We start from the raw sequence: 141,703 nt of genomic DNA, 5'->3' as shown, positions 1-141,703 counted from the left end.
TAACCACTGAGCCATCTCTCCAGCCCTAAGTGCATTTAGTTTTCAAATATCAGATTTTAAATCAGGGAGAGAACATGTATCAGTATGAGCATGAGAAAATACAAGTTCTGTTTGATAAAAAGTTGTAAGCCAGGAACAGTGAGTGGTGTGTGCTGCACCCTTTGGTCCCAGCACTCAGGAGGCAGAGGCAAGCAGATCTCTGAGTTCAAGGTCAGCCTGGTCTACAGAGTGAATTCCAGGGCAACCAGGACTACACAGACAGTCTCAAAAGCAACAAAATCCCCTCAAAACCTTGTAAATAATCCTGAGACACACCACTTTTGCTGTCTCAGAGAAGAACTTCATAAGTTATTTCCCTTTCTTGGACCTAGTGACTGAGCTCTTTAACCTTCAGAGTAAGAGTTAAAAGTTTAAAATTCCAACAAGCAGAGTCATACCATTTTGTTGTTGTTGTTGTTGTTTTGTTTGTTTGTTTTTTTTTTCTCTAGACAGGGTTTCTCTGTGTGGCTTTGGAGCCTGTCCTGGAACTGGATTTATAGACCAGGCTGGCCTTTAACTCACAGAGATCTGCCTGCCTCTGCCTCTCAAGTGCTGGGATTAAAGGCGTGTGCCACCACCTCCCGGTGAGTCACACCGATTTTCTTTCTTTTTTGGGGTGTGAATGATTGAATTTAGAACCTTCTGCATGTGTGCTAGGTGAGGATTCTGCCACCAAGCTACATTCCTAGTGTTTTTAAACAGTCTCACCTATCCCAGGCTGGTCCCAACATATATGTAGCTGAGGGTGCACTTGAGCTCCTGACCTCCTGGCTCTCCCTCCAAAGTGCTGGATTATTAAATGTGTACCGCCACAACAAACTACTTATTATTGTTTTAAAAATCTTTCTTCATTTTCATTCTTGATTTTGTTCACAAGCTTTTCCACATTGTATCAACCTGAAAATTTAATTTTTTGAATTCAGTATATTGGAAAGGATGTACTCTTTCAGTAGTTCTTGTTTTTGTTTTTTGGAGTGTGTAGTCCATTATAATTATATATAACCCCATTTTGAACATAGCACCTGTTAGGAGACTGGACAAATGTCTCAAATATGAGCCACTAGCATTCTGTCATGGGATAGATCTTGAGTTAAAGACTTTTCTCAGTTTGCTTTTGAATGTTCTAAATCTTTCTAGCCCTGGCTGAGTTCACGGAAGCAGATGAAGCGATTGCCGAACTCGCCATTGCTGATGGCGTCTTCCTGTTTCTCACCGAGTCTGTCGTGCTGTCCGAAAACTTCTGTCAGGAAGAATTTTACATCCGCAGAACCCATAATCTCATTACAGACTTCCTTGCGTTTATGCCAATGAAAGTAAGTATGCCATTGTAGAATGAGCTTTCAAGATGGCTTAAAACTGTTTTAACTAGCTTCATGTTCGGGCGCTAATAAAGTCAGTACAGACTAAGGTCTGACAGTGATGTATTACAAGTACAGTTTGGATGGTAAAGTGGAATAATATAAATAATAATGGAAATATAACTGGAAAGATGTCTTCCTGAGGAAATGCTTTTTCAGAAAGTAGTGGGTGTAATGAAAATCCCTCTGTAGGTAGGTGATTGCTGTTAATTTCCTGGTACCCTGGGCCACAGGTACCCTTAGTGTTGAGGGTACCTTGTTAATACCCTTGGCTCTCTATGCCATGTATTCCATGTCTTCAGAATCAGCCAGCTTTGACATGAAATATTCAGGCTTAAAAGAAATTGTGTCTGAGCCAGGCGTAGTGGTGCATTTAATCCCAGCACTCAGGAGGCAGAGATGTGGATTTCTTTTGAGTTTGAGGCCAGCCTGGTCTACAGAGTGAGTTCCAGGACAGCCAGGGCTGTTACACAGAGAAACCCTGTCCCTTGCCTTGGAAAGCAAAAAAAAAAAAAAAAGTGTCTGTACTGAAACCATATAGAATAGTTTCCCCATTATTTCCTAAACAATATAGAATAACAACTATTTGTATTATTTACATTAGGTATTGTAAGTCATCTAGAGATGGCTTAAAGAATAGATGGGAAGATGTTTGTAGGATTTAGTCAACTACCTTGTTATTTTGTATAAGGGACATGAGTATCTATAGATTTCTTGGTATCCTCAGGTGGTAGTGAAAGCAATCCTTCATCGATTTCAAGGGACTAATATATTTTTATACCTGATTTGGAAGAGGCGTGGTGGAAAATCTCCTTTTATAGATAATTGTTTAGACATTTTATTCATGGTACGCAGATGAACCTCAGCATGTCTGTATGGTGACATATGGATTAGGAGATGAACACAGCCAGGTTGGGTGGCTGGGCCTGTAATCTCAGCACCTATTCATTGTGTTCCTCCTGTGGTCCAGGTACTGTGTTAGGTGTGAAGCAAACAGATAGAGCTGGTCCAGCACAGTTCTAGATCATGTATACAAGGCTCTGATGGCCCCTAAACTCAAGAGAAAACAATGAAGAAAGAAATGCTAAGAAGCCAAATGAGTAAGATGCTGTCTTCCTGATAGCAAAGTCTTTATGATCCGGCTGGACAGATTCATCGCATATAAAGGAAAATGTGGATTGCAGTAGCACCTCCTGGCAGATACAGGCAGTAGACAGTAGGTTTGTTTAGGCGAAGGTGACACAGTGAAGGACTAGGGTAGTCAGAGTGAGCAAGACAGAGTTTTGGAGTAGCTTCCTGACAGTGCTTTCCTTTTGTATCTGGGGAAAGAACCCTCAGAAAGGTCAAGGTTTGAAGTACTTCTTCTAATTAATAACCTACATGAGTGTCTGATTATGGAGAGATAATGACTGTCTGAAAAGATGAAAGTTAGAGAATTGTGGTAGAAGAGTCAGAAATGTCTTGGCAAGGGAAACAGTGAGTTTAATCACACAATTCTTGGATACTAGAATATACTTAATAGATATCGGATGATTTTTAGGTTTTTAAAGTGAGCTTTAATAATTTGTGTCTGCCATTGAATATGTCCATTTTGTTCAAATTACTATATTAGCTGGTGTACATTATGTTATTCTCAGGGTTCCTGTTTTAGACTCTGTAGTCATGATGCCTGTGTAATAATTTATATAGTGATTTGTATCTTCTCCCTTTCACAAATTAATTTATTGTTATGTGTATGAGTGTTTGCTCACATGTATGTTTATGTACCATGTGCATGCAGTACCTAAGGAGGCCAGAAGAGGGTGTTTGATCCTCTGGGATTTCAGTTACAGACAGTTGTGAGCCCCTGTGTGGGTACTGGGACCTAACTGGATCCTCTGGAAGAGGGTCCTAGCCATCTCTTCAGCCCCTCTCCTCTCATTCGCAATGTGGTTGGCGGTTTATCAGTCCCATCTTTCCTATAGATCAGTTTTGACTTCACTGATTTTTTCCCCCTTAGATTTTGTTTAACTATTAACTGAGTCTTTATTTATTTATTTATTTTTTTTTTTCCGAGATAGGGTTTCTTTGTGCAGCCTTGGCTGTCCTGGAACTTATTTTGTAGACCAGGCTGGCCTTGAACTCACAGAGATCCACCTACTTCTGCCTCCCAAGTGTGGGGATTAAAAGCATAACATGTTCTTAGTTTCAGGGATGTGAAGTTTCATGCAGTATTTAGGAAAATCCCTAAGTAGAGATGGCCTGTCCCAAATGTTAGTAGTGTCTCTATTGAGAAACACTAATCTTCACTTCTGTGAAGTGGAAAATTCTATCATTACTTTTTTTTTTTTTTAACATTTTATTCTTTATTTATTGTGTGTGTGTATGCATGTGGGCATGAGCATGTCATGGTTGGCAGGGTGGAAATCGGGACAGCCTGTAGAAGTTGGTTCTTCCCACCTCTTGTGGTTGGCAGGATGGAAATCGGGACAGCCTGTAGAAATTGGTTCTTCCCACCTCTTGTGGTTGGCAGGCTTGGTGCAGGAGTCTTTACCTATCGAACCATCTCCCTGGTTCCCTGTGACCCTTAAGATACTATAATCATAGTATTTTAATGAAATTCCTAGTGTGTTTTTCATGTTGCTGAAATATACCTGTGTTTAAGTGGTGTTTTCTTATGTCTTGTTACTCTTAGTTACCTAATTTCTTGATTTTGTTATTAACCAATGCATGAGATGCTTGCATTAAGCCTTGTCTAATACCTACAAAGGTGAAGCAGCTGAAGAATCGGGCAGATGAAGATGCTCGGATGATTCATATGAGTATCCAGATGGGTAACGAGCCCCCCATTTCACTTAGAAGGGACCTGGAACACTTAATGCTCCTGGTAAGCCATTCTGTAGGAGAGATTTTTCTTTTAAATCTCTTTTCTGTTCCATTGTTTTTTTTCTTGAACCTTGGAAAATTTTAGCAAAATAATTTAACACTAATATACTTTTTTATTTCTGTAATTTATTTGTTATAGACATTTTTCCATAGTTTTTGCTTATTGTCTGCAGATTGGTGAACTCTATAAAAAAAACCCTTTTCATTTGGAGCTTGCTCTAGAATACTGGTGTCCCTCAGAACCCCTGCAGACTCCCACGATCATGGGCTCTTACCTGGGAGTGGCTCACCAGCGACCCCCTCAGCGCCAGGTGAGTTTTATAGCTTTTTATTTTTATTCTCTGATTGGGTCATTGGAAAAATTTGAACATAAGCACTAAGTTATTTAGAAACCAGCACTTTCCTTCTTTTATTTGAGAAAATTTGAATCCATTTAAGTTGGGCTCATCTTGAATTTTATATAATCAGCTCTTCATTTTGTACTAGACATGTGACAAATGGTTAGCGACAGGAAAGCTCCTAGTCTCATTATATATCACTGTCCTCTATAGGTGTGACACTAACCAGTATACATAATTCTGATGAGGTGTAAGCAGTATAGAAGAAGACTTACAGGTCATAATTGATGACACCGCACCGGGAGTCTTCGTATATTTAGACAAGCACCAGTTCCTGTCCTGCATTCTCTATAATATACAAATAAAAGTATTGTCATGTCAGAATTCATTAGTTTGGGATTTTGCTTTTAGAAGCTTGCATGCTGTATATTCCTTATCCCCTCCCTGGAGTCTAGAATGAATGCTTCCTTTTTTTATATTTCTTACATTTATTGTTTTGGCTTTTTCTCCATGTTGAAAAAGATATTCTACAGAATGATATATTAAAGCTTTTCAAAGGTTAATATGGAAAATAGAATAATTAATGGTGGGTTTCCAGTGCCCTAATTTCACATTTCAGTTGGACATATTGCCATATTTGCTTCATCTACAACTATGCTTTTATCTTGATGGATGTTTTAAAGCAAACAGTTTTCAGTAAGACATGGTTAAGTATTTTTCTCAGAAATAAGGATATTTTTCCTACACTATTGTAAAACCATTTTATACCTAATAGTTCACAATAATTTCCCGATATCTGAAAACGTACTTAGTTTTTAGTTTTACACATATCATTGGTTGGGGCTGGAGAGATGGCTCAGCAGGTAAGAACACCTGCTGCGCTCCCAGAGCACCAGAGTTCAGTTCCTAGCGCCTGTGTCAGATGGATCACAACTGCAGGTTCAGAGATCTGATGCCTCTTCTGGCCACTGGGCACCTGTACATACATACAGACACAGACACAGACACACGTGTGTGCAAAAATAAAAGTAAATTTTTAAAATTATTAGTAGTCTTATATGTTGTGACATTTGAGGTGGAAATTGGACATTGGAAGTAAATGTGCTGAATGTTTAGAATGAGGTTCTATAATTGTCTTACATCACTAATAACAAGCTTAACAGTTTTTCATAAATAAAATAGCAGTTACTTTTTATGGCAATGAATTAAATCTTAGTACTGAATTTGTTTTAGTTTTTATTAGCTAGTTCATATTGCCTTAAAGTTAAGATACATTCCCTATAAACTTTTTTTTCTTAATTTCCAGGTTGTCTTGTCAAAGTTTGTTAGACAAATGGGTGACCTGTTGCCGCCGACTATTTATATTCCTTATTTAAAAATGCTCCAGGGCTTGGCCAATGGGCCTCAGTGTGCTCATTACTGTTTTAGCCTGCTCAAAGTCAATGGTAGTAGTCACGGTAAGGGCAGTCTACGTGTCAAATTTGTTTTTACACTATTGTTCATGTACCACTGTGTAGATTCTACCGTAGGTATAAATTGCATTTATAATAACTGAGGGAAAGAGTTACACTGGTGATTTTTATGAGTAATGCTTTGATTATGGTCTCAGAGATTGGGGGATTTTGCCACTTATATTGTTAAACATATAAATATAGTTAAATGTAACAAGTCTGCAGCAATATATGTAGTTTTTCAAGAACACATCTAGTACATTGTGGGAGCCCGTTTTCAGGTTCCTTGTGGCTTTACCTAGCGGGTCTGCTTAGAGAGGATGATTAGGACTGCCAGCCCTGAGTGCAGGTGTCTGAGATGCTCTGCACTTGGCTGTGTTGGGAGGAGGGCTTTAGCTTCACTCCTTGGCGTCTCTATAAATACCCTAGGGCAGAGACAGTTAGGGCTCATTGGGATAAGTTCCAGGCTCTCTCGAGGCTATCCTGTATTTTCTATCTGTTTATCTCTGCACTATAAATCCTTCTATCTAATATTTCCTGCTGCTCACACTCAAGAAAACTCTGGGGAGCTGTGGGGCTGGTGGTAGATGCCCCGTAGTACCTAAGACCAAGTATATTTCCTTGCAGTGGAGGATTCGTTTTTGTTTTGCTTTACTTTGTTTTGAGATGAGGTCTCCATAACCTAAGCTGTCTTAGAATTCCCTCTAGTCCAGGATGGCCCTAAACCTGTCACTGTCCTGCCTCAGCCTCCAGAGTACTAGAATGTTAGGTGTAAGCCATCATGCATAGCTAAATCTCATTTCTGTAATTTGTCCTCATAAACACTTGTTTTCTTATTACTAATTTTCCAGTTCAGATCTGGTTAAGCCAGATCTACTGCTAAAAGGGAAAAGAAACTAAATGTCTGCTCTTTTGTATGTGAAGAATATGAGGTTTGGAGAAGTTAAGTTTTAATATACCCATGGTACAGGTTGGGGCCACGATGAAAATAGATCTGCCTGGCTCCTAAACTAGCATATTGGCTACTCTGTCAGGGCCTGCTTGTCTTATTTGTGGTGCTCTGCCCCACAGTGCTTGGTATATAAAGGCATATTATAATTTATAGGTCTATGCTATACCTATCATTTTATGAGAATTCAAGTCAGCCCTTGGGAATTGTTTGGTGGGGAAAAGTAGCCATTTTGTTACATGACAGCACAGAGAACTTCTGGGTAGGAAGCAGGTAAATGGCATGCAAAGTCACTTTCTGGGCACCACACCATCCTTAGGTCTAAGCAAGAAGAATCCAGAGGGAATCTGACTTCTTACCTGGGCAAAGCAGCACTGCTCCTGTAAGGCAGACTTACTATCTGCTATGACAAAAGCAAACTAGCGTCATTAGACCCTAAGTTATGCTTAGACTCCAGCAAGCAGCCAGACCTTTTGTTGTTGTGAGACTGGTACGTGGCCCTAGTGCCTCTCATGTGCCAGCGGTGTTCTGCCTTTGAGTCCCAAACAGGAAGTTTTTGAAAGGAAACTCTTACGTTGCTTTTCCTTTCAGTTGAAAACATCCAGGGAGCCGGTGGCAGTCCTGTGTCCTGGGAGCATTTCTTTCACTCCTTATTGCTTTACCACGAACATCTCCGAAAGGACCTGCCAAGTGCAGACAGTGTCCAGTACCGCCACCTTCCTTCACGGGGCATCACTCAGAAGGAGCAAGATGGACTGATTGCTTTTCTCCAGCTGACGTCTACTATTATTACTTGGGTGGGTGACCCATCCACAGAATGATTTGATCTGTGTTGTAGTATGGTGATGTCTCAAGTGGCCCAGCATTTTCTTTTAGTGTGAATGTTTGTGCGTGATATATTTAGCACATATGTACATCCTTATGCTCTTGTTGTCTAGTTATGTTCACTGCATAATCTTAATTTGTATGATTTTAAAAATTGTAGCCTGAGCTCATAAGAAAGTAGTCAAGAGAGGAAAGAGCCAGTTGTGTGTGTCTTATGGAACAGTGGGTTGTGACCTTTGGGGGTTGAACAACCCTTTCACAGGGATCACCTAAGACTATCAGAAAAGACGTATTTACATTTAACAGGAGCAAAATTACAGTTGTGAAGTAGCAATAAAAATAATGTTATGGGTGGGGTCCCCACAACCTGAGGAGCTCTGTTAAAGGGTTGCATCGTTAGGAAGGTTGCGAACCGCTGCTCTAGAAGGTAACTAGTAGAGGCTCTGAGGTAGACACGTGTGTTGGTATATATGCGTGCAGCATTCTCATCAAATCATTTTAGCTGCTTCTACCAAGGCAGCCTGATTTTCATTATAGACTTTGCACAACTAAGGAAGCCTAGTTGATTGCTAGAGCAAAATGAACTGCTCAGGTTGACATTTTGTCTGGAATATAGAAATGTTTTTTTCTAATCATATTATGGTATTGTTATATATTAAAATATCAAATTTATTATGTCTTATTGAAATAAAATGAAGTAATCGCTGATAAAATATTTTTCTTTTTTTTCCTCAAAAAGAAAAGGTATTTGCTGACCTTTTCATGAATTAAATATATTTTAGTATAATAATACTATGTTGTTCTAGAAAGGACTTAAAAGTGCCTGACATTTATGTCACCCTAGTAGATAGACTATTTATTTTTTGTAGTAGTATTTTTTGTTCTTGGGTCTGCCAGAGAAATTCTTTGAAATTTATCTTCTATTCCTTCCATGAACAAACTAGTATCTGATTTAATCTACCAATAGACTTCAAGCTAAATGATGGACTCTCTTTGTTTTAGTATGTACTAAATGTATATAGCTGGTACAGTATATTGCTGATGAAAGCCAGACTTGGTAGTGGGTACCTATGTTCACATCTGTTCAGCAGGCCACGTCAGAAGGATGGCTTGAGTTAATGGAGTTGGAGACCAGCATTGGCAGCCTAGCGAGAGCCGTTCTTATAAAACAAAACAAAGAAGCCTAGAAAAATAAATAAAATAACGTTCTTATTCTGTGTTCAACTCTCAGAGTGAAAATGCTCGCTTGGCGCTTTGTGAGCATCCTCAGTGGACACCTGTTGTGGTGATTCTGGGTCTCCTGCAGTGCAGTATTCCCCCAGTTCTCAAAGCTGAGCTACTGAAGACACTGGCCGCTTTTGGAAAGTCTCCTGAAATTGCTGCTTCACTCTGGCAGTCATTGGAATACACTCAGGTAGTGCCCTGAACTTTCTTGTTTGTATAATTTAGAGAATGATTATACTGTAGAAGCAAGAGCATTTGTTGAAACAGAGTATTCCAGGGGATTCTCATGTAGGAAGTTAGGATTTGGGAGCCAAGAATAGCATTAGAAACTGATAGTTTGGATTGTTTTCTTGGTGGTTCACAACCTTACTAGGTTACGAAAGATAGATTCTTCAAGTAACTAAAGATCTTACATCCCAAGATCAATGAGATACTACTAGTGTGGCAGATTAATCTGCCATGGTTGTTTTTGAGACCAGGTTAATGAATGTAAGCCCTCAGACATATCTCTACTCATTAAATGCAGGAAATAGATATTCATGTTTTCTATACTGTTCCTTTCCCCCTATGCCCTTCCTGCCCAAAACGAGGAGAGTGAAGTCTTTGAGTAGCTCTCTGTTATCATGGTTTTAGCCATTAAAGTGCCGTCCAACTGTTGGATAAGTTTTACAGAAATTTTCATAGCAGCTCGATGACTTTTCAGTGGTGACATACAGGCTCATAACCTTTGGGCATCAGTGGAAGTGTGATAGCAGGAACTTTGACTTCCATCCCTTTACACCATCATAGAAAGGGAAGGTTAAGGGTCGCATGGTATTTGACATCTCAGGGAATGAGTTTTCTTTTTCTAAAAATCAGCTCTGTTGGAATTATTCTTGTTTTCTCTATGTGATTCACTGAGTAGAAAGAATATGTTTTAGAGCAGTGGTTCTCACCCTTCCCAAGGCTGCCATCCTTTTATACAGTTCCCCATGTTGTAGGGACCCCACCATAACATTATTTTCATTGTAACTTCATAACTGCAGTTTTGCTACTGTTATGAGTCATAATGTAAATGTCTGATAATACAAAATATCTAATATGTGACCCCTGTGAAAAGGTTGTTTGACCCACAAAGGGGGTCACGATCCACAGGTTGAGAACCATGTTTATAGAAATAACTTTCAAGGAGATGCTTAAGTGGAATATGCATTTGTCTCAGAGGTAATACATGTAAGGGGGCCTATGATTCTTGTTAATTGTTCATACAAACAAAGGCTTCTAGATTTTTTCTAAATGTGCATCCTGAAGATGAGAATAACCATTCAAACAGTTAATGGAGTTTATTGTTTATCTGTGTGCTGGCAGACTGGTGTTCCCTCTCCTGGTTCACCCAGTACTTGCAGTGTCCTGCCTATTCACTGCCGTATGTGATTGGGTGTGTTGTCTCTAGAGCAGCACTACTCTTCGTTGTTGTTTTTAATCTACACAGTAGTGGCCCCTTAACTTTCTTCAGGAGAGAGAAGTATCATGAAGTCATGTGGTTTATCCTGCCATAGAGCACTGAAGGGCTGTGGCACACTCAGGAAGAACTAACTTAGCTCAGACTTACCTGTTCTCAAGCTGCTTCTTGATTATGTATGACTGGTTGTGAGCAGAGAGTGTCTTGAACATGGTTCAGGTTCTACCCTGTGAACCCTTTTCAAGAGCAAATTCCAGAATACCCGAGAGGAATTTGCTAAGAAAAGTACAAGTATGCTCTCAGATCTTAGCAGTTTTCTGTATGTTACAATTCTGTCAGAACTGCTAATGAGAGTTGATCAGGGACCCCTTGGGGATCACTTGTGATAGATAGAGTGAGCCTGTAAGAGTGGTGGGTGAGATGTGTAACTGTGCCATGCCATTACTGCTCACTGATGCACAGGGATGCTCCTGATAGGCATTTCTTCCTTCCAGATACTGCAGACCGTCAGGGTTCCAAGCCAGAGGCAAGCTATTGGTATTGAGGTAAGGTTTTCTTTTTTAGTTTCAACACTACATTCATTCATATAGTAATGCCAAAATAAGATTGTGAGAAGTTATTTGTAGACTAGTCAGTTTCTGTAATTTTTAAATTTAATATATTTGCTTTTGGAAGGTTCATTAATACTGAAATGGAGACAAAGTCTTTTATTATTGTTTAATTTCTGTATGGTCATGTGTATGCCTAGGCACACATGTGCCTTGGTATGTGCGTGGAGGTCAGAGGACAGACAGCCTTGGGGAGTCAGTTCTCTTCCACATTTTGCGAGTTTGGGGATCCCTCTCAGGTTGTCAGGCGTGGAGGCAAGCATCTTTATCATCTGTGCCATCTTGTTAATTATAAAATGAAGCAGTCAATGAAAGAAACTAATGTTCAGAGTGGGAAAAAGGATGTCACATGGCAGCCATCTGAATGGAAAGTCTTGATTGGAATTGTTTTAATTAGGTTAGTTAAGTCATCTTGGAGTGAGAGTTAATGGTTTGTTTGTTTGAGATGATATCTTGCTTTGTATCTCTAGCTGACCTTGAGCTGCTAATAGTCCTGCCTCACATTCCCAAGTGCTGGATAACAGTCATGTGCCTACCTCCAGTGGGAGAAATTATCTCTATTCCTTTTCTGTCTTTTTATTTGTTACATCTATTTATTTATTTATTTTGCAGGAAGGTGGCATGTCAGTGGAGGTCGGAGGAAAAAAATTTTTTTTATATTTATTTATTATGTATACAGTGTTCTGCCTGCACATATCCCTGCAGACCAGAAGAGGGCACCAGATCTCATTACAGATGGTTGTGAGCCACCATGTGGTTGCTGGGAATTGAACTCAGGACCTCTGGAAGAGCAGCTGGTGCTCTTAACCTCTGGACCATCTCTCCAGCCCCTAGGGGAACATTTTGAGTTGCCAGTTCTCTCTCGTACAGTGTAGATCCTGGGGGTCAAATTTACATCCTCAGACTTGGCAGAAAGCAGTCTCCCCCCCCCCCCCCCCCAGGCATCTCACTGTCCCCTCTCTTTTTTTACTTTTGAGATTAAAATGATACTGTTTCTTTTTTCCTTTTCTCCCTCCAAGCCTCCCATGTCCTCCTCTTTGCTCTTTTTCAAATTCATGGCCTCTTTGGTTTAGTAAGTGCTGTTATATGCAATATATATATGCTTACATATTCCTAAATACAACATGCTCAGTCTGTGTGTCATTTGTGTGTATAACCAGTTGGTGTGCTGTCCTCTTACTTTTAGAAGTCTGTAAAAATCTTTTTTATTTCAAAGTTGAGATACTATGTGAAAATTTGAAATTCTTCTGACTCATTAGATTGATATACTTTGGTGTCTTTTCTGCTAAGTAGGAAGTAGTATTCGTTAAATATTTGTGTTGTAATATATCATTGTTAATGAGTTAGTATCAGCAAAATGCTCTTATTTGATAGTCATTAACTTTGTGTTGCTAATTTTCTCTGTTCTTTTCCTGGAAGGTTGAACTCAATGAAATAGAGTCCCGTTGTGAAGAATACCCCTTGACTCGGGCCTTTTGCCAGTTGATCAGTGCCCTGGTGGAGAGCTCGTTCCCTTCCAATCTGGGAGCTGGCCTGCGCCCCCCTGGCTTTGACCCTTATTTGCAGTTCCTCAGGGATTCTGTGTTTCTCCGATTCCGAACGAGAGCTTACCGGAGAGCAGCTGAAAAGGTGATGTTCAGAGGAAATGTTTCTCTCCTTTTAACTTGTCAGTTTTTTCAACCAAGGCATAAGGCTATAAATTCAGTTCGGCTTTTGGAAGTTCGTAAGATTTATAGTCCTAATTCTGTAATCCCTACTTGGATTATTCATGTGTCTTACAAATAAATTTGGGCATTAAAATAGACACAGTTTAATGGTCAGTGACAGTTTTCTGATAGTTCACAGACAATCCTTAACTGAACACTTTTTTGAGATAAAATCTCACCATGTCTCACTGAGCAGATTTTAACTAACATTGTTGGAAACACATGGGATGCTTTAAATTAGGGGTTGCATCAATTCAAGATGGCTTGTTAGTTCTGTTAGCAATTTTGGTTGTGGTTTATTCACCCAGAGGGAAGCTATGTTATGAACCAGTGGACTTAGCTACCATGGGTGAATGCTGAGAGCAATGATTGTTTATGTACATCTTGGCTCTGCCCCTTAACACCGCCGAGCTCATCGTATGTATTGTTTTATGTAATTCTAGTATTACCTTGAGGCAGGTACTATTAATGTTCCAATTTTACAGATGGAGGCTTAGCAAAGTTAAGGAACTTGCCTAAGGTCCAGGACCAGGATTTGAACATAGGACTCTGTCTTCAGATCCAAGCTCATAACCACTAAACTATGTAAGAGACCCTTCCAGGTTCTTATGTAGTTCACCTTTAGTGTATAATACTGTTTATTATCTCACAGAATATCCTTGGGATATAATTTATAGGAATGTTTCTGCTCTACTAGTTTGTTGTTTTCTTAGCCTGTTGGATGTTTTGTTATATTAATGATTATAGAATGAATTTAGTTCATGTTAACACTGAACAATTCAGAACATAAGAAATTTTATCACCCAGCCGTTACCAAAAAAAAAAAAAAAATAATAATTTCTAGTCTTTTTTCTTGTTTGTACACACATTTAAATAACACTAGAAAGAATACCTTACATTAGGATTCACTTAAAAAAATGGCCTTTAGATGGCTGCATAGTATCCATTCCTGGTATCTATACCTGGCATAGTCTGGTTCTTTGCATTTTCATCATTAGGGGTCTTATGGTAATCTAATATTTAGTCACAGAAACAGAGTTCTCTATGCTTTTAATTTATTTTTCAGTGATGATAAATACAAGGGGATACATTTTATTTCATCTCTAGATCTGCCTTGTTAACATAAGTCTCCTGATGCGATGAGCTATTAATACCAGCCATGAATCACTAAACACATTTCAATGAGCAATGCATGTGTGATCATTACCGTCTTTTCAACAAGATCTTCTGACACATTTTTGCACCCATTTTAAATGTCTTATTTGTCTTGATGAGGTCCTTATGACCTCAGTGTTTGCAGTACTAGTCAGCCACGTTCTTTGCAGATACATTTTGCCCATGTGAAGCTACATCTCAACCACTGCTGCTTTCTTTGCTGCCACCTAGTTTATTTTCCCTGAACAAGTGTTCTCAGGTTTTAGAACGTTTTCTCCTGGAAGTTTTCTTTAGTTTAACTTAGGTAACTATATCTTAAGACAGTGGGATCTCGCCAGGCATTGGAGGGCGCATGCCTTTAATCTCAGCACTAGGGAGGCAGAGGCAGGCGGATCTTTGTGAGTTCAATGCCTCCTGGTCTACAGAGTGAGAGCCAGGAAAGGCGCAAAGCTACACAGAGAAACCCTGTCTCGGGGGGGAAAAAAAGACAGTGGGATCTCGTGACAACAGTGCTTTGGGTTGAGATTACTACTACAGTTAGAGGTAGTAGATTTAACAGTCTTCAAATCTGTGATGTCATAATGCCTGTTTTTGAAAATTCAAAAAGGCCACAGTGTAGTCCCATTCTAAAACTCAGCCTTGATAAAATTTTGTAGTTTAATGACTTTAAAATAATCATTAATTAAAACACATAATAATAAAGAAAAAAATTTTAAAAAATCATTAATTTAAAAAAAGCAGTATTGCTAGACCTCTGTGTTGGGGTGAGGGCTTTGGAGGTAGGGGCCCACAGTTGTACTGTGGTAGAGCAGTGGCTTTGTATGTGCAGTCTGGGTTCAGTCTCCAGCACTGCAAAAGTAAATTATGTAAAAAAAAAAAAAAATACTCTGTGCAATGGATTTTAAAGCACAGATAAATTCCACTGGATATAGCTGTACATATGTGTCTTTCCATGTAAAGTATTTTAAGTCCATCTTTAACAGTGAGATAGTCATGGGGTCATTTGGGGCATTTTGACTGGTTGTTAGACAGAGCGTCCTGGTCTGAGCATGTTTGCTGCTGAGCCATGTGATCTGAGGGGTTTAGTCCTCAGCTTCACATGAGCGTCCTAGAGAAAATGTTAACTATTTGAGCTGTAGAGAAATCAGGTATTGTATAAGTGTAAAGTGAACATGGCCAGGTGCTAAATACCTTAAGCTTATAAAAGAGCTCAACCTTTGACTGAAGAGACACACTTCTTAAGTAATCTTTAAAAATATTCTGTCTAGAAAAAAGCCAACCTGTTATCCTTTGACGAATGACAACATGGATTAAGAATGTTTGTATAAATTAATAAAGTACACTTGGTCTCTTTTCTGGAGAGACAGTGGAGGGAGTGAAAAGCTTGACAGTTCCCACCTTGGACTATTCATTATTACTGAAATACTTGTTTTTTTCCTGTAGTGGGAAGTTGCTGAGGTTGTCTTGGAAGTGTTTTATAAGCTACTGAGAGATTATGAGCCTCAGCTTGAAGATTTTGTAGATCAGTTTGTGGAGCTACAAGGTAATTAATTGTCTAGAGTATTTATGATTTAGTGATTATGTATATAAATGAAAGTTAAAAATTAAGATTTAAATTAGAATTTAATCTGTGCTTTACTGTTTTAATTATGTCCTGTTTAAGAGAGAAAATAGGATTTTACTGAGTAGAAGATTAAGTACTCAGGTTGTAGTTCCTGTGGTGATCGATAGTGGGCACTGGTTCCCACATGCACGTCAGTCATTCCTCTGGGACTGCTCCTCTCAGTTTGTGTCGTTGTCGTGACTTGAGGCTTGCCTTCACCTGTGTTGATCCTGTTTAAGTTACAATGTCATACATTTCACAAAACCAGCGTCTAACAGAAATGGTGATTGAGGGGCCAGTGAGATGGCCACCAACTCACTCTTGATAGGTAATGGCACCTTCATGGTCTCCGTTCAATCCCTGGACTTTACAGTGGAAGAGAGCTGACTCCTGCAAGCTGTGCTCTGCACACACACACACACACACACACACACACACACACACACACACACATTTTTAAATGCCGATTCACCATCTTTTGGACTGTGTCTATTTAGGAGAAGAAATCATAGCCTATAAGCCGCCTGGCTTCAGTCTGATGTACCATCTTCTGAATGAATCACCGATGTTGGAACTTGCTCTCAGTTTACTGGAAGAAGGAGTTAAGCAGCTGGACACCTACGCACCTTTCCCTGGTATGTGCATGTAAGTCTCTGTGACTTCAGAACTGGTGACATCTTCGTCTTTTATTCTGTAAGAGTCTTACTAACAGGGGTATTTTCAGTGAGTTATGAGTGAAAATGGACTTAATTACAGAGACTCATTCACTGTGACTATCTCATTGCAGAGTCTTCTGCAGATATTTAAAATATTTCTTTCTCTTTCATATCTTTGACGTGCTTAACTCTGAATCTGCATCCTGTGATGCTTACAGAAACACGTACTATAGTCTGGTCCATGTGTTTGGTAAATACCATTTATTACCATTGGCATTACTTACTGTTTGTTAAGCGTTTTCTATGCAGTGGCTCTCAGAAGCAGAGCCTGTGTTTCAATACATTTCATCTGCACAGAAACCTCACATGGCAGATCTTATTTCCATTTAACAAAATGATGCACAGAGAAATTACATTGGGAGCTGGGATTTGATCCTAGGCAGTGCGGCCCCAGAGCCCAGGCTTCACACTGCTGTGCTGTATTGTCTAATGTGGCAGTGGTCTGAAATAGAAAAGTCAGATTCTGAACATCGGTTTGTAACTGTGTAACTCACAGGTAAGAACTGTAAAAAAAACTTAGGCCTAACATTTTATATTTGAAAGGTTGAGATTACAAGTGATCCTTACTATATTTTCTGCTTTATTTTCTTTAAAAATCTTTTTGAAGGGTTATTTTTATTTTATGTATGTGAATATTTTGTCTGTGTGTATGTGCATGTATTATGTGTATGTCTTGTGCCTGTGGAGGCCAGAAGAAGGTATCATATTCCCTGGAATTGGAGTTACAGTTGGATGTGAGTTACCATCTAGGTGCTGGAACAGAACCCAGGTTCTCTGCAAGAGCCAAGTGCTCTTAACCACTGAGCCATCTCTTTAGCTTTATTTTTACAATGGTTATGTATGGAAGTCGGTTTCTCACTCTGAGCACTATTGACAGTTTAGCTGATAGTTCTCTGCTGTGGGTGCTGTACTGCATGCTGTGTGCTTCTGTCTACTGGATTCCAGTTACACCTTCCCAGTTACGACAAACGGGAGTGTTTATAGGTGTTGTCATATGTTCACTGGGTACACATCACCCCGTTCAGAGGGCCAGTGCTCTCTGAACCCCCCTTGGATCCCCTATTGGATATCCTGCATATCAGATGCTTGCACGACAGTTCATAACAGCAGCAAAATTAGTTATGAAGTAGCAATGAAAGTAATTTTATGGTTGGGGATCATCACACCGTGAGGAGCTGTATTAAAGTGTCACAGTGTTAGGAAGGTTGAGAACCACTGCTCTTGCAGATCAAGGAAAAGATAAAGAGAAGCTAATACCTGGGTAACCTGGGTCACAGAAATCACTGGTTTTATGTGGGTAAAAGCTGTTGTGAAGGTGCTATTAAACATTTGTAACAACAAGAGCTTTTGAGACTAAAACCTGCCTTTTAGTTTGTTTTGTCTTGAGTGCTATGTGTTTCTAAGATTCATTTAACTTCCTTTGGGTTACAGGAAAGAAACACCTGGAGAAAGCAGTTCAGCATTGTCTAGCACTCCTCAATCTCACTCTGCAGAAGGAGAACCTTTTCATGGACCTTCTGAGAGAGAGTCAGCTGGCTCTCATCGTCTCTCCTTTGGAACAGCTTTTGCAGGGAATTAATCCCAGAACTAAGAAGGCAGACAATGTGGTTAACATTGCCAGGTAAGTTACATCTGTCAATAGAGCATGAGCATGGCAGCTCTTAGTCTCTCTTTTTTCTTGCATATTTAATACATCACAGATTATCTGTTAGGGCCTATTTTAATCTCACCTAGTTTCACTCCTTTGATTTTAATCACCCTGAGCCTTACCATGTCTTTTCTTTTTTCCCTTCCTTACTCATTCTATCTCCTAAAAGTTTTAGGTCCAAAATGAATAGCATTTGTTTTCTGTAGGGAAACCGAGTGTTTTGGGGGGCAGGGAGGGGATAGAGAGCTACCCACAGCCTACACACAAAGTTGGATATATACACGTGCATTTGCTAATGTTCTGGTGGTTGGTGTTGTATAGCTTGTAGAACCAATCACTTACCTTAGCTTCATATGGTGATCTGTGGAAGTGTGCTTCTGTCCACATAGCCTTTTGTGAGGACGGTCTTCTTGTACCCTTATCTTATTTATGTTTCTCACTGCTGTGATAAAACAGTGTGACCAAAAGCAACTTGAGGAGAAAAGAATTTTTCATCTTACAGCTCTTAACTCACACTCCCATCACTGATGGAAGTCAAGGAGGAACTGAAGGCAGAAATTTGGAGGCAGAACCTTAATCAGAGGCCATGGAAGAATGCTGCTTACTGGCCTGCTCATCACGGCTTGCTCAGCTTCTTATAGCACCCAGGACCATGAGCCCTAAGGTGGCACTGCCCATAGTGAGCTGGGCCCTCCCACATAAGCCATCAATCAAGAAAAATCACTGGCTTGCCCATGACCTAGTCTGGTGGAGACCTCTTCTCACTTGAGGTTTCCTCTTCCAGAATGATTCTACCTTGTGTCAGGTTGACATAAAACTAGTTAGCAAATCCTTAATCACCTTGTCAGTACTTAATTTCTTACATATACAAAGACCTTTTTCCAAATAGTCATTGTGGATTAAAACTTTTACACATGTATTTTGGAAGGCATGATATAGCTTGTAAGAGGTTCTTTGTAGCTAGAAGGGGAACACCTTTCTCTCATTTGTCCGAGAGTATTATATGGGTAGGTGAACCTTTGGCTTTATGTTTTCTTTCTTTTAAGAGTTGTTGTTGTTATTATTATTGTTATTGTTGTTGTTGTTATTATTATTATTATTGTTATTATTATTGTTATTATTATTATTTTGAGTCAGGGTTTCTTTTGTAGCTTTGGAGCCTGTCCTGGAACTTATTTTGTAGACCAGGCTGGCCTTGAATTCACAGAGATCTGCCTGCCTCTGACTCCCAAGTGCTGGGATTAAAAGTGTGTGCCCAGCTAAGAGTTATTTATTTTTAATTTTTATATGTATTTGTGTGTACCTACTTGTCTCTGGGCATCACATGCATCTATGTGCCTATGGAGGTCAGAGATGTTGGATCGTCTGGAGCTGGAGTTTGAGATAGTTATAAGCAGATGTAGGTGCTGAGAGCCAAACCAGATCCTCTGCAAATGCTCTTAACCATAAGCCATCTTTGAGCCCCTAAATTTTCTTTCTTTGGAACAGTGAAAAGCCAAGTTTGATCACATTGTTCTTCAATGTTTTCTTCTGAAGGTATCTCTATCATGGAAACAGTAATCCTGAATTGGCCTTTGAAAGTGCCAAGATCCTCTGCTGTATCTCTTGTAATTCCAACATTCAGATCAAACTGGTTGGCGATTTCACACATGACCAGGTAACTGATTGTGTTGTTGATGCATTCTAGGGGTCATGGTGTCTGGATGAGTTGTGTTTTTGTTTGTGGAATGATCCTCAAAGAGTAAGTGCATTGATAAGGGATGGGTGAGGAACCAGCCAGGAAGTGAATACTTCCGCAGCAGAGTACCCTCTGCAGCGTGCTCTGTGAGTGTTTACACTCCAGTATGTGGCTATGTAGTCTACAAAATAGCTGTGACTGGGCATCTGAAGTGATTGGTCTTTCAGCCACATCTGTTTGCTGAGCTAATTACCTTTGTGGTTTTCTGGTGATCCACACTTGTGGTATGTTGGCTATTATAGAATGTATTTAAGGATTTTTTTTCTTCTTCCTGAGACTGTTACTGTTGCTCCAGTGATCCTCCTGCCTCCACCTGTGGAGAAGTTGACCCTGTAGGCCTGTGTTCTGTACCAGCTCAAATGCTCCTGTTCTTCTCTTCCTAATAGTTTTTGTCTCTCCTCTTTCATTTGGAATGGTGTTATGTTGCCTTGGCTGGTTCAGGCTCCACTGAAGGGGTCCCCTGCCTGACCCCATGGTGGGTCTACTCTAGCTCCTCTGCTGGCCTTGGATAGCCACAGCTGCATAACTGGCTCTGTGTCTTCTGTAAACATCTAGTGTCTGTAGGATGCTTTACTTAACTAAAGCCTAGGCCTTTACCGGATCCTCCTCAGCAGTGCTTTAAAACAGACTTTTTTTTGGGTCACTTTGGATGAAATAGGTCTTTATTCTGTTGAAGTTTCTCTTTGTTTTGCGTGTAGGAGAGAGGGAGTGAGTAGATGTGGAGGTCAGAGGACAACTTGTATGAGTCCGTTTTCTCCTTTACCGTGGGGTTCTGGGGTTTGAATTCGCTCAGTTTGCTCAGCAGCAAGCACCCTCACTCACTTAGCTAGCTCACTGGCTCCCAGATCTTCATTTGACTTCTTCTAAGACCTCTCACATTACTGGATTCCCTGCCACCGTGTCAGTTGTAAACTCTAGTTGTAACAAATCAAAGTGACCTCACATCTTTATAAGCACCCTTGTAATGATGGTGCCACCAAGGCTGAGAGCACTGTAAAATGTAGGTGTGGCTTCTGGAATCTGGCTTCTCTTTTTGAGAGTGGGTCTGGCTATGTGGCCCAGACTGGGTTAGAACCTATGATCCTTTTGTGTCCTCTCCGTCTTAAGTGCTGGGTAACAGGTACAAGCACCATGCTGAGCTCTAAATTAAATACAGATTATTATTACTGATCAGAGCATGCTGTTCCTGTCAGGTTTCTTTTCTGTTCCTCCCCTCCCCCCCTTTTCTTTTTCTTTTTTGAGGCAGGGTCTCGTTATGTAACCTTGGTTGGCCTAGATCTCACTGTGTAGACCAGGTGAGTCTTGAACTTAGAGAGACTTGTCTGCCTTTGCCTCCAAGGCTGGGATTGAAGGTCTGTGTGTGTACCACACTTGGTCTGCTTTCTTTCTTCAGAGCAGGCTGACTTCAAACTTAGGATCATCCTACTCAGCCTCCTGAGTGCTTGGATTACAGATGTATGCCACGGTGCCTGCTTTAATTATTTCTGTAATGGACTTACGTGTAGCAGTCTAAATAGCTAAATTTTCTTTTAATTAAAAACAAGTGAAATCTAGGAGTGAGTGAATGAGAGAAAGAGAGAGAGAGAGAGAGAGAGAGAGAGAGAGAGAGAGAGATTGATTGATTGTGATTAGTGGCTAAGAGCATTAATTGCTTTTCCAGAAGACCTGGGTTTAAGTCTCAGGACCCACATGATGGCTCACAGCTGTAACTCCAGTTCCAGGGGATCGGACAACTCTTCTGGGTTCCTTGGACACCAGGCATGCACTTGATTCACAGACATACATGTAGGCAAAATTCCCATACACATAAAATTCAAAACAAAACAAGCCTAAAATCTAAACACTGGGGCAGATTTATCTTTGTTTTCACGGGTGAATGTCTGTAGATGCTCTGTGTTTATCGTTGGTTGTATGATATGTAGAGTTTCTGTTAATTTGTCGTTTTTCTGTCTATGACTTCAGAGTGTGAGCCAGAAGCTGATGGCTGGATTCGTAGAGTGCTTGGATAGTGAAGACACAGAAGAATTTGTACGTGTAGAAGAGGGTATGGCTCTGATTAACACGTGTGCTTTTATAATATAATATAATAATGAAAAAAACATTGAAGAACTTAATTTTGTGGTGCTAATGTAAGAGAAATTGGGAATTTGTTAGAACAAATATTTAAGATGGGTTGAATCAAAGCAGTTTAGTAGTCAGTCAAGAATGAAGTAGATTTGGGGTTCCGAATACATGCTGCTTGAAAGTTTGGTGTGCTTGTCTTACACTGATTTGTGATTTGTGTCCTGTGCTCTCTGTATTTAGGCTCAGAAGTTGAAAAGAAGTTAGCTGAAATCCGCCATGAAACAAGAATCCACATCTTGAATCTTCTCATCACATCTCTAGAACGTAATCCACCCAATCTTGCTCTCTACCTATTGGGCTTTGAATTGAAGAAACCCATCAGTACCACGAATCTACAAGACCCAGGTATAGTTGTACTGCACATGGGCATCTATTGCTTACGTGTTTGTTGATGTAAGTGGTCATTTATTAAATACTGGGCTCACAGAGCAATTCACTTAGAAAGTAAGTGACATGTGAAGGGTATTGTGGGTCAGGCTTTAAGATCAAAGCTGTCTGAACAGATTTAGAGGATTGAGATTTGTAATTTCCTGTGTCAGTATTTTCTGTAGCATGTTCACAGTTGAGCATGTGTTACATCTAAAATTAGACTTTGATAAAGGGAATCTTGGGTTTGTGATGCAGAAACCCTGAGAAAATTTGGATTTCCTTTTGGTTCTGTGTAGGAGTGTTAGGCTGCCCTCGGACCTGCCTGCACGCCATCCTCAACATCCTGGAGAAAGGGACAGAAGGGAGAACTGGCCCGGTGGCTGTGCAGGAGTATCCTCAGCTGGCTGAGCTGTGCTACCAGGTATGTAGTAGATTGCACCTTGAGGAACTGAGCAGACTTGAGCAGCTGAGTTCCTAGGTGAAGAGTGGCGATTAGGATAGAAATGAGTTCCCTTAACAGTTTCTCCAGTCTTTCTTTAAGGATAAAATCCATGAGGCATACACAGTCCTGGAGATCTGGGGATCTTGACAGTGTGAGAAATGAGGACTATTGGGATTGTTACCAGTGGTGCAGTATTTCAAGTGGCTCTTTGGGGGTGTGGAGTAGGCTTGGGTCAGAAGATCCCTGGTTGCCATCTGTGTCCCCTGTGAGGCTGAGCTAGCTGGGGCATGCTGTGTGCCTTCTCTGGTGTTGAGTTTTCCAGCCGTGAAGTGGATTGCTGAGGTGTAGAGTCAAGTACAAGCAGCACCTTTGAAGAAGCATGTAAAGAAGGAAGTCCTGCAGCTGTGGAGATGGCAGGATCTGATTAGAGTTTAGATTGTCTTGAGAACTTAAGCGTTCTGAGAACCAGATTTTATAATTCGCGACTAATTCCTCGACTTGGGACACTATGATTCACATTTCATGGCTTAAAAAGTAGGATTATCCTCTCGGTGTAGTGGAGACATTTCTGTTATTCTCATGTTATCTTGTGATTTTTCAGTATTCCCTTTTGTCCTCTGGTTTTTCCAAACATTCATGCTTCTTTGAATCTGAAATAAATCTTCCTTAATGAGAGATCCGAGGTAATTGGAGCTCATTGTTACAGGATCTGATAGATATTGAGAAGCTTTGTAGCAGGAATCTTAGATGGTCTTATTAATAAGATCAAACCTGAGCCAAGTATTGGGGTGAACGCTGGAAGATCAGAGAAGCAGAACAAGCCACAGCTTCCTCTCTTCGCCAGTTCCTCAGCTGATCCTGTTTCCTCATACTGGATGCCTCTCAGCTGAACTGTACTGCTCAAAAGCCTAAAAGCTTAACCAGCCAAAAGCTTCTAGTTTCTGGTCTTCACGCCTTATATATCTTTCTCTTTCTGCCGTCATTTCCTGGGATTAAAGGCGTGAGTCACCATGCTTGGCTATATCCTTGAACAGATGGGTTTCTGCCTCTGGAATGCTAGGATTAAAGGCGTGTGCTACCACTGCCTATCCTCTAGTGACTGTTCTGTCTCTGACCCCAGAGAAGTTTATTAGGGTGCACGATATTTCGGGGAATACAATACCACCACAAAGCTTTATCGTCTAGGCCAGGCTAAGTGAAGGTGAATGAAACCAGGTTGGAGACAGAAGAGAAGGTGAGGAGGGTGCTCTCTGATCATTTAGCTGATTTATGTTTTGTGCTGATTGGATACCAAAGCTGTCTGAAGATGGGTGTCAGTCTGCAGCAGAAATACTTGCTTTTGATTTTGTTGCTTTGTATTTTTCTTAAGAATATATTTCTAGGGCCAGCAGGATAGCTCAGCTGGTAAAAGCGCTTCTCAGAGACCTGCTGACCGAGTTTGGTCTTTGGAACCCATGGTGGAAGAAGGGGATAAACTGGACAGAGTTGTCCTCTGACCTCTACTTGGCACATGTGCCCCCACACAAAATTAAACAAGTAGACCACAAAAATAAATAAGACTTTATTTCTAGGCAAGGATTTACAGTTATTTCTCACTCACTGTGACGTATTTTATAAGGTCACTGAATACTGAACTGGCAAGTCCTGGACTGTTGGCTACTACAGTCAGATTCCTACAATTCCCTGATGCTGACATTTTTGTTAACTGGTGAACCTATGACCTTATTTTCTATGCATTTCTGTTAAAAAGGATCTTACATAATATGTATTGATGCTCCACTAAAGTTTTTTAGTTCAGGGACAGTGGCACTTAATCAGGGCTGTATGGAGATTACTAACAAATAGTTTTTCAGAAAGGCAATTTACCTCACAGCTTTCTTAGGTTTTAGAACGAAATAATACTTCAGAACTATGCGTGGTTTTGTTATTTGCTCTGTTTTGTTCTGTCTTATTTGTATGTGTGCATGAGTGTGGATGCACACATGCCACCACACTAGGGTGGAGGTCAGAGGACAAGTGGGAATCAGACCATGTTGAGTCCTGGTGATGAGCTCAGGCTGGCAGGCTTGTAACAGATACCCTTACACATTGAACTGTCTCTCCAGCCCTTGATCCTGACTTCAGCAAAATTAAAAGAACCAAACTGATATAAGTATGACACTAGCTGGACCATTGGAAGACAAAGACAGCGAGCGGACAAGTCAGGCAGCTGCAGCTCTCCTCTGCCGCAGAAGAATCTGAGCGTTGATTAAGGGTTAGGGTCAGTTTCAGCATATAGGCAAGTTGGCACCTATGGAATTTGTAGAGTATTGCTTATGTAACCCCTAATGGATGAATAATTGTATGGTTAGATTTTTAATTCAAATAATCATAACAAGTATGATAAGTGTTAATGCACTGAGAGAGTGAAGCTTAAAGAGCCTGGTACATAGAAAGTGATTAGCAAGTACTTAAGAAATGGATGACTCATGAATGGCAGTGATTGCTGCTGCTTTGCAAATACTGAAATTTACATTTTGCAGTTAGAAATTCCTCTGATTCCAGAGAGATGGCTCAGTGGTTAAGAGTACTGACTGCTGTTGCAGAGGACCTGGATTTGATTCCCAGCACCCACATGGCAGTTTACAGCTGTCTGTAACTCCAGTTCCATGGGATCTGACACCCTCACACAGACATACATGCAAGCAAAAAACACCCAATGTACATAAAACAAGAATAAATAAATCATTTTTAAAAAAATTTAACCAAAAAAAAAAAAAAAGAAGAAACTCCTTTGACTTACAAGATGTATGACACCTGTTTTGCTGCCGCATTTTTTATTCTTTTTTTTTTTTTTTCCCTTTTAATTCAAACAGGGTTTGCCCTTGGCTGAACTGGAACTCATTTTGTAGACCAGGCTGGCCTTGAACTCAGAGATTTGCCTGCCTCTGCCTTCTGAGTGCTGGGTTTAAAGGCGTGCACCACCACCACCACTTGGCTTTATTTATGTATTTTCTTTTTTAAAGATTAATTTATTTACTATGTATACAGTGTTCTGTTTGCATGTATCCCTGCAGACCAGAAGAGGGCACCAGATCTCATTACAGATGGTTGTGAGCCACCATGTGGGTGCTGGGACTTGAACTCAGGACCTCTGGAAGAAGAGCCAGTGTTCTTAACCTCTGAGCCATCTCTCTAGCCCTATTTATGTATTTTTAAGAGACGTATTTGTCCCTTACTTTGTCAGCCAGCCTAGTCTTAGACTGGTAGGCTCAAGCTATCTGTCTTCTCTGGCTTTCCAAGGAGCTGTGGCTGGTTACTTGGCCACTGGGTACTTGGGTACTAGGCTTAATTATTGTCTATTATTGAAAACAGATGGACTCTTGATTTATTATGAGTGATTTTTATTTTTATGCCATTTTGTCAATTTATGTATTTATGATAATCATGTCCATAATGAAGATCTTTGTATGTTTATCAGATCTCAGTTTTTCTTAGATTGATATAAATGCTCCTTTCTCACATTTACTGTTTTGTTAAAGTTGTATTTAGAGCTTGTATTTGTAACATAGTGGAGTTTGTAAATCTTTGTAGTTTTCTTAGTAATGTTGTTTTGATTCTACTAAGTTTTACTATTTTTTTGAAGTTGAGATAAAATGATTAATGATTTTTAAAGGGGTGACTACTAGGTAATACTACTATTAATTAAAATAGTAAGGCTTAATTAATTTTGTGTATATATATGTGTGTATTAATAAATATGTTCAGGGTGATTGCAGGATTTAGTGCTGTCATTATAAAACTTGTTTATTTTTATTTTGAATGCAGGGCCTTGCTATGTAACCTAGGCTGGCCTTGAACTAAAGATTACCCTGCCTCAGTCTCCTTGGTTCTGGGATTATATATCTGGCAATGTCAGTACTCAGAGCTGTGTATCAATATGTTTTCTTGAGCTAGCACACCAAGAACCTGGATTTAGAAATCTAAGCTTGTTTGACTGTAGAGACAGCTCAGCAGTTTTGAGCATTGGCTGCTCTTCCAGAGGTTCTGAGTTTAATTCCCAGCAACCACATGGTGGCTCATAACTGTCTATAATGGGATCCTATGCCCTCCTTGGCATGCAGGTGTACATGTGGATAGAGCACTCATAAACATAAAATACATAAATAAGTTTTTTTAATATAAGTGCATATTTATTTTATACATGTGACTTTCCATTTGCTTGAATTATTGGTATATCTTAATATTTTACACTCATATTTTGTTATCTTAAAACCAGTACTGATTTGGAGGTTTTTTAATTTCACTAGGTGATATATCAGTTATGTGCGTGCTCAGACACGTCTGGCCCTACTCTGCGCTACTTGCGGACCAGCCAGGACTTCCTCTTCTCCCAGCTGCAGCACCTTCCTTTCTCCAACAAAGGTAGGGGGCACTGTCGCTTCATCGCTGTCAGGTGAGCGCTCTGCCCTGCAAGGAAGGCCTGTGTCAGAAGTGCTGCAGAATTCCAATGCTTGATTGACTGGTTGATAGGGTTCTTTTCTGGACCTGGGCTTAGAATTTGAGGTACTCTTCCTCAGCTGGGGTTATAGGTGTATATCACTATGCCCCTCTCCAACCCCTTTTGATTTTGGAGTATTTCTTACATATGAAGTGTCTTGGGGACTGTACCCAACTTCTAAACACGGAGTTCATGCGTGTATGTGAACCTTACAGGAATAGCCTGAAGTGAATTTTACCCCTATTTTTAGTGTGCCTTCATCTTGTCTGCAACCTGTGATGTGAGGTCAGATGTGGGATTTTACATTTGTGCTATGTGGGCACTTACGAATCTTGGGGTTTAGAACATTTGTTGGGTTTTGTGTTTTCAGCTTAGAATTGGTCAGAATGTGTAACTAATGTATATAGTTGTTGCTTGGTTTTATATACACACACTTAGAGCAGCAGGTATTGTGGACCTCTCATATGTTTCTTTGTTGCTCTTACTTGGGGACTTTTGTAATTTCTGCTTGAGAAGCTTCCTGTTTTCACTTCTAGTGCAAAATTACACCAGTATCATCTGAGTGAGGGAATGTGGTTCTTACTAACAAAACTAAAGGTTGTGTTGGAGGGATAAGAAGGTCACTGAAATTAGGAATTTTATTCTGCGGGTGTGTGTGGGTGTTATATTTGAGTGGGTGTGCACATGTGGAGGTCAGAGAACAGGTTTTGTTCTCTCCTTCCACTTTTACATGAGTTCTAGGAATTGTACTCCGGTCATCAGGCTGTGTGGCAAGTGCTTTTACCTGCTGAGACAGCTCGCCTGCTTGTGAATAAAAATTATTTCTGATTTACAGTTATGTCTTATATATATTTGAAACTAGTCAAATATCTTGAAATAAAGATTTGAAAAGTAATTTTAGGTGAAATTATAAATCTTGTTTATTGACATGACTAAGAACTGTTGTTCTAGCCTAATTTAAGCTTTATCAAGATTGTTTTTCTTTTTAAAATTAAAAAAAAATATATATTTAAAAAAAAGTTTGTGTTATCCCTGGATGTATATCTGTGTACCATATGTATGCTTTGTGCTCAGTAAGGCTAGAAGTCTCTCTCTCCATATTTGGGTAGCCTTGGCTGTCCTAGAACTTGCTCTGTAGACCAGACTGACCTCGAACTGAGAGATCCACCTGGCTCTGCCTCCTGAGTGCTAGGATTAAAGGCGTGCACCACCACTGCCAGGCTCTTTTTCTTCCTTCCTTCCTTCCTTCCTTCCTTCCTTCCTTCCTTCCTTCCTTCCTCCTTCCTTCCTTCCTTTCTTCTCTTTTTTTTTTTTTTTGTTTTTCGCTTGGCTCTGCCTCCCGAGTGCTGGGATTGATTTTATTAATCTTTATTTTCTTTTGATTAACTAAGTTACAGACTTTTACACATATAGTAGAACTTACTATTTTTTATTAACATTTTGCACAACAGCATGCTTGTAGAGGTTGAAAGACAACTTTTAGGAGTTAGTTCTCTTTTACTGTGTGGGTCCCAGGGATCAGTCTCAGGGAGTCGGGCCTGGTGCAGGTGCCCTTATCTGCTGAGCGTGTTAGAGCCAAACCAAGGGTGTCTTGAATTTGTGAGCACAGACTATTCTCCACTGCTTCAACCTCTTGAGTAACTGGACCCAGAGGCCTGTACTGCCATAAGGCCTGAAGCTTACCTTATGTCATCATAGTTTTGAAATCAAGGTCCACATATTCTGTTAATACATTTCTATTACTGGTAATTGTCAGCATTCTAATTTACTATTTAGAAAACTGTAAGATCCTTGGGAATTATCTAATTGATAAAACAGTCTTCTATATTTTCATAATTTTATCATTTTTAGTTATGAGATTTTGTTTATATAAAAACATTATAGAAACTTTAAAATTTTATACATGAGTAATCTGAAAGAATCTTCACTGCCTGGCTTACGATGTGTGTGTTATGAAGATTGACTTAGCTTGGTCTGTGTCTTAGTTACGGCTTCTCCTGCTATGACAGACACGCGACCAAAGCAGCTTGGGGGGGACGGTTTATTCCATCTATCTAGTGTCAGGTCACACCGTGTCACCGAGAGAAGTCAGCGCAGAAGCTTGAGCAGGAACTGAATCAAATCTTGAGGAGCGCTGCTTACTGGGTGCTGGGGATTAAACCAGTGTCCTCTGCTATAGTAGGAAGTGCTCTTAAATATGGAGCCAGCTCTCCAACCCCTTTAAATTTCTTTTATATATGGAATTTATAGCCCTAATTATATGTGAAGGCAAGAGCTCTACTATCTATCTTATGTATCATAAAATGATGTAATATGGGTTTAAATGTATATTTTATGAAGTGAAAATTATGATTTTTTAAAAAATAGATTGTTACATACTTAAAAATTACTTTTAAAAACAAAATATAAAGAGGTATTAATATTAAATTATAGCAGACTTATCTTTGTGAAATTACTCTGGTAATGAACTTTTTTATACTTTTTTGAGAAGTGTCTCACTATGTATCTCTGGCTGGCCTGGAACTTGCTATGTAGATCAGGCTGGCCTGAAATTCACAGAGATCCTCTTTCTCCTGAGTGCTTGGATTAAAGATGTATACTACATCTAGCACTAATAAAAATTTATAAGTTCTTTTCATCTTTTATGGACATAGAATAACTTCTTTTTCCTTTGTATCCTTTTTTCTTTCATAATTTTATGTTCTGATCATGATGTTACTAAGATTCAGAAATTATTGTTTCATGGGGAAGTATTTAATTAGATATCTTGCGTTACAACTATGGGAAATGAAATTGATTTGTTTCAATTCTAGAGTATGAAATCTCTATGCTGAATCAAATGTCCTGGCTTATGAAGACTGCCTCAATAGAACTAAGAGTGACTTCTCTTAACCGCCAGCGCTCACACACACAGAGGCTTCTGCACCTCCTCTTAGATGACATGCCAGTGAAGCCTTATTCAGGTGAGCGTTGACCCTGGGTGTGCTGTGTATTAACCACTTTTGATGAGTACACATTTTACACTTAGGATGTGATGTGACTTTAGACAAAACTACTTCTTCTCAGTTTTTATTTATTTTTTTCCCCAGTTTTTATTCTTAAAACACAAAATTAAAAATTGTCCTTTGGCCAGGTGGTGGCGGCGAGTGCCTTTACTCCAACACTTGGAGGCAGGGGCAGGTGGATCTCTGTGAGATTGAGGCCAGCCTGCTCTATATAGTGAGTTCCAAGACACAGGCAGGCTATAGAGAGAGACCCTGTTTCAAAAAGAAAACAAACAACAACAAAAAAACCCAAAAATTGCCCTTTGATGTCATTTTATTTTCCTCTTAACAGATCTGCAATAGTCATATTTTGTTCAAAATAGTGGTTTGTCTCACTGAGCCAGTGTGACCTGAGCTGTTTTAATATGTATTATACATGCAAATGAAGCATAAGCTTCTTTTTAATCACTTCCTTAGTATGATGAGCTCTTGCTAGTTTTGAAATTCTGATTCTCCTCTTCAGAGTTATGAATGAATCCCATAGGGGTGAAGAGAGTCAGATGAACATTGCTAGCAAGTCCTCATAATCTTTGCATCTTAATTATCCACTTACAAAAGGCTCTTAGACCCAGAAATAAAGTACATTATGTTTGCATTTCCAAGTAAGTGTGATTTCGAAGTGTGTTTTCCTTTCCTGACCTGTTCTTACTCGTGCTCCAACAGATGGTGAAGGAGGAATAGAAGAGGAAACTAGGTCTGTCTCTGGATTCCTTCATTTTGACACTGCCACAAAAGGTGAAGCCCTGGGATTGTATGTTACAGACATACTATACTGCTTAAAGTGCAGGATCGTTTACGTGTATCTGTAGACTCTGGACCTACGTCGGGAACTGTGTAAAGGGTTTACAGAACAGAGGGAAAATGTCTTAGTGAGTGGCCATGTCGGAAACAAGTCCCATCTCGATCTCACAAGGTCTTTGGTTTCAGAGAATCATAGCATGTTCAAATGAGCAGTGTGGGGGGGTGCTGTGTCCTCTCCAGTGCCTCAGGTACACTTTATTTACTTCTTGTTTCTAGTACGCCGAAAAATTCTAAGTATTCTTGATTCGATTGACTTCAGTCAGGAGATTCCCGAGCCTTTGCAGCTGGATTTTTTTGACCGTGCTCAGATTGAGCAAGTCATTGCCAACTGTGAGCACAAGAATTTACGGGGGCAGACAATCTGCAATGTCAAGGTGAGGGTTCCTTTAAAGAGCCTGCAGCAACAGAGGTTCAGACATTGAGCTGTCAGGAAAGTGTAACCGTGTGTGTGTGTGTGTGTGTGTGTGTGTGTGTGTGTGTGTGTGTGTGTACGCGCGCGCATGTATGTATTTCCATGTTACTGATTTCTGCTATTAGCTTATTGGCCTGTTTTGTCAACAGTGATGAAATTAAACTCAGTAAATACCCCTACTTTCTGTAAGAGCTTCTCCATCAACTTTCCTTAAGGTGTTTTTCCACCCAGCTAAGACTACAGAGTGGTTTTCACTGTTTAGTTCTCTACCAGGTGAATGGTAACATCCTTAGCAAAGTGAGAAAGATTGAGGCATCCAGCATTAAATTATTGCCCGAGTCCCTTTGGTACTACTCCCTGGAAGGGGGTGGGGGGATGACTAATATTTTGTGTGTGCATTGGACCGTGCGATTGTTACACTGTGTGCAGAGGTACCTGGATCTTTTCCTGTTAGGGTGGTTTATGGTAATTGCTACATACTATCCTACTGACCTCTGATGATATTGTTTTTCTCTTTTTCACTAATTACTTAGCTTCTTCATAGGGTTCTTGTAGCTGAAGTCAATGCTCTTCAGGGTATGGCAGCCATAGGACAGAGGCCTCTGCTGATGGAGGTAAGCTCTGTTAGTTTGACACTTTAGCTATTTGTACTACTTAAGGTTTTGCCTAGGTAATTGCTCGCTTCAAAAGCTGTAAATGCATATGTAATTAGTAAACTACTTAAACATTAAGTTTTCATGGAGGCCAGTGAAAGGGCTCTGATCAAACTCAAGTTGTTGTCAAGCCAGACCCTTAATGGGAGAAAAGAGCTGACTCCTGGAAGTTGTCTGCTGATCCCTACACATTTCTTGTGGCATATACACACACAGTAAATAAAATTAAGCTTTCATGGAACCTTCTTCTATGATTTTATTTATATATATATATATATAGTTTTTTTTCGAGACAAGGTTTCTCTGTGTAGCTTTTGCACTTTATCTGGAACTCACTTGGTAGCCCAAGCTGGCCTTGAACTCACAGAGATCCACCTGCCTCTGCCTCCTGAGTGCTGGGATTAAAGGTGTGTGCCACCACCGCCCGGCTGATTTTATATTTTTTTTATATTAAATTTTTAAGAGTTACACAATAAATAAATGTAATTTAAGTAAGTTTTCTGAATAAATGGTGGTATTAAAAATAGGAAATTATCTCTTATGGGTATGGTGCTTAGAGACACTCAGAATGGTCCAGCATTTGACATACCATCATAGGCTTTCCTACAATGCAGTCTCTAACAGAACTAGGCTGTCTTGAACCCGTGGCAACAGGATTGTTTACCTTTATACCAAGAAGGTTGGGAAAACACCTAAATCTGCATGCGGTGTGTGCCCAGGCACACTTTGAGGGGTTCATGTTGTGAGACCGAAAGTCCTTATGAGATTGCCTAAGACAAAGAAGCATATCAGCAGGGCCTATGGTGGGTCCATATGTGCCAAATGTGACAGGATCAAGCGGGCTTTCCTTATTGAGGAGCCGAAAATTGTTGTGAAGGTGTTGAAGGCACAAGCAGAGTCCGAAAGTGAAAGAAATATGCAGCTTTTTTAAATAATAAAAGTCAAGGCTTGGTCTGTGAAAACAAAACATAAGAAATTGTTTAAAACAGGTACTATTTCCCTGGGTGTTAACCAGTTTCAATATTTATTGCTCTAGGAAATCAGCACTATTCTTCAGTATGTTGTAGGAAGAAACAAGTTGCTGCAGTGTCTTTATGCAAAGCGGCATGCACTGGAGTCCTGGAGGCAGCTAGTAGAAATTATCCTGACGGCTTGTCCTCAGGAGCTCATTCAGGCAGAAGATCGACAGCTGATTATTCGTGACATTTTACAAGATGTCCATGATAAGGTGATTTACTTCCTAAGTTACTTTATATGACTAATGTATGAGTGTATAGTATAGGTATATGCATTTGCCTTTAAGCAAATATATTTTTTTCTGCTTTTAGATTAGAAGCAAAATAAAGTTTATAATATTGATGTGAAAACTTTCCTTGAGAAAGGCAAATTGTGTACAGTAGGAGCTTTGAGCTAGATTATACCAGAATCATCTAGGGAGTTTTATAAAAAGAGGCATGGGCAGATCCCACCCCAGAGCTACTGAGTATGATCCTGGTGGTGAAGGCCATGTATGTGTATTTCAAAGCCTAAAAACATCTGCATGGAATTCTGATAAGAATTAGTTACATACACTTATTTAATAGTTTTCTTTTGAATAGTTCTTACATTCTTTTTGTTTTGTTTTGGTTTTTTGTTTGTTTTTGAGACAGGGTTTCATGGTGTAGCTCTGGTTGTCCTGGATCTCGCTCTGTAGACCAGGCTGGCCTCAAACTCCCAGAGATCTGCCCTCCTCTGCCTCCCAGTGTTGGGATTAAAGGCATGTGCTATCACCGCCCAGCTTAATACATTCTTAAGGTAGTTGAAAAGCCTAGTGTGTCTGAGACCTGTAACAGTGGATGGGAGCTGGAGCTCACTCTGACCCCTTTGTACTTTCAGGTACTGGATGACGAAGCAGCACAGGAGTTAATGCCAGTGGTTGCCGGCGCTGTGTTCACCCTGACTGCCCACCTAAGCCAGGCTGTGCGCACAGAGCAGAAGCAGCCGCTAGTCTCAGGACATGGCGAGGCCCATTATGCTTTCCTGCTTGATAGTTCTTTCACCTCACCTCCTGCGACAGAGAGCCGGCCTGTGGGTTTTGCTTCTATTGGAGATTCCTCCCTTCACATCATATTGAAGAAACTGCTAGACTTTATTTTGAAGACAGGTTTTTCCATCTACATTTTCTATACATTATGACTTGTTCTAACTTTGATTGAGAAAGAAGTTCCCATTTGACTGCATGTTTTTGTCTTCCTAGGTGGTGGTTTCCAGCGTGTAAGAACTCACCTGTACGGCTCTCTGCTTTATTACTTACAGATTGCCCAGAGACCAGATGAGCCGGACACATTAGAAGCTGGTAAAGTTAGATGGTTTCCAATCTAGCCTTTCCTAGTTAGCCTAAGTCACTTCTCTCTTCTGACTCCACACAACTGCTGTAAAGCTGGGGGTGCATGTTTAGTTTTTAAGAGTCTCAGGTAATGTGTCGTTTTTATACTTGAACGGCAACACACTGTTTGTAGCATTGGACAATGTCTCTTTTCCCCTTAGCTCCACAGTACATACTTACTGGAGTCTTATAAAATGGCTATTATTCTATAGTAAGGATATAACTTTTAAGCAGTTTACTTATTCATAGGCTTAAAAATTCTAATATTTACTATCACAAAAATACTGTCTCAAAATTATAATATGTCTCTAATTTTCAAGAGGAAGATTTGTGGTAAAATTTCCATATGAAGCAGTACGCAGTGTTATTTTAATAGATGTTTTTAAATGGCCATCTAAAAATGGTCTTACCTAGTACAAATGCTCCTCTGTAGTATATGTCTTTTAATTAGTGTGAAGGTTGTTTCAGATAAATCAAGGTAGCATTTCTTCATTTAAAGCAGTGCTTCCCAACCTCCTAATGCTGCCACCTCGTAACACAAAATGCTTCTAGTTTCTGGTCTTCACGCCTTATATATCTTTCTACTTTCTGCTGCCACTCCCTGGGACTAAAGGCTGGATTTCTGGGGTTAAAGGCGTGTTTCTAATGTGGCCTTGAACTCAGAGATCCAGAGGTATTTGTCTCTGGAATGCTAGGATTAAAGGTGTGCTACCACTGCCTATCCTCATGTTTAATATTGTGGCCGTCCTGTTCTCTGACCCCAGATAAGTTTATTTTGGGGAACACACAATATTTTGGGGAACACATTACCACTTCACAAATTGCTTAGCAGGGTAAATACAAGTTATCAGTTCTCTTAGGGTCCATAATTAACTTTACCTTCTGAAAGAGTCATACAGTATGAGTGTTATTAGTGTACATGCATGACACATGCTCTTAAAGTTCATTTGTCTGGACTCATTGATCTGTTCTGTTGTATGCATGCAGTAATGGATTCCTTTTGTTGTTAGATATGAGATATTATTAGTTGCTAAACTGCTTTTTATGGGATTTTTTTTCCATTTTAATCCTGTAGCTAAGAAAACTATGTGGGAAAGACTGACAGCCCCTGAAGATGTGTTTAGTAAATTACAACGAGAAAACATGGCTATCATTGAAAGTTACGGTGCTGCCCTCATGGAAGTGGTCTGTCGAGACGCTTGTGATGGTCACGAGATTGGAAGGGTAAAATATCAGTTGTTTAGAACTGAATGAGTGTTGTGCATTTATGGAGGTATATACTGAACCAACTTTGAAAATGTGTGTTGCATGTGGAGAACTGCTCCCTGTATCACTTTACAGGAGTTTGCTCATCTGCTGTAATTGTAGCCTCTGCTCTGTCTTATTTGATTGTGGGGAGTCTTAACTCAGAATTTCTCCTTAAAATTACCTTTGCTAAGTTTGAGGTTTGCAGGTAGAAAAAAATGTGGATAGAAACAACAGAAGTCCTACCTGATAGATCTTTGGTCTGTCTGCTGCTGGGCATTACTCCTGTACTGACGGTGTTCTCTTTTGTATGATACCTTATGGAGGGCAGGGTTGCATTTTCCCTTCAGTGAGCCATCGTGGCATCCTGATGACACCTTAGATAGGAATTCCTCCCAGTGGAAGATCCTGTAGCACTTACATCCTTTATTTCAAGGCCATGGGAGAAAAAAAAAAATAAACAAATAGGATGAAATACAAACTAGAGAGCAATCTCTCAATTATGCTTAAAATTTTTAAAGTACTTTTATACATAGAACAAAACCCTGGGAAGAAGTAGATCAAAATGGGTTTAACTGTGTCTATTAGATTACATGTATTTTTAATACTTTTCTAAGATTCCTCTAAATCACACATAAAAATTTAGAATTGGAAGGAGCAGTTAAAAGAAAACATGGGCACTGGAGAGGTGGCTCAGCAGTTAAGAGTGCTTACTGTTCTTGGGAGAGGACTTGAGTTTGGCTCCCAGCACCTGCATTGAGCAGCTCACAATGTCTGTAACTCCATTTCCAAGGAATCTGTTATCTTTTCTGGCTTTCATGGTGCATGTAGTCTCACACAGGCACACACGCAAACATTTTCAAAGAATTAGTTTTCCTTTTTCTCTAACAAGTAATGCCCGGGTTTGGCTAAAATATAAAATATAATTGCTATTATTTTTAATGTAGGTTTTGCTTCAGAATTAAAATTTGACTCTGGAAATTTTCTTTATATCAAGAAATTTAGATTCTAGATACATACAGTTTTCAACTTCTCAAAAAACGATGAAATTTTATTATAGGCATTCTTACAAGAAGAAGTTGTCAGTACTCTAAGAGAAGGTAGTGGCCGTCAGAGGTTTGGTCCACATGTTAGGACTCTGATTCATTCTCCTGTAGATGCTGGCCCTGGCTCTCCTGGACCGGATTGTCTCTGTGGACAAGCAGCAACAGTGGCTCCTGTACCTTTCCAACAGTGGCTATTTGAAGGTCCTCGTGGATAGCTTGGTGGAAGATGACCGGACTCTTCAGAGCTTGCTAACTCCACAGCCTCCACTCCTAAAAGCCCTTTATACCTATGAATCCAAAATGGTACGGTTTGATGGACATTGGCATTAGGTCAGCAGTCTTCTTTAGAGCCTGGAGATGTGCTTACCACTAGGCCACTGGTGCATCCTGAATATTTCTATCATATAAGCTGTCGTTATTGTAAGAGCTTTGTTACATCTGGGGATTTGTGCTGGAAATGCATCTTCTGAGTGGGAAGATGGGCTGGAGTTATCCTGAGAAGGTTCCAGGGTCGTACCCTGGTGCCTGCTAACTCACCCAGGATGCTGCTGAGAGTGACATGAAGGCTCATGGGAAGGGAGCAGTGACCTCACGCAGCGTCTACTCTGTCAGTTCCTTCCCTCCAGGTCTGTTCCTCTTCTCCCATATGTCACAGTAATGGAAGTCTTAGAGTATTCATCTCTTCATCCATTTTTCATAGGTATTTACTAGCAACCTAATGTGTACCAAGCGTGGTATTAGGTGCTAGAGACACTCTAGAAGGGAGCACAGCAACTCACCCGACCTGTTGACAGAAACTATATTCGAATAATTCACAATAATAGTAATGTCCAATAATACATGTACAGTAATATAAATGTACAGTATTTACCCCTGAGTTCCCATAAAAAATCTTAGGAGAAAAGAGGTATAATGTGTCTTTGTAGGCAGCTCAGGATTTCTCCTTATTCGTGGTTGATTTTAGTATCTTGTGTTCCTGCGAGGCCCTTGGACGTGATTTCAGCACTGATTCTTCCTTTTGTCACTTTGCAGGCATTTCTCACAAGAGTGGCTAAGTTACAGCAAGGTTCATTGGAACTCCTGAGGTCGGGGGTGGTTGTGAGGCTCGCACAGTGCCAGGTGTATGACATGCGCCCAGAGATGGACCCGCATGGGTAAGTGTCCACATGAACCAGCTTGCTTATGCTCCTAGCAAAGGACTATGAAGAAATAGAAATCCCAAAGATAATTTTTCTGAGGGTAGGGAGTGCTGTATGCCTTTGTCATCTACTAGTCAGTGGGAGTTGCCAAGACAGTAAAAGTGGGTGGGACCTAATTTTTATATTTCAGAGAAGAGAGGAACTGAGAATTCTGTTAGTCAGTGTTACCTTGCCAGCCTTATTTTATATGAATTCCATAGGTACTTGTTTTTAGTCAGGGGTCTTTTAAAATATAATAGCACAGTTAAACCTTGTTGGTAGGTATGGTGGTACACATTTGCTTGTAAGTCCAGCACTTGGGAGACTGCTGAGGCAGGAGGATTGTGATTTTAAGGCTAGCCTGAGTCGTACAACAAACAAAATCAAGGGAGAAGAGACAAGAACTAATTTGTTACATATTTGTGATCCTAATAATTTGAACAGAGGTCCTTTTTTCTTCTTCTGGTTTTAGTGTTTTATCTACTGCTATGACTTTGATAGGTTAAAATGAAATTATTTTCAGGTTCCAGGGTTTGTTTATTTGTGTGTTTTGGGTTGGTGTTTTTTTGTTTTTTGTTTTTTTCCAAGACATGGTTTCTCTGTATAACAGCTCTAGCTTCTCAGAATTTTTTTTGTAGACCTATCTGGCTTTGAACTCAGAGAGATCCACCTGCCTCTGCCTCCTGAATGCTGGGATCAAAGGCGTGTGCCACCACTGCCTGGCCTCAAGTTCCAGGTTTTTCAGCAGATGTCTGTTTAATTTGTATTTGGATATGGAACATTCAGTTTGACTTTTTAAATTTAATTTTATTTATTTGGGCACTACAGTGTGTGGAGGTCTGAGAACAACTTTGGGAGTTGCTTCTCTCCTTTTGTTGTGGGATCCAAGGATTGTGATTGGGTTGTCAGGTTTGCAAGGCAAGCAAGCACTTGGACTAGCCGAGCCTTCCCATGGGCCTGTCTTTTCCCTTCAGTCTACAGGATGGCAGCATTGTTAGGCAGTCAGTATAGAAATCTTCCTAGCAATAAAAAATTAACTTAAGGTTAGTTGCTGTTCAAACCCAAAGAAAATCCATTGCCAAATTGATATCTAAACTTGTTAGGCTTAACACAGAATTGTGTTGTCTCAGGAGGGAAGGGGTTATTATGGTAACGTGTTACGAGTTGTAAACACAAAAGTTAACTATTTTCTCTGAATGTAAAGAGAGTTGAGTTAAATACTTCTGAGATCCTGCCATAGAATTACTTGTCTCTATAAAGTCTCTTTAACATTCTCCTTCTATTCTTCTCAACAAGCACCCGTTTTATTTTGTCTACAAATTTTAAAATATAAATGTTTATAGTTTAGCACGTAAATGATAATGAATTGTTAAGACCCTATCTTATATGCACTGTTGCTCTCTCCTGGCTTGTTTGAAATGAATCAAGCATGTTTGGCATGAGAGACCCCCCAATGTTCATCCCAACACCTGTGGACCGATACCGGCAGATTCTCCTCCCAGCCCTCCAGCTGTGCCAGGTCATCCTCACGTCGAGTATGGCCCAGCACTTGCAGGCAGCAGGGCAGGTAAGGTGAACACTTGGTACAGAAGTCACCGATGCAGAACTCACAATTAGAAATGCAGAGCCTGTAGATAGAAAGCTCAAATGAGGTCATGTCCACCCCGCTGTCAGTGGCAAAGCAGAGTGTAGAGCATAGGCCCTTGTACTTCACTATGAACTCTGGCCGATATTTGTACTCTTCTCCTTAATAGAATCCTGAGATGGAAAGCAAGAGATTTGAAAGTGTTCCTGTAGAAAAGCAAGCAGTTACTCTGGTCGGATAAGCTGGCACTTAAGATGTATTTCAGCCAAGCATTTCGAGAGGGATCGTAGGCCTGACTTAAGTCACTTTTCTGTTGCTATGACAAACACCATGACCAAGGCCAAGGGAACTTAAAAAAGAGCATTTAGTTGAGCTTACAGGTTCAGGGGTTAGAGTCTTTGATGGCAGAGCAAGCCATGGCCACAGGAACTTCTGAGAACTCATGTCTCGTAGGAGGCAGAGAGAGAGCACACTGGGAATGGGTTGAGTCTTTTCACACCTCAAAGCCTACCCCAGTGACATACCTCTTCCAACAAGGCCACACCTCTTAATCCTGCCTAAACAGTTCCACCCACTGGGGACCACGTCTTCAAACACACAAGCTTATGGGCCATTCTCATTCAAACACCACAAGGCCTTTAGAAAATACAAAAGAGAAACCTAAAGCCTCATATAGTAGTGCATAGCTGTAATTCCAGTTCTAGGGTGACTGAGGCCACAGGGTCATTAGTTAGCCTGGCCTATGGAGTGAAACTCTGTCTCAAAAAAAAATAAAAAATAAAAACAAAACCCCGGAAGTTGGGCATGGCTGTATATTCCTGTCATCCAAGGAGAGGCAGGAGGATTGAGAGTTCAAGGTTTTCTATGGCTGTGTGACTAGTCCAAGGCCTTGGACTCCATGACACCCTGTTTCCACAGAAATAGAAAGTATGGAATAAAGTATCATATGCATAGGATTTTTTTTTTTTTTTTTTTTTTAGCATCATGGTGTAATTAGATGCTTTGGTTTCTGAATGTTTTGTCTGTTTTTGTACAATGCGTTCATTGCTTCACTGGGTAGAAGCTGCAGCTTCTAAAGCAACGCTTTATTTGCACTGCAGCAGCGCAGAGGACATCCTGGCATCCTCAGGATGGCTTTGAGCTAATTCTTTGATCAGATTGAGTGGTCCTCCCTGCCCCACTCATACCCACACACACTCCCTCCCCAGGGCTGGGAATTGAATTTAGTACCCCAGGAGTGCTCCAGAGAATACCAAAGGCAGACAGAGGTTTGGACCAAAGAGTTTCTGTCTCTTTCGTTCTTATTATATCAAAAAGGAACAGAAGCTTTTATGTGATTGAAGCATGCTGCCCCAGTCAGGCTTACATAGAGTGGTTTCTTGAATTTAGTGACCATTTTTATACCCATTCATATGAAGTTCTCTTGATTCCTTTTAAATAAACAGTAAAAGAAGTAAAATAGGTGTTTCCAGGCAGTGTTTCTGAGTCATGGTCTCCTACAGCAAGCTCTCCTGTGTTGATATGCAAACTTTGAAGTAGTTTAGCTTGGTGGTGAGGTGTGATTTATTTTGCTTTGTGAGGAAATACACTGTTGAAGTTGAGAAAGCAGCCGCTTCTCTTGGTCTTCGTTGCGTACGGTTATTTGCTGAAAAGGTGGACTGTCCGTGTGATGCAGTTTTCTCTTCCTCCGTCTGGGCTGCTCAGGTACTGCAGTTTCTCGTCGCTCACTCTGATACCGTCCAAGCGATTCTGCGCTGTCAGGATGTCAGCGCTGGCTCTTTGCAGGAGTTAGCTCTGCTGACAGGAATCATAAGTAAAGCTGCACTTCCTGGTGAGTTGATGGTGTTGAGCCCAATCAATTCTCTACAGACTGACACAGGCTTCACCGAGAGAGGTTTTTATTACTGACTTGAAATTAGTACTGGTGACATTCAACTGCCTTTATTAAGTAATAAATTTATATTATATAAACCGTATACTCATAAAAAATCAAAGAGTTCAAGGAGATAATTAAAAAGTATCAGAGTCTCATTACTTGTATTTGGTAAATAGCTTTTCAAACATTGCACTGCATGTGTTGGGGTAGCAGCATGTAGAGGTGATATATGAGAACCACATCACCTTTTGGCTTGCTGGTTTAGATGAAGTTTACGTGCATTTAATAGGTTAGAAGCTTAATGAAGAAAAATAAGAGGAACTACTGAATTTTAGAAATATTCCAAGAGTACAGAGAAATATTTGTTACTAAAAAGTTACCATGAGTAAGAAAAAAGTTAAGAACTAATGAATTTTTTGTCACTTTTGCCTTGAGTATAATTTCTGTACTATGTAAATTCTAAAGTCAGCAGCACCCAGATATGAAACCTGAAGCAGTGAGGCCTTTCTCCTTCCTACTCCACCTGCAGATTGTCTTGTGATGCTCCCACTCAGTCTCAGGCCCTCCTCTATGACCCGTACCAGCTCTGTTTGGGTTTACCTCTTGGCATTTTAAATTTGCATTGCAGGCCTCTTCTCTGGAGGAGAAAGTGTATTCACTGGGTTCCCTCATGTTTTAAGGTTGTCTTGATGCTGCCACTGATCTTAAGTGATAGCACAGCTGATAAGCCTTTCTTCCCCCTCAGCACATGCAATCCCAGTGGTAATGCATGCTCAGTAGTATGTTCAAGCTCTACTTTCCCCTGGCATGCTAATTGATCTGAGTATGCAAGAATCTCAAGAGGTCCAACTGTTAGTGTTCCTATTTACAGGCGAGGGATCTGAAGCACAGATCTGTTAGAGTCCCAGGCAGTGTAGCCTCTGAGGCTATGGACTTAACTACACTTCCTCTATTTCTGTGGAGTAACCCCTGGTCTACTGTCTCCAGCCCTTGGCCTCTTTGTGGATGTCTCTGTCTGAGCCCTCTGAGTGGGAGAGTTGATTAGGGCTGGGTGCAGATCCTGTCAGAGTACTTGGAGCCTCACTGTTTCTGAGGAGACTCGAGGTCTTCTCAGCCGGTGCAGTGTCGGGGCAGTCCCCACTTCTTGCCTCTACCACGTCCCACAGTGCAGTGCAGGTATTGTAAGGGCTTCCCCTGATTTCTCCACGCCTTAACTCCTCAGCATGTTTCTTGTGGATTAGGGTCTACAAGGATTCTGTGAGTGTCTCCTTTTTCCTCCATGCTGCTTCCGAGGGAGTAGATAGGTCCTGAGCTGAGTCACACAGTGCCTGTCCCGTAGCTGATCCTCCTTTCTCTCTGCCATCTGTTCCTGAGTATTTGTGGCCTAAGTTAGCTCCTCCTCCTCCTCCTCCTCCTCCTCCTCCTCCTCCTTGTCAGGGGGAGGAGGGTTAAAGTTCATTTATCTTGTAAGTCTAAGCTCTTATTACTTATTAGGAAGGACTTGATTTCTGATTTTTAGAAAGTTTTAAGTTTGTTTTTTTGTTTTTTGTTTTTTCATTTATTTTACATACCAACCACTGTTTTCCCTCCCTCCTCTCCTCCTGAAAGTTTTAAGTAAAGGTTTTTCTTAAACTTTTAAAAATCCTTTTGAAAGTACCCGCCCAGGTTGTAGGTTGTATGACTGCCCTTGTGCTAGTGTTCTACTGTGTGAAAGATGCTTACAGTCTGGAAAATTCTGTTCCCCAAAACTTTTCATGGTAGGAGTCTGCTCGTGCATGTAAAGGATAGAAAATACCAGAAGCACTCTACTTTATAGTGTTTTTATTTTAGCACTAAACTACATTTACACATATTCCACATTTTTAGGTATGTTAAGTGAACTTGATGTTGATGTAAATGAAGGATCCTTAATGGAGCTCCAGGGACACATTGGAAGATTTCAGGTAACTGACTTCTTTCTTGAAATAGCAGTTTTAAGGTGCTGCCCCTGGACTAGAGCAGCCCCTTTCTGCTGTTTCATGGGTTCTTTGATGACTTTGAATGATGTTCATTGTTTTGACTCCTTGATTTTCCCAGTCACCTACTGACTTTGTGCTGTTCTGTTGGTGAAGATGGAGTGTCCTCATTTCCGGTCTTCTTCCAGCGTAGCACAACTCCTAAAGCTTGAGCACAACTGTGGCAAGGGTTTTTATATTCATGTTTAATGTCTTGTTATTATGACTATGTAAATCTTGTTGATGAGTAAGCCATGAGCAACTGTTAATTTTACTGTTTTGTTTGCATGTTCCTTTGTTTTCTGAGAGGAGTGTTGCTGTGTAGCCCTGGCTGGCCTAGAACTCTCTGTGTAGCCCTGGCTGGCCTAGAACTCTCTGTGTAGCCCTGGCTGGCCTAGAACTCTCTATGTAGACTAGGCTGGCCTAGAACTCTCTGTGTAGCCCTGGCTGTCCTAGAACTCTCTGTGTAGGCTAGGCTGGCCTAGAACTTTCTGTGTAGGCCTGGCTGGCCTAGAACTCTCTGTGTAGACTAGGCTGGCCTAGAACTCTCTGTGTAGGCTAGGCTGGCCTAGAACTCTCTGTGTAGCCCTGGCTGGCCTAGAACTCTCTGTGTAGGCTAGGCTGGCCTAGAACTCTCTGTGTAGGCTAGGCTGGCCTAGAACTCTCTGTGTAGGCTAGGCTGGCCTAGAACTCTCTGTGTAGGCCAGGCTGGCCTAGAACTCTCTGTGTAGGCTAGGCTGGCCTAGAACTCTCTGTGTAGGCTAGGCTGGCCTAGAACTCTCTGTGTAGGCCAGGCTGGCCTAGAACTCTCTGTGTAGGCCAGGCTGGCCTAGAACTCTCTGTGTAGGCCTGGCTGGCCTAGAACTCTCTGTGTAGGCTAGGCTGGCCTAGAACTCTCTGTGTAGGCTAGGCTGGCCTAGAACTCTCTGTGTAGGCCTGGCTGGCCTTGAACTAGCAGCAGTCCTCTTTGCTCTGCTTCCAGTGTGCTGGAACTACAGAACATGTCCCACCACTGCGGCTGCCACTTTTTATGCAGCAGTTTGTTGTCCTAAGTTGACAACTGCCCCTAACCACTAGCTCTCTCCTGACTTTCTGAGGTAGGTCTCAGGGAGCAGACTGACCTTGAACTGTTGATCTTCCCACTTCACCTACTAAGTGCTTTACCTTTTTAGAAGTTGGTTTTGTGTATTATTACTAGTTTATCCCTAAATTCTTCTTCATGCATATATCTTTTTAGCATATTTAAACGTATTAGTTTATCAATTAGATATTTTATTAAAGGCTTCCTAAGAGCCTGCTCATCTTTGACCTAAACATTATCCCCTCTTGCTAGCTATAAAATAATTACATAGAGGAATTTACATTCTGTTGTTTTATATAATACTTTTCTTAACCAGTTACCTTTTCATAATCCATTTTTCCAAGTTTTCGAAAGAAAAGTGTCAGGGCTCAATAGATGAGTGCTCTCCTAGCATGTGCCTTAAGGCACTGAATTTGAAACCCTAGTCCTGCATAATGACGATGAATCACTGACTCATGTGTCTGTTTTCAAAGTTGGATTTAATTTAATCATGTGGTTAGGTTCAAGTACATGCACATGGTATGTTTTGACATCATATTATTAAATAATTTTCCAGAAGAACTTGCATTAACCACCAAGTCTCTCCCCTAAATTTTCACCTTTTTTTCCCCCTCAGAAGGGAGAAAAAGACCTTTTAGGTGGTCTCTGGGAATATTGGAACGTGTTTATTTATCTGTAAAAGCAGCAAACACAGGGAAAATTTCAACTGAAGATTTCAAGCTGGCAATATTTCCATTAAAGCTTTTAAATTATTGCTTTGTTTTTTATGTATGTATGCACACACACATGTGCCATTGTGTACACATGGTGGTCAGAGGATAACTTATGGGGCCAAACCCAGATTGTCAGGCCTGGCCTTTACCTGCTGAGGAGCCACCCCACAGACCCTAACATTTGCGAGTTATCTCCTATAAATTCCTAACCCCTCCAGGAAGTCCCCAGACACTGGGGTTATAGCCTTTAAGTTTGAGTCCTGGTAAGACTATGAGATTTGTCACTGACCATTTTGTAATTGCCTGTAAAAATGTAGTTTTCATTTGTTTATTAACTTGTGTTGCTTTTTATAACTGTCTCATAAGAAATTATTGAATGTTTCTATATAGGACATAAATTTTCTTCAGAAACGTTTAGGTTATATTGGGGATCTTTTGAAAGGGAAACAAATTCCCTTTGTAAAAAGGCGAATTTTAGCAAGCTTACCTTAGTAGGAAAAGATATCAGGTGATTTCAAGAATAATTCCACTCCCCACTGAATTTTCCCCCTCTACCTAAAGAAAAATGGGATGACTGCTGTTAAACTCCTCCAGCCTGAAGTGAACAATGGGTCTTTTTTCCTCAGCGCCAGTGCTTAGGACTGCTAAGTCGCTTCGGTGGCTCTGACAGACTGCGGCAGTTTAAATTTCAGGATAATAATGTGGAGGGAGATCGGGTGAGCAAGAAAGATGAAATTGAGCTGGCCATGCAGCAGGTAAGAAGGGCTGAAAATTGTGGACCTGGAGTTTTTATGGTTTTGGAAATCTTGATAAAAATAACAGTCGTAGGGGATTTAGCTCAGTGGTAGAGTGCTTTGCAAGGCCCTGGGTTCGATCCTCAGCTTCCAAAAAAAAAAAAAAAATTTTTTTTTTAAGTTGAGTGATGGTGGTGCACACCTTTAATCCCAGCACTTGGGAGGCAGAGCCAGGCGGATCTCTGTGAGTTCGAGGCCAGCCTGGTCTACAGAGCTAGTCCAGGACAGGCTCCAAAGCTACAGAGAAACCCTGTCTCAAAACCGCCCCCCCCCCAAAAAAAAAAAAACAAACAGTTGTATGTAATTTTACAAATTGATTAGGACCTTGTTTTCTGCAGTCTTATTTCTGTGACTTTGGGGGATTTTTAGACTAACATTTGAGTTACTTCTTTTCTTTCATTGTAGATTTGTGCCAATGTAATGGAATATTGCCAGTCACTCATGCTACAGAGCTCCCCTACCTTCCAGAGTGCTGTGTGTCTCTTCACCCCTAGCCTTTCAGAGACCATTAACAGAGATGGACCACGGCAAGGTGAGCCGGGGGTGGGTTGGTTGACTGTATCTGAGGAAGGGAACAGCTCTACAGCTTGGTTCCAGTGAGATGCAGTTTATTCTTGATGAATTACTAATGGGAAAATTTTTAAATGACTTTTTTTTTTTTCTGGTTTTTTTGAGACAAGATTTCTCTGTGTATCGCTGACTGTCCTGGAACTCACTCTGTAGACCAGCCTGGCCTCGAACTCAGACATCTGCCTGCTTCTGTCTCCTGAGTGTTGGGATTAAAGGCGTGCACCACCACACACCACCGCCTGGTTTAAAATGACTTTTAAAAGAAAGTGTGGGGTACTCTTGTCAGATCTATGTGTGAAGCTGGAAGCACAGAGATTAGGGAAAGTCTTTGGATTTTTGAGGCTAAAACTAGAAGAGCCATGTAGGGGGTGTAGTTTTAAATAATACCAGAGATGCCAAAGAAAGCACCTAGGATTGAAGAGAGAGCCAGCTGGGTGAAATGTATGGACATTCAGCAAGGTAACTTTGTATGCTGAATCAGTTCGTGCTGAATTCAGTGTCTAAGTGGGTCATGAATTACAGCTCCACATTTCTGTCACGTGACAGTAAACTTTTAGGTGCTAGGTAGGTTGACTTAGCCTCTGGTGTCTTCAGAAGTTAGTAGCAAAGGCCGGGTAGCAATCTTGTGGGACACATAAAAGACAAAGCTGTTGGACCCTGGTTTAGTGATGGTAGAACTTGGTGATTTCCAGGGAGTCTTTCAAGTTTGCTGCAAGGATGTCCAGGTAGCTTAACTAGTTGGGTCTAGAATGACTAGGAATCCTGTCCAGAGACCCCTTTTGATTTAAAGTCACCCACCAGTGACTTTCTTCTTTCTATTCTTTGAGACAGTGTTTTCCTGTGTACCCCAGGCTATTCTTAAACTAAATTTGTGGTTCAGGGTGTTCCTAAACTCACTGTTCTTTGCACCCTCGCTAAAAAGCAACCAAGTAAAAGGGTAAAAGTAAGTTGCTGGGTTTTGCTCCCAGAGGCAGTTGTTGTAGTGAGACAGGTTAAAATTAAACCCGGTTCATTTTTCAAGTATTTCTTAGGAAGAATGACTTAAAGCTGCCAGTTCAGCAACAGAACAGTGCAGATTAGAGGTAAATACATGTAACCACAGCCATTGGATGAGGTGCGCATTGCTCACTTTGGGTCAAGGAACTCCTGAGAGAGAGAGAGAGAGAGAGAGAGAGAGAGAGAGAGAGAGAGAGAGAGAGAGTGTGTGTGTGTGTGTGTGTGTGTGTGTGTGTGTGTGTGTGTGTGTGTGGGGGGGGGGTTGTGGGATTGGAGCGGTGGCTCATCAGATAAGAACACTTACTGTCCTTGAAGAGGACCCAGGTCAAGTCATAGCACCAACATGGTAGCTCACACCATCCATAGACATGACACAGTGCACATATATACATGAAGGCAAAACACTCATACACATAAGTCTTTGAAAAAGAATATATGGTTTGTATATATGGGTGGGTGTACAATTTTTATAATGCTTAGGTCTTCACCTAATAAAGGGTGCCTGCTAGCCATATTTCTTTACTCTCTCAAGGACTCCAGTGGTATTTATGTACCTGACTACAGTAGCACTTAACCACTGTGTTTTAAACTAATGGGCGTTTATTTGTTTTGAGATTGCTTTTTATTTCTTGTGCTTGGATCTTTTGCCTGCATGCATATCTGCACCATTTGTATGCAGTGCCATTGGAGACTAGGAGAGGGCGTTAGATCTTCTGGCACTGGAATCACAGAAGGCAATTGTTAGCCACCATGTGGGTGCCAGGAACCGAACTGGTTTTCCCTGGAAGAGTAGTCAGTGCTCTTAACCACTGAGCCCACTCTCCAGCTCTAGCAGTAGTGTTAAGTAGTCTTGGGTTGCCATTAATCATAGCCCACATGACTTGTATTTTTATCTCTTACTTTTACAGATATCTTAAAATTCATAGAAGGTTGTTTTCCCAGGGTGAGGCTCATCCATTGAACTCTAGGTGTGCTGACCCTGTGAGTTCCCCAAATAGGAAACTTCACTGTGTAATTTGTAGTAGTAGAGGACTGCATTCATGTTCTCTCTTTTTACAACAAACAAATGAAATCCATAGGAAATGTGTCTAAGCAGAACTCTGTTTTCTATCACCTATTAGATACCCAGGTTCCCATGGTTCCGTATTGGCGTCTGCCTGGCTTGGGCATTATTGTTTACCTGCTGAAACAGAGTGCCACTGATTTCTTTAGCTATTATGACAGTCACCGACGCAGTGTCAACAAGCTACAGAATGTCGAGCAACTTCCCCCAGATGAAATAAAAGAGGTATGAACCTTGTAATGAGCTGTGGGGCTTGAAAAGTCATTGCTGCACCAACCTGGGCCCAGGTACGAGGCTTGGGCTCGGAAGTAAAGGATCTGCTGATTTTCCTTTGCATGCACCTCATAAACATGGACCTCTTGACTTTAGGAGCAGCCAAGCAGCCCCCTGAAGAGAGTGAGAGGGTGGCTGCCCCGGTAAAGAGCTGCAGAGAAGCCAGGCTCCCTGTTGCAAATGTTTTCGCAGTAGAACTTTTGCAGTTGTCTGTCTTCAGCGTCTTCATGTGGTACTGAACTTTCCAGACAGATGGGATGGCGTATCAGTCCTGATCACCACGCCACCTTCTCCAGAAGCTACCTGACAAACCCATGCCAGTTTTTCACCTACTTCTTAAAGAGGCTGTTTATTTTAATCTGATATGATACTGAGGGCTGGTGGGCCACTTGTGGGTTGGCAGTGTCTGTCTGTTGAACAGACTTTCAAAGGCAGCAGATAAACATTCATGTGGGAATTGACTGCTTCTTTAACTCATTTTTTGGGTAATAAACTCTTGTCCACAAAGCTGGATAAATACATTTGAGTGTTTTCCAAGTTCTTATTATAACAACCTGCTCATGGTATATTATTTTGTTTAAGTTGTTACAATGTATACTCTCTTTTCCTTAGTTGTGCCAGTCTGTGATGCCTGCTGGTGTTGATAAAATCTCTACTGCGCAGAAGTGTGTTTTAGCGAGACGGCGTCTGGTCAAGCTGATCAATAATCGCGCTAAGCTGCTGTCCCTCTGTTCCTGTATCCTTGTGCAGCCACAGCCCAGAGTGCAGACCCTAAACTGTGGCAGTACTTACTTAATTCTTGCATCATTCAGCTACCAAAACCATGTGGAAAGTGACATAATTATTGTTTTGTGGCCTATTTTTTTTTGCCCAGTAAATACCTGATGTATTTCCATATTGATATTTTTATTTTCACCTTCTAGAGTAGCTAGGAGTACTATAAAACTGCAGATGATTTCTGTGTGGGCAAGAGGCTGCTGGCACAGTGTCCTGTGGGCCTCCCCTCCCATAGCTCACGTTGCAGCTTTTTCTGAAGCATGTTCACTGAATTTCATCCCTGTCAGTTAGATAGAGCAAGGTCATGGTGCATAATCAAGCACAGGCTCTTCTTTTCTCTCCCTCGGAAACTGGTCTGTAAAAACACGCATGAGATTCTTCTTTAATCTGGACTCCAGTTATCATAGAGACCTGCCTGTTCATTCTTTGGCGCCATCTGGAGTACTACTTGTTACATTGCACTCCAACGGATTCCCAAGACTCGTTGTTTGCCTCTAGGACTTTATTTAAAAGCAGAAGACTACAAGGTAAGCTGTTCTCAAAACTGGGAAGTCAGGAATGCAGACATTTTACTGCCCTGAAAATCCAGCTGCCTCGTTCTAGTTTTGTTTGTTTTTTTGCAGCAAGGTCTTTTTTTATTTCCCAGACAGGCCCTAAAATCCTGGGCTCAATTGATCAGCCCTCTGAGTAGCTGGATTATGGATGCACATCACCAACTACTTGAAGCAACCTTAAATTTTATGTGTTTGAGATTACTCAGTGAGTCTAGTACTGGAGAGCTAAATAGTAAACACGACTGTTTTCTGAATTTCACTCTCTGCCCATAGGAACTGTCCATGGAAAATGATTCTGGAGCCTGGTCACTGGCTGTGCTTCGTTTTCCTGTGGTTAGGTTCTTCCCAGCTGCAGAGTCCCATCACAGCTGATTTCTAGAAGAATAGATGCAGGCCACTGTTGTTGTTCGGGGTGGGCTCTGGGATGGAGGAACAGGCATTAGACTCCCAGGGGGAGGGCGAGACCCATCGTGGACCAGGATGCACTTCCCAGGCTTCCAGTGCTCAAAGCTGAGTTGCGTGTGCTGCTGCCGGCAGGTGCCTCTGCTGTGCAGGAGACACACACTTGGCAGGGCTGCTTCACTGTGTCTCTTATTTCCAGATTCCTTTGCCTCAGAACCCAGTCTGGACTTCAGAAGTGGGCTGGCTGTAGTGAGCCAGCATGATATAGACCAGGTAAGGTTCTGTCCTGGTATTCTTTACTCTTTAAAGGGAACCTGGTTTGTTGATAAAAGTAGAAAGTAGTAGTTTCTGCTTATTCACTAAAGACACTGTCTCTTTTTTTTTTTTAAAGAATTATTTATGTGTATATAAAAGTGTCTGTGTATATGTATGTGCCATGTGTGTGCCTGGTACCCTAGTAGGCTAGAAGAGGGCCTCAGATCCCCAGGAACTAGAGTTAGAAGTAACTGAGCTGCCTGATGGGTGCTGGAAACTGAACCCTGGTTCTCTGTAAGAGTAGCAAGTGCTCATAACAGCTTATCCACCACTAGCCTGGCACTTACTCAACAACTTTTAAAAAATATTTATTTTTATTTTACTTGTGGGTGCTTTGCTTGCATGTACCTGGTACCCACAGAAGTCAAAAAAGGTCATCGTGTCCCCAGGAGCTGAAGTTACAGATGGTTGTGCGCTGCCATGTGGGTGCTGGAAATTGAACTTAGGTCCTCTGGAAAAGCAGTCAGTGAGTGCTCTTAACCACCGAGCCATCTCCCAGGCCCTTAACAGCTTTTGATACGGCCTTTAGGAGTAGGAGCATTTTTTTTTTTTTTTGTATTCCTATCAGTTTATCAGCATCAACAATTGTTTCTACTTAAGATACACCTTTAATTTATACACAGTTGTATAGGAATTAAAACCACAAAAGCATTCTAAGATAGAAATGTAACTTTTAATTAATCTGGTACCCCATTACAAACACCTGATAGTGTTTTCTGATAGAAAAGTACCGTTTGTGAATGTTTGTGTGGGTGAAGTGGGCATGGGGTAATGGTGGAGCTGCTTTTCAAACCCAAGGCCTTCCTTGCACATGTTAGGCAGATAGTCTACCTCTGAAGAATACTCTACCTTAGTCTATATAAGAAAGGGCAGATTAGAATAGCGTAGCAGACTGAAATACTGAGAGAGCAATGTAGTAATAAAAGGTTTTCTGTGTTACCTCCAGCTTCAGTCTGATGCCACCAATGCCTTTGGAGAATCACTACAAAAGAAACTTCTAGACATTGAAGGGTTATATTCAAAAGTTCGGTCCCGCTACAGTTTCATACAGGCGCTTGTCAGACGGATCCGTGGCCTGCTGAGGATATCAAGGAGTTGAGAGTCATGATTATGCTCTTCTGTGGAAGAGATGAACTGAGGAACATCTCCTTTTTATAGATGACTTTATTTCTAAATTATGACCAAAAGATATTTTGCTATTTCTTTCTTGATATATGGACGTCTTTTCTGTAAACCTCTGCCTTATTTCACCCTCATTTGTGAACAATAAAATACTTTTTAAAAAATAACAAATGTATGATCAGTCTTTTGAAATTATTAAGACTCTTAACTTAAAGCGTATGGTTTTCCCCGGAGAAATTCTGAATGCACAATTAGACAGTTTGTTTCAGTTGTTGGGTCTACCTCTGTGATGCTCAGATCTCTGTAGCAGAGTAGATGATAAACTACAGCCATGCTCATGCTGTGCAAACAGGAATGCCTCAAAACGTCAGGCGTCTTTTGCCTTTCGTTCCTGCATTTCAAAAGGCAGCACAGTCCGTCGTGGTTTCTTTGAAAGGATTGTGACAATTCTCAACTTAATCATCCGCCTATATTCTCATTAATGTGGTTACCACTGAGGAAGAGATTACGTAATCACTGCTGTCCCGTGTCTGCCATTAGAGGTATGTTTTCCTTTCTGGCAGCAACTTTAGCGTGATAACTGAGGCTGCTGAGAGGGCTGAGGCTTTTGTTTTAAAATCTTACAATGAGGGTTGGGGATTTAGTTCAGTGGTAGAGCGTTTACCTAGCAAGCACAAGGCCCTGGGTCCGATCCCCAGCTCAAAAGAAAAAAAATTTTACAATGAAATTTCTCTAGCTTTTAAGCATTTTCATAAAAAGACTTGGCCATTGTTACATTTTGAAAGTAATTGGCTGCCCACCAGCTCCACAATAGCCTTTAGCTAGAAAATGTCCTGTTAGTCACAAGTCCTAGGAAAACGAGTGAGCATATAACTGGATCCACAATGTCAAGATGTCAGCCTCCTGCCTGCCGCTGCACTGGCCCACATTTGTCTTCTGTGATTCTAGGTTGAACATAGGGCCTCACAGTAGCAATGCTCTGCCTCTGACCTCTACCTCCAGCCCATTGTCACCAAGAACACAGCATTGGGCCAGCCACAAGATGGCTCGGTGCATAAAGGTGTCTTCTGCCAAGTCTGCTGGTCTAAGTTTGAATTTTGGAACGTACCTGGTAGAGGCAGAGAATCAACTCTAGCATTGTCCTGACTCCCACATGTGCAGGGTGGTACAGTGTACCCACATTCAAATAACTGAATGTGAACCTACCGACCATCAAATGTGGTGATAAAGTGTGTACCCTAGTAAGTTGGCCTGAGGATCAGAGGACAGAGCCAGCCGCTAGATTAAACATAGAGGCCAGGCAGTGGTGGCACACAGCTGTAATCCCAGCACTAAGAAAGTTGAGAGAAGAAAGGGCATGGGTGGACAAAGAAATGTATATAAGGCAGGAGGAGACAGGAACTAAAGTCTTGGGCTGAGGAGAGCCTTTCAGGCTGAGGCGGCCCTTTCAGCTGGAGCTCTTTCAGGCTGAGGAGTTGGGTGAGGTAAGAGGTGGTGGCTGTGGCTTGCTCCTCTGATCTTTCAGCTTTCAATATCAAAACCCAATATCTGGCTCTTTTTTTTTTTTAATTTAAAGACCATTTAGCAATTTGTGTTACATTCAAAGCCCAAGAAGCTTCTGAAGGGAATGATAGCTTTCACAGGGTTCAGAGGGCAGCTTGGGGGAGTCGGTTTTCTTTTCACCATGCGGGTTTCAGGTTGTCAAGCTTGTGGTAAATGCCTTTACCCACTGAGCTGCCTTACTGGCTCACCATTATCATTTTGTTCTCATTAGTTCTTGCAGACGTGCAGGGGGCTGGCTCAGAGGTCAGCAGGGCAGTGGGAAAGTGTGGGAAGGAATGATGCCTTGACCAGCAGCAGTGCAGCTGACCACAGTTGCTGCTTCATGCAGCAGAGAGTGATGGGTAGAAGTAGGAAGACCTGACCGAGGTTCCTATACGTGAGACATGGAGAGAGGTTATTTATGGGCTCTTCTGCAAAGTAAAGGGGAGAGAAGCAGGTTTTAGGTACTTTGATTTACAGTTTTAGCATTTAAAGGAAAGGCTTTCTGTTCCCCAAAAGGACTAAGTTAATTTAGGGCTTTAATTCATTTTTACTGAGTTAATCAGTATTCTGGAGCTCGTAATTAAAAAAGGTATGTTCTCTTCATAATCACTATGACTGTGGCTTTGACAAACTGTTTTATCTGTGTTGTACAAGGCACAAATTTAGTCTTTTCCAAATACCACTTTCCCGAAGTTACTTTGAAAACTGCACCTTCTCAAGAGTTGGGAGCAGAGTGCAGGGAGCGCCTCCCGTAAACCTAGTCACTACCTTCAGTTGTTACCTGTGCCCAAAGGGTTCCTAACCAACGGCATTTCCATGTTTTAGACATTTTTACTATAAAATGCAATTGTTGCAATATTCCTTCCATATCCAGATTCCCTCAGTTGTCTTTAAAGCTTAGTTTAAAACTTTTAAAAAACATATGATCCAATTAAGAATCACAGGAAGCTAGGTGCAAGTTCCAAGACAGCCAGGTCTACACAGAAAAATGTCTAGAAAAAAGCTTTTTTTAAAAAGCATATGGTACGTATATTTACCTCTCTAATCATCTGTATTTGCAAACCTTGCCTCTCCTCTTTTCCTAAGAGAGTGAGACGTTAACAGGTTTTAGCTGTCTAGAAAGAGTATCCATTCTTGTCTTTTGATTAGATTCATGTTGACTATTTTCCACCAGAATCAACTTGACAGGTGATACTATGCCCACAGTGTATCTCACCCGGAAGTTCACATCAGTGTGTCCCGTGATACTAAGTGATCATTAGGTGAGATGGAAAGGTCATTTCCCATTGGAGTAAGTAATTTGTGGGGGTGATACTTTCAGACTGAATATCTTGGTCCCAGGAAAATCTTTAATCATTGAATTAATCCTTTCAATTAAAATATTTAAAATTATACGCTGTTTCCATTAAAAATGCTTTAAGTACAACAAACCTGGCTATCCAGTCTTCTCTGACATCAGACACCTAATTTTATACCTTAGAATAACTCCGTTTCAGGAGTGAGCAAGAGCCCTTGCTATATAGCATGGCTGCTGGGGTTTGGACATAGGAGCCACCATAGAAAGCTGGACATGGCTGCATATGCAGGTGTCAATAACCCCGGTGCTGTGGGGGCAGATACAGGAAGGTGGCTTTCACCCTAGCTCTAGGTGGGAAGAAGTTGACAAGTAACAGGACAGGACACCCAGTGTCCTTGGGCTTCTGCATGTGCACAGGCACATACCTACACACGTGCTCATAGTGAATGGTAGTGACTCATTTGTTCCAGGTCCTGGGTGAGAAAAGTATGGTAGGCGGGATTGGCCCCCATGACCCACTGAACCTACTTCCTTGCTTCCCTTCCTGAGGTCACTTCTTAATTCATTATTGCTTCTTCCGACCCATGTTTGGTACTTCTAAGTGTGTGTTTACAGGCAATAAGTTAGTACTACTTTGCAGAGCAAAATACAGTCATCCATTTTGATATTGTATGAAACAACTTATAAATTGCTTTCCATTCAGCATGATTTTTGATAGTATTGCATTCTAATAATTATTGAATAGTTATAGTATCCTGTTGTGCAAATACCCTGATTTATGCTTTATTCTGTAATGGGATCAGTAGACATTTAGGTCCCAATATTTTGTGAACTGGAGTGCTGATTATATATACATATCTCCTTGGTGAGACATAGGCCATGTAAGAGGGCTTCTGCACATTACCTAAATAAATAGAAGTGGAAATCCTGCTTGGGAGGATAAGAACCCTGTTTTTGCTGGACATTGCTCCTTTTTTTAGTGTTTGCCCCAAAGTACTCTTAGCTGCAGGGTGAGAAGTCACATTTTTCACACCATTGATAAAACCTCTAATTGTTATATGTGTGTGTGTATGTATGAGTGGAGACCAAAGGTTAGTCTTTTTTTTTTTTCCCCAGAGCTGAGGACCTAACCTAGGGCCTTGCACTTGCTAGGCAAGCGCTCTACCACTGAGCTAAATCCCCAACCCCAAACGTTAGTCTTAGATGTCATACTTCAGGTGCCATGCACTCTACATTTTGGAAGAGGATGTCTCACTGGCCTGGAACCCACAGATTAGGTAAGGCTGGCTAGTAAACCCTAAGGATTTTTCAGTCTCTGTCTCCCCAGCACCAGAACTCGGGTCCTTAGGCTTGTGTGGCAAGCATTTCACTGACTGAGCCATCTCCCCAGCCCTAATTGCTGCACTTAAAAAAAAAAAATCAATCTAATGGATGTAAAGTGGATCTCACTTGGTTTACACTGTGTACATTATTGGCCATTCTTTCTGCTTATATGTTTTTGTTGTTGTTGTTTGTTTGTTTTTGTTTTTTTGAGACAGGGTTTCTCTGTGTGGTTTTGGTGCCTGTCCTGGATCTTGCTTTGTAGCCCAGGGAGGCCTCGAACTCACAGAGATCTGCCTGCCTCTGCCTCCCGAATGCTGGGATTAAAGGTGTGTGCCACCACTGCCCCGCCTGCTTGTATGTTTTATTTTTTCCTTTGTTGGGTGTGTTTGTTAGGTTTCTGTTGCTGCAGTGAAATACCATGACAAAAAGGCACACTGTGGAGGAAAGGGTTTATTTGACTTATACTTCCATATCACTGTTCATCACTGAAGGAAGTCAGGACAGGAACTCAAACAAGGCAGGAACCTGGAGGCAGGAACTGATGCAGAGGCCATGGAGGAGTGCTGCATACTGGCTTGTTCCCATGGCTTGCTCAGCCTGCTTTCTTATAGAACCCAGGACTGCCAGCCCAGGGATTGGCACACTCACAATGGGCTGGGCCCTTCCCCATTGACCACTAAATGAGAAAATGCCTTACAGCTGAATCTTATGGAGGCATTTTCTCAGTTGAGGTCCCTCCTCTCGGATGACTCTATCTTATGTCAGTTGACATAAAACTAGCCAGCACAACTGACTCCTTGTCAACTTAACACAAAGACACATCACTTTTCAATTAGAACCTTTCTGTTTTGTTTATCCCCAGGATGAAATGTTAATATCATAAGACATATATAAATTATAAGGTCTAATAGTCCTTACAAATTTAAATTCATTAAAAAGTTTAGTCTCTTTTTAACCCACTTTCTCCCTCCCCATCTGTTGATGGAATTTTCCTGTCCTAACAGCCTGCCAGTTCCCAAATAACCAACTAGGAGACTTTTTTTTTTCCTTTTTTCTTTCTTTCTTTCTTTTTTTTGGGGGGGGGGTTCAAGACAGGGTTTCCCTGTGTAGTTTGGGTGCCTGTCCTGGATCTCACTCTATAGACTACACTGGCCTTGAACTCACAGAGATCCACTTGGCTCTGCCTCCCAAGTGTTGGGATTAAAGGTGTGCGCCACCACTGCCTGGCCCAAATGGGAGACTTAATATTAATTATAAATGCATTTTCTACATGTCCTGCTTCCTCTGTGTCTGCTGGTGTCTCCTCTGATTCCTGCTGTGGAATAATTCTTCTGTACATTATGAATATGTATTACTTTCACTGGTTAATAAAGAGCTGACAGTCTGGTAACCAGGCAGGAAGTTAGGTGGGAAAGCCAAGCTGAGAACTATGGGAAGAAGGAGGACAGAATCAGGGAGATGGCCAAGCAAGCAGGACATCTAGAAAATGAGGTAACGAGCCACAAGCCATGTAGCAAGCATAAATATAGAAGTATGGGTTACTTTAAATGTAAGAGCTAGTAACAAGCCTGAGCTATTGGCTGAACATTTATAAGTATTATTGAGCCTCTGAGTGGTTATTTGGGACTGGATGGTTGGGACAGGAAACAGTGAATTCTTCATCCCAGCATCCTTAGTTAGGTTTTCCACCTATACTTCTTGCCTAGCTACCAGCCAGTCAGTTTTTCATTAAACCAATTTGAATGACAAGTCTTTACAGTATACAAAAGGATTATTCCATAACACCCCTCTCTTTCCCCTTTTGTTTGTTTTTTGAGACAATGTTTCTCTGTGTAGCTCTGGCTGTTCTGGATCTTGCTCTGTAGACCAGGCTGGTCTCAAACTAAGTGATCCACCTGCCTCTGCCTCCTGAGTGGTGGGATTGAGGGTGTGAGCCACCACACTCAGCTTAAAATATCCAATCTCTTTAAGAATCTAAAATCTTTTAAAAGTTCAAAGTCTCTCAACTCTGGGCTCCTGTAAAAATCAAAATTAAATTAAATACTTCCTTCAAGAGGGAAGAACCAGGGCACAGTCATAATATGAACAAAGTAAAACCAAACTCTGGGTAAATGGTACTGGCATCTCCAAAATGATGGGGACTCGAAAATTCAGGGCTACACTTTCACCAATAGCCTCTCATAGGCTCTCTTCATGGTGCCAAGCCTCAACTTCTCTGCGTGACCCCTTCAATCACAGGGCTTCAGCTGCTACTGAGGCTGCATGTTACCAATAGCCCTTCCTGGCCTCTCACAGTGCCAAGCCTCAGCACCTCTCCATGACCCCTTCATGTCTTCAAACCAGTACCACCTGGGTGACTCTTAACTACCAAGTTTGGCTACCAACCATGGCCACCTCTGGACCACAGCTTCTGGTGGTGACTCTCAGGAAACACTTACCAGAAGATTTCACCTTAGTGATGCTGGTCTCTTCTTAATCCACTTCAGTGGTGCTGTCTTGTTAATCATGGCTAATTTTCAGTCTCAGCTGAGCAGAACCGCAGCATCTTAATTCAAAATAACAAATAGCCCTGACAGAATCATTAAACTTCCCAAGCCAGGCCCCCATTGTCTGCATTGCCCTCAACGTTCTTATCTTCCAAGACCCTACAGAACCACTCAGCAAGCACGGAAGTCTCAATGGCTTTTCTTGTACAGAGTTCCCAAGTCCTTCCACTATCCTCAAAACTCATGCTCATGGCTGTCACAGCAATACCCCATTATCTTGGTACCAACTTGTCTTAGAGTTTCTATCACTGTGATGAAACACCATGACAAAAAGGGAAGATGATGAGGAAAAGGTTTATATGGCTTATGCTTACACTTCCATATTACTGTTTGTCATCAAAGGCCGTCAGTGCAGAGACTCAAACAGGAAAGGAACATGTAGGCAAGAACTGATGCAGAGACCATGGAAGAATGCTGCTTACTACATGCTCCTCATGGCTTGCTCAACCTGCTTTCATATAGAACCCAGAACCACTAGCCCTGGGATGGTACCACCCACAATGGGCTGGGCCCTCCCACACTAATTAAGAAAATGCCTTACAGCTGGAGGTTTTTTTTTCCCCCTCGAGACAGGGTTTCAATGGCTGTACTGGAACTCACTCTGTAGACCAAGCTGACCTTGAACTCACAGAGATCCGCCTGCATCTTGCCTCCCAAGTGCTAGATTAAAGGTGTGTGCCACCACTGCCTATCATTACCGCTGGACCTCATGGAGGCATTTTTTTCAGTTGAGGCTCCTAGTGACTCTAGCTTGTGTTAAGTGGACATAAAACTAGCTAGTACACTGGGTTATCTTTTTCTTTTTTCCCTGTGGGTAGGAAGTAATTGTAATTAATTCAGGCCAGTTGTGGTGGTGCACGCCTGTAGGATTTGCTGAAGGAGGTGAAGGCAGGAGGTTCACGAGTTCGAAGCCATCCTGGGCTACACAGGGGGCTGGAGAGATGGCTCAGTGGTTAAGAGCACTGACTGCTCTTCCAGAGGACCCAGGTTCAATCCCCAGCACCCACATGGCAGCTTACAACTGTCTCTAACTCCAAGATCTGACACTTTCACACAGACATACATGCAGGCAAAATAATAAATAAATGAATAAGTAAATAAACAAATAAATTCAGAAGCCCCCCCCTCATTTTCCCTGCATATATTTACTTAAAGTCCGCTAGGTTATTTTTCTCAATTTTTATACATTTTGGTATGTCAAATCTATCAGTCTTTTCCTTGGTGGTGTGCTGATCTCTATTTTTATCTATTTTGTTTCTCTAATCAGATCTTTCATTAGTTTGGCAGAGGAGTGGGGGAGGAGAGGGAAGTGAGAAGCATTGAAGCAGATGGACAGAGAAAAGCAGAAATGGAGGAAATTCTGATAAAGGGCTGGAGAGATGGTTCAGGGAGCGGTTAAGAGCACTTTGCTGGGTTGGGGATTTAGCTAGGTGGTAGAGCGCTTAAGCGCAAGGCCTGGGGTTCGATCCTCAGCTTAAAAAAAAAAAAGCACTTTGCTTCCAGAATACCCAGGTTCAGTTTCCAGCAACCCTATGGTGTCCAGTTCCAGGGCGTCCACTGCCCTCTTCTGACCTGCAAGGGCTCTGGGCCCACATTTGTGCACATGCATATACATAGGCAAAGCAATCATAAAATTAATAAAATCTTAGAAACATCTATGATCCGTTTTCTGTAGCTATACAATGCACTCCCATTTGGTTAAGTTAATATGATTTGTTTTTCTGTTTATTTTGCCATCTAGCTCGGACTGGCCTAAGAACATGCCATGTCCTGTATGCCGACTTTGAACTTGCCTCAAGCCTTCTGCCTTTGACTCCTCGGTGCTAAGATGATAGGCATGCACCGCTAGATCCAGCTATGATTTGAAACGAGAGTTTCACTTAAGCAGATAAAGTTGAATTCGAAGACTGAGAGCAAGTGAAAAGGATGGTTTCCTTGTGCTTGTGTAGGAACTGGGCAATAGTGATGGACTGGGACGGGGCCTCCCAGTGCTCACGCCCACGCTCATCTTTGGCTCCTATGTGGTAGCTAATGCAAGCTCTCCTTACACAGGCCTTTAGTGAACTTCAGCTAGATTAGGCAGTTGCTGGTGGCTGCCAGCAATCACGACTCGGATCCAGCAGTGCCAGACTCCGAAGATCTCTCTCCATCTTCTATCATGGATCTGAGGGCTCCGCTTAACTAGGCTGCATAGCACATCTGTGAGCTTTTGAAAAATGGGACTTTCGCCCCTCTTTTGTCCCAGAGTCCACTGTGGGGGCGATTAGCACGACTCTTTGCGAAGAGTCAACTGCTCACCCGCCATGGGACCCGCCACCTCACCCTCATTCGGCCTGAGTAGGCCAGGAAGCTCTAAGTCCGACTGTGTTATCACAGCTGCCAGCGTAATTGGAATAGCGTAAATTTCTGGGCCTCAGTTTTACAGAGGTCTTGGTTCAAAGAAGCCTAGGCTTGCACCTCACCCCTCCCCGCTTCCCGCGATGGCCGTGAGGGGGCGCTGCGGCACCGCGAGCCGCTTCCGGGCATGGAGAGGGCGGACCCGGGAGCAAACCGGAACCTGACGGCGGGTTCCGCCCTCGCGCTGGGGAGGAGTCCCGGAGCCGCGCTGGAGCTGAAGCCACTTTCACGCCCTCCTCGCCCTCCCCACCGACATCATGCTCCAGTTCCTGGTGAGTGGAGCCTCCGAGGATCGGGCGCCGCGGTCGCCTCGTCCTCTCGGGGTCCCGGGTCGGCGGTGCACGGCTCTGAACTTGGGGCTCGAGCCAGTCGTAGCCCCTCGGGGTAGCTCGCGCGGCTCTCCTCCGGCCGTCTCCCAAGTCCTTTGCTCCTTTGCCTGGGTTCATATGCAGTCATTCAAGTTCTGAAAACTTTGAGGTGTCAGGGAGATGGAGGCGTTTTCAAAGCCACTTACTGTCAGCTCATTGCGTAAGCCTGGTTAGTAAAAGTTTGATCAGAGAGGTCCTTCATGACTTGTCTCCTGCCCGCCCCCACCACCCCTTCCCACAGACCCCCCCCCCCCCCCATCCCCTTCTCGGCCTGATAGTTGTTGGCATTTTTGAGGCCCTAAGAGTGCCTTTCACAAGCCGGGCATTAGTCAGCCACCTCACGACGTCGGAGCGAGCGGCTCACGGAGCTCTCTAAAGACCTTTTCAGTTTGCACGCTGAGGAATGAGTCAGATGAGCCTACAAGTAACTCTAATACTCCCCCCACTTTTGGGCAGGGGAGTGTAAAATGAGAGTCAGAAGCAAATTGTCCCCTTTTGAATTATGTTTTGAATCAGTTCTTTTTAAAATTGCCTGTTGAGGATTCCAGAACTTGCCGACAGTCCAATTTTCAGATGAACGTTAAACTTGATGTTTCATCCTCTAATTCTAACAAAGCAGATGTCCTTTTTCTTTCAGATGGTCAGTGGCCACTTGGTGCTCTGGGAAGGAGTTGCTTTTAATCCAGTTAGCCCACACAGGATTGTTGACATAAACTGTCCCACAAAGACAAGCCTGCTGCAGTCTGCTCGCATTGCCTCTGGGGTTTTCCTAACCGAGCATTATTAGCTTAGGAGGCAGGGGTAATTAACAGTCGTTTACTTGTTAGGAATCACTTTTAAAAACAGTGGCTTTTTTTTTTCTTTAAGATTTATTTATTGTGTATTATGTATACAGTGTTCTGCCTGTGTGCCAGATCTCATTACAGATGGTTGTGAGCCACCATGTGGGTGCTGGGAATTGAACTCAGGACCCCTGGAAGAGCAGCCAGTGCTCTTAACCTCTGAGCCATCTCTCCAGCTCCTAAAAGCTGTGTCAACCAACTAGTGGAAGATGATATGACTGGCTTTCCCACTGCATCTGATGCTCATTGAGAACTAGGGAGAACATTAATTAAATTTGCACAACATTTTACATGTTTTTTGCTGAATGGGTGCATTTGATGTGGGACTAAACTGCTCTGTACTAACGTGGGTTTTGATTTGGGAATTCAAAATTTTCAACATTTAAGGAGAGATGCTGCAGCCTCCCATCAGATTCTTAGCACAGATGTAACTGGTCACCCACTAGGGTTCTCCTGCCCTGGGTGCGTCTCCCCTTTGTTGCTTTTGTTGGGGATAAATGGATACAGATGGGCAGAGGTAGAATCACCTTTCATGTTGTGGACTTGCTCAAACACTGATAACTTCTGCAAGTCTTCCTCTTTAAGTTAGCCATTTCATCTAGAGTTTAGACTCCATCGCACAACTTTAGTCCCAGAACTCAGAAGGCAGAGGCAGGCCAATCTCTGTGAGTTCGAAATTAGCCTGGTCTACAGCGTGAGTTCCAGGACAGCCAAGGCTACACAGAGAAACCCTGTTTTGGAAACCAAAAAAGAAAAAAAAGTTTAGACTTAAGAATCACGCTTGAATTTGTACCCTGACCTTATTATTCTCAAGCTGTGGGAGTTGGGCAAATTATTTAAATTTTCTGTGCTCCGTTTGCACTTTGTGAGGTTTCAAAAGGAGCCAGTACATTAAACACTTAAACATTGGCACTCGGGGTTGGGGATTTAGCTCAGTGGTAGAGCACTTGCCTAGCAAGCGCAAGGCCCTGGTCCTCAGCTCCGGCAAAAAAACAAAAACAAAACAAACAAAACCATTGGCACTCACTAAAGACAGAGATACTGCCCCTTATCTTTTGTAAGGTATCAGAAAGGGGAGTTGGCCTCCCACAGATGATAGGAGAGGCTTGGGTGTGATGGAATGATCCCAGTCCCAGCATGTGACCCGCCACTGCACACTTTGTAACCCTCTGAAATGTTTCCTCAGTTGTTGCCTAGGGGGCCATTGAAGAACTTGTGCATTTGATTGTGTTGCTCCTGTGTTCCTTTCTCTTCCAGTTAAAATGGCATCCATCATCCGCATTTCCACACTTCATTCCACACCTTGCCCCTAGCTCGGCTGCTGTTATTTTCAGGAACGCTTAGATGGGAAGTCAACTGTGAGCACTGTGGTAGCGGTTCACAGCACCTGTAGTTCTGCTACAGGGTCTGTTCCTCTTCCCTCTTGAGTCCACAGTGGCTGTTAACTCAAATCACATCTTCCTTAACTGTCTCCTTTAGCTGGGGGGCCTGTGCACCGGACTGCCTACGTTCTGTTGTGTTAAAACTCAGAATTGCAGAGTGAGGGTGACTGGCCGCTGCTCCCGCAGAGTGGGCCCTATCTGGGTGTAGCAGATGGGACGCTCCCTGACTCTCTAATCTTCCCTGTTTTTACTGGCTGCTTCCCTCTGCTCTTAGTTACTGTGGGTGGCTCAAGCCTGGGTCTTGAGCCGCTGTGCTCTGAATTTACCCGTAGAGAAAATGTTCTTGATCAAACTGTTTCCTTTCACATTTTCACGGATGGCTTCGAAAACTACCGAGTCCTTTTCTGTGTGTTCCATCTGTCAACCGTCAGCATGTCTTTTTCACTCTTCTCTCACTCTGCTCATCTGGATTGACTGCTCCCTCCTGCTTCCCCAATCCTTCTCCACATTATACTGCCACATTTGAAATGTTGACACAGCCTTTGGTTTCTTTCTTTTATTCTTTGTTTTATTCATTAAAACTGTTTCATTCTTGATATCGTATGCCTGACATGTGTATTCACTTGTTTACACAATCTTTTTATGTGATGTAGCAGGTGTATCTTCCATACAGCAAATTTCTTTCTTAAATCACGCCTGTCTGTCTGTCTGTCTGTCTATCTATCTATCTATCTATCTATCTATATCTTTCTCTGCACTTGTCTCTACTGTGGGTCATGCGCATGCAGAGGTCAGAAGACAGCTTTCAGGAGTTGGTTCTTCTTCCCCCATATTGGTTCTGGGGCTCAAACTCAGGTTGCCAGGCTTTGTGGCAAGGGTGTTCACCTGCCGAGCCATTTTCCAGGCCAGACCTGCTGTATATAGTCTTGACTAGGATCTTTCATGGCTCTGTGCTTCAGTCTTCCCAGGATAAATGTGGGCAATAATAGTGGTTCTATAAGGTTGTGAGGACCAAGAGTTAATGAAAGAGGTAGGATGCCACCTTTGCTGGAGGCCATGAGGTCTCCGTGGCTGACCCACCGAAGCCTGCTGTCTTCACAGTGTTGCTGGTGAGTGGTTTCCACTCTGCTCTCAGAGCGGCTGCACTAGCTGGCTGCTGTGGAATTCAGGTGTGAGCTAGAAGCGTTCTCCAGTCTGACTGACATGCTCTGCTTCTCTTCACTACTAAGGGATTTAGTTTGGGGACCTGCAAGGGACTTAGTCAATACTCGGTGATGAGTGACTTCATTTACAGTCAGTTCTCCATATTTAACTAACCATGGATGGGAAATGGTAGGAAATAATCGTGTATGTATTGCATGTATACAGTTTTTCCTTGACATTCCTAACCAGGATAGTGGGATGGACTGTCTCTGTGGTCTTAATGTTGCAGTAGGCATTGTGAGTGATGTAGAGGGTTAGGGTGAGCTGGGGGGTGTGGGTGGGTTTCTGCGCAGTAGTATAATCAACTCGAATAGCTATAGGTGTTAGTGTGTGGGGTGCCCTGGAACGGATTCCTCATTAGTGTTAGGTCTTCCTTTTTCGCTTCGTCACTACTTTTGGTTATATGATAGTTAAATGTCTGTACCAGCTTCTTGACAGCAGGGAAACCAGTACATCCTTCCCAGAAGGATTTTCATGTGCCTCTGTTGATTATTGGCAGTTAAGGAGCTGATGATTTTTCTTATTTTGTTTTCTTTCTCCATTTATCCTCTAAGCAGTATTACTGAATATAAAACATAGCTTACCTCTTTTTGGCTTTTCAAGACAGGTTCTCTCTGTGTATCCCTGGCTGTCGTAGAACTCACTTTGTAGACCAGACTGGCCGTGAACTCACAGAGCTCTGCTGACTCTGCCTCCTGAGTGCTGGAACTAAAGGCGTGTGACACCACATCCAGTCATAGCTTACCTCTTAAAGAATGCTTTTCTAGGAAGTATAGAAGGGTTTTCGTTTTTAATCCCTAGCAGGGTTGTGTTTTAATGCATAGAATATAGATATTTTTACTACTTGAAGCAGCTGTTTAAAAAGTTTAAAAAGTGAGACACAGGAATGATACTGTATGTACATGCCTCCTTGAAAGGCCTTCTGATTTCTTCTTCTTCTTTTTCTTTCTTTCTTTTTTTTTTTTTTTTTTTGGTTTTTCGAGACAGGGTTTCTCTGTGTAGCTTTGCGCCTTTCCTGGAACTTGTTTGGTAGACGAGGCTGGCCTCGAACTCACGGAGATCTGCCTGGCTCTGCCTCCCGAGTGCTGGGATTTAAAGGTGTGCACCACCACCGCCCCACTCATTTCTTCTTTTGAGTCTAAAATTTAAGAGTACTGTTACCAAGGCTGGAGTGATACTTCAGCTGTTAAGAGCCTTGGCTGCTTTACCTAAGGATGTGGGTTTGATTTGCTGTGCACACACATAGTTGTTCACAACATTTGTAACTCCAATTCTAGGGGATCTGATGACCTCTTTTGGCCTCTGTGGGACTGCACAAAAGTGGTATACATTATAAATGTAGGCAAAACACCCAGGCAGATAAAAATAAATAACACTTAAAATACTGTTATCAACTTAGCTTTTTATTAATTATAGTTAATGCATAGTTTTGAGTTGTGGATGTTTTCACCATAGACCGAATATTTTTAGGCTTCCTTTTCAATGCTAGCATGTAGCTATATTTGCTTAATTTTTTTTTAAGGTTTATTTTATTATTTTAAGTGTGTGTTTTGCGTGCGGTGTATACACACACACACACGCACACACACACATACACACACACTCACTCATGCATGTGCACACACTCACACACAGCTACACCCACCTGTTGAGGGCAGAGGCATTAGGTTCTCTGGTGAGTTACAGGCAGTTATGAGCTGCCTGATGTGGGTGTTAAGAACTGAACGCTCATCCTCTGCAGGAAGAGTCCGTGCTCTGAGCTGCTGAGCCATCTCTCCACCCTTCTTTTTAGATTCTTAAACCTTTGTCAGTAACTTGGGCTTGGGCATGCTATTTTTGAAACTATGTAATTTGATGAGTCATAGTTTGAACTTGTCAGCCGCTTTGGGTTCTTGCCAGGAGCCATCCCCAGGTAAAGGTTATAGTTTTTTTTTGTTGATCTCCAGACACTACAACTTTCTGAAGGGGATGGGCTTGAGCAAATGGCCAAATGCATCCTTCTAGAGTGATCTTTGTTGCTTTTAACAGTACTTTCTGAATGCTAATGGATAAAGTATTGCTGACTGATCTGTCTAAAATTCAGAATACTTTTAGATTTCTTATGTGCAGACTGTGCCATTTTCTGCCTGGTTTTCTTTCTTTCTTTCTTTCTTTCTTTCTTTCTTTCTTTCTTTCTTTCTTTCTTTCTCTTTTTTGAGCTGAATCCCCAACCCCTGGTTTTCTTTTGTTCCTCTGGCATTTCATTCTTTCTAACAAAGTCCTGTTTGGAAGCCATGAAGTTGTCTTTGGTTTCTTCCATTTCATCCCAGGTAGCTGACTTTATTTTACCAAATTTTGGTGTTCTCTCTCTCTGGCATTGAGATAAAAGTCACCCAGCTAATGTCTAACCAGTGGTTTTGGTGTGCTCCAAGATTGTGTAGCCATCCCTCTGTTTTATATAAAAAAGAAACTGTGTAATGTTAGGATCATTTCTCATCCCCCCACCCCCAGCCCAGACAGTCCCTGGTTTATTTTCTGTCACTGTGTCCTCTCAGATGTCCTGCTGGTGCCCCAGTCATGGAGATCCTGTGGTGTGGTTCTGTAGGACCTGTCCCTTCGTGTGCTCTAGCAGCTCATAGATAGGGTAGGTGTTGGGGTGGGCCAAAACTCAACCCTGGATCTGGGTTTGGTCAGCTGAGTTGGTCAGCCTGGGTCTCCATCGAACCTTCCCTCCCCCAGTGTCCCCCACTCCCCTGTGAGGGATGAGCCAGCTCCCTCACACTCACACCACTACCTACACTATTGCTGTGGCTAGCTCTCCCATGTGGTGGCCTGTGAGGGGTAGGGCTAGCTCTCCATGGCTGCTGAAGGCCCAGGCCAGCTCAGTACTGTGCTAGGACATCAACATGGCTTCAGGCAGCAGCCCAGACCACAGTCATCCGAATGCCCTTGGGTGGTAACATAGACCTCAGACCATCTGCAGTAGGGCCAAGGACCAAGGACCCAGACATGGCCCCTGGTTGAAGCAGGGTTTAGACATCACCATGGACTCCGGTGGCAGTGCAGGCCACTCAGATTAGCATGAATTCAGGTGGCAGCCCAGACCACAGACGTCTGCATGGCCTTTGATGTTAACATTGGCCACAGACATCAACACAGACTCTGGCTGCAGTAGGACCATGGACGCAGACATGACCCTGGTGTTGGGGTGGGAGGTGATGGTGGCAGCCCAGGCCCATAGAGCACCGTGGCCTCTGGTGGCAGCATAGGCCACACAGGTCAGTTTGGCCCTGGGTGAGAGCATGTCCCCGTCCCCGTCCCCCCCCCCCGTGCCCCCCCCATCCCCCCGACATCAACATGGCCTCAGGTGGCAGCCCAGACCAGGGACATCCTACTGACTCTTGGTGACAACACTGTCCATGGACATGGACATCATCACAGGCTGCAGTAGGGCCACAGACCCAGACATGGCCCTCAGTGGCAGCCCGGCACGTCATGGCCTCAGGCGGCTGCACAGGCTCCTCACATCTGCCTGCTCTAGTTCCACCTCTCCACAGCACATGCACGGCTCCACTTCTCTCTCCCATCTCGCCACCGAGTCCTCCAGCTTTCCCATCTCTCCATCACACACTTGTTGATTGTAGTGCGCCTGCCATTCTGTGCCGGGAGTGGGGGTGGGGGGGGGGGTGGGGGTGGCTGGGTTTCTTCTGGTTTTTGTTTTTGTTTTGTTTTGTTTTTTCAGTAAAGTCATCTTAGCGGGTGTGCCATGGTTCTTTGTGGTTTTGATTTGCAGTTCCTCAACAACTAACTGATGTCAGGCGTCTCATGGGCTTGTTGACTGTGTATCTTTGGAGAAATCCACTCAAGGCTTTTGCCCATTTTTTAAATTGAATTGTTTTTTTGTCATTTAAATGTGAAAGATCTTTATTCTGGATACAAATACTAACAGATATATGATTTGCAAATAATTCTCTTCTGTGGTTTGTCCGTTCTCTTTGGTATTATTTGAAAGGCAGACATTTTAAAGTTTTTATTTATTTTGTGTGTGTGGTGTATGTGTGTATGTACTCATGAGTATATGCAGGTCTGCTTGCCTGGGCATGTGGATGTGGAGGCAAGAGGTCAAGTGTAGATTTTATTTTTCCTGCCTGTCGACATCTCCTGAACAGTATGCATATTTTCCTGACCTCCCGGTGTCCTCCATTTCTTTGAGAAGTGACACTTCTCAGATTGGGCTGTGTATCATATTCAAAATGTCTTATTGTTAGATCTGATGGTATTCTGGAACTGGAACAGGGTGCCATTTATAGAGGCCCATGGGTTTTGTTTTGTTTTGTATTTTAAAATAACTGTGCCCCAATGCTTGGTGACGTTGCCAAGATAGAGCCACACTAGATAGCCTGTGTTTATTTTGAGACATACATAGTAAGAACCAGGAATTTCAAGTCGGAGCTGGAACATTTCGGTGGTAGGCTATTTTAAGAGACGGGAAGCTCAGCTCAGCAAGGCTGGGCAGGTTGAGTGGCTCACCTGAAGGCACACAGATGCTGGCACACAACCAGAGTTCTCGTGCTCCTGTTCCTTGATGTTTTCTCAGTCCCATTTTCCTTCTGGGAGATATTAGGATTAGTATCCTCAAAGGACTTTTTCCCCCTCTTCCTTTTAAACTTTGTCTCAAATGTAATTATCTTTCTGGATTTCAAGAACTTGTGGTTTGAATCTAGTGTAGTGGGGGAAAAAAGGAATTCTGCTTCTTGGTGCCAGCTTGGTAAGGATTTTTTAAAAGCATCAGAAAATGGTCAGCAATGAGAAACTAGATAGCCTTGTTTGTGTTTCTTGCTAGCAACAAACCAATTTAAAATTCTCTTGGAGTTTAAAGGCTAAGGACAGGTAAGACCCAGTTGTGGCTTCCCCTTTAGGGTTTGCTTTCACTGTTCCAGTTGGAGGTGCCAGTAGGGCCCTGGAGTGCGGGTGCCCGCAGAGGGCGGATACGGTGTTGGTTCCCTGGAGCTGGACTCAGTTGTGAGCTGACGAACATGGGTGGTGAGAACTGAACTCTGGTTCTCTGCAAGAGTGCTCTTAACTACTGAGCCATCTCTCCATCGCCCAATCTGTATCCTTGCCCTCTCTGCATCTGGATACCTCATGTGTGATTGATGATACAGTAAGTGCTGTTCTTTGATTTCTGTTTTAACTTCTCTTCTGAGACTGAGCAGAAGCAACACTGTCTCAACAAAATAATGGGGGAAAAGGTAGACGCCAATTTGAATTTATTAAGTCAGAAATTAGCCTGAAGTTGTGAGCTCTGATGTAAAAAGGTCCCTGGAGGAAAACAGAGCTATCATCATTAAAACGCAAAGCTGAGAGACTTAATCCCTGTGTGTATAGGGAGTACCCGAGATTTTCAGGAAAGTCTCACCCAGTGGGATAAACAGTTACAGCTCTCTAAAAGTTGTTCTTGTCCCTTTTGTTGTTGAGTGGGAGCCATGGTCCCCAGAGACCTCAAGTGTCCCGCCCTTTAGTCCCCACCCTTTAGTCCCCGCCCTTTAGTCCCTGCCCTTGGCATTGTGCTGGGCTCACTGATGTGTCAGAGTTTCCCGTTCTTTCTGCCCTTGTGGATCTGAGTTTCTGAGTAACTCATGTTGTCCTGTGCTGCTCTTGTGAATAACCCAGGGCAGACCACTATCGTTCTTTTGAAATACGGAGACTGAACTCTGAGACTTCCTTTATTTTCTAAACTTCTTTGATTCAGATGATTTTTGTTGCTGTTGTTTGTTGTTTTGTGACCAAGTCTTGCCGTGTAGGTGTGGGATGGAACTCTTGCTCTGTACCTGGGACTGTCTGTGTAGACCAGAATGGGCTCTCACTGTCAAGGATCCTCCTGCCTCAGTCTCCTGAATGCTGGGATGGCAAGTGTGAGCCACCATGTCCCGCTCCAGTGGGTGTTTGTAACTGAGTACTTTTTATTAGCTGTAGACAGGAGTAACAGCACCTGCAACAAATTAGCAAAAGGGGAAACCAAGTAGTGTCCAGTGACAAAATCGGAACCTTGCCTGGGTTTCTGTACCTCCATTCAGGACTGTATGGGGGCTTGTTAGGAGATAAGGGAAACTTACTCATAGCTACCATTTATTCTGTCCTGGGTTCTCTAATGTCAGTGCATGGCATGTGCAAGTGTGTGTGTGTGTGTGTGTGTGTGTGTGTGTGTGTGTGTGTGTGTGTGTGATTGTTTCATAGAAGAGAGATGTGACTCCTGCATTGTATGCAATCCTCCACTGAGCACCTGAGCATTCACCTGCCATGCATCTTGGGAAGATGTAGTCAGTGTGTTTGGCCCGGTCTCAGGCTCATCATGGATTTTGTCTGCAGTATAACTCTCCTGTTCTGTTGTTTCAGCTTGGATTTACTTTGGGCAACGTGGTTGGAATGTATCTGGCCCAGAACTATGACGTAAGTAGTCATATTCACATCTTTCTTGGATCTCTGTAACTGTTTCGTGAAGTTTGCCTACTATCATAAATGAGGTCCTTAATTTTATAGAAAGTTTTCCTGTTGTTTGAAAAAGTAATTGAACTCACAGAAGCCTGTATGTCCCCATATCATGACAAGAGAATTGGAGATGTGGATTTATAGAGTGTGGTTCATGTAAGGAAGACAGTTTGGTGGAGTGGGGAGTTACATCAACCTTACTGTAGGGATGAGGGGTGGAAAACTGGATGTCACAACCGGATGAGGAACCTAAAAGGTATCTTAGAAAGACAAGGATTATATTTTCTTGTGTCTAGTGTAGGATTCCCATCACTAGGATCTAGTTTTCTAGTCAGGGACTTTATTGCCTTGCCATTTGTTGCAAATAGATATGTATCTTTTAGTTGGCACTGGGTTGAAGGACTGAGTTGGGCCTGGCTTTCAGAGAGGGCACATAAAACGTAACACTGATAGCTTTTGTATGCAGGGCTGAAGCAAAGAAAAACCACTATTGAGCAGGTCTCCTCCAGAGGAAGCCAAAACCTTGCAAAGGCATTATTAAAAGAAGAAACACGAAAGAATATTGGTTAGGTAGATGCTAAATTATAATGCTCCCCTTTTCTTTTAAAGATGCCGAACATGTCGAAAAAACTTGAAGAGATTAAAAAGGACCTGGAAGCCAAGAAGAAACCGCCTAGTTCCTGACACTGCCCGGCACTGTACTCCGGACCCACCAGCACCCTCTGGAGGGGCCTGCCTCCTTCATAGCCGCATCCCAAAGCTGTGTTCCTCTTCAGCCTCAGACCCTGCCACCATGGGGCCAGAAGTCGGGTTTCCTTGCATTTCCAGCCGCTTCCCTTCCTCCCGTAACTTCCGTCCAGCTGCATCTGAGTCCTAAGAAAGACTGGAATTATAATGCTAGGTTAGCAAACACAATCTTTCTTAGTGCCGCTCACCACCCGTTGTCAAGAGAAAAGAAACGAATGAGTTTGGATAGCTGATTTCACTGTCTACCAGTCGATCAGGAGCTTGTTAGATGTTTGTTACTGAATTTTGTTGTCAAAGTAATTAAAATCAGTACATTCAAGCCAGTTTCTGATGAATTATCCATTTATTTTGTTATCAAGGAGCTCCATGATTGATAATTTAACCAATAAATCATTTGCTTGTCATTAACCAAGAAACTGAATTCTATAAGAACTGGGAAATTTTAAACGTGCAAAATAATTGTTGTCTGAGTAGAGTTCAGTCTATTTAGTCCGAGAGTTCTTTAATGATATATTTGCTCTGACTCTGCCATCAAAACAACCATTCTTTATGAGTGCACTCAACATTATGTGATAGGTGGGTAAGTGAGAAGCTGTTGACAAAAGAATGATAAACATTAAAGTATGCACTAACTGTATAGCTTTATAGCTATTCCCCCTAAGAGAAATGTGGTCCGAATGTGTGATAGAATGAGACCATGGGGAACATCTGCTTTTTTCTACAGCTGAAGCACCCCCACCCCAGTGAGAATGGATCATCAAGCATTATCATCATCATCATTTTTTTTTTTAAAGACAGTCTCCCTGTGTTACCCAGGGTGTCCTTGAACTCCTGGGCTCAAGCAATCCTCCTGCCTCAGCTTCTGGGTGCTGGGACAGTCCTCCCTGTGTTGCCCAGGGTGTCCTTGAACTCTTAGGCTCAAGCAGTCATCCTGCCTCAGCCCCAGTTGCTGGGATTACAGGTGTGCACCACAGTATCTGGCCTAGTCCATCATTTTTTTAAGTAAAAATATTCTAAAGGTAACTGTTGCACAGGAGGTGATAGGAAGTGATTTCACACGAAGGTTCTTTGTGGTGTTTCTTGTTCCCAGGTATGGTTCTTCAGGCAATTCCCAGTTTCTTGTGTACCTTTGAGAAAGTGTCTAAACACACATGTGTGTTTGGTTTGTTTACACAGTACTCTTCTGCCTTCTGCCTCTTCCTCTCCTTTTATTTTTGTTTGACACAGAGTGTTAAGCCCATGCTTTATAGTCAAGGATGAATTTGAACTTCTGATCCTTCTGCCTCTGCTTCCCAGGTGCAAGGATTATAGGTGTGTACCACCATGTGCAGCTGCTCTTTTTAAAGTTCTTTTCTCTTTCCTTTTCTTTTATTTCATTTGTTTGCTTTTTTGAGACAGGATCTCATTATGTAGCCCTGGCTGGCCTGGAACTCGCTATGTAGACCAGGCTGGTCTCATACTCACAGAGATCCACCTGCCTCTGCCTCCCAGAGTGCTGGGATTACAGGTGTGCTCCATCATGCCTGACTTGCTTTTTATTCTTAATGGAACATATTCCATGTCAGTATGTTAAGAACAAGGAAACTTACCCCTCTGTTTGCTATGTAAGATTCTACTGAATGAGGGTTGGGGATTTAGCTCAGTGGTAGAGTGCTTGCCTAGCAAGCGCAAGGCCCTGGGTTCGATCCTCAGCTCAAAAAAAAAAGATTCTATTGAATGGATATTTTGTGATTGAATGTGCACCTGATGAATGTTTAGGTGGTTCTTTGGCTGCTGTGGTGATAGCCACGGACCTGCTATCCATATCCACTCAGAGTGTACCTATAAGACAAAGCCCTAAAAGTCTAGTCTGCATGAAGACAGAATTGTTCCAGAGGGCTTGTTGGGCAGCTTCTCCGACAGTGCCTTTCGGAAGATACTTCAGTGGACAACAGCTGCAGGGGTTACCTGTTTTCAGAAAGGGATGGCACCAATCCCATGTGGGAGTCAACATGGCGCTCATACTTAGAAGTGCATTTTATCCCTGTAAAAGTCATTTTTTGATGGGAGACAGAGGAAGAGCAAATTATGGTTTGGCTTCTCCCTAGCAGTGGGGAGTGGGCAAGTGGTGTGTTCTTCTGAAATTTTGTAACACCTACCTCATGAAGGTTTCATGAGAAACAGTTGAGATGATGTATGTGCTCTGTTATACTGTGCTTTGCAAACTATTCAATAAATAGCAGATATTAGTTGAAACATGCTGCTTTGAGCCATACTACTTTCGTGTTTCTACAGTCACTTTGGAACCAGATCATGAATTGCATAGAATGTGGTGGTGTTCTGTGGTTAGTCTATTGGATATTAATGAAAGTATGCAGTATCCGGTATCCACTGTCCTTGTACTGCCCGGCTCACAAGATTTGATTGCGAGTGACTAGGTCCTTAGCAGAATAAACTACAGCCTCAAAAGAAAATATTCAGGATATTCAGAATGCTAGGTAAAGGCTTACTTAGCAAGCTTTTGGCAAGGAACCGCCATGACAGCATTGTTGTATGGGTAGCTGCTTTGGAGGTGATGGACCTTTAGATATATTAGGAGATTAGGTTTTTATATAAAGAAAGACTTATTCATATTATTTTTAAAAGGTTTATTTTATGTGTATGAATGCTCTTTTTGCATGGCTTGATGTCAGAATAGTGCATCAGATCCCATTACAGATGGTTGTGAGCCACCATGTGCTTGCTGGGAATTGAACTCAGGACCTCTGGAAGAGCAGCCAGTGCTCTTAACTGCTGAGCCATCTCTCCAGCTCCTATTCATATTATTTTTAATTATGTGTGTCTGCATGTGTGCTGCAAGCCGCAGAAATATGAAGTAAGATTTCAGCTGACAATGGCAAAAGCTAATAACCTGGGAGAGCAGGCTCTTCCAGAGGATAAAGTCAAGCCTCAAGGAGTATTGGTGATATTGGCTTCTGAATGTGTTAGCTGTTTCCTGCAGTGAAGTTCTTGTGTGCTATTGTAGCTTCCCCATTTGATTCTTTCCCCAAGAACTTCTAACAGTGTGGTTGATCATTCATTGGCACAATTTCCCCTATACAATTGGGGTATTTGGATAACATCCCCAGGCTTTTGTTCCCCCTTTTTAGCATTAGACTCGGAAGTCTGCCTTTCTGTAATTATCTTCATTAGCAAGCATCCGGCCAGGGCCATCTCCAGACAAAAGCATTTTATCTGAGATACTTCTCCAATATCCAAGGACAGACTGCAGATAGATAAGCATTCAGACTGTCTGCTAATTTCCTGAAATAGGGTAAATGTCTTACTGATAGAACCACCAAGGCCATGTAGATGTTAGGTACGAAGCTTTATTAAGCTTAAACCCTCCTTTCTCCCATAGCCCTAGTGGTATCCCTAGTTCTAAAGACTCCCCCTTTAACAATGAACTCAGAACAAAAGGGCTTTTACATACCATGTGCATCAAGCTGTGACGCAGGCTACCTAGCTACTGAATACACTTGCCCTGCCCTGCCAGAAAGCAGCACAGCCAGAGAATAACTGATTGTATGTGTCTATAAACAGGGAACTTGAGAGAAGACAGACGGATGCAATGGAAAGAACTTTGAGAGAAAATAGAAGGGACAGAGAGGAGCTAAGTATGAGAACAGAAATGAAGCTGTGTAGATAGAATTGATTTAGAAGAATAAAGTGAATGGACTAAAGAGCTCAATGTAGTTGGGGTTCCTTTGACATCCCTCAGATTAATTCTTCGCCACTGGTAGCGTCTCTTCTGGAACTGGGAGAAGGATATAAGGGGCGGTACCTCTACAGTCTTTATTGCATGAGTATATTCATGTGAGTGCAGGTACCTTGGAAGAGACAAGAGGCTCAGATCCCATTCACCCTCACAGATGGTTGTAAACCACCTGCTGGGAACCGAACTCTGGTCTGCTGGTCGAGCAGCAAATGCTCTTAACCACTGAACCATCTCTTCATTCCCAAGGTCTTCTTATATTATATTATATAGTCAAAGTCTTGAGGACTGAGGGCTTCCCTCAGGAGTGACATTTACCTGTACTGATAGAATCGTTTCTATAACGGAAGCTGCCTTCATAGAAGGCATAGAAATTTCAGCTCCAGCATAGAAATCCGCACACAGTCGACAGAGGCTAGTTGCAAGTTTGCTATTCAGGTACAGTCTCCTGATGTTTTGTTGTGTTTGTTTTCTGATCCTGGGGATCAGACTCATGGCCTTGCACGTGCTGGGCAAGTGTTCTGCTACAGAGGCACATCCCCAGCCCTGGCTTTCTGTTTGATAGCAGTGAAAGGGAGCTCAGTTCTTGGGCAAGACATTGGTCGTTGACATAAATGTTGGAAGAGTCTGGAACCATTGTGAGTTGTGGGGGGGGGGGTGGGGATTGGAAATTGGTAATGTGAGTGGGGTTGTGATCGTGAAGACCCATCACCGAGACATGGCCTTCTCCGTCTCCATTTAAAAAATACTTGAAAATTCTGGGGATATATTTTAAGAAAACTTCACCTTAGGTGACTGTAAGAGTTACTCAAAATGCTACAGCAGCTTCCTCTGACACATGAAATAGAAGACTTCAGGACTGCTTGGATTATTTTAAGTATTTATGTATGTATGTACATATTTATTTAGTTTCTCGAGACAGGGTTTCTCTCTGGGGTCTTGGCTGTCCCAGACCAGAGATCCGTATGCCTCTGCCTCCTAAGTGCTGGGATTAAAGGTGTGTGCCACCACCGCCTGACATAATTGTTGGAAATTTAATAACTACACTAAACTTGAAAGACATATCCTCAAACTGTAAACCCGGAGAAAAAAGCCACCTAATGTTTAATTTCAAAGGGTGACATTTTGTGAGTCATCACAATGGCATCTTTAGACTTCTGAGCTGATGTTTTATGGGAGCTGAGGAGATACCTACTTCTGGTGTAAAGGAGAAATCTGATCTCTTTTTCTCCAACGTACTCAGTTTTCATCCTCACAGCTGCAGAGAGAAGCGAGATATGTGGCTTTCCTCGGCTGCCCTGCTGGTTATGGTGTACACGTCCACATATGTAACGTTTCCGTTTCCACTGGGCAGTTCACGCCCAGATACTGTGCTGGTGTTTTTCTGTTGAGGTCTCCTGCATTTTAAATAGTACTTCAAAGGTCCTCCTTGTGAAAGAACACTATACTGTACTGTAGCAAATGAAGCCTTTCTTAAGCTCCCAGCTGTGGGTCTGCTCCTGACACCTATCAATGAGTCCTTTTTTCCCTGCTCTTAGGGCCTTGCTTATGGAAAGAAACAGGGCAGTGAAGGGAAAACGTTTTAAGACCTTGCTTGTTCTTTCTGGGGAGTTTGTGGTACTTAGAATTTCAAGGGTTCAGTATATGCTTTTCCTGAGTCTGGTTGCAACATACTGTGCCAAATGAGGGACGTCATGGATGGCAGTTTTATAAGGCACAGTGGAAGCAAAAAAGAACTGAGGGATTTTATGGAAAGAGCCCAAGGTGGAGCATTGCCTGAATCATTGCCACAGTGGCTGGACAGTGGGAAAGGTGTGGTGAGGTGTGTCATCACATGTGCAGATGTGCAGTGCCAGGACAGAAAGTACAGGGTAAGATACAGTGTTCACTTAGAGTTTCAGCCCCTTTATGTTAATGGGTCAAGCATTTTGCAGTACTGACAGTGATTTTAGTGTTTAGAGATACTAACAGTAGGGTCTCTGCATGTGAATCGACTGGGCTGTCTTTGGTATGTATTCACAGGGTATTGGTTCCAGCCACCCTGTAGATAGCAAGGTCCAAGATGCTCAAGTCCCTCATGTACAGTGGTGTGCATCTGCATATAGCTGACACATATCCTCCATGGAAGGAGAAGTAGCAGTTTTTAAAAGCCATGATGATGGATGTAAGTCTTCGTGACATGTAGATGCTGAATGTGGAAGGTCATACCCGTGCATGCTGTTGCTGTGAGGAAACACCCTGCCCAAAAGCAACTTGTGGAGCAAAGAGTTTATTTTGCTTACAGGTTACAGGTCATCATCACGGGGACCTGGGAGCTCAAGGCAGGAACCTAGAGGCAGAAACTGAAGCAGAGGCCAAGGAGAAGTGTTGCTTACTGACTTGCTTCCCGTGGCTTGCTCAGGTGCCTTACGCAGCACAGGTCTACCTACCCAGGGACGGCACAGCCTATAGAGGGCTAAGTTGTCCTACGTCAATTAGGAGTTAAGAAAATACTCCGGGCCAGATGGCGGTGGCGGCACACACCTTTAATCTCAGTATTTGGGAGGCAGAGGCAGGTGGATCTCTGTGAGTCTGGGGCCAGCCTGCTCTACAGAGCGAGATCCAGGACAGCCAGGACTGTTATATAGAGAAACCTTGTTTCAGGAAACAAAACAAAAATGACAAAAAAGAGAGAGAGAGAAAAAAAAAAAAAAGGAAATACTCTATAGACATGCCCACTGGCCAATCTGATGGGGGCAGTTCTTCAGTTGAGGCTGCCTCTTTCCAGTTGTATCAAGTTGATAATTGAAGGTAACTATGACATGGATTGTAGCTAGAGTTTTCCTGCCTGGCCCATGGTCAGGACAAATCTCTCTCACCCGCCACCCGCCAGTCCCACAGCCATTCAGACCCAACTGAGTAAACACACAGAGCCTTATATTAGCTCTCTTGCTGAGGGGAAGGACAGCAGCAGCAGTGGGGGTAAGAAAGAATTTTTAGCTCTTAGCTATTGCTCTGACCTCTTGGGCTTTTAACTCTGCAATTGGCTCTGTACTTCTTATTTCATAAGACTGTTCATCTACATTTGGCACCCACGTGGCAAGAATTCATTAAGTGCTGTGGGATGGTCTGTATGTCAAATGTGTTGTTCTGGTTGGTTAATAAATACAACACTGATTGGCCAGTAGACAGGCAGGAAGTATAGGTGGGACAAACAGAGAAGAGAATTCTGGGAAGTGGAAGGCTGAGGCAGAGAGACACTGCCAGCTGCTGCCATGACAAGCGAGATGTAAGGTACCAGTAAGCCACGAGCCACGTGACAATGTATTGACTAATAGATATGGGTTAATTTAAGATAGAAGTAGAAAGCGAGAAGCCCGAGCCATTAGGCCAAACAGTTTAAATAATATAAGAGTCTGTGTGTTTATTTTATAAGTGGGCTGTCAGACTGCCGGGGCTTGGCGGGACTCTGAGAGAAAACTCTCTAGCTACAATGGATGACTTAAAGGGATTTCAAAGCCAGCTTTGAGAATAAGATGCAGCCATACTTAATATCCTCAGCTCTGTTTCATCATCTGGAAGATGAGCTGGTGTAAGGTGATTGTATTTCACAAATACTGTGTGATACTAGAAAATAATAAAAAAAATTGTACCAAGAGGAGGGCTGGAAGTGAGGTGCTTTTAGAAGACTAGAGGGGGGCTGGAGAGATGGCTCAGAGTCTAAGAGCACGGACTGCTCTTCCAGAGGTCCTGAGTTCAATTCCCAGCACCCACATAATGGCTCACAACCATCTGTAATGAGATCTGGCGTCCTCTTCTGTATACATAATAAATAAATAAATTAAAAAAAAATGAAGGCTAGAGGGTACCCACATCTGCCGCTCCGTTATCGAGGTCGGCAGTCATGCTCGGCCTGAGTCTGGGTTAGGGAAGAAGGTGCTGTTCTTGAGCACGGCCGCATCAGACTGATGGTTGAAGGTGTCTGCTAATGGAGACCGGGCAGCAGCTCCCGCGGAAGGTGCCATCGCCTTCCCCGAGGGAGACTCGGATGGCCGAAGGTGGCAGTGATTCTAAGAACTCTTACTGAAGCCACGTCTCCTTATTCTTTTTACCTCCCATACTCCCTGGGTCACGTCACCTATGCCTTCCTTATCCAACCCAGGGCGCCAGAGTTCTGTAGTGCTTCAGAACTGTGAGGAGGCATCCTGGCAACAGGAGAAACATCTCAACTCAAACCATTTTAAAACAAATTGCACTGGATGCCATTACTCTTTTGTTTGTTTGTTTGTTTTGTTTTTTGAGACAGGGTTTCTCTGTGTAGCTTTGTGCCTTTCCTGGAACTCGCTCTGTAGACCAAGCTGGCCTCGAACTCACAGAGATCCACCTGGCTCTGCCTCCCGAGTGCTGGGATTAAAGGCGAGCGCCACCACCGCCCTGAGGGATGCCATTGCTTTCAGGCCAGCTATACTATTGGCGTTGTGTGTGGCCTTGTGAAGTCTTCACTGTTGTGATGGCCATATACTGGCCGTGCTAATTAGTAAGGTAGAAGAGGTCATATTCCTAGTTAAACCTGGTTGGTTACGTTCTGTGGAGCCTGGAAGCGTTGTCTGGCACACAAGGAACTTCACAACTCAGACAAAGGTGTGATTGAACAGATAAATTGTCACAAGGAGACGTATGCCATCAGCCGTAAACTTAAATCGGTTACAACAGTGAAGTAACTGCAGGGGCCTCACTTCTCTTTTCTAAGCCACGTTCAACAAGCAGCTGACAGTGAAATCAGAAGCGTAAAATGGCAGCAAACAAGGGGTGGCAATCTCCATCTAGCCATCCAGCAAGGGCATCCGGTGGGAAAGCGACTCGGTCCTCCAGTGGAAGGAGTAGGCCTTGCTTCCCAGTGAGTTTTTTTTTTCAACAGAAACATTTATTGAGCAGTTAGAGTTTAATACATTGTAAAGAACCCAAGACACATCTTCCCCTCAGAGGGCTCAGGGATGCATAGGAAGGACCGGCAGGGCCTTTGGGCACTACTTAGAACTTGGTGTTCTCAGAAACAAACTAGTCATTACATGGAGAAGCAGGTGTAATATCAATACTGTGGTCTTACCTGGAGTTAAGACCTATTGGATTCCCTAATAAGACAAATATGAACTTCTTTTCTCCCTCACCACACTCACAACGCAATAGCATTTCCAGTTAATGACAGTGCATAGAGATGCTGATCCCATAATGCTTTTTTTCCTTTTTCTTTTATCTTTTTGTTTTGTTTTGTTTTTAAACCACTACTTTCCTTTGATGGAAGAAGGCCAGCCTCTCTCTAAAGGGGAACATTATTTCTTTACAGGAATTTGATGCCAAGGTAAAGAGGAACCATTAGAGAGAGAGAGACAGAGAGAGAGAGAGAGAGAGAGAGAGAGAGAGAGAGAGAGAGAGAGAGAGAGAGAGAGAGAGAGAGAGAGAGACTGAGACTTAAGGCAAATAAAACTACAGGTTGCCACAAAGAGAACCTCCCAAGGGTTACCTTTTCCTAGACACAGATAGAAATGCTTGAGAACACTAGGTAAGGCTTTCCCCCAGAAGAGAGGTCACAGGTCCTGGGGTTTGTGTAAGCAGAGTGCTCTGCTATTTCCGATTCCTAGGAAGGTATGACAGGGAGGCCAGTCAGTTTGTGAGGCTTCCCTCAGGGAACTAAGGCTTGCAGCATTTCTGGTCTTCAGGAAGAGTTAGGGCTGGACACAGGGAGAGAGCAGCTGTAGGCTTTCTTGAGAGTCGGTGCTAAGGGGAGCAGGCAGGCTGGGAAGGAGACACACCCATCGAGTCTGGTGGCAGGTGGAGGAATCTGGTGATGGATATCCTCCGCATGGGTCTGGGCGGTGTGCTCCCAGTGGTCTTTACTGGTGGCTCAGCTCTGGCTGTGCTAATTAACTGTCCACTTGTGTTAGGTCTGATCGGTGATGTTGCTGACCTTAGCCCAGGCTGGGAACGTGTCCAGGTGGAAGAGGCTAACTCCCCAAGTATTGATGGCCACCATCACTATCACCAGGCCAATGACATTGACTCCCAGGCCAGCCTTCACCTGCAGGACACAAGCCAGAAAACCGTGGTCATTCTGAGTCGGCAGCAGCCAGACTGCCCCACACTGAGCCCTTCCTAGGTCTCACCTTAGCCTTGCCTCCATGCTGTTCTGCTCTCTCTCAGTAGCTGCCTGGCCTGCTCTAGTTCTACCTCATCAAGTTGTACCCATCTGTAGAAGGACTGGAAAGGCTGAGAGGTAATGGAGGATGGGAGAGAGCGGTAAGAACCGCCTTTGCTTCTTGCTTATAGCACGCTCATCATTAAGAAGCCTAGGAGGTCTGTGAGCTAGCTGGGAAACCAGATCTGAGGAACGTTGTTGTTTGTGCAACAAAATGATGGGGGAAATATATTATACATAAGAGATCTCCTGAGCGGGAAGGCAGAGCCTCCTAAGTGCTCACTCCATTAAGAATGTAGGAGAGGCTGTGTTTTGCCACTGTTACCAACTCTCCATCCCCAGCCCCCAAGGAACAACTGAGGGATGTAGAGTACTTGGGTTGCTTAGGGAAGTAGCTGCCCCAGAGGGCCTTTGCTTCTTCCTTAAGAGGAAAGTGTACCTCTGACAGGACCCATTTCATTTCTGCCTGGACATCGACACTCACAGGTCGATGATGTGAAGGATGGTGGACTGGCTGAACTGGGACCCAGGGTCAGGGCAGCTAACATCCTTCCATTGAGTAACCAAGCACATGGGCTACAAGCTTGGTTACTCAATGGAAGTAGGGGGGAGCTGGGGGATATTATAAGGGAAAAATGGATGCTGGAAAATTGTTCAAAACCCATGACTCGCCTTCTGGCTAGGACCTGAACTTCTCAGTCATCCTGGACCCTGCTGTGTGAGGAGTCGACCATGCTTTTCAGCAGATGGTGGATGGGTTCTAACTTACTAAATTAAGGTTCTGTGGAAGTACCTAGTTGGGAGCATCTTGTTGAACAGATGAAGAGACTGGGGATTTAAAGTTTTATCATCAGGCTAGGGATGGAACCTGACACTGGTTCACTTGTCTCCTAGTTCCTTTGTTAAGTACTGTCTCTGATAATTGATATAAAGGCTAGGGGTGAGGGGTCAGCCACACAGGGGAAGTGGAGGCAAGAGAGTTGAGGCAGAGCCCAACATGAACAGACTAAGGGTTATGGAGTAAGATGAGGGGAGGGTGTGGCCATGACCTCCTGCTCCCAAGTCATCCCCATGAAGAGCAGTTTTAATGGTGGAGAAAGGTCTCCAAAAACTTCCTTCCTTGGCTTCATCTGCTGTTTTGTGTGGCTGCTGAGGAAAATAGTCTCACCTCAGCAAGGGTGCTCAGACCCTGCTTCATACCACTGGGCCTCAGTGGTTTGTGTTAGTTTGTTTAATATCTCCTCCACTTGTGGTCAGCTTTGAAAAGATTAAGATCAGCCATAATTATAGGCTGAGAGTGGAATGTGTGTATGCCCAACGCTAACAGCAGCCACAGAATGTCTCTGCAGAGCCATCTCTTGTGAGCCAGCTGGAAGCCAGAGCCCAGAGAGCAGACATTTTAGTTTATAATGATGCTTCAGGGCTTCCTTGCTTGGGTGAGAATTGAACAGAAGGATCCTGTTCTCACAAGATACCTTTCACCTTGGGTTCATACAGTTTCCCATACTCCATTGTCTATGAATAAAATAGCATTTGTCCAGGGAAGGTTTGTGCAAGCTCATGCCCTCTGGAAGGAGGCCACAGCCTGTGCCCTGGTAGCTGTCTCTATCCCTGGGCCTGCTTTTTTCCAGATGAGAGTTAGGGAAAGCCCATTGCTATTCCTGGAGCTTACAGGCCAACCAAGAACCTTTTGACAGGAGTCATTTTTTCCACACACCAAAGAGAGTACTGGGAGCCTGCTCTGAAATAGGAGACTCCAGGAGAAGCCCACACAGTGAACCTTCCCTACTCTCAGGGGATGGGGCCTAGTGGAGGGCACCCACAGCTCACCATGTCTTTGATCTGGCAGTGCCCATAGCTGAAGACGATGGCGTTGGGGGGGTTGCCCACAGGCAACATCACAGCAAAGGAGATCGACATGGTGACTGGGACCAGGGTGTATAGTGGATTGATGTGCAGCGTCTCAGACTAGAAGAGAGAAGTCACAGTGATGTTAACGTTGAGAATAGGTTGGCATGGAATGTGCTCTAGTGATGGTTTGGTGTTGGACACCATATTCTGGGCTACGTAGTTCCCTGCCCTCCGCGGCACACAGTGCTTTTGCCCACTAGGGCTGAAACGCTGAGGCAATTCTAAGGGTGGATGTTTGAGCTTTGAGGGGGAGGGGACATCTTAATGAAGTGGTTCTTGAAGTTCCTTCTTTAGCCAAGAAATCCCTTCTTTAAGAGAATCTTATGAATCAGTGGCTTTACTTGAAGCAAGAATCCCTCACCCTTGGGGTATAGATCTGAGGGACTCCCACCCTGGAAGATAGTTTAGTTGCTCTCTCTTTGGGATTTGAACCTGTGGCCTTGCTTTCAATATTGCCGTATTTTAAGAAAATGGGCTGGGCGGCGGCAGCGCACGCCTTTAATCCCAGCACTTGGGAGGCAAAGCCAGGCGGATCTCTGTGAGTTCGAGGCCAGCCTGGGCTACCAAGTGAGTTCCAGGAAAAGGCGCAAAGCTACACAGAGAAACCCTTCTTGAAAAACCAAAAAAAAAAAAAAAAAAAAAAAAAAAACACACACACACAGAAAGAAAGAAAGAAAGAAAGAAAGAAAGAAAGAAAGAAAGGAAGAAAGGAAGAAAGAAAGAAAATGGTCTTGAAGGGCATCATGGCACATGGATTTAATTCCAGTGCTCTCCCCAGTGCTGAAAGGCAGAGGCAGATGGAGACATCTGAGCAGAGAGTAGCCATGAGAGCTGGCATTCCATGGAGCAGGAAGGATTATTTTGGAGGAGATTGGTAGATGCCCTCATGCCCTACGTTTCCAGGTGCAGCATTTGAACAAGTGTATGGCTTTGGGGAACCTCAGCACTCGCTCCACTCATGACAAACTGGTCTGAGGCCATGGAGTCAGGCTGATGTTGGAGGTGGCGCCTATTGAAGCTATGGTCTTGTGTAATTGTTTTCCTGAGATGACTTCATTATGCAGCCCATGCTACCCTCAAATAAATTAGTTCTGCTTTTTTTTTTTTTAAAGTGTTCCTAAACTCTTGATCTATTTTAATTTTATTTTACTAATTGCCATTTGGAAAAATTCACTGCTTAAACTATGGCTTGGACACCAACCACTGAAAGGGGTGAGAAGTCAGAGAGGAACCGCTACAGAAACTGTTCCCCAGGCCAGGCTTGGCACTGAGACCCTGGGGCACATGCCCGGCCATCTAGGAGTCTCATCTACTCACCAGGGTACATAGGATGGGCAGGAAGATGGTGATGGTGGCTGGGTTGCTGACAAACTCTGTGACGATGGACACCAGGACACATGCCAGCAGAGTGATAGCCCATGATGGGAGACTGCTCAGGGACAGCATCTGGTGCCCAATCCACGTGGAGAGGCCAGAGCTCTGTGGGAGGAGGGAACAGAGTGAAGGCATGTTCCAGAGGGAGCTTCTGGGCTGAGGGGTCGGGAATGCTGCCTGGGAGGGCTACCAGGCCTCATCTGATCTACCTGGCCTCACCGGAGCCCACACTGAGTTTAGATTGATTTTATAGCCCAGAAATGTCTCAAGACTGTACAACATTCTATCTTTGGGTGTCCTGGTCATGGGGTGTTTAGAGCCACTCACCTCGGCCACAAGATCCTCCCTAGGCAGAATTGGGGGTCTTCACCCCCAGCTTTTCACTTAAAGGTTACTCTCATCTTTTTCCCAACCTCTGACAACCTCACTCTGTGCGGCCCCCCTCACAATGGTGAAGGTGATCTCTCCTCTCCTAAAAAATGGCCGACAGCATTATTGAGTTTCTGTACTAAAACATCCCAGGTCGCCATGTGCATCTTTCTTCTTTTTCTTCTGTGGCTGACATGCTCAGACTCCTCTTAGAGTATCCCAGAGACTGCAAAGGCGATAAAGAAATGGAGAGTGGGCAGGAAGCAAGGAGGGGATATTTTACAAGCCGTCAGGCTTAAAGACCACTTCACCACATGGTTGGGCAGCAAGCTCCCTCTGCTTCTCTTTGCTAAAGTCACTGAGAGCTCATGGATCTCCAGGGAACTTTCTTTACATCATGGCAAGCTCACAGACAAGTGATGACCGGAGGCCTTCGGGATTCTCTCTGCTGTAGCTGAGGCGTGTGGAGGACTTTGGGAGCTGTACACACAGTGTTGGTTAATAATTCATACAGGTCCTTGAAGCTGCCAGCAGCTGCCACTGCTCCTTCTTATAACACATTACACCAAGGGAATGGCCCCAAGCAGGAAGAGCCACCCGATGAAACAATTGAGTTTTATTTATGATGCTATCCAAATAGTACTAATAATTTAATGATAACTATTCCAACAGAAGTTTTTTATATTAAATTTGAAATAAATTGATAAATTATGGTGCCAAGTTAGAAGAAGCATAACAAAAGAAGTCTCACTTTTTAAAAAGACTTGGTGTGAAAATGCTTTACACTGGGTTTTCTTCACTTGTGTCAAAACTCTGAAACAGTTTCAGACTGAATAGGAATGTCACAGGTTTTATCTGAATTGCCCTAGTATTAAAGGTTTTACAGAGACAGACCATGGGGGATATAATTTATACACAGTTTTGATAGAAAAAGAATAGGTCTTGTCAGGGTAGGCCCAGGCCAAACTAATAACTGAGATGCAATAAAAATCAATATAAAACTCTGAACTCAGAAATGTTGACATCGTAGAAACGGGCTGACGGAAAGGCCTGAGGTTTACTAGTTGCCCCTACTGTAAAGAATTAGAGTTGCACGTGATTGCACTTTCAATGTGGAGGTTGACACATGTGCCCAGGAAGCCTCATAAAAGCTCCTCTGCAGCTGCAGGCTGATGCTTCCATCAGGGAAAGAGGAGGGTCGGAGGATATAATTAACCGATGGACTGACCACCCCGGGACCATATTTAAACACAGCTGAGGGAAAAAAATCTTCAGTGAGTCCTGAGTGAGATCAGGAAGTGTAACCTCTGAGAATGGTTAAAGGAGCTAGGGAGTTTTAGCTGGGAAAAAAAAAACCCAGTAGAACCTATTTACTAGATTAATAACTATCATCTGGAATTCCAGAAAGCAGCCAGGACCAAGAGTGATGCCACATGAAGCATAAAGAGGAACTTGGCTGGAAATGAGTAACTGTTCTTTGTGTAGGGAGCACTCCATCAGTGGAGGTGTGCAAGGATGAGCATCCTGGAGGGAGCACTCAGTGTCCCCTGAGGTTCCTTCCCCTATAGGAGTCTGCCTGGCTGCCGACAGTGAGATAGTATCAAGGCCCAAAAGTGGACCAGGTTGGGGCTGGAGAGAAGGCTCAGCAGTGAAGAACACTTGTTCTTACAAAGGACCAGGTTTCAGTTCCCAACACCCATGATGGCTCCCAACCGGCCCAAACTCCAGTTCCTGGGGATCCAATGTCTTCTGATCTCTGCAGGCACCAGGCACACATACAGTGCACATATATACATGTAAGAAAAACACTCCTACACATAAAATAAATTTTAAGATTGAAAATATACCAGGTTTGGGGCAGGTTAGTGCCTGTGGCAGCCAGGTGGAGGGGGAAGTGGTCTGAATCGCAGTGGGGTTCACTCCCAGGATTCTTTTCTTCATAGAGGGCGAATGGTAGAATAGGGCTTCAGTTATTCCCCACTAGTGTCTCTAAAAAGACCCCATGCTGAACGTTCCCAACCAGGAAGCGCCTTTATACCAGCTTCAGCTAAAATTCTCCAACAGGCTCAGTCTAGGCATGTAAATGGACAGAAGGACAACCTGAGTTGTCATTTGGGGTCTCTATGAGCCTTTGCAACCTGTCGGTGCTATGAGACCCCAATAAACCCCAAATTCCTTTTGCTTGTGACAGTGTGGGGCCTGCAAAGGAGGTATCGATGTCTGTGTGCTGTGACTCATGACACCGACTAAAACGGCCAGGGAGGAAACACAGCGTCTGTCTGTCCTGCTGTGTTGCCATCCTTCCTAGTGACTTGGTGACCACTGTGCGTCTCCCTTGGTAACTTCTAGTCTCTCCTTCAGGGTTGTAATGGACTCTTTAGGAAGCTTCTGAACCAATATTTGACCAAGAAGAGAACTGATTTGTTACCTTGCTGCCAGAAGCCAGAGCGTAGCCTCCTCCCACCAGGATGACAATCTCCCAGGGCATAGTTTTCTGGAAGTCCTTCCATGTGATGATGGGCTCTATCCCTTGAGTGGGCTCCTGGCTTGCCCCTGGATCACAGATAGGAAGAAATGGAGGCAGGTAAGACCCTGGAGGTAGGATTTGTGAGGAAGAGCCTAGCTAACGTGTAAATTGCAGGGGTTGAGAGCTAGCTAGCTGGGTTGGAGTGTGAAGGGCCTTGGGAAGTCTCTTGAAAATTCTGACTTGGTATGCTCTGGTTAAGCCACCCCCCACTTTGTCCCTTGGCCGTTCCTCACCGTCTCTCCTCTTCCCAAAGCATGGCTTCTTCGCTGGAATGAGGAAGAGCAGGAAGCCGAGGAATACAGAGACCGTGGCATCAGTGCGGTAGCCTTTCCTAACAAAGAGATACACGTGGTAGGGGGAGAGTCAGGAATCCTCGGGAGCAACACAGGTCTCAGGACAGGTTGTGGGAACATAGCACCTCTTCACAGGACATAATCCAGCCGCGACAGCAACCTGACTTTTGCCAGTTGTTGGGCTGTGCTATGGTGGCTTCACTGCCAGGGTTAATGTCTGGAGACAGCTTCCTAAAGGGAGGTGTCTTAGTGTGGAGACAGCTGAGTAGTCCTTGAGTTGTGGAGGGATCAGAGTTGTTTACATAGTAGAAAAGCATGGGCCTCTCTCCTGTGAGGACCACACCTCAACGTTGGTGCTGGGAGAGCTTATAAATCCACAGTGATGGCCTGGGAACCTATGTGTACCTCACCTGGTGGCTTCTTCCTCCACAGGACTCAGAGTGGCCAGGGAGGAAGCATATTAAGCTAGTACTTTATAGATATTTCCTCTTTAACATTCAGCATCCTAGGAGACAGGTAAGGTCCCAAGCACTTCTGTAAGATGAATAAGGCCACACATTGGTAAATAGCAGCCCCTGGTTCCAACCCTAGACAGGGACTCCCAACACCATGCTCTCTTCCTGGCTCCATACTGCCACTTCCCTAAAAGAACGGATTTCTTAAGGGGCAAAATGCTTCCTGGGTTTGTGTAACCTGCAGCGTGAGTGAGGACCGGGTTCAGGAGGAAGCGGTAGCACCTACTTTTCAAAGAAAGAATCCCAGCCAGGGACAAAGCCAGGCTCCCGGGTAAACCACAGCACCGTCATCAGGATGAAGAAAAATGCAGTCACCATTTCAGGGTAGCTGTCAAGGAAAGCAGGAAGAGCCGCTTCAGGAAGTGGGAACTTACAGCTTTTTCACATGGCTTCAGTCCGCCAGCACTGACGACATAAAACACAGTGGCTACATAAGCACTAGAATGTCGGCAGTGGGAGGTGGGAGGGCAAAAGCCCAGCTGAGTCTTCGCCTCTCAGGAGAGCATCATACAGCGCGCACCTTCAGACTCCGCCGGTGGGAGCATGAACTGTTACCAACCAGCGTTTCAGGGCAATTTACCATATACCTTAGGAGCTTTAGTTTGGTTATTCCTTTCACCTGAGACAATAACTGGCAATGCACAGTGAATTATTACCTATTGCAAAGGGAAACAGCCGGGCGGTGGTGGTGCACACCTTTAATCCCAGCACTCGGGAGGCAGAGGCAGGTGGATCTCTGTGAGTTCGAGGCCAGCCTGGGCTACCAAGTGAGTTCCAGGAAAGGTGAAAAGCTACACAGAGAAACCCTGTCTTGAAAAACCCAAAACCAAAAATTAAAAACAAAAACAAAAGACAAAAAAAAAAAAAAGAAAAAAGAAAAAAGAAAAGGGAAACAGCAGTGTTGTTGTTTATCCAGTGACATTCCATGACAATAAATACATTTTGGTATTACCATTAAAATGAGATCCAACCAGTAATAGTCATGTTGCCCAGGCAGAATGAATGACATGGGGACATAATCAGAGCAGAAGGTTAAGTGAAAATAGGCAGCATATATAACTAGTCCAGTATGAACGTTATAAAAATATATACATTATATATATATGTATTTATAAATGCATATCCTGTAGTACTGAGGCTTGAATCCAGGGCTTTGTGCATGCTCAGCAAGTGCTCTACCATTGAGTTAACCTTCCCAGCTCCCTTTGACTAAAGTTTGAAATATTCTAAATTGTCCAGTCTGGTCTTGAACCTCCCTTCCTGCCTCAGCCTTTGGAATTAATTGGGATTATAAGCCCATCTTAATCACGTAATTTACACACACACACACACACACACACACACACACACACACACACACAGGAAAGGAATATATTGTGCTAACAAATAACACTAGGATACAAGTCCATTTTTTCTTTTACTTTCCTATTTATAAATGGCATACCATGAACATGTATTTCTTTTATAAATTAAAGCTTTAAAGAATATAATTTCTATCTGAAATTTTCACTCGAAGTTCTGCATAGGGAGCACTCAGAGAGGAGGTGTGGCATTAGTCAGAGGCTGTACTGGGGCACTGTGGGAATCCTGGAAGAAGTGTGATGTTGATGATAGGGAAGCTGATAGTGCTGTCTTCAGATCTGTATTTGATTCTGTCTTATGCTCTGAATATTAGCCCCCAGCTCCCTGGGAGTGACAGCGGGATCACTATTGTGGCCCATTTGAGGAATGTAAAGACCCTGGCTTTTCAAGGAGCCTAGCACGTTCCATGAGTGGCTGTGCTTTCTTTCTGTTGGTTTTACTTCAACTGTCCCACTGGACGCTCCACCCCATACCTTGGACTCTGAGGATGGAAGAGGGTGGCCACTGAAAACTGGGCTGGCATGCCTCTGACGTTAAATAGTACCATCTGAATGCTCCGATGTGGGGTTCTGGAAATCCACCAATGTGGGGGACTGTGAGGACCCAGGCTGCCCTGGGACGGGGAAGGGGACCGATGTGGCTCTTACCTGATGTCCCCCAGCTTCTCATATTCCTCCCGGATCCTCTTCTCTGACAGCTCCTCCCTCTTGGTCTTCTTCTTCTTGCTCAGAGAACAGGTCTCTTTAAAGCTAAGAAAGGAGAATAAGCACAAAAGTCAAACATGCTTCTGAGGGCGGATGTACCACTCCTCTCCTGCTGTGATCTCCTTGTCCTCTTCATACACACACTGCCCTGCCCTGTGGTTTGTACAGCTTCTGTCTGTCTAGTCACCCAGCCTCTCTTAGACCTTCCCCTGGCCTTCAGTTCTGTCTATCTGGACATGATTTGGGTGTATCAGCATGGCATTATGTCTTACAGATGTGTAGCTGGGTATTAACGTCTCGTTACTTCCACACAACTGTCTTGTACGTGAGTAGAGTCAGAGTGTTGAAGGTGTGTGTATGTGTGTGTAAGTGTGTGTGTGAGTGTGTGTGTGTGTGTGTGTGTGTGTGTGTGTGTGTGTGTGTGTGTGTGTGTGTATGCACAGACACCTATTTGTCTAGAGACAAAGTTTGTCTGGGGTAAACATAGGTGCTAGTTTTTTTGTTTGTTTTTGTTTTATGAGCTGAGGATCAAACCCAGGGCCTTGCGCTTGCTAGGCAAGCACTTTACCACTGAGCTTAATCCCCAACCCCGAGGTGCTAGTTTTATACTACAATATTGGCCTGTTGTGTACAGCCATCATTGGTTTGACAATAAATTGAGTAAAAAGAAAACATTCCTTAGCCAACAGAGTGATGGGTTCCATGGGTGAGTTGCTAACAAAACATCATATGTATTTTCCCCTTTTGCATTTGAGGTTGATCAAATTGAGAGTAGATTGATGGTTACTAAGAAAAGGCTTACTAAGCAGTTTAATATTAGAAATAAAATCACAGGGGTCATAGCCAACTTGCCATTTTGAGAGATAAAGCACATTCTATACAAACTTCTAAACAGAAATCATCCCTGCCTATAGAATTAAACCCAGGGCAGCTTTACTTAGAACCATGTTTCTAAGAGCAGTTGATGTTACTCTGTATGATTTGAGGACAATAAAAATGCATCAGACACTCTCCAGGCTTTCTATAAGTCAGATAGGTCTGCAAGCCAAGTGGTTGGCATTAAGAACATCTCATTGTGCACTGAGAGAGAAGTGCAGAGTTCATGAAATCTCCAGAAGAGACAATGTTCAGCTCCTGGTCTTGTTCCCTGTATCCCCAGAGCACAGGCTGTTGGATCTGGGCCTACCCACTTGGACCAGAGTCTTTGGGAGAACCTTGGTGTTTTGCCAGCAGGGCCCTGGCACTCACTTGCAGCCTAGGAAGAGCCAGTGCATCCAGAACCAGCTGACCACCAGCATGATGAGAGAGATGGGGAAGCTGAAGAGGAACCAGGTTCCGAAGTTCACCACCTCTGCCGCTGGATACTGGCTGGAGGGTAAAGAACAGGGCAGGGGTAAGGAACGGATGCTATTTCCACATGGTATTTGGGAGTGACAGCCAAGAGCTCCTTCAGAAGACACAAGGCAGGGCCAAGGGCAGAGGAAACTACAGTAATGTTTGATCAGACATTATCTAGAACTGTGCAGGCTCAACTCCACTCCCCCTCCTCACTGGCACTCCCTCCCGAGACCACAAGGAGCTCTCCCCTAAATCCCCTATTCCACATTGCTCTCCAGTCTCCATCCAGAGTGAGTTCTCAAAACTGTGACTCTGACCTCCTCATCCTTACTTCAAATTCCTCGAAGGCTTCTGATGGACTTCTCAGTACCATCCAGGCTCTCTGTGAGTCTTACCAGCCCTTTGTCATCTGTTTCTCTCCTCCCTGGCCCCCTTTGCCCTGCCTCCATTCTCCTGCCTCAGAGCCCTCACACTGCCGTTAAGTTCATTGGAAGGCATCATCTAGCTTCTCCTGCCTCCTCGTCCAGATGGCCCTGTCACCGTCCTCTCTGCAGATGGACTGGCTCCCTGAGCAGGATCCTGGACTTGTTCTACCCTCCTCAACTGCCACAGCAGCCACTCTGCTCTGACTCCTGCTATGTGCTCTGGCACCTCGTCCCGCCCTGGCCCACCAATAGAGGGTGCTGACTTAGTGCTTGCTGACCAAGTGAATGACTTACTTGTTGAAATGCTCTAGGAAAATGAGGCTGGTAGAGGTGCCAATAATGGTGGTCAGGCCACCGATGGTAGCGGCGTAGGAGATGCTCAGAGAGAGACACTTGCAGATCATTTGGTCATGGTGGGATCTGTATTTCTTCCTGTTTGGTTCTGGGTTCTTGGAGCTGGGGGTCAGGACTCCTGGCTTTTCCTATCAAAGGAAAATCAGTGAATCTCCACAGTCAGCCTGGGGCGTCCAATACACGAGCCAGAGAGGCAGGAGGCACAATGGTTCAGCGGACAGGTGTCCAGTTTTAGCATCAGATGGATGAACCCGTTTCTCCTATGCTAACTAGCCAGCTTCTGAGTTTTAGTTTCTTCTGCAAAATCATATATCCTCTGCCACATGGTTATGAAGGGTAAAGGAACTAATATACACAAGACACTGGGATTACTTCCTGGCCTTCATTAAGGAATGGCGAGTTATTGGGGTTAAGAGCACTTGCTGCTTTTCCGGAGGACCTGGGTTCAGTTCCCAGCACACATATCAGGTGGCTCACAACCACCAGTAACTCTGGATTCAGGAGATCTGATGCCCTCTTCTGGCCCCTGTGGGCAGCAAACATGCATATGGTCCACATACATACATGTAGACACTCAGACACACATATAAAAATAAATCTTTTAAAAATGATCAGTTATTATGATTTTTTCTTTTTTGGAGACAGGGTCTGAAGGAACCCCCTATTGGCTTCAAACTTACTATGTAGCTGAGGATGACCTTGGACATCTCATCCTCCTTCCTCCACTTCCCAAGTGCTAAGATTATGGGTAGGTGCCACCACTCCTGGCTTATTAGGATTTTGGGTGTTACTGATGTTATTAATAAGGATAGCATTGTTTGCTTTTCACTTGAACTCTGATAACACTCTACTTTGCATTTAAGTCTACAGAAGAAGGTTATTATTTTGACAATAATAAAAATAAAAATGTTTATTTAATGTTTGAATGTATGTATGTGCACCATGTGCATGCAGTACCCAGCGAGGCCAGAAGAGGGTGTCAGATTTCCCCCGAGTTGTTATAGGTGGTTGTGAGCCAATATGTGGGTGTTGCGAGATAAAGCCAGGCCCTCTGCAAGAGCAGCAAGTTGCTGCTGTTCGTTCTAGGACAACTCTCCAACCCCAAGATGGTTATTTTTACGTGGTGATGGAATGACAGTCCTGGTGGGGAGAAGAGTTAGAATTAAGCTTGGGATGGGGGATGAAGCTCAGTGGCAAAACACTTGTTTCGTGTGTGCAAGGCCTTGGGTTTGCTACCTAGTTCTGCACAATGAAGTCAAAGGACCCTTCAATCATAGAAGAATCTAGCTTTCCTGAGGAGAAGATGATGCACATAACCCCACTCCTGCCTCACTTTTTTCTCTCTTGCATGATGGCCTTTCCTCTCCCCTTTCCACATAAGCCTTGGCCTTGGCATGGTCTTCTCAGTCTTGCTTGGTCCAGTTCATGGCCTCAAATATGGACTAAAGAAGCAGGTGTCTGTCCCATCCCTTCCAGGCTGGCTCCCCTCACACTCTCACTAATTCTTTTCATTTTTAGAGTGTTTTTTGACCTGTGGTCTCAACTAGTCCAGTGTGACCTCAAAATCACCAAGTAGCTAAACTTGGTCTTAAATTCTTGATCTTGTTGCCCCCATCTGCCAAGTGCTGGGACTACAGGGAGGCACTCCATGCCTGTCTGCTGAGACTTAGAGAAGCCTGGTGCAAATATCAGCAGGTCAAGTCACAGGAAACGGCTTTTTAGAAGTGGCCATCTTGCTGTGCTTCTCACGGCTCTTCACTGTTGTGGAATATTAATTTAAGTTGTGTTATATTCTTTTATGCTGTGGAATATTTGTTTAATGATGCAAAGATGTGTTGCATTTGTTTAACTCTGTGAAACTGTGTTACTGTGCCTCTCTAAAACACCTGAACGGTCTAATAAAGAGCTGAACAGCTAATAGCTAGGTAGGAGAAATGATAGATGGGGCTGTCTGGCAGAGAGAATAAATAGGAGGAGAAATCTGGGAAGAGAAGATGGAGGATTGAGAAAAGGAGAAGGATTGGAGGACATCAGGGGCCAGCCACCCAGGTACACAGTAAGCCATGGAATAAGAAATAAAGAAAAGTATATAGAATAGAGAAAGATAAAAGCCCAGAGGCAAAAGATTAAAAGTTAAGAAAAGCTGATTTAGAAACAAGCCAAGATAAGGCTGGGCATTAATAAGAAAGAATAAGTCTCTGTGTGATTATTTGGGAACTGGGTGGCATGCCTCCCAAAGACTAAAGAGTTAAAAAAAAAATGCCAACTACACTTAACTATTGTCCATCTTATTCTGAAGGCCGAAGTAAGGCTGGGACACTTCCAACCACTGAAAGATTCACAGCTGGCCTGAGTGGAAAGCACCACTCAGATTCTCTGACTCAAGGATTTCCCATGATCTTTTCTTCTAATGGAATTGATACTGAACCTTTTATTTATAGTGCCCTTGAGATGCCTTTGAAGAACCATTTGAACCTCACATCTATCAACCGTAAGCATTTACAGTTGAACAAACTGTGACTCAGGAAGTGGCACATCTTGGCTCTTGGTGATGTCCAGTGAGCCCAGGCACACATGTCAGACATGCATGCTAATGACAGCATCAGGGCCAGTACCTTCAGGAGGCATACAATATTTCACATAGGGTTCAGTTACCTGGGATGAATGTTGTCTCTTCTGTTGTTGTTGGTTTGTTGTTTTGACAGGTTTGGTGACCATGGGCACACCATTCAGGTTCTGCTGGGACAAAAGCCATCATATTTAGGAAGAGAATGTGGTCCAAGTGCCTGGAGACGTGCCACTTGACTGTCCCAGGGCTACCCTAGGGCTTGCCACTATGGGACTCAGAGACCAGAAGCCTGGGAGGGCATTCCTAGGGGCACCCCATACACAGGGTCAGAAGCCATCTTCACAGCTCCCAGCCAGTCAGGTTTCGTGCTTTGAAACCTGGGGCTCATCACTTTGTCCTTATAGACAAGACTAGCTTTCTGGGAGTTCATTAGCAGGTGAAGAACTCTATTACTTTTTAAAAACACAAAACATTAGAAATAATCAACCACAACGAAATCCACAGTGCTGGGGCTGGAGAGATGGCTCAGCAGTTCAAGAGTTTGTACTGCTCTTGCAGAGGACTTGGGTTCAGTTCCCAGCACCCATGTCAGGTGGCTCAGAACCACCTGTAATTTCAGCAGCTCTTAGGGGATCCGACAACTTTCTTCTGGACTGTGTAGGCTTCTGTACTTACAGGCACACACACACACACACACACACACACACACACACACACACACACATCTTTTAAATAAAATCTTTGAAAAAAATCGGACAGTTTAATTGTTCAGTTATCCTTCTTGTGAAGAGGTGCAAAACCCTTAGGGAGAGAGGGTGAGTCTGAGCAACAGCATACAGGTAAAGCCTGCTCTCTTTAGTATTAAGATTTTGCAAATGGAAACCTCAGTGAGAGGAATAAATTCCCGAGCTTGAACATGTGGCTCCTGACATCAGAATGTCTGGATTTTGGTTTCCATGAAAAGGTTAACTTGTATTTTACTTATTTAACTTGTATTGTGTTGTTTAGCTACCCAGGACTCAGAGCTGGGGTTCAGAACCACCTACACCCTTGTCAGAAGCCCCACTGGCCCTTCTTGTATCCAGCCTGGGTGAGCACGGAGGCTGGGACACTTCCAACCACTGAAAGATTCCATAATCCACAGAGGCTGCTGGCCTATAGGAAAAGCTACCGGGCATCTTGGTGCCTGAGTTATCTTGAGGGAATTCCGGGTGATCTCAAAGCCCTGGAGCGGGGATCCAAGGTCCTACCTTGTTCTGCATCAGAGAAGTGAAGTCTGCAGTCGTTGTGCTGAAAAGAAGCAAAAGAATCAGGGAAACCATGGTGAGAAGGATGCTCTTCCTCATGTTGAGTGTTTGGTCTGAGGGTCTGAACATTAGACTCAAGTTTTCTAGCCTGCAAAGAGGACCCATCTTTCCCTGGTCCTCCCTGACTCCTGAGATGCTCTAAGAGTCCAGGGGCTTGCTTCCTCCCAAGGATGGGGCAGCAGCTTCCTCTGACGTGACACCAATACTCCTAATGACAGCAGATAGAGTTCTGGTTGGGTGCAGGCACTTAAATTCGGGTTTCACTCTTTGTAACACCCTCAACCCTCATAACAGATCGTCTGTTCACATTGCCACTTAGTACTAGGATGTCAGACATGGGTGCACACGAGTTTCTCACTGTCTCCTCGGGGAACCTGTGCCCTGGTGGCATCCTTATTAGCTGACTCAAGAAGGCAACGATCTAGAAACATGGGTGGCATGCTTATCTATGGCTTCCCCAGTCTTTTCTTTGATGACAGAGGAAGATGGGGACAATGAGAAATCCTGACACACTGAGTTCTCAGTAGCTGTTCATGGTCTGTCTCAGTTGTGTGGACTGTGGCCCTACCAGCTCACCTACTAGGAAGGCAGTGTCAGGCACTGACACACAGGACATGGAGTCCTGTGACCATCAGTATGTCAAGGCTGCATCAGTAGGAAGCTGAAAGAGGGCTGCAGTAAAGGGTTCTTTGGAGAGTGTGCTGTCATGTTTCTCTTCTTTCCTAGACGGGCTGAAGAGAGAAGCTAGGGTTGCTTCAGAAGGCAGGGAGTTACTGGTCACACGGAAGAGCCCCAAATTCCTGTGCTCCCACCAGCACAGAGGATTCTGGAGGTCTAGGGACAGTCAAGCTTTTGTTTCAGACTTTTGGTACTGATACAGTGTAGTCAGAAAGGCCAGAGAGAAGAGTGACTGTGGCCACAAGAGCAGCCTGTACTTCCTGTGCTCTACTGGGCGCGACGCCCATCTTCTCAGGGACACACGGGACTGGCATTGTCTGGAAAACAGAGACCACAGGGGACAAAGAGGGCTGAACCATCAGAACTGACAAGGAGGGAGATGCGTGGTCATCCAGGAGTCAAGAGCCATCCGGCCTGGGGGGTGAAGAGGTCACCTCAAGAGAGTGGCCTGTGGACCCTGAAGCTGGGTACCCACAAGTGACAGAGCTGGGGATCGGGTCTCAGACAGGACTCCAGCCTGGAGCCTTTTTGCCCTTTGATCTTTTTGGTATCTAAGTTTGCTCCAACTCTGGAGACTGCAGAAGCAGCAGAGTGAGGAGACAGTGCGGGGTGGGGGGCAGGGGACAGTGGAAGGGCAGGTTCTTTCCTCTCTCTTCTGCAGGCTTAGGCCCAGAGGAAACAGGTGTGGGCTCAAGCAGAGGAGAGAAGCTTTGGAAACAGATGAGAGTTTTAACGTGAACTTAGACTGCTGAGGATCTGAAAATGAGATCATGTTGCCTTTGTGAAAGGACCAGAAATGCTGTGACATCTGCCTGAGATACCAACAAAGGTGGAGGGCAGCAAGGCTATAGGTCACGATGGAAGATGGGGCAAGACGAAGATGACGTTTCTGCCAGGTCCCCTCGGTGTCTGCCCAGCTATGTAAAGGTTGACTTCACTCAGTGTGAGCTCTGCATTTTGTTTGTTTGTTTTTTGTTTTTTTTTGAGACAAAGTTTCTCTGTGTGTCATCCTGGCTGTCCTGGAATTCACTCTGTGGACCAGGCTGGCCTTGAATTTCACAGAGATCCACCTGCTTCTGCTTCCAGAGTGCTGGGATTAAAGGTGTGCACCACCACAACCCAGCCTCCTTTTTTTTTTTTTTTTTAATTTAAAAGGGTAAATTACAAAGACCTGTGGTAAAATACAACGTTTAAATGTGTAGTGTTCACGGTGGAATACCTTTAAAAGAACACATTTGTGTATGGACTCTGGAAGGAAGTCAGCTGTTGATAGACTCCACAACATAGGAATACTCAAGAACTTGTTTCTCCTTTCTTAGCTTTGCCTTTCTAGAGCATCATACAGCCTGCCGCCAACTGTCCCTTAGTATGCTAAGTAGGTCAGTGCAGATGAAATTGTACCCAGCAGCCACAGGGCAGCTCCCACATTTATTCAGATTTAACATTGGTCTTTCTATTCTTCCTCACCCCCAAGTGTTCTAGGATTAAGGGAGACTCCATCCAGATCCGGAGGAGTAGATCCTATGGACGAAGACAAGCTGGTGAGCTTGGTACACCATAGCTAAAGGAGATGCATTTGGTTCTATCTTTCCTGGTCTCTTCAATGGGCCCAGGAGGCTCTGTCTGGGAAGAGGGGAGTCATACTCACTCTTCATTGACAAAGATGAGTTCCACAGAAGTTTGTCTGTTGCTTACGTCAAGACCTGTAGTGGTAAAGAAACACAGGAAGTGAAACTGAGGCTGGAGTGGACTCTGTATGTGGAAGTCCAGGGGTTCAGGGCAGGGGCAGAGGTGTGATAGGTGACCTCCTCCCCTTCTCTCTGGTCTGACGGTACAGTGAGGCTGTAGATACAGACAGACCCTGGAGTTTTGCAATAACTCTTGAGCACCTGGGACGAAGAGAAGTGGCGGTGGGGAGCTGTAAGCAAAGTCGGAAGGAAGAATGTGCATGGGTAAAGGGTACTTGGGTCATGACAGCTGGCATGGGGAAAGGGGGGGGGATGAAGATGAGGGGATGGGCACCAGGTTGGGCAGTGTCCCAGTGGAGACTGGCAGGGAATCCGGGGGAGGGGGGAGAAGCAAAGGGGAGATGAGCTCCGGGGAACTGTACCCATGAGCTCAGCCTCCTCAGTGCTGGAGTTGCCTGCCCCCAGCTGCTCCTCCTCAGCATTGATCAGCTCCTGCAGCACGGCCTCCACGATGGGCATCACCATGGCGGTGGTGGAGGTGTTGGAGAGCCACATGGACAGCATGGTGGTGCAGCACATGAAGCACAGCAGCAGCCTGTGGAGGGCAGGGACGGTTGGGGCCGAGCGTGAACCTGCTGAATGGGCCCTTAGGACCCACAGCGCACATTCAGCTTCAAACTCCCAGTGCTTGGTGCAGAGTAACCTTTATTTCAACACCGGTCCGGTGAGTGATTCGCATTTCACAGCTAGTGACCTTGGCCAGGAAGAAGCCTTTCAGAAGGAAAGGATAGCTTTGGCAGAAAGGTTCCAGGGTATGGACTCATGGGTTGTTCTTGCTCTGTGGGCATTAGGTGGAGCTCTGTGATGTGTCTCTTATGGACAAGGGGGTTCTTTTTCCTCTCCCTGCAGCCAGCAAGTCTAGGGCACAAACTGCATCCCTTGATCCGTGCACATCAGCATAGTTATTTGGGAGCAAACAGAGATGAATGTCTGGCACTCACTTTTCCCCACTACTTGTCTCGGCGTCAGCTAGCTGCAAGGATGGCCACAGAGACCCCAAAGTGTTCCCTGTCATCGCTTGTGTGCGTGTCTCCAGCTGGTCTCTGAAAGAGGCAAGCTTGGAGGAATGCAGAGCAAAAACCACCTTCAGCTTACTTCCCTTTGACTTTGAAGCATGGTGCATGCTGTTCCTGCACAGATCTGGTGCTAGTTGCCATTAGATAAGCCGACCCAAAGATGACTTTGTCTATATTTTAGATGACTTTGCACAATCTGGGGTCAGCACATACGTGGATTGTGCCCAAGTAGGGCAGAGTCCTACCGGGGTTTGGTTTGAGCCGACGGCAACATAGTTCAAATGTGTTGCACACCCACTGGTAGCATGCCACGCGGGTGCAAACTTGCTGGGTAGTGTGGTAAACAGGGAAGAAGGGAAACACAAATGGGTGAAAACTCTTGTAGATAGTACAGAGTTTCCAAGAGCTATGCAGGGGCTGGAGATGTGGCTCAGAGCTAGAGTGCTTGCCTAGGGCGAGGCCCTGGGCTTGCTTCACTCTCTCCTCCCACCCCCTCACCCAGAACCACAAAAGAAACAAAATAAAATTAAAATAAAGAAGCCACAAGGTCCCAAGATGATGGAAGAAATGCCCCCGTGTGCCTAGGAAGCTGAGCGGGCAGACGGTTGCTGGGCTTGCTTGGATTAAGCGGTAGTTAGCAACGCCCCTTAGCAACCTGGGAGACAGGAACATGCTTTAGAGTTTCAACGTATTAGTCTAGAAGACTAATTAATTTGCAGTTTGCCCCTCTGACTGGTGGGGGAGCTTATGTAAGACGTAGTGAGAAGTTATGAACTAGGGAGAGCCGTGCCATGGAAGTGGAGCTGTCCACCCCGATGCCCCCACATACTCTGTGAGAGTGAGAATCTCCTCTTTGTTGGCCTCTTGATGGCAGAGAGGAAGAGGGAAGAGAGAGCATGTGAGGACATGGTCACACACTGCACATCGGACGGATCTGCGGTCTAAAGCACCCACCAGCAACCTGGGTGCATGGAAGGAGAGGCCCACCTCTTCTTAAATGACAATGGAAAAGCCACCCAAGTCTTTGTCCAGTGTGCACCCTAGCCTACAGGGCAAACATTGGGAAACTGTTTCTGTTGGCCACAAGGCCCGGAGCTGTTGCACACCTGCTGTCCCTACAGTCTAGGTTGTGAAGAGAATGCCTTAGAGTCAGGCGATAGTTGCATCAGGGCTACTGATCGAATCGGTATTCCACGGTTATCAGATATCTTCCACGGATGCGATGCGGGAAGGAAGAGTCCATCATTCTGATGTCATTTCCCTCTTAGCAGAGGCGCTCAAATACACATCCTGCTGTGACTCAGGCCACGCCCCCACCCCCACCCCCACCCGATGTGTGACTCACATGCCCGGCTTGGCTCCAGCCATCAAGACCATGCGCAGGGCGATGCGCTTGTGCAAATTCCACTTCTCCACAGCTGCTGCCACGCAGATGACACCCAGCAGCAGCAGTGTGGTGTTCTTGAAGTACTCGGCCGCCACCTGTAGAGAGGCCAGGAAGGTCAGCCGGGAAAGGGTCATGGCCAGTACAGTGTGTTCTGAGAGCCAGAGGCTGGCGAAGGAGAAGCAGGGAAGTGAGGCTTGTTCAAATAGCTGGTTATTCCCTTCCCTTAGCTTCCTTCAGTTCTGGGTTCAAACCCAGGGCCTTTCCCATGCTGGACAAACACTCTCCCATGAACCTCCACCACTAGCTAAAAATAGGTGATTATTTAAAAATAGCAACTCCTAAGCACCAACTGACCTTGGTCATCTACCATGTTAAGGCCATTTTATTCCATCCCTCCAATAACTCCATGAGGCTAATAGTCTCTCCATTGGTAGAAGGCACTACATTTGAATTCGATATGAATGGATTTTTCTTTAATATATTTATTTTTATGAATGTGAGTTTTAAAAAGTTAATACTCATACATACATGTTTTTATTTTGGTCTTAAAAAACTTATTAAAACAGTATGTGGTAGCATAGAGCTGTGCTGGGATTATAGTCAAGTACTGCCACACTCAGTGGGATAGAATTCTTGAAGGTAATTTTACAATTTGCCTTCCCCTTTTCCTGTTTCACTCAAATGAAGAAGAGCTGACACATTAATAAGGAAAGAACAAAATTTATAGACTATAATTAATTTTCCATCCTTCACTTTGGTTAACTCTCTTCTTGTCTACATTGTCTCCCTAGATACCCATCCCATCCTTGTTGACTCCACCCATGGCCAGCGCTCCCCTTTCTCATCAACTATACTCTGCTATGTTCTCCCTGGAACATTCTATCTTCATCTCTGGCCGTACATTCAGAACAGACTTCAAAGCCAAGTTCAGGTGCGGTGCCCTCCAGAGAACCTTCCTGTGGTGCTAGCCTCTGACCGTCCCCTGTGGAGACCTTTAATTCTGTACCCTATAGAGTGTGTGGGGGCAAGGCTGGGGTTGTGGCTTTAATAAATTCTATACATAGCAGAGAGCTCAGGGCAAGACTGGGGGCTGGGGTGGTGGCTTGAGGTGTGTCCTATAGTTGAGTTAGTTTTCACATCCATCTCTTCAGTTCTTTTTAGAAAAAATTTTGGATTACCAACAGTGGAATAACATGCAAAAGTAGATAATAAATAATCATCACATCGTTGGAAGAAGCACAGCAGGAAGTGAGGAGTTGAACTTTGAAATGTAAAATGTTTCTTGGAGTGAGTGCACAAGAACATTTTTTAACTGCAGGAAAAATAATTGAGCAGTAAAGGACATTTAAATATAGTAAAAATGTGCAATTGGAAGTCAATATTTCTATAATCACATTTAGAGTTTCCTTTTGGTTATTGAATTAAAAGAAGCTGGGGGACTAGAGAGTCGGCTTGGTTGGTGAAAGTATGTGCCAGTCAGCCTGATGACACAAACTTGGATCCCCTGAAGCCATGTAAAAAGCATGCACCCGTAATCCCATGGGGATTATGTGTAATCGCATCTACTCCCATGGGGCGATGGGAGGTGGACAGGACAGTCATCTGGAAGCTCTCAGGTCAGCTAGACTGTCCTATGGTGGCAGAAACAAGAGAGACCCTGCCTCAAACAAGACGGAAGGCAAGGACTAGTTTCTTAAAATTGTCCACTGACCTCCACATACACACTGTGGAACATATGTGCCTGCAGTCACCACCCCTCCAATATAGTTAGTTGCTTATTGGAGAATGAAGGGAGGCACAGTAGGGGATGTAAGAGGACACAGTTCTTACCCGCCGTAAGGGAGGTGTCATTTAATAATGTCTAAAACCAGTGACTTCAGAACTAATGCAACAGCATGTGGGAATATGGTGATTAATGCCAGGGGGTGAGCGTAGGTGAAAGGCGCTTACCTATGCTCACTTAGAAAAAGTGAAGTGAGGAAGAGCTGGGGAAGGGGACAGCTGGCTTTCATGATAACTTTGTTCAAATAACCTTTTATCGCCACAACAAAGGCACCTGCCCCATTTCCCTGCACTCTTTCTTTTTGTCCCATGGAAATTCCATGAGTTGTTTTTTCACAGCATGGTTCATGTCTCTGACTATTTCCTGGGAGGCAGAGCCTATGCTTCTGGTTGACCTAGCTCTTGTCCCCAAGCTTACTCCTCAGCAGATCATGGTCACTAACACTCCCTGAGGCCATAGAAGGTCTCCTACTATGAGTGGTTTGAAGCCTTTCTGGGAAAGATGCAGTCCTCTAGGAGTGAGCATGGCTCAGATGCTGGAAGGCTCTACTGTGGGGGCTAGCACCTTCCTAGGCTTCTGTGAGTTAGCTTGGGGACAGGTTTGTATTTTCCTTTGTCTACTGAGAGGGAACCACCCAGCACACATGAGACATGGAAATTGTGCGGAATGGTCCCTCTACTACCCTATGACCCCTGCTTCTTACCACTGAAGAGTTGATGAGACTCTAATTCTTTTCCCAGGAGGCTGGTAACTAGCAACAGTGTGTTCTCCATTTCTTTGGCATGTGTCGTCCCGTAACACCAGTTTGTCTGTGACGTCTTTTAGAAGACTCAGTGCTACACCAGAGGTAAGACTGCTTTCTCTGGGGCCCATCCAAGGGTAAGAGGAGGAACTCCAGGTAGACTGGAGCACCTTCTACACTCCAGGTGTTTGCAGTTTGCATTTGTGGTCTCCTCTGAGCCCTGCAGAAGTCCTGCTGGACAGACACTGGTTGTGTTTAAGATGAGCGAACTCAGAGAGGTTGAGGAACCTGTGTGGAGCCAGAGCGTGAGGGCAAAGGCAGGATATCCAACAGAGCTGATGCTAAATCCCACTAGGTAACATGCTGTATGCAGTGAACCAGTGGGAAGCCAGTTGGGAGCAGATCATTTGGTGTCCAGAAAGCACAGGCCAGCATACATTTCCAACCTTCATCCAGGGTCACAGTCCTGACACTGGCTGTAACTGCTGAGGCCTAGTGCCAACCCAAGACTCAGCTTCAGTGTGTTCTTGGCTCTGTGGAGGTTTCTCATTGAGTGTTTGATGGGCTTAGATCAGTTATAGTGTCCTCCCTGAACTCTGGTCTGTGAGCCAGGGGCTCTTGATCTAGACTGTGAATACAGAGATAGCACAGTAAGGTGGGAGGGGGGAGAATTCTAGAGTCAGCCCCCTAGGAAGATTATGCAACCCCTCTTGGCTTTATTCTTTTCATCTAAATGAAAAACAGGGTTATGTAAATCCCTACCTTGTAGAGTTGTTGCCACGATTAAATGCCAGCTGCAAACCTAGCTGGCATGGCCTGCCACATCAACAACCAGGATTTCTGGTGACTCTCTTCCTGTTCCTGGGGACTTTGCTCAAAGCCTGACCCGGTCTGGGCGGTCAGCACACTGAGCAGGCTCATGCACAGAGCAAAGTCTCAGGGCTGCTTCTTCACACTGGTGAATGAAAGCCCTGCTCGGTGGCGGTGTCCGTGACTTCTGCAGTCTACTGACTTTTCTTCCACATTAAGACCTCGCTTATTTAGAACCCCTCCAGGAAATCTCCAAGGCTCCTAAGGATTATCTTAACTGTTTTCTAAAGGGTGTTACCTGCTTCCTGGCTTCATTAGAGCTCTCACCTGCCTGCTCCAGTCTCTTTCCAACATGGACAGCTTTCCTGAGTCCCTACTCCCAACCCAGCAATGTCCACAAACGGGCACGCACACCACACTAGCTGCTGCCAGTACAGAGTCTCCCTTCCCCTGTCCACATCTTATAGTTTTTCTATCTTGTTCTCAGGGCATGCAGTGTCCTCTATCGGGACAAATGCCCTTAGCTGTCCTTTCCTCAAGTTCTAATACTTGTTGACTTGGAAGACCCAATAGCAGAACCTGTTAGAGTTATCTCTAAGGAGCACTAGGTTCTAACAGGGCGCTCCTCCCAGGAAGAAAGCACAGGGATTTGTGATGAGTGTGAGCGGTCACTGTCTTCTCTGCCTTTCAGCTCTGTGACTTTCCTCGGGTGCCACACTCTTGACCTCGGAGCGAGTATTTGGAGATTGCGTTTTAGAAGAGATGGGTCCCCTTGAAACGATGTCGTCACAGAGGGGTACGGTGAGGAGCCTGGGTTCTGGAGATCAGCCGGTGGCTGTTACCCCTACCCCACACCCACCATATTGGTCACTCCGGCCTGTGAAGTGGCAAGAGCAGAGCTACATAACTCAATGTGTAACAGCGAGGCCTTGGCAGCCCTGAGGGAGCCAGAGCAGCTGGGCCCTAAGAAATGCTCAGCAGGAAGAACTTATGGAAAAAGGAAAAGAAATCAGTGCCAGGGGTGGGGAGGGGGAGTAGGTCAGCCAGCACAAGCAAGAAAAGGGAATGAGAAGAAACAGGAGGACAGGGCAGGCCCGAGAGATAGAGATCTCTCCAGGTTTCCTCAGTGAGAGGGAGGGACGATTTCGAAAGAGCTACTGGCTTGGCTTTGGTTTGGGGAAACAAAAGCCACTGGATGCCTGTTAACTAACTAGTCCTTTGTTAGGGAATTGCAGGTGACTTCAGCTAAAGGTGAGCTTTAAACATTACTTTCCTTGGACACGCATGTACCCTGGACACAGCTGCCTTCCTTTATCTGCGGTTTTAGTGACCCGAGGCTAACAGTGGTTTGAAAATGGAGAATTCCAGAAATAAACAACCCCTAAATTTTAACTTGTACTCTTCCCAGTAGCAGTATGAAATCTCCTGCCTCCTATTTGGGACATGAGTTATCCCCAGGCCCAACGGATCTACTCGATATGTGCTATTCTCCTGCTGGTCATCCGACAGCCGTGTTCGTCCTTAGAATCACTGACATACTGTAGCAACTCATTGTAGTTAATGACGACCCTAAAGCCGGAAGTGGAGTGAGACAAAGGTGACAGTGGCCTTAAGCTCGAGAGGGACATTCGAACTCTGGTCTTCAGCAGCAAAACTGCAGGGCACCAAGCAACATAATACGTCTAGTGTTTAATGCTCCACGTCTCTAGGCAACCATAGGGAGACTTGGAACATAGCCCCTATGTATAATGTATAAGTGTGTGTGTGTGTTTTGTGTGTGTGTGTGTGTGTGTGTGTGTGTGTGTGTGTGTGTGTGTGTGTAGAGTGGACTATGGAGTATTACTTTAATCATATTTTAACTTTTTTTTAATGGAAGGAAGGAGATTGTGTTTTTGTTCCCAAAAGTTTGAGAATGGAAATCCATATCAATTTCATCTTGCTTGAATGTGGACTTGAACCTCTTTGGGGGCCATCCTCGTGGGAGGCAGACAGACAGACAGACGACCAACTCCTTGTTCTTGCCTGTAAGCTGGTGCTGTGATAGGTGTTTTCACATTCAGAACAGCACAAATACCCACGGGGGTAGGTACGTCCACGTTGGCAGGTTTTACGATGTGGGCAAAATTCTCATTGAGCCTAAAGCTTGCTATTTTGGCTAGAATGGCCAGCCCCTGAGTTCCCAGGATCCACCTTTCTCTAGTCCACAGGAGTAGGAGCAGCACCTGACACCCACAGACACATCTGGTATTCTCAAGGGTGCTAGAGATTTGAACTCAGGTCCTCTCGATGTCACAGAAAGTTCTCTAACTCACTAGACCATCTCCCCAGCCCCAGTTGATGTTTTATGTTGGACTGCATTCATAGTTATTTTAGGGTGCATGCAGTCTGGGGGCCAGAGACTGGACACACCTGCAACTTAATCCTAGGAGTGGATGCCTGACTTAGCTTTCCCTTAACACCGAGGGCTGTCAAAGCCAGAGACAGTACTCCACTCTGGCAAGTGTCTAAGGAGGATATGAAGGCCAGCCATGTCTACCTCTCTCTTTGCCATCCCCTCCAGGCAGTGATGCCACTACTCTGAGAATGCCCTGCAGGGGCTCCAGCCCCTTCTCATCAGCTGATCTTCATTCCTGGGGACACTAGTCTTCAAATATATCTGCTGCTGCAGCCAATTCCAGGGGTAGTCAGGCAAGGAAGGGACCAGGGAAGTCTAAGTATCTGGTACCCCAGCTGGTGCCCATCCCTATTTGAGTAGGTCTTGCTCTTTTTACTGTTTTGCATACTGAGTCTCTTAAGACTGGGTTTAAAGAAAAGGTACTGAGTCAGGTCTGGTGGCACATAGCAGTAATGCCAACTGAGGCAAGAGGATGGAGGAGTTGGAGGCCAGCCTGGGCTGCATAGTAAGACTCTCGTTCCTCAACAAATAAATGAAGGCCCACAGAAAGGAAAAAAGGAAAGGAAAAAAAAAGGTATTGTTGCTTATGAAAAATATTCTTTTGGGGGCTGGAGAATGGCTCAGTGGGAAAGAGCATTTGCTGCTTTTCTGGAGGACCTGGATTCGGTCCCTAGCACCCACACCAGGTGGCTCACAAGTGCCTGTAATTTCGGCTCTAGGGGATCTGACTCTCTCTGGCCTCAAGGGTACCTGCATGAATGCACACAAACTCACCCAGGCACACATACATACACATAAATAAAATAAAATAAATAAATAATAAAAAATTAAAAAAAAGTATTTTAACACTCTACTTTAGCAAGGAGTCCTAGATAGACATCCAGAGAGACCCCAAACCTAGCCTAGCTCCCATATGGCTAGGGGTCTTTATTCTCCATGACTCCAGTTTCTGACTTGGGACTGTGTGAAGTACACAGAGTGGGGAGGTTGAGGTAGGAGCTGGGCTCTAGGCCAGGCATGAAGTTTGGTCTGGAAACAGCTCAGAGGAAGATATTCCTCTGACAGCAACAAGAACCTAGCCTCAGAGGCTCCTGGGTCTCCAGCTTCCTATATCAGGTCTGATATAAAGTTCAGCTGAGGTTGATGGGCAGGCTCAGCTTATGGCAGATGGCCCACCTAGTGTGCAGCCCACATCCCTGAGGGGCCTGCGCAGGAGGGTCAGCCCTTTCTGACCTTGAGAGTGGAGTGGGGGTTGAACAAACAGAGAAAGCCAGGGTTTGTACAGCAGGCAGGCATCCAGAGGGTCAGAAAGACTGGGAGCCAGCAGGGAATCAGATTCATGACATCAGACCCCAGCAGGACATGGCTGCTATCCCAGTGGGGGCCACCTCCAATCTCTCCTGCCCTGGCAGGAACTTGAACCTGAGGGAGGCTGGCCCAGTGGCTTGCAGTACAGGGTAGAGGGTGGGGAGGGGGGAGGGTTGTGTACAGACAGGACATGTAAATAAGTAATAAATAAATAAATAAATAAATAATTTCTGTGCCTGGGCTTCCCAGGAAGCTGACCCAAGCTCCTCCCATGGTGCCACCATGCTCCACAGGCCACCCTGGACCTCCATCCTGGCCCTTTGGTGCCCATGGTGTGCCATTCCTCCTAAGCACAGTGAATCTGAGCTAACTGGCGTGGCACTGCTCTTGTGCCCAGGCTATCAGCATCACAGGCAACACAGTAGTAAGGGGTGAACGGACTTCAAGACAGATATAATGTCAGTAACAGTCACAGTGGAGCCCAAACAAACAAAACTAAGTGTAAACACCAACCCCAGATCCAGGACGGAGTTCTGTGCACCAGCAGAGGGAAGTAATGCTGGATTCTCGTGGGAAGAACGTAGGCAGGTATAGGGCAGAATGCTTGGGTGTTGAGGTCAGCTTAGGCTTTGTTTGAAGACCTATTCAAAATCTGAGTGGCAGAGTCCTAAAGTCAAGGAGGCCACAGTGTCCAATCACCTGCCAAGGCACGAAAGTCCATCTCCAGTCCAGTGTCCCTGATGTGGTCATTGTCTCAGACTGTGTGGAATGGGAATATGAGGACCATACACAGCCTCCTGTGTCGGAGCTTTCCCTTACACATGGTACCCATGGCGGGGAGCCCTTGGACTGTTTGGCTTGAGCCTGCCATACGAGGCACAGAAGCCAGAAACCCCGTCTCCCTAAACCATTTCTTCATTCCCCAGGCTTCTTAGGTTCCTGGTCTTTGATGTTCTGGCCAACTCACCTCTGGAAGAGCTCCCTGTACAGACTGCTGAGCTGTGCCCATCATTTATTAACTCACCGGAAGCTTTTGGTACAGATGGCCCAGGGGTCAAGAGTTTAAGTTTTAGAACCCCCCACCCCTGGATTCAAGTCCTGGTTCTATTGCTTACTAACTGTGCAACCTCAGGTAAGTTACTTAACCTTTCTGAACTTCAGTTTGCCCCTCTATGAAAACAAAGATAGGAAACTCCAGCTCATTATAGAAGATAAAATAACACAGTGCCTGCAGATGATGCTCCATTGAGCCTGGCATGAGGTAAAGAGATGAGGAAGAAGCCCCTTTCCCCCAGAATCTCTCATCTTATTTTCTGTTCCTTGGCTGGGATTTATGCCCTTAGCTCTCCTGGTTCTCTGGCCTTTGGACTACAGAGCTCAAACCCAGTGTTTTCCTGGGATTCCTGCAGCAGCAGCAGGTCATGGGATGTCTCAGCAGCATGGTTGAGGCAACTCTTTATAACAAAGTCATCTCTCTCCGTGTCTGTTATACAGCTAAAACCATCCCATTCTCCCTGTTGGATTGCTTTTGTCTTCCCCGGAGCTCTGACTACTATAAATAGCCTCAGGTGGTGGGGACTCAGGAGTCAGAATAAGACTCCAGTGGGCAGAAATGACGTCCTTGACTCTAGTCACCACTGGGCACTGAGTCATCCTGAATGGAAGATCTAGAACTCAGAATGCTGAGTGAATGGTATGAGGGACAAAAGCCACAGTCTCAGGGCCACACCAACCCCACTCACATGCTTTCCTTCGCATGGAGGCCATGCTCTTTAACTCCAAGAAGCACAGGAATGGAGAGCCATGACCTGAGGGCACTGGGACCCATGCAGGCTACAAGAAACTACAAGTCCTAGAGATATGTGTCTATAGACAGTTATCTTTGGTATGTACCTCTTAAAAGGTGAAAACATCAAGTTAGCTCAGAGGGAAGAGAACTACTCTTAGGTGAGGTCTTTGGAAACATTTCAGTAATAGGATTTTAAAAGTGAAGAAATTGCAAAGACTCTTCCAAAACAGAGAGGGCTGCCCAAGTCTCAGCAAGGGGATGGTCAAGCAGGAGCTGGATTAGGAACAGAATGCATGGATGATTTGGAGGCTCTGGAGGAGAATTGCCTAGCTTTCCCCTGTGAGCCCTGATGCTGGTATAAGGGGGCAGCTAGTGGGTGATGCAATGGTGCTTCTTCTGGCCCACAAGGAGCTGCCCCCCATGTCCTTTACCCTGCTGGCATTTTCCTTTAATCCGAGCTAAGGTCAACTGAACAGACTATATTTGGACTAAATTGCTCATTGTAAACATAACCACCTGTAAACCCCTCTAAAGACACAGATGGATTAAGATTTTTGCTTCAAATGATAAAGTACATCTCCTCCCAGAAATAGTAATACCTAATTACACACGAAGGCCATTCCTTTTGAGTTAAAAGACCCTTCCCCAAACTGTAGCCTTCAAAGAGTCTCCCTATTAGGTTGGCCTTCCTGGCTATGCAAAGGGGCGGGACTTGGATAGTTGTTGCTTAGCAACATCTCTATAGTACACTGGGCTGTTGGGTTCTTGCTTCCCCTTCCAGCCGCCCCACCCCACTCCCCAGTGAAGATCTGGTTCCATGTGCAGAATAAGTTTGTACACTTTTCTTGAGGAAAGCTGTTTTGGGGGTTGATTGTTCTTTTAGACACACACACATCCATCACATCTCTCTTTTTACTCTCCAAAGTGGGGAGGGGGCACAAAGTGGGGAGATGGAGCAACTGCCTCACTGCCTGGTCTTTGTATGTGACCTCTTCTTATATCCATGCTGCGCACATATCTGTAGGAACAAAAACTTGCTCATGGTTGGGGATCCTATCCTCAGGCTATGATTACTCACAGGGAAAAAGAAAAAGAAGTTGAAGGCAAACTAACAAAAACTGGTAAGTCAAGTTCATCCCATAGAAAGAGAAGCTGTTCACTGGTGACCCCATACAACCATCAAGGGAACTTTCAATAATGTTCTGTTGTTCAAGGTTAAGGCAGTTCACAGGCCAGCTTCATTCTTTCTCACAGCACAGAGACAGAGACATCCACAACTCCTAGCAACTGATAACACTCTGAAGGCCCATGTATTTTAGGAGTTTTCTTTGTATTGCAGAGTGAACAATGTACAGGCTCTGAAATCTACTAGATACAGTCTGCTGCTTTCTACTGGATGACTGGGATCAGTTTTACTCTCTAGGCCTCTTTCCTCCTGTGTGGGTTGGAGTCATGGACACCCCGTTCCTAGAACTCTTGAGAGTTCTGTATGAAAGAAAGGATGTGGGCTTCTAACACAGTGCCTGACTCGTAGACTAGTCACTCACCTGCTCCCTGCTCTCCCCCGAGCATCTGCCTTGCCCAAATCTGCTGTTAAGTTTTCCTCATCAGGTAACCAAGATCAGTGGTTCTCAACCTTCCTAATGCTGCCCCCCTTTAATACAGTTCCTCATGTTGTGGGGACCCCCAACCATGAAATTATTTCCGTTGCTACTTCAGGACTGTAATTTTGCTACTGTTATGAATCACAATGTAAATCCCTGATAAACAGGATGTCAGATACATGACCCCTGTGAAAGGGCCATGTGACCCCAAAGGGGTCATGACCCACAGGTTGAGAACTACTGCCCTTACGGAGCCAGATGATAACAAAGCAGGCGCACTATTCACCTGGCTCCCACCCTGCAGCGTATTTTGTTTATTTATTTTTTTTAAATAGGCTTTGCCCTGAAATTTGGTCACGGTGTGGGGTTGTTACCAGAAGTTTCATTTGAGCTTTGCCAAATACTATAAAGTGAACAGAAAGGGCCGGCTGCAAGCCAAGAGACCACACAGTGATCTGGAGTTGGGGAGGAAGGATCAGAAATGGTTGTTTTGTCTAAGAAGTGGGAGAAGAAAGAAGCCAGGGCACAGGGACACATAGTAAGTCCCTGTCAACAACTGAGTCCCTCCATGTGAGCTAAGCTGTCAGAGGGAAGCCTCGCAGATGGGGCCCTGCTTCCTCTCTGTGTGACTACAGTCTGAAGGACATACAAGACACTGAAAAAGACTAACCACTGTCTCCTGTAAGCATACTTCATACAGTTCCTAAAAGCCACGGTGGCACATGCCTTTAATTCCAGTGCTTGGGAGCCAGAAGCAGGTGGAGCTCTATGAGTTCAAGGTCAGACTGGTCTATGTAATGAGTTCTAAGCCAGCCAGGGCTATATAAGAAATGTAAGAAACCATTGGCTGTATTTGGTCAGGGAAGTCTTCAAAGCAGCAAGTTTTGAGTACTTTGAAGGAGCTGAAGGGAAAGGGAGGAAGGGGAAGAATTCAGTGTCTGGATCAGCAGATGCAAAGCCTAGTGCCCAGGAGTTCTTCCTGTGGGTAAGGACGGCCCCTCCCATCAAATGCCTGTCTCCTGTCATCAGGAGACGCCTTCACTGGTCCAGCAGAGCTGAGCACAGGGTTGGATCGTAAGTGGTCTAACCTCACTGGATCGGAGAACTCCGAAGAATGGGTAGAGGAAGGCAGGAACAAGGGCTGCAGCTCCAAGAGGTACGGCCTCGGACACCCAGTACACAGCAGTCACAAGCAACACGTAAGCACAGGCAGCCTCCTGGAAGGGGAAGGAAGAGGTACTTAGTCACTGGGACAGTTGTTACCACTGAAACCCCAAATGAGACCCAGAGCCAAGACAATAGACACTTAGATTCCATGAGGATGCCAGGATACAGCCCGGGGAGGTGCTATGCTGACATTGGCCAATGATTGTAGCAGCCATGCTTTTTGGGTGGAAGTATGGCTGCTCACTGGAAGGACCCATGTTGTGCATGTGGTTGACTCATGCATCCACATGGGTCCTGGACTTTGATGGAGTCCCAGCTCTGATGATTCTTAAAGCCATAGAGAGTGATAATTGATTTTGAACGCAGCTTTTGGGGCCAAGTTAGCAAACTATAAAGGTGGAGTTCAAAGCCTTAATTGGTGCATATTGAGTCAAGTTGTTTAGATACTAAGGCTCTTGGGGTTGGTGGAAGATAGATTAGTATGTATATGATTGGTTCACAAGTGGGGCCTGGGGTCAGCCACCCTAAGCTTCAACAATGTATGATGATTTTGGGGCATCTGGTATGTACCCACTGAAAGGAAGTGGTTTGGTAAGAAGTGAGACTTAAAAATAACCCATAAGGTGGCTTCCATACTATGTTCTGATAGCTTCTGGGGAAGGCTTCTATTGCGAGACTCTTCTAGGGAGACCAGCAAGGCCTTGAATCCACCCCAATCTCCAGCCTCATTGGACTTACATACTGGTGTTACATTTAAAATTTCCCTTGAGATATAAGCAGGCTAACCTCACTGGATCAGAGAACTCTGAAGAATGGGTACAGGAAGGCAGGCAGTCTTAAAAGTAAGTTAAGCTAAATCCCCTTGCTTCAAAAATATTTATTCAAACAATTAGATTCAGTAGTTTTGTTGTTTTGTTTTGTTTTTGTTTTTTGGGGACAGGATCTAGCTATGTTGCCAGGCTGGTTTCAGACTCATGGGTTCAAGTGGTCCTCCTGGGTCAGCCTCTGAAGCAGCTAGGACTAGAGGCTTGCCACCACATCTGGCTTAGTTGGTAATCCAGTGAATTGCTAGGGAGAACTATTGGTTATTTTGCCCTTCGATTCTCAGCCTGAGCTTGTACCATGTGTACTAACAGTGAGTGGGGAGCTCTTCCCTGGGGGGCTGGTGCTGAATGTGGGGACAGTCAGCCATCCCCAGGCTGAGAGGCTCATCTCAGAGGAGGAAGCACAGACTCATTTCTTAGCCTTGGCTCTAATGACACTTTTGATGGGCTCATTCTTTGCTCTTGGGCCTTCCTGTGTGGTGTACTGTGCATGGATGGTAGCATCATTTGTCTCTTCCCACTTAGCCATCGGGAGTATCTCCCCAGTTATGACAATCCCCAAAGGTGCTCATTGTCCTTGGATGCCACATCCATGGCCTGATGTCACAGAAACATCCTTTTACAGAGGGGATAGCATGCTATCCATCTGTAGGAGATGGCAGGGTGGAAAATCTGGAAATTTACCAGTATTTTCCTCAACTCACCAAAACCCATACTGTGCAACCAGAGAGTGCAGAGGGTAAATAAATACAATTTTATAAAACCTCCCACCCTCCTTAGCCTTGGCTTCCAGCAATGGTGATTGTGTGAATGGTGCCAAGGAGTGGTCCTGAGGAAGGTTAGGAGGTTTACTCTTAGGAGAGGTCACTGTCCAAGATCTTAATAATTGTAACATTCCAAGCTGCACACCAAGGGCAATTACACAGAGAACCTGAGGCAGCTGTGACTTGGTGTTCACATAGCGTGCGGGCATGACCTGGCCCAGGCTGCTTGCCCAACAAGGAACCTGACAAATCAGTGATGGACAGCAGGAGCATTTAGCTAGCTTTGCTGGAAAGGACCTTGCTCCCTCCGGATAGTCATGGATTAAGGCAGGCTGGGGTTAGGAAATGGGAAGTAAGTCCACTGTTGACTTAGCTCCCCCTGAAATTTCCTCTAAGGACAAAGGATCAGATAAAAGATAAAACTTTCGGGATTGTGGATAACATAGTAGAAGTGATACCCTGCTGGGGAAGGATGCAGTTTGGAGAAATGGCCTCCTAGTTGTAGCCTTAAAGTTCTAGCCCTCTTTTTCTTTCTGTGGCAAAGAGACAAGAGGAAGGGTTTAATTCCAGGTGAGGATGAAGGGGCAGAACGTCTGTCCTTCACTGGGAGGCCCTTGTCCTGGTTACTTTCCAGGGGCCCAATGTAAGCAAGAAAAGGACACACACACACACACACACACACACACACACACACACACAGAGAGAGAGAGAGAGAGAGAGAGAGAGAGAGAGAGAGAGAGAGAGAGAGAGAGAGCGAGCAACGGACTGATTTTCTTTCTGCAATGCACCATTTGACTGGAATCGGGAAGTCAGGTAGGCAGGGATAACCTTTTCTGTGGTAAACAGCATTAGTTAATAGATCACCTGTGTCCTGCAGTATTGAGAGCAGAGCAAACCACTGCCATTTTTGTCTAACTTCCTTTGGAGTGGAAGGATGAAGGACATCTCGAGAGGTTCCTTCATCTGTGTCTCACACCAGCCTTTTCTTCCATTTCTCTACCCTCTCCACCATGGGTGACTGGGGAGTCAGATACCTCTGGGCCTGACTCCACAGGGTCCCCCGCATCTGACCAGACCCTGGCACATGGATAAATTTATGTCACTAACAGGTCTCTCCTATCTTATTGGGTGTGTGTGTGTGTGTGTGTGTGTGTGCGCGCGCGCGCGCGCGTGCGTGCGCGCGCTCTGGAACCCCCAGGCCCCACATGAGCATTCAGGTCAGGAATGCCTTTAGTGGGCGGTGCTTACTTCTTTTCGCTCCTGCCTAAAATTAGAACTGAAGCAGGGCATGGGAGGAAGATCGTGAGTTTGAGGCTAGCCTGGGCTACATAGCAAGACACTGTCAACACATCAGAACAGAACCAAAACCCAACAAAGAAAACAGAATAATCAAACAGTAAAAAGGGGAAGTGTTCAAAGTGGCTTTTCCTTAGGAAGACAGTTTCCTACCTTAACTTAACTTAGGTTCCCTTTCCAGCAAGTCCAACCCTTCAGCCCCCCTCAGTTATACCTCACTCAAACCTGACTAGAAGGGCTTGAAAGTCTGTTCTTCTGCTGAGGAACAGTGACTGAGGGGCACTTTGAAAAATCTCTTTTGGAAGATTGGGGGGCAACTTCCACTAGGAATACTGAGGTGTTGAGATGAATGTCCCTTTTGGCTAGGGCCTTTCGAATGCTAAGCAAGTGCTGTACCACACAGCCATGTCTCCACCCCTACTCTCTTCTTCTGTAACATCATAGGAATCTAGACTTTAAAGAACTGGGCAAGGAGAGAGGAGAAGTCATGTTCACACCTGCTAAAATGTGGCTGTGGCTCATCGCTTCGAAGAATCAGCGGATTTCAAGCTGAGGGCTCCTGCCCAGGTGCTCAGCTGCCTCTCTCAAGTGCAGCCTAGAACAAGCAATTCTGTCTGGGAATTCTAAGAATTTTACTATCCGAGTCTCAGAGTTGGATACAAGGGTGGAAGGCAGCCAAGAGATATACCCGGCACTGTATATGTATAGTTTGTGTCTCCTGTGGGCACTAGTTAAGGTTCCCAAAGATGAAGGTTGAAGGGGTGGGGGTGGGGGTGAGGGGGGGGGCAAGCAGGGATTCCCAATACTGCTCAGTAGAAGAGGGCAATGTGTCTCTCATGGGAATTTCCTTAAACTGACCTGACAATGGGAGAAAAATACTATGAAAAGAAAACTCAAAACAATCAGGTCTACTTAGACAAAGCAAAAAATTAACTGTTATACAGCCCAGAATAAAAAAATGTTATTGGCAATCACTGTCTGCTAAACCTAGACCAGAGTTAGTCGGTGCCTCCTTGGCACACTGAAGTATTTATTTTGCTAAAGATTTAAGTCAGCTTGTATTTAACAAGACCACGATAATCCCTTCTGTTTAACTTTTTAAATTTAATCTTGGTTACCCTGTCCCCCAGGGAACAGTACAGGAGATATTCCTGTAGTTAACCTGCCTTAGCTTATTTTTTTCTAAAGTCTCAAGGACAGTGCCAGCTTGGGAGTGGGGCTATACCCCCAGACATGTGAGGAGAGAGAGGGGAAGAAGGGAAGGGAGACCGTGAAGGTCCAAGAGGCAGACTGAATGCAAATGCAGCTTCAGCTCCTCTGCCCTGGACTCCTGCTTTAACATTAGGCCATGGGCTGGAGTTCTGGGGCTCGCATTTCTGTTTTCATGTTGCTTTGGGCCTGTTTTTTTAAGAGTAGAAAAGAAAGCACAGAAGATTCAGATAGTCTGAGGAGCAGAGTAACAGGCTAACAGGTGCTTTCAACTCTAATACCCGCTTCCCCAAAGTTTGCATAGAAGGTTCAGGATGGCTGTTTTCATATTCTGGTATAAGAAACCACCATGGTCTCTGGACAGGCTCCCTCCCAGCCCTACCCCTTCTAGATTAATAGCAAAGGGCCTTTTGCATCTCCAATTGCTGTCACATAATGATAGCCACAAGTTGGGAAATAGGGGCTCCCCAGCCTGTCATATCTATGGGTTTAAACACAGCATCTGTAATGTTTTGCAACACAGCAGTCATTTCAGATACAGTCTCCCACTCTATGAAGGCCAGAATTGGGGGACCTTTCTTGAGAGACAGAGGGATGGAAATAGTTTTAAGGAAGAAAGTACTTTGGTCTCTTTTGGAAAAGTGTGACATTTTCATCCAAATGAAGACGATTTCAATGAAATAATTTTGGGGTGCCTCACAAATACTCCACTCCCTCCAGACCGCCCTTCTTTGCTCCCCGACTCCCTCTGATGCCCTGACACGGGTAGGTAGGCTGCTACTTACACTGGTGGGGTAGATGGTGGGCAGAGGCAGCAGCAGCAGCGGCACACAGATGACCAGTAACAGCTTTCTTGCTTGGAGAAGGTCCTGCAGCAAACCCATGGTGGACCTGTCTGGAGTGAGTTCTCGAGGGCGTTCTCCTCTGATCCACACTATGCTCCGCTCTCAGTCCAGGAAGACTTCTTACACCTTGCCTGGCTTCCGAGAGTCAGTCCTCTTTGGTCTTGGGAGCACAAAAGCAGGGTAGCTGTGCCCCGTTTCCCCAGAAAGCTGGGCTCCTTGCCTTCTGTCTTAGGTGGGATTGAACAGCATGGTGTTATGGCCATCGAAAAGGAGCTGGAAAAGGATTATATACCGGGGGTGGTGGGTCCTCTCTCTGTGGCTAACAAGAAGGTGGCTTCATTCTAGGAGTCAGCAAAAGCCTTCACAAGCAATGTGCTTGCGGCTGCTGATCAGCCTTGAAGAACCATTGAAGGCTTTAAAAAATAAGAACGGTCTCTTTTCTTCTTCCTGGTGACCTGTTTGGGGGCAGCTGCTGCTTTACCTTCGACCTGGCTGCTGGTAAAAATCTGGTAGCTCCCTTCCCTTAAAGCAAGCACCAATGTTAGTCTGAGGCACATGTAGACCTCAGATTGGAGTTGGGGGGAGCTGTCTCCCAGAACCTCACACCGTAACTCTTTAGATTTCTTTCCTTCAAACTAGGCTTCTACTTATAGTTTTCCTGGAGTCTGGACTTCCAAAGCAGGCCTGAAGAGTCTCCAAGACATTCCTTTTTGTTAGAGGACTAAAACTTGCTAGAGGCCCACCTTTAACTTTCCTGCACCAATGGGAAGCAGGCACAGGGCAGTCGTCCCGCCCATTCCCCCTAAGCCTATCGGCAAGTTGAAAAGAATTAGCTAATGTCGCATCTGAAGGCAGCCCTCGATTGGTCCCAGCAGGGGCCTGCTGATTTGGCAGAACCTAGGCGGTTTTCGAAGCTTGTTTTTCCATTTCTCAAATATCCCAGGGGTTGGATGTTGGTCAGCACCCTGAGCATAATCCCAGCTCCCCAAGCACTGCGGTGTTGTTTCCAAGCATGGGACCCAGCTTTCCTGCGAGAGTCACTTGCTCACCACCTCCGGAAGACGACACATTTGGTGGAGAATATGGACATTAATTCTGGACTGAACAGAATTAAGACTTCCCCTCAGGCAAAGTTTGCTTCTTGGACACTTGGGGGATAGAAAGGTCAGAGCCAGCATGAAGAATGAGCCTGGAGGAAAGACCCTGGGATGCATGGCAAGAGGAAAGGCTCCCCTTTGCTCTGGAAAAGTCTAGATGCCAGTTGGAGGAGGTGTTCATGAAATTCTTTGAGGCTCTTTATCAAAAAAGGAAGCAGGCAGCCTTCCTTGATGGGAACGCAGGGTAGGGACAGAATGCAGGACCATACTCATCAATTAGTTAGACCCAGAATTTCTCCTGCTTACAGATTTGGAGAAAGGACATGTAGATTTGGAACAAGACGAGAAAGAGAAAGAAAAGACCCTAATCTCTTCTAAGAGATGCTTCTTGGCCAGATCACCTTGATCTGGGAGATGTAGAGCTAGAGCTTGTGTGCATTCACAGGATTTTAGCACCTTGTAAACTCTGCAGCCTTATCCCGTTGAAGTGATCCCTGGACTAAAAGTAGAGTGCCCAGAGAGAAGTGGACTCACAAAACCAGTTCTCCTTGGTTTTCAGGGCCAGTGAAACTACTGACAGATCTTTGAAGTCATCTAGCTAGTGTATGATGGGTTATGATGAGTCATCTCTGCCCGCATGTCAAAGGCAGGCTAGCTCATCTACTACATCCTTGCCTCACTTTTGTGACGGTTTAGAAATGTAGAATAAACAAGACCACATGCTCATGATGTTTTAGTTACAGAGATGAGAGAGATCAGATAATAATAAGCAGCTGTAGAAATCAACATCTTTCAAACCCGGGAGCCGCTTCAAATTCCTCCATGAGATAATCTGAGATGACAGAGATTCCAGTTTAGTAATGTGATTGGACCATTTGTTCCATAGGTGAAATTTGTTGAATAGAATGAAGCAAGGCAAGTTACATGGTAGGGCCAATAGTTCCCCTGGCCTATCAGTTTCCCACACAAGGAAAACATTTTCCAGAATACAGTGCTAAGGAGTCTGGGATAGATCCCATGTGAAGAAGGTATCTAAAGTAGTCAAACTCTCAAAATATTCACTTTGCATTTTTGAGACAGTCTCACTCTCTAGACCAGGATGGCTTGGAATTCACTATGTAGCTCAGGCTGATCTCCAACTCCTAGGGATCCTCTTGTAGCAGCCTCCAGAGTGCTGAGAATACAGGTGTGAGCCATCATCCCCAGCCAAAGTAGTCACACTCACATGATAAGTAGAACAGTGGCCAAGGTGTGGGGAGAAATGGGAAGGGAGTTGTTCAAAGGTCGAAGAGTCACAGTTCATCAAGATGGAAACCGGTCAGTCGCACATCAATGTATAGGGCTGCTGATGTGGTGCAGCAGCAGAGCACATGCCCAGTGGACAGGGACAGGGGTCCTGGGTTTGAACCTTACACCCTCCCCCACCCCCTGCGCCAAAAAACAAAAACAAAACCAAAACATCGTGCAGATACATGAGTGTTTGGATACGTCAACAGAACTATGATGGCAAGTTTCATGGTGTGTGCTTTTTTAACCACAAAGAAAGGAGGATATGTAATGTATTAAAATGGGTAGGAAAACAGGAAACATGACAGAGTCATTTAGCTGGCATTTTGTTTCCTCCCAGTCCACCTGATGGCACTCCTTTGTCTCAGCGGTTCCAGCTGTCACTCTTTCATTGGCTTCAGTTGAGGTGACTGAGCAACACAGCATCCGCCATGACGGGCTCGTCGTCGTAACACCGGAGATGCAGATGGCTGTGAGCATCCCAACTGCACAGGAAGCTTCCAGACAGTGTGGAAAATGACAGGCAAGTCCCCCTAGCAAATTTCACTCCCCAAAACTTTGTGAGCAAATATGGTTGTTGTACGTAGGATGGGCACTAAGGAGGCAAAACAGGAGGGTCTGTTTCTAACCTGTCTTCTGTGTTGTTCACTGAGCAAAGCGTGGGGCTGGTATTTTGGGGGAGGGGTTATTTTGCTGGACAGTAACATAACATTTGATTTTATGTATCAATGAAATCAATGTTATGAATCTTTTTGCATGTAAAGTTAATCTGTCTTCATACAGACTAGAGTGATGTTTAAGAACCTAGTTACTCCAGCAAAGACTTCCACTGGTGACATTGGGACCCCAACCCAGCCACATAACCTTCGACCTACAATTTGTCCTGCCTATAAGATGTGCTGGGGTAAAGGTGGCGCAGAAATTGTGGGAGTGGTCCATCCATGACTGGTCCAGCTTGAGACCTATACCATGAGAGGGGGCCCACCCCTGATGCAGCCTGGAGGGCTGGGACCCAGAGCCTGGACAGCCCAGGGACCTAGGATAGAATCCCCCCAAAAAAGTCAATGAAATGATTCCTAAAGTTATTCTACTAGACTCATAGATTGGTGCCTAGCCCAACTGTCATCAGAGAAGCTTCACCCAGCAACTGATGGAAACAGATGCAGAGACCCACCGCCAAACATTAGGTGGCTCTCAGGAAATCCTGTGGAAGAGGGGAGGGAGGATTGTGGGAGCCAGAGGGGTCAAGGACACCACAGGAAAACCCACAGAATCAACTAACCTGGGCTCACAGGAGCTCACAGAGACTGAGCCGACAACCAGGAGCCTGCATGGGACTAATCTAGGCCCCCTGCACATATGTGACAGTTGTGTAGCTTGGTCTTCTTGTGAGGCTCCTAACACTGGGAGCAGGGGCTGTCTCTGACTCTGTTACCTGCTTTGGGGATCCTTTCCTCCTACTGGGTTGTCTCATCCCACCTCAATAGGAGAGGAGGTGCCTAGTCTTATTGCAACTTGACATGCCATGGCTGGTTGATTTACAAGGGAGGCCTGCCCTTTTCTGAAGAGAAAGGAGGAGGAGGGAGGGGGTGCAGTGGTGGTTAGGGGGAGGGTCTGGGAGGAGAGAAGGAAGGGAAAAGAAAGTATGATTGGGCTAGAAAAAAATAAATATTAGTTTAACAAAAACGATTAAAAAAGAATCTGGTTATTTTGAAAATGAAGTCTTCATTTATCTTGAAAAAGTCATGTCCCTTTTTGAATTTTTTCCAGCTGTTGATTGCTGCATAAATTCAGGCTTCAACTGATGAATATAAAGGTTTGTGTGTGTGTGTGTGTGTGTGTGTGTGTGTGTGTGTGTGTGTGTGCACACACACACACACATACACACTGGGTGAATGATTGCCACTGACTCCAGTGTTCCTTGGAATAATTTTCCTCCTCACACATATTCCCCTCCCCTCAAGTTGCTGCTGTTACGGCATGGTAGGCAGCCAGCCCATAGATGGGACTTCCACCAGGCACCTGAGGACAAGGATGAATCTAGCTGAGGTATTGCTGGTCCCTTGCTCACTTCATATCCAGGAAACTACACAGAATAAAGGTCAGCTATGGATTATGGGTCTATCTCTGCAAAATCCAAGCATGTCTGCATGCTGACCTTTGTTATAGTTGGAGGAAATAAAGGAGAAAGTATGGTGAGATATTGAGAGGGAAGGAGAAGGGTACACTATGAGAGGCTAGAGACATATAACCCCCCAAATATTCATAACTGGACCCCACTATTACAACATCAAAGACACCAACTCAAATAGAAAAAGAGGCATGCAGAGCAACTGACTGTCGGAGAACATGTCACATGCAAAAGAGAAAAACCAAGCAGAAGCAGCATCAGGGCTGGGGGATGGCTCAGTGGGTAAGAACATTTGCTGGACAAGCATGAAGACTTGAGTTCAAATCCCCAACACCCCATGTAAAAATCCAGATGTGGCCATGAACCCGAGTAAGTCTGAGGGCTGCAGAGATAGGAGAATTGCTGGGGCTTCTGGTAGCCAACCGAGCCCAAGTTCGGGCCCTGTCTCAAGGGAATAAAGCAGAGAGTGGTAGACTGGGACACCTGACACTCTGCTCTGACCTCTGTGTGCATAGGAGGGGGCACTCCCCCAAATTCACATACAAACATTGCACACATGCATGCACATACACATGCATACACACATTACACACATGCACACACACACATGCACATACACATGCACACACACACATACACATACATTACACACATGCACACACATACACACACGCATGCACATACACATACACACATATACACACATTACACACATGCACACATACACACACGCATGCACACACACAGAGCAAAAGTGAGAAGAAGAAGGAGGGAGGGAAAGTCAGCATTAGAAACCGTTTGGGAGCCATGAAGAGAACACTCGGGTGAGAAAGAGCAGGACAGAGGGCTGCTGTTCTAGCAGGAGAATCTGCAGAGAGATCATGCAGCTAGAACACGCAGGCAAAGCTCACCTGGAAGATTCTGGGAAAGTCCATACTCATCATGCTTAAGTGGAGATTGTAAAATACCTTTTCCAGAATGTAGCCCAGCAGACGCCCTCATTCAAATATCAGACTCTCTGCAGTGTAGGTCCCAGAATCCAGCTAGAGCCCAGAAGGAGAAAGAAGCTAGATCTTTGTGCTGGGGCAAAGCCATCACAACCCAGGTGCTTCACTCCCCTGACAGGCCATCGCCTATGACCTCAGCACAGAATGTTAAGAAGCCTAGCTTGTTGAGGACCAGGGCACTCAAAAAAGTAGCTGTCAGGGGCAAGTATATGGGATCAATGAAAGCGTATTTTAATGTGGATGTGAGGGGAGAGCAGAGAACCCCAGGACCCCACACAGGATGGATAGATCTAGTGTGTGAGCTGGAGGGGGGACTCCGCAGACACAGGACCCTCCCTCCAGCCCCTCACAGTTGCTAGATAACTGCAGCCATTTCATGAGTAGAAGGAACCTGAGAGCTGTCTGCCTCCTTTATTAGAATGTCCTAAATAATTTAGGTATCAAACAAGGTGGAAGACACTGCATACATACCATTTAAATACCAACCCGTAATTAGTTAATATAAATAACGAATAGATATCGAACCAACATTTTGAAAATGAAAAGTTCAGCATTTGAAAGTAAACAATCTGTGTTCTGAAAGTGATTTTTATCAGGAGCACCAAAATCTCGGACACTACTCTAGTAATTTAGGACAGACAAGCATGGTGGTGCCACCTCGTTCATTAGGAGGGTCCTATGAAGTGCATAGCTTGCCTTCCATGTTCAAACGACAGGGTGTGGATGGACTGCTAGCACTTCCATGGGCCCTTGCTACTTCTCCTGTCTCAGAATAACTTCACAAAAGATGAGTCAAGCCATGTAGGTCACCACGTTACTGATTTTGTGACTGATTCTTCTCTATGGCTTTAAGGAAAGCCAAGCATATCCTTCTTGGCTAACAGTGTATTTATTTGAATGTATCTCTGCCTTTTTAATATTTACCATAGAACCTGCCAGAACATGTTCATTTATACAGATCTCTTAGAACCAATGGAATCTTCCTGCCATGCTCAACTCCATCCTCAGTCTCTCTCTCTCTCTCTCTCTCTCTCTCTCTCTCTCTCTCTCTCTCTCTCTGTCTGTGTGTGTGTGTGTGTGTGTGTGTGTGTATGTGCGCGCGAGTGTAAGTATATCTCAGATTTCTGCTCATTACCAGGTAGACCAGTTGGCCTCTGGAAATGTCTTGCAAGCACAATCTAGCCTTTTCTTTTAGCTCAGGAAACATTATATCATAGGTCAGAGATGTGTGTCAGGAAGCAAGAAGAAACGAGAGAATATTGTGATGACTCATTTATCTTTGCTATTCAGTGTGGGCAGTACATACTTTCTTCACAGTCTCTTTAAGTAGAGTAGAGGATGGATGTTCTGGAAGACTGTGTGTGCTTGTCCCTGCTTCAAGGTCCTGGCATGGGCCAGTCTCTCAGGAAGACACTCCAGGGCCAGAGGACCTCATCAAGTCATGCCTCAGGGCCTGGAAGAGGCTAATGAGGGCCTGGGCCCAGATGTCCTTCTGATGCCCTTCCGACAAGGCTGTCCTGTAGGCTGAGTAAGCCAGGGTCAGTGCTAGCCTTTCAAAGTCTTCTTTCTTGAGGATTCCAGGGTGGTTGGCCAGGTTGGCACTCAGCCTTCGGATATCTGGGATGTGCTTAGGGATTATATTGTTGCAGATTGAGTGGAAATTCAAGGCCTTCCTCAGGGAAGCCAGCTCCTCATCCTTGATGGAGATCTTCAGGTCTGGGCTGATCTCAATTTCAGCCAGCAAGAGCTGTGGAGAAAGATGGGATAAGGAAAAACAGGAAGCCAGGTATTGTTAAGGACAGAGTGAGGGTCACTATTCACATGTCGGGAGGCAACCACAAAAAGAGCTTAGAATCCAAGGAACCTGGGCCCCAGCTCTGGTCTTCCTCCTTAACTTCTCTGAGCCTCACCTTCCTTTTCTGTAAAATAAGTTTCAGTATCTACTTCACCGGGACAGCATGAGAAGCATACAAGACAAATATGGGCAAATGTGACATAGTGCCTTTGTGTGAGCTATAATGCTGTCCTTTAGTTAATGATCCCATCTTCTCTTTTTCTCTTTCACCCACCAAAGGGCTTCTGAAGTATAAACTGACCATCACAGATAAGATTGTAACCAGAAGTTGGGAATTTCAAGAATGCAGAGGGTTGTGCTGGGGTAGCGGGATACAGAGATGTCCTATCTCACTGGCTCGCAAGAATAGGGGTTCTTTCCATCATCGTCATCCCTGCCCTGTTCCATGAGGAACCTAGAAAATGCTCCAAGAATGGAAAATCCTAAGTGTTACCCACCCCCGCTCTCCTCTGCCTTCCATGACACTACCTGTGGTCCCTCTGCTCTCCTCTGCCTTCCATGACACTACCTGTGGTCCCTCTGCTCTCCTCTGCCTTCCATGACACTACCTGTGGTCCCTCTGCTCTCCTCTGCCTTCCATGACACTACCTGTGGCTCCTCTGCTCTCCTCTGCCTTCCATGACACTACCTGTGGTCCCTTTGCTCTCCTCTGCCTTCCATGACACTACCTGTGGTCCCTCTGCTCTCCTCTGCCTTCCATGACACTACTGCCTTTCTGAACCATTGATTTGAGACTCCCATTTTTAAGGTTTGGTAGAGGCCATGCATGGCAGTTTGCTGCCCAGGGCAGCATTTAAAATCTCCTCCCTGGCTTCACTGTGTCCCAAGTGTCAAAGCTGGAGGGGAATTTTGGGTATACTTAAATTCCATGTGACAGTTGAGAATCAGGCTCAGAGACTCTTGGCCAATGGACTGAAGTTCAGATCTCAAAGTTAAAGTTCCTCCCACTGACTTGAACCAAGTGACCTCAAGAAACTCTCCTGGTGGTTTAGAGGAGTGGGGTCCCAGGGAAGCAGGGGGAAGTGGAAGAAGGAAGCCTGTCTGGTAGGACAGGCTTCTAGAAACTTAGATGGGTTAGTGGGGCAGCCAGACAGCATCTCTGTACAGCAGGCAAAGCCTCAGAGGCGTGACAACACCAGGGTCCCAGTGTAGCTTTGCCAGGACACTACTGATGAGTGATGCCTTGAAGCTTTTGCTTGGGACCTTCCACTCAGTGCCTGGATGTGGCAGGGGCACCAGTGGGACAAACTCCACATTCTGTTATGCCTGGACTGAACTCTGAATATTGCCATTTCTGTCAGGACACACGGAAAAGGCGAGGTGGTCCCAGGAGTCCCTTACTTTGACATAGGCTTTATCACCTCCAGGAATAAGTCTAGGCCATCCCCTGCTACAGGACAGACCATTCAAGTCCACAGGCCCAGGCAGACCATTTCTCAGGAAAAGAGAGAAGATGCATGTTTTTGGGTGGCTTGGATCGATGGCTTTCCCTCTGCTTACCTCATAGAGGAGTTCCACATCCTCCAGGGAGGTCTGCAGGATTGGATTCAGTGGCAAAGACAAGGACCTCTTCGGCCGGTGGGCAGCGGGGAACAGTGCAGCTGGAAGAGACAAGAGACTGACTTTTGGGACTGGCATACGCATTGGCTACCTCTCTCTACTTAGTCCTGAGGGAAGCCCTCAAGTACATCTTGAAAGTAAGGTGAGGGGAGGCGACAGGCTCTCTTCTTGGGTCTCAGAGAGCTCCCAGGCATGTCAAATTAGTAGCTCATCAGAAGAATCCACGAAACTGGAAAACGTTTATCTGCCTGGGCTACGTTTGTACTAGGAAATTTCAGTTAAAACAAAGCAGATGAGGCAAAATAGAAAAAAAAAAGCAAGCAAACAAACAAACAAACAAAAAAGCAAGCAAATAAGAGTGCCCTAATCCCACAAGGGAATCCCTCCCTGAGTGCTTAAAACAGTCAGTACATAATTGCTGTTTTGCAGCCTCATCATCAGAGACTTGGGCTAACCCAGACATCTGAAGTAGAAATGCAAAGGATCTTCACACAGATCACAAAGGAAAGGAAGCAGGCTGCTGCTAGACCTTGGCTCTGGGCTCTACGGGACCATGGGGCCGAGCTCAGCGCTTCCCTCCAGGGCCAGCTGATTTAACAATGCATTTACTACACAGTTAGGACCAGGGACATGTTTGGAAGCTGAAGGAAGACAGATGGGTTCCTGGTGGGGTACAGGATCAGAAGCACTAGGAACTGAGGGAGGAAGGGAGGAGAAAACAGAAAATTGTGGGACACAGGATGATTATGAGAAACCTCAGTTCTTCTGGACTGGATCAAACAGCCCCTGTCGCCTGCTCAGCTGCTTTATGCAGCAGACAGAGATCACAAATGATTGACAAGCCTTGTGGGTAGAAAAGGATTGTGACCTTTAGAAAACCAGAGAAAGACATGTAAAGACGACTGTGAGGGCGGTCCTCTGGAGTTGTGCTACTATACTCTTCGTGGCCATTGGTGGCTGCTCTGCTGCGTGGTAGTGGTGTCCTGGACACACCGATAAAATGTCCGATTGTGTTCAGTGTGCTAAGCAAGCTATGTTAAATGTGCTAAAGAGGGCAGGAGCAGTGTAAAGTGTTCCAGAGTGGTCTCCATCAAAAATGACAACAGGGGCCTGGAGAGATGGCTCAGAGGTTAAGAGCACAGACTGCTCTCCCAGAGGTCCTGAGTTCAATTCCCAGCACCCACATGGTGGCTCACGGCCATCTGTGATGAGATCTGACATCCTCTTCTGTAAACATAATAAATAAATAAATCTTTAAAAAAAGAAATAATAACAGAAGACATCAGCTTAAAAGGCAGGCCCTTCCTGGAAAGTCTACGGTTGAAATCGACGGCTTCCCACATAAAGCAGCTGTGTGCAGCTTTGCTGAAGTGGCCTTTGCAATACGTAGCTTGTTTGTGGCCCATTGTCAAAAGTCCCTCAGGACCGGGGTGAATGAGACTTTGTGCTTCTGTGTGCCTGTTGTCTGGAAGTAGTGAGTGAGGCTCCTAGCAGGATGTATGTTTGTCTCTGTCTTCCCCTTTGTAGGAAACAAAACATGGGTACCTGGTGTGGATCAAGGAGTGAGCCATGTCGGTGTGTTTGTGTGTGTGTGCATGTGTGCCATTAATCCCAGAAAGTGAGCCTTTAATCCCAGGGAGTGATGGCAGAAAGAGAAAGATATATAAGGTGTGAAGACCTGAAACTAGCAGCGTTTGGCTGGTTAAGCTTTTAGGTTTTGAGCAGCAGTTCAGCTGAGAGCCATTCTGGATGAGGACTCAGAAGCTTCCAGTTTGAGTAAACAAGACCAGCTGAGGAACTGGCAAGGTGAGGAAACTGTGTCTTTTTCTGCTTCTCTGATCTTCCAGCATTCACCCCAGGTTTGATTTTATTAATAAGACCATTTAAGTTCCCTGCTACAACCTCCTCCTCTCCTCCCATGTTCCTCTTGACTCCTCAAATTCATGGTCTCTTATTCTTTAGTTAAGTGATACACACACACACACACACACACACACACACACACACACACACACACGTATGTATGTGAATTTATAAACATGACTTTCTGAGTTCATTTAGTGTTGTTCATAAGTGTTTAGGGTTTACCTCCAGGGATTTGCTAATCTCCTGGGGAGTGGAGTCTCACCCTGGAGAAGACTGATTTTCCCTCTCCCAGCAACCATCAATTGCCTGTAGCTCTTCTATGGGTGGAGCCTTGTGAGAATTCCCCCACCCATGATGGCATGTCAGTTGTTTTGTCTTTTTTTTTTTTTTTTTTTTAACCACGGCCTTGTCTCTCTGATCTTTCAGCATTTACCCCAATACCCAGCTCCAGGTTTGTTCTTATTAATAAGACTATTTAAGATTCATGGTACACACCTTTAAATCCTCCTTAGTGCTGTAGACAGTGTGTCTCATCAAAACATTAACCCTCCAGCAGATGAAGGGGGAAGGGACAATGTCATGGGCTGGGACTCTCTGTTCCCAGTCATCGTGGGCTCCCTAGGGAAATTACTGTAGTTTCAGGCCCGGGCTTTCTTCACTTAGCCCCTTTCCTGAGGACACAGCTTTTATCATGCTTATGTTATTTAGGGAACCCCTAATTCTCAGACTCAAGGAGAATACACTTCCCCATTCAAAACTGAGCCTAATGATGGACATGGTCGTCCCTAACAGCTGCCAGTCTCATACCTAATAATGACATTGGTGGTAAGCATTAGAAGCAGCCTTGGCCCTCCAGACTAGGATGGTGGTTGTGTGGGATGTGTGTGGGATGCACAAATACCTTGTTTTTCCTTTTCACATGTGTGTGTGGTGTTTGCATGTGTGAGTGCACATGGGCATGTGTGCATGCATGTGGAGAGCTGAAGTTGAGGTCAGGAATCTTTTTTGATGGCTTCTCTACCTTATTCTTCGAGGCAGGGTCTCTCAGTCAAACCCAGAGCTCACTAATACAGTGATCCAGCTGGAGCACAGGTATTTTAAAGATGGGTCCCTTCTTCCCTTCCTTCTCCCATTTCCCACATTGGTCCACTTCTTGGTACTGTTGTGCCCCATATTTCTATGGCTGCCTTGATCCTGTGCACTGGGTAATGGCAGAACCATGTATGTCCCTAGACTGCTGGGGGGCAGCTTCCTTTAGGCTAACATCTCAGTGACCCCTCAACTGCTTAGATGTGGCTCTTTAGGCAAGACCTGGAGATGCTGGAGGTAGCCAGTGAGAAACAGCTCTGTTTACCCAGGCAATGTCAAACATGGAGGTGGAAATTTAACAAGTGGTCCCCACACTACCCTAGATGCTCTTGCCCATAATGATGAAGGCTGAATCCTCCCAAAAATACCCATGACCAAAGCAAGTGCTGGTTGGGCCTGAGCACAACGTGTACAAAGCTTGAAATGAGTCTTGTTCTCACATTGCTAGGTGATGGCCCTGTTTCTTCAGGAATCCCCCCCATCTGTTCACCCCTCAGCATGCATCTACCTCCAAGGCTATCTTGTCCGTTCTGCACCCTTAATACCTTGCTGCCTCCTCACCTGGAAAAGGCTCTCAGGATTTCCAGCTCCTGGGATAGGGAGTGAGTGTTCTGCTCTCTGTATCAGCTCTGCATGCTGCAAGGCTCAGAAGGTGAGCTCAACAGGACTGACTTAAAAGAACAACTGGATGTTAAATAAAACAGCAGCCCTGATGTGTGGATGCTACTGTATGTTTGGCTCCTTGTTGGCTGTGAACCGTCCATGAACTGCGTAGCAGCATAAACTTGGCAAGGAGGTAGCCCTGGGCCACTATCAGGCTTGGCATTCTTCTCCCACTGGAGGGAAGGGAGAACAGGGAGAGAAAATGGAAACAGCAGAGAGTGCTAGAGAGTGCCCCCACATCCCTTGGACCTCTGGGTCTCAGACAAGAAGATTGTGTACATTTCGTGGGGTGTAAGCCTGGTCTACTTGCTTTTCTCCCTAGTGTGGCACACCCAGCGCAGTCACTAAGCACCTCTCTGGGGGTGTGACTATCCTCATGAGCATCACTCCATGTCCTGTTTCAAGTACACTTGAGACTCAGTGGTCTTCTTGCTTAAAAGTCTGCAGTACAGGCCGGCCTTGAAAATGAGGACACAGATAGTCCCCTTCTTCACAGGCAGATGAGTATCTATGACACATTGGACCTACCAGCACAGAACAAATGGTTCGCTATGATCATGCCAGGTGGATCAAGCTACTTTAGAAACTGGATCCAGACATACATGATTCATCTGTTACAGCAAGTCCTGTCCATATGGACCTTCTGCTGAGAGACATGGTTGGACCTCAAACAGAAACAAGGCGCTCATATATTAACAGTTACACTAGAGTATCTACTGTGTGCCTGTCAGCAGGCTGTGTTTTTCCATGTGTCCATGAAGAAGTGAGTCTCCACTTCCCATTTTAGAGATGAAGATGCTCAGAAGTTAAGGACCTTGCTCCAGACCACCCGATTTGCTTGAGATAGGACTGAAAGTATGGTACCAGTATGATAACCATCCTGCAGACTCCAACGCCCAGCCTCACAGACACAGGTAGACAATGCCCTTTTGCTCCAAGCCTGTTTTTTCATTTCTCAATAATCATGGGAGAGATGTGTGCCGCATAAAATGTGTCCTTAAATGAATCCCACACATATGGAGGTCATAAGATAATTTATGGGAGTCAATTCTCTCCTTCCATCATGTGGGTCCCAGGGATGGAACTCAGGTCATGAGGCTTAAGTACCTTCACCCACGGAGTCATCTCTCAACCCATGCCACCTTTTCAGGTCTGCACACCTGCCTGTGTTTAGAGGAAACATTACCACATTAAGTAGCTGTGTTTTAAAATCTCCATCACCGCCAAGCATAGACCCTTAGCTGCTCTCCAACAGCAGTCCCCGAGTTTCCTGTCTCCTCCCATGCTCACACTTTCTCAGACAACTTCTTCCCACCTTCAGCTCCTCCCTCACGCCATTCACTTGCTTCTTGTACACACACACACACACACACACACACACACACACACACACACACACCACCTTCTATGGCCTTGAGAGTCATATTCTCCATGTGTGCATGAAGCCTCTGTGAAGATGCAGATCTGGGGATTCAGCCTTTTCTTTCCTCTGCCGTTCATTTTCTCCTCTCCATTGCATCTTAGAGGGATCCACAAACATATGGCTGTGTCTTCCATGTGTTTCTACCTCCTCCGTGTCCTGGGTGCCCATTCTGCTCCCCTGCCTGCTTGTGAAGCTACATGCTGGTCTCAGCCTTGTGTTTCTTTTCCTGGTCATACTGACTGATGGACTGGTGCTCACCTTTTAGGTTTCTAGGCAGACCCTCTTCGCTCCTGGAGCTTCTTTTGGGGATTTGTAATTGTTCTTTTCTCTTACCTTCAGCTTTGGGCTAACATCTTGTCTCCCTCTTACACCCCTCTACTCCCACCCCCTGCATACAATCCCAGCCACACATACTCTTTCACACACATTCTCCCACATGCTCTGTCTTAGGATTTCTACTGCTGTGAAGAGACACCATGACCACAGCAACTCTTTATAAAAGAAAACATTCAAATGGGGTTGGCTTACAGTTTAGAGGTTTAATCCATTATCATCATATCGAGAAATGTGGCAGGCAGAACACAGGCAGACGTGGTGCTGGAGAAGGAGCTGAGACTCTACATCCCAACTGGCAGACAGCAGGAAGAGATAGAGACATAGTCTGCCTTGAGCTTCTGAGACCTCAAATCCCACCCTTTAGTGACACATTTTCTTCAACAAAGCTACACCTGCTCCAACAAGACCGCATCTCCCAATAGTGCCAGCCTCACAATCTCACATACTCACATCTGTATATTCACACCTATCTCCTGCATCATCCCCAGCCTTCTCCAGCTCCCTCAGTTGCTTAGCTGCCGTCTTTGGGTGCCTCTTTCTTTAACATTCCATATCTAAGTAATCATCAAATTTTGGTGACGGTCCTTTCCAAATTCATCAGGAACTTGCCTACATCTTGCCACATCCCAGCAGTCTCCTGGTCTTCTAACCCTGAACATTTCACTTAATGGTGTCTCTAGCTCCACCCCCAGTCCATCCTTACTCTGTTCTGAGGAAGCTACCTGAAGTAAGTCTGTGGAAACAAGGGCCTGCAGATGTCACTCCACCCAGAACCTTCTCTGGTTCTATTTCTTTCAGAGGACAAGCAAAAAAGCTTCACACAGTACCAGGTGCTCCAAGATCAGAGTCCTCGTCAGCGCTGCAGGCATCTCCCATCTCCCTGGCTCACATGGCTCTGGCCACAAACAATCTCACTGTTTTTAAGCACATCTGGCAAGCTTTAGTCTCAATGCTTTTGCCTATCTGTTTCTTCTGCCTGAAATACCTGCCCCCAAGCTCCACAAATGGGACCTTCTGTGACTCCCACGTAAGATGATAAGCCTATGCCCACACTCTAGCCTCTGTCCTTCCATTATTGTCATCCAACAAATCACATAATTTCTTTATTCACATGCTTGTCTTTTGTCCCCCCCCCCCCGCCACTAGAATGTCAGCTCTATGAGGGAATGGATCCTGTCTGTGTTGTTCATCACTGTATTCCTAGTACCTAGCGTTGTGCCCATTACTGTTTGTTGACTAGATAAATGATATTATAGAGACACACTACCCACTCTGCCACTGAGCTTGGTTCTTTACAAAATCTTCCTCTTTGCAAGAGAGTGATTCTATCATCACTTGGAGTTTCAGGTCTGTTCTCAGCTAAGAAGAAATGTTTACTTTGGTCTGCACAACTCCTTCTCCTTATCTCTTTGGAGTCCCCACTCCAGCACAGAAGGAGCTGCTTTGCATTTATCTTTGTTATGGCAGTTGCTATCTCCCCATGCTTGATCCTGTGCAGACGTTGTGGCGAAGCCTGCAGCCAGAAGGCGCCTGAGGAGGAAGCTGGCTCAGTAGGATCTGACCTCTGACTTGTTATGATCCTGGTTCAAAAATCCCTTCTGTCTTCCCCCTTTGGTCCCTGTGTGTGGAGCCCTTGCTTGGAGTCTGCTCAGCCATGTACGGAACTTGCACTAAAGAACTTGCTGGAAAGGATGCGGACTGCAGACCACACCGAGCCAAAGCACAGCCCCACCATGAATAAATCCTTGAAGCAACTCTGGGTGTGGAAGGGAAATGTTCCTGCTAATGAAAGATCTTTTGCCAGATTCTGATGTGTCATTCACTTTTTGGCTCCTGGGCCAGCCTTTTGGAAAATTGGTGCTGTTTGGAGAACACCACAGTCATGGCCTCTGTGCCAGTTCCTGAGGGACAGCGTTGGAGAGGAGCTATCTTGACTAGAAAGCTCCACAACAGGGGGATGGAATGATGATGACAAGGGAACAGGGTAGTGGGGCTGGTCTCACATGGACACGGGGCCAAGTCCACTCAGCCCTCGAGCCTCGGGACCCAGGGCTTGTGACCTCTTGTCCCAGCTCTACTTTTCTCACCTGCAAATGGTTATCTGCATGGAGAGCTAGGAGACGCTGCGGTGGTCAGCATCAACCCTTGCTGGCCGCTGCTCTTACCCGGCAGAGCATTCAAGAGCAAGGATGCACCCCTGAAAGTGATATTCCACTAACCCTCAGGATTGTTCTTCTTTACCAAACGGCTTCATAAATAAATACTTTAGGGGGTGGTATGATAGCTCAGCGGCTGAGGTGCCTGCCACCAAGCCTGACAACTTCAGTCAGTCCCCAGGACACATGTGGTGGAAGGAGAGAACTGACTACTACCAACTGTCCTCTGACCTCCACAAGTGCACAGTGGTACACAGGCCCGTGGTATATAAACAAAGAAGTAAATGTAGGAAAGTAGAAATAATTTATATGTACTTAGTGACAAAATAACAATGGTTATTGGTTATTAAATATATATTTTTCAGTTTTTTAAAGTCAATCAAGTCCTCTCCCTTCAAGTATTACTCTGACAAGATGCTAACATGGGCTGTGTGTGTGTGTAGGTCAGTGTCCACAGGTTGGCCCTGCTAACCACAGTAACCTTAGGTGAGTCATTGGCATTTCATCATGCTGGTAGGGCGGGAATGGGCAGTTCTGGATCTTGCTGTGGAATCTCCTGTGCTGGGGAGAATCCTAGAGAGCGATTCTTAGGGAGAGGGTAGGGCAGGCTCCCTTTGGGTTTCTTTCCATATAGGGGAGTGGGGTGTCTAGAGGGGTGTGGTGGTGGTGGTGGTGGTGTGAGGGCAAGGATGGAAGAAAACAGTCTTAGAAGGAGGGCTTCCCCCAAACTCTTTTTAGGGGATTCATTGAAAGCAGGGTGGCAGTTCTTGGCTGGAGTAAGATAAATAAAAGGGACAATTCCTGTGGGAAACCATTATTTGTTTGAGTGCGTGTGCGTGTGTGTGTGCGTGTGCGTGTGTGTGTGTGTGTGTGTGTGTGTGTGTGTGTACAGCCTTGAGAATGTCATCCTCAGGAACACTGTCCATATTCTTCCAGACAGTATGTCTTATTGGCCTGAAGCTCACCAGGTGACTTAGGCTGGTGGGTGGTGAACCCTGGGACCCTTCTGCCTCAGCCTCTGCTGCATTAGGATTACAAGCATAGGCCACACCCAGCTTTTCCACACGGGGGGGGGGGGGTCTAGAGTAACTCAGGCCCTCGTGCTTGCACGGGAAGTACTCTATTAACTGAGCCCACCTGAAAGTGACAAGAATTGTGTCCTTTTGTAATTAGAAAAAAATGTTTAAGACAAAAGAAAAATAAAAACCGACCACATGGAAGAGTTTTGATGAAACTTGGAAGGACTCCATATCGTTTGTTGCCTCTGAATACAGTCTTGAACCATATCATTGTCTTATAATGGGCTTTTGGTTATTTGTGTTGGCCTTGATCCTTTGTAGCGCCTGAGACCCTGCTGGGTAAGCCTTCCCCGAAGAGCCTCAGATGTTGCTATCAAACCTCTGTTGAAACTCTCAACTTTTCATTAATGAATAATGTTTTGTTTTGTTTTGTTTTTAAAGTGGTATAGTTGCTGACGTGTAGCATTTCATCATTTTCGAAGCATATCTTAGAATAGAACCCTCAAATGAGTGCAGTGAAGACCAGTTTTGCCATTGTTATGATGCTACCTGCTCACAACATCCAGGGGAATTAGGAGCCTGTCCGAGATCATGCTGCTGGCTTGTTAGCGGCAGAGCTGAAATCTCCGAGTCCTTGCAGGAGTGCTCCGGAAGCAGCTGGCGTGTTTATGAGCCTTGTCACGTGTCCAGTTGTCTCTTGGCTTCCGGACAGTCTATGCCTTCAGAAGAGTAGATGCTTTTGTCTCCTTTGAATCAGCAAATTAACTTGTGCTCCCGGTGTGACAAGAGTGAGCGACAGAATCCAATTCTAAGAGCTTTCTGCTTTCCACCCCCAAGTGTGACTGTGCACATGATGGGCAGGTAGGTGTGTGTGTGTGTGTGTATGTGTGTGTGTGTGTGTGTGTGTGTGTGTGTGTGTGTGTGTGTGTGTGTGAGAGAGAGAGAGAGAGAGAGAGAGAGAGAGAGAGAGAGAGATCTGTGTTTTTTATATATTAGCAACACACACTCCCTAGCTCTGTTCAGAGGCCTGCCAGTCCCTAATAGTCAGCCTTAAGCACAGGAGGATAAAAGGAAAGATTAGGCCTTGGCCTCCTCCCTCCCATTACAGCATAGGCTGCTCTTTCCTTCCCTGACGTTGTATCTGAGAACGAGGGGCACATCCATGTCACCATGCCTACCTACCGTTATCCCACTTGGGGTCTCTATAAAGAGCTTCTGGATTGACTTGAGGGAACACTGTTTTTCCAGCTCTTTCTGGGGATGTGAACTCAGCTGACAGTGGAAAGACTTCCCTCCAGACTGGCATGGGGTGGGTAGCACTCCCAGCTCTTCATCTCCTGATAGTGACCAACTAGCTGGCTTGGTATGTTCCCAGTGCCTGCCAAGCACAGCTGGACCCAGGGCACAGACTAAGGATGCCACCCTGATTCTGAGAAGTGACATCCCGAGGGAGAAGATGTCAGCGTGAGAGAAAAACCTGTGCATAGATCCCTTTCTTTCCACAGTGGCTTTATGGAAGCGGCAGGAGCCAAGCACACTGGATGGATGCCCACAAAGGTTCTTTTTTTCTCACCTTCCACTAGACAGCTCGCTCTACCTGGATGCAAAAATGCATCCACGGCAGCCTGGAGACTCACTCTTGGCCAGTGTGGCCAAGAGCTCTCTGCCCTAGTCCCTCAGGTAGCAGCCTCCAGCATCCCAGTGGCTACCATTCCGTCACACAGGCAGCAGAACTTGGCTAGGCTCTCAGGGGTCCAAGTAGTGCCAGCAGGGATCTGGAGAGGACCTGTCCCCATTCTCTGAAGCAATCAAGAGTTCTTTCTGGCTCACCAGCACGGGCCAGCCCTATGGGTTCTCAATCTCCATCAGGCTCCCAAATCAGCGGCTTTGATGTTTCTCTGGTGTCATTTTTCTCATCAACTTTTACCAAGAAGGAACGTTCCAGAAAGCATAGCGCACCGGCAAAGTTGGTTTACAAAGCAGTAACAGGGCTTCTAATTCCTTCCTCCCTCCAACTCCACTCCATAATCTCAATTCTATTCAAGAAAGATGGATGAAACCAGAGAAACACATGAATCAAAACAACTCACCCCTGTTCCACCTGCTCGACACAGTAGCCTGGGTGCTGGAGAGCAGCATCAGCATCAGGACCTCCCAGGGCATCTTTCAGAAGGGAGAAAAATTGATCTTCTCTCCCTGTGGGACCTGGGGAGCTCCAGGTGAGCCCTGAGTTCTTCTCCGTGGGACGACAGAGTTCTCACTGCCCTTTCTTGTCTAGAAGGGCAACAAGGGCCTCTCCCTGGCTCCACAGGGTGGAGGCGGATGCTGCCTCCTGGGTGGGACAGAAGTTGGTACCTCTCCTAACCTAAGTCTCTCTGGGATTGGGGGACCGGGCTTCCACACAGAGGCTCTGTTTTTGAGCACATCTGGAGTGACTCACAGGGCATGTGATCTCTTTGGCAGTGGGCTGGATAAATATAATTTCTGTACTTGAGTTCCATGTGTTGGATGCACCCACTGGAATTTTTCTTTAACAAACAGACCCGCGGAACTTGTTAGAGAGCCTGGCGAGAAGTTGGCTGTCCACCCCTCCGCCCCACCCCCACCCCACACATACTCCTTCAGAGCCAGGACTGAGGGCTGGAAGAAGAGCTGGGAGCTTGCCTGGCAGACAGTGGGGCTGGTGGAGCTCAGAGTTGCCTGTAGGACAGCACAGTCATTGTAGTGCTTGGGGAGGAGTGTCTCTGCTACCCTTCCCTGGAGCTAGACTTGTGGATCTTGGGGTCTGGCACCTTTCCTAGGTTCTGGGTAGGTGGGGCATCGGCAAGTTGTGAGGAGCATAAATGGACAGGTGGCATGGAAAATAGGTATTGCCTTGTGAATCTCTGCAGATGATAATACAGGAGGCTAAGGATGAGCTCCCATTCATATCCACGATGCTTGTATTAGGTGCTTTCCATTGCTATACCAAAATATCTAAGGCTAGATAATTTGCAAGGAAAAGAGGTCAATTTAGTTTGTTTGGAGGACCAAGAGCATGACACCAGCTTCTGCATAGTACTGGTTAGGTTCTGATGGCAGAAGACATCCCAAAGGGGAATCTTTTCTTTTTTTTTTTTTAATTATTAAAATTACTTATTTATTTTGTATACCAACCACAGTTTGCCCTCCCTCCTCTCCTCCCACCTCCTTTCTACTCTCCTCAACCCCCAATCCACTCCTCAGAAAGGGGCAGGCCTTCCATGGGAGTCAACAAAGCATGGCATATCAAGTTGGGGCAGGACCAAGCCTCTCTCCCTTGCACCAAGGCTGAGCAAGACATCCCATTATAGGGAATAGGTTCCAAAAAGACAGCTCATGCTCCAGGGACAGATCCTGGTCCCACTTCCAGGGTCCACAAACACACCAAGCTACACAACTGTCACCCACATGAAGAGGGACTAGGTTGGTCCCATGCAGGCTCCCTAGCTGTTGGTCTAGAGTCCATGAACTTCCACAAACTTGGTCTCTGTGTATTTCCCCATCATGGTCCTGACGCCCCTGGCTGGTACAATTCCTCCTCCCAAGGGGAAATGTTTGTATGGAAGAGATTCCATGTTGATCCAGGAATCCAGAGAGCCTCAGGGGTCAGGCTTTGCCTATTTGCAAAAACCTTTAGAAGTAAGTAAGCAGAGTTCCCAGAAAGCTACGTTAATCCCCAAGGGCAGTGCCCAATGAGGTAGTTACTTTGTATCAAGTACACCTCGAAAGTTCTAGTACTTATTAACCCCACTATACCAGGGACCAAGCTTACAACATGACTCTTGGAGTCACTGAACCTCTCTGTGCCGTGCTCAGATCAAGGACAAGCCATTTCATTTCTTTCAAAATGGGAGTGTTTTCCCATGGTCATTTAAAAAGTACTGGGGATTCAGCTCAGTGGATAAAGAGCTTGCTATGCAGGCCCAAGGACCTGAGTTTGATCCTCGCTACTCACGAAGTAAACAGGCTCAGCAGTACATGTCTATAATCTCAGTGCTGGGGAGGCAGAGACAGGAGACCCCCAGGGCTCACCCATCAGTCAGTCTACCTGAACTGGGGAGCTCCAGGTCAAATAAGGTGGAGAGTAATTGAGGAAGATACCTGATACTGACCTCACACACATGCACAGGTGCACGCTCACTTGCCTCCCAAACACGTACAGGCACACGCACATGGAAGTACTGTTGTAGACGCACCTTAACCATGTCCTTAATTGTCTACCACTTCTCCCCCTCAGGTGTTTAGTGTGTGTGTGGCTCTGTGCTAGACTCGTTCCCTGGGCTAACTGGTCAATGCTTACAACAGGCAATGAGCTCAGTCTGGGGCAGCACTCCTCGCAGACGTACAAGTCACAGATGTAATTACAAATTCTAGCAGCCCCCTTAAAGACGAAGAAACATGTGTAGTTACATCTAATTCTGCTTCCTATTTAATTTATCATATCCAAAGTATCATTCCTACATACAATCAATACAGTATTAAGAAGGCATCACACACACACACACACACACACACACACACACACACACACACACATCTCTGAAGTCTTCTTTGTGTGCCCCATCATATACTTCCATTTCAGTTAACCAGACTACAGTCCTCTGTAGCGTGAGGTGGCCGGTGGCCACTGGATCAGGCAGTACAGGGTTAGAAGCCAGACCGGGTTCTTGGGCCAGGCTGTTTGTTCTTCTCACTCTGCCAGTTTCTATGAGATCTTAGGGTAGTCCCTCCATCCACCTTTGCATCCATTTCCCCCTCTCCAGAATGGAGGGTCTGATAGTTTCCTTTCTAGGGATGGCTCTTAGGAATCGATGAACTAATGTGTGTAAGCACTGAGACCAATACCGCTTCAGACCAAACATTCAATGCACAGGTACTGTACATACATGAAGAAACAGGTGCAGAGAGGTCAAGGAATCTGCCTAAGACCAGCTGTTAGGGGAGCTGTGGTTTCAGCCTGAGCCTATGAGATTCTGCTTGCAAAATTAATCCTCTCACCTGCCTCGAAGCCTTCTGTCTTGAGACCCCTTAAGTGGGATGTTGGTAAACCAGTACACAGGGAGTGGGGAGAAGCTCTAATTTGATTGCCAATTTCTTTGGTGAAAATACTCCCACCAAAGTTGATCTGAAGTTACCAAATGGTTCACAAAGCAGCATGCAAGGTTCTGAAATGCTAACAGTGGGCTCTTGGGCACCCTGTACAAGCTGGCCCAGCACATGATTGCATCTTAAGAAGTTAGTTCTCCTGTCTCTGATACTTGCCGGCTTCTGGTACCTTGTTTTCTCATAGAAGTTATTTTGTAAATCTGCAAGAGTTGTCCAAAGGACCTTGAGGGGACAGAGCTTCCTGGAGGACACGGCTCCCTGGATGTTTTCTGATTGATCGGCTCTGAAGCTGGACGACCTTAGTAAGGCTTGCTGTTCTCCTGCTGCCCCTCTCCAGACTCTTACCTTTCACCTTCCAGCTTCCACCCCTTGCCTCTCAATATCCTGACCCATCTGGCAGCCAAAAGGCAAGCACGCTTGATGACGTGGTCCACAGAAGTCAGCCACCTGGATACAGAGAAGCATGGCCCAGGGAAGGATGACAGGCAAGATGAATAGACCCATTCAGTCTGTAGGAGAAGTGTTGCCTGAATGAGCAGATGAACGTAAGTGAGGAGTCAGAGGTTTTGAACAGTGGGAATGCCTGTGCCAACTTCCAGCCTTCTCTTCTGGCTGGGAACCCAGAGTCTGAGTCTCCCAAATCCTCCCTCTTTGTCTGCACAGCCAGCACCTTTGGTCTGGATTCTCTTTTAAACCCATAAGTGAGGTAGGCT

The 141,703-nt window shown here is 44.6% G+C and overlaps 4 protein-coding genes, 1 non-coding gene and 1 pseudogene across 6 annotated transcripts in view; 4 read left to right on the top strand and 2 right to left on the bottom strand.

Annotated features, from left to right (window-relative positions):
* Nup205 (nucleoporin 205) overlaps positions 1-52,102 on the top strand; it is a 68,034-nt gene extending 15,932 nt beyond the window's left edge. Inside the window, exons 8-43 of one of the 2 annotated variants that reach the window (XM_036180941.1) lie at positions 1,177-1,352; positions 4,147-4,263; positions 4,436-4,573; positions 5,907-6,057; positions 7,592-7,797; positions 9,057-9,239; positions 10,985-11,035; positions 12,518-12,727; positions 15,403-15,502; positions 16,060-16,197; positions 17,710-17,899; positions 19,463-19,583; positions 21,627-21,708; positions 21,969-22,133; positions 22,454-22,578; positions 26,889-27,003; positions 29,893-30,042; positions 30,787-30,858; positions 31,141-31,298; positions 31,870-31,950; positions 33,026-33,217; positions 33,865-34,132; positions 34,226-34,324; positions 35,430-35,578; positions 36,757-36,948; positions 37,678-37,799; positions 39,252-39,390; positions 41,113-41,239; positions 43,151-43,227; positions 45,699-45,827; positions 46,272-46,398; positions 48,554-48,720; positions 49,381-49,504; positions 49,944-50,072; positions 50,701-50,774; positions 51,763-52,102. In XM_036180941.1, the coding sequence (XP_036036834.1) occupies positions 1,177-1,352; positions 4,147-4,263; positions 4,436-4,573; positions 5,907-6,057; positions 7,592-7,797; positions 9,057-9,239; positions 10,985-11,035; positions 12,518-12,727; positions 15,403-15,502; positions 16,060-16,197; positions 17,710-17,899; positions 19,463-19,583; positions 21,627-21,708; positions 21,969-22,133; positions 22,454-22,578; positions 26,889-27,003; positions 29,893-30,042; positions 30,787-30,858; positions 31,141-31,298; positions 31,870-31,950; positions 33,026-33,217; positions 33,865-34,132; positions 34,226-34,324; positions 35,430-35,578; positions 36,757-36,948; positions 37,678-37,799; positions 39,252-39,390; positions 41,113-41,239; positions 43,151-43,227; positions 45,699-45,827; positions 46,272-46,398; positions 48,554-48,720; positions 49,381-49,504; positions 49,944-50,072; positions 50,701-50,774; positions 51,763-51,915 (4,997 nt within the window). In that variant the 3' untranslated portion in view covers positions 51,916-52,102. The remainder of the gene's footprint in view (positions 1-1,176; positions 1,353-4,146; positions 4,264-4,435; positions 4,574-5,906; positions 6,058-7,591; positions 7,798-9,056; positions 9,240-10,984; positions 11,036-12,517; positions 12,728-15,402; positions 15,503-16,059; positions 16,198-17,709; positions 17,900-19,462; positions 19,584-21,626; positions 21,709-21,968; positions 22,134-22,453; positions 22,579-26,888; positions 27,004-29,892; positions 30,043-30,786; positions 30,859-31,140; positions 31,299-31,869; positions 31,951-33,025; positions 33,218-33,864; positions 34,133-34,225; positions 34,325-35,429; positions 35,579-36,756; positions 36,949-37,677; positions 37,800-39,251; positions 39,391-41,112; positions 41,240-43,150; positions 43,228-45,698; positions 45,828-46,271; positions 46,399-48,553; positions 48,721-49,380; positions 49,505-49,943; positions 50,073-50,700; positions 50,775-51,762) is intronic. The other variant, XM_036180940.1, reaches the window with a different exon arrangement.
* On the top strand, positions 32,558-32,920 carry LOC118579441 (annotated as a pseudogene).
* LOC118580989 lies at positions 48,329-48,485 on the top strand. Its single transcript, XR_004944637.1, has one exon. It is a non-coding gene; the product is annotated as a U1 spliceosomal RNA (small nuclear RNA).
* A 9,105-nt stretch (positions 52,103-61,207) lies between the features above and the next one.
* On the top strand, positions 61,208-72,836 carry Stmp1 (short transmembrane mitochondrial protein 1). Its single transcript, XM_036182958.1, has 3 exons — positions 61,208-61,318; positions 71,217-71,270; positions 71,919-72,836. Exons 1-3 carry the CDS (start codon positions 61,304-61,306, stop codon positions 71,991-71,993), a joined length of 144 nt encoding a protein of 47 aa, XP_036038851.1. The 5' UTR covers positions 61,208-61,303; the 3' UTR covers positions 71,994-72,836.
* Positions 72,837-81,188: 8,352 nt separating this feature from the next.
* On the bottom strand, positions 81,189-119,068 carry Slc13a4 (solute carrier family 13 member 4). The gene is made up of 16 exons (XM_036182926.1): positions 118,315-119,068; positions 113,358-113,486; positions 101,797-101,933; positions 99,798-99,970; positions 99,336-99,390; positions 96,953-96,992; positions 95,789-95,869; positions 93,074-93,261; positions 92,265-92,384; positions 90,960-91,061; positions 89,177-89,278; positions 88,376-88,473; positions 88,044-88,168; positions 85,190-85,351; positions 83,792-83,929; positions 81,189-81,844 (listed from the first exon to the last, which is right to left on the bottom strand). Exons 1-16 carry the CDS (start codon positions 118,411-118,413, stop codon positions 81,707-81,709), a joined length of 1,887 nt encoding a protein of 628 aa, XP_036038819.1. The 5' UTR covers positions 118,414-119,068; the 3' UTR covers positions 81,189-81,706.
* Positions 119,069-125,066: 5,998 nt separating this feature from the next.
* Positions 125,067-138,241, bottom strand: Fam180a (family with sequence similarity 180 member A). Its single transcript, XM_036182477.1, has 3 exons — positions 137,954-138,241; positions 127,252-127,352; positions 125,067-125,643 (listed from the first exon to the last, which is right to left on the bottom strand). The coding sequence occupies exons 1-3, from the start codon at positions 138,024-138,026 to the stop codon at positions 125,299-125,301; spliced, it is 519 nt and encodes a 172-aa protein (XP_036038370.1). The 5' UTR covers positions 138,027-138,241; the 3' UTR covers positions 125,067-125,298.
* Positions 138,242-141,703: the final 3,462 nt, after the last annotated feature.

This window comes from Onychomys torridus, chromosome 3, assembly GCF_903995425.1.
Source record: "Onychomys torridus chromosome 3, mOncTor1.1, whole genome shotgun sequence".
Classification (NCBI taxonomy): Eukaryota; Metazoa; Chordata; class Mammalia; order Rodentia; family Cricetidae; genus Onychomys; species Onychomys torridus.
This window is presented reverse-complemented; position numbering and strand designations above follow the sequence as displayed.

Coding starts and splice junctions, on each gene's coding strand:
- Stmp1 (XM_036182958.1), top strand. Junction 71,271..71,918: donor ATCTGGCCCAGAACTATGAC/GTAAGTAGTCAT, acceptor TTTCTTTTAAAG/ATGCCGAACATGTCGAAAAA.
- Slc13a4 (XM_036182926.1), bottom strand. CDS start 118,413: ATGGGTTTGCTGCAGGACCTTCTCCAAGCAAGAAAGCTGTTACTGGTC. Junction 99,391..99,797: donor TGAGGAGGCTGAGCTCATGG/GTACAGTTCCCC, acceptor TTACCACTACAG/GTCTTGACGTAAGCAACAGA. Junction 83,930..85,189: donor TGCCCATCCTATGTACCCTG/GTGAGTAGATGA, acceptor TCTCTCTTCTAG/TCTGAGACGCTGCACATCAA.
- Fam180a (XM_036182477.1), bottom strand. CDS start 138,026: ATGCCCTGGGAGGTCCTGATGCTGATGCTGCTCTCCAGCACCCAGGCT. Junction 127,353..137,953: donor GTCGAGCAGGTGGAACAGGG/GTGAGTTGTTTT, acceptor TGTCTCTTCCAG/CTGCACTGTTCCCCGCTGCC. Junction 125,644..127,251: donor ATGTGGAACTCCTCTATGAG/GTAAGCAGAGGG, acceptor CTTTCTCCACAG/CTCTTGCTGGCTGAAATTGA.